This window comes from Danio aesculapii, chromosome 3 (assembly GCF_903798145.1).
Source record: "Danio aesculapii chromosome 3, fDanAes4.1, whole genome shotgun sequence".
In the NCBI taxonomy this organism is placed as follows: domain Eukaryota; kingdom Metazoa; phylum Chordata; class Actinopteri; order Cypriniformes; family Danionidae; genus Danio; species Danio aesculapii.
In genome coordinates, this window is record NC_079437.1 from 41,088,396 (window position 1) to 41,224,406 (window position 136,011).

Sequence of the window (136,011 nt, forward strand, 5' to 3'; positions counted from 1 at the left end):
TATTAGCCTCTTTAAACTATACATTTTTTTCGATAGTCTACAGAACAAACTAGCTTTATACAATAACTTGCCAAATTACCCTAACTTTAAGCTGTATAGAAGTGTCTTGAAAAATATCTGGTAGAATCTTATTTACTGTCATCATGGCAAAGATAAAACAAATCAGTTATTAGAAATGAGTTATTAAAACTATTATGAATAGAAATGTGTTGAAAAAATATTTTCTCCGTTAAACAGAAATCTGGGAAAAAATAAACAGGGGGGCGTATAATTCTGACTTCAACACATATACCATGTACTCTATTTGGTGTTATGTTTTCATTAAAAACAACAAATTGGGTAAGGTAATAATAATAATAATCATCATAAACAAATTGAAAAAGTATTATTATTATTAATAATATTATTAGTAGTAGTGGTAGTAGTATTAAAACAGGACAAATTGGGGAAACAAATCTTTTAATAATAATAATAATAATAATAATAATATTAATAATAATAATAAGTCACACAAGGAAAACAAAGATGGATACATCTTTAAGGGTATTTATTAGTGCTATGCAACAGATGCTGAGAGATGAAGCAGGTAAGTGGTGTAGCAGAGGGAGAGTGTCCTCACACAGTTCATATGGTACGTTTTAGACCTTCAGTAATACACCAACAAAGCTTTAGTCACTTCCCTTAAGCAGTTGTGTTTGCATCCACAGGGGAAGAAGGACAGCCACGCAAAAGTACAAAGGGAAGAGGGAGAGCCAATGAGGAGAACCATCTGACTTCGATTTCAGCTAGTGAGTGAATGAAGGAGGTGAGTTTTTGTAGTGCATGGGTGATTGCAGGTGCAGGTTTGGGTGATCAGTAATCAGGTGATTGCTCACAGGTGTGGTGAGTGGTGGATGGTGAGGGAGAGCGGTGATTGGATCTGCAGGAACGAGCCGAGGGTGTGACACTAATAATAATAATAATAATAATAATAATAATAATAATAATAATAATAATAATAATAATAATAATAATAATAATAATAATAATAATAATAAAAACAGAACAAATTGGGGAAACTATTATTATTATTATTATTATTATTATTATTATTATTATTATTATTATTGTTATTATTATTATTATTATTAAAAAACAAGTTGGAAAAACAAATCTAATTGGTAGTAGTAGTAGTAGTAGTGTTAATCAAATAATTAATATACTGCTCAAATATTAATATCAAATATGAATAGTATGGCTATTTAACAATGATAATTAAAAAAACATTAATAATAATAATAATAATAATAATAATAATAATAATAATAATAATAACAACATTAATAATAATAATAATAAAAACATAACAAATTGGGGAAACAATTATTATTATTATTATTAATGTTGTTATTATTATTATTATTATTATTATTATTATTATTATTATTATTATTGTTATTATTATTATTATTATTATTATTATTATTGTTACTATTATTAAAAAACAAATTGGGAAAACAAATCTAATTAGTAGTAGTAGTAGTAGTGTTAATCAAATAATTAATATACTGCTCAAATATTAATATCAAATATTAATAGTACGGCTATTTAACAATGATAATTAAAAAACATAAATAATAATAATAACAATAACAACAACATTAATAATAATAAAAATAATAATTAATCATTAAAAAATACCATAATAATTGCTATAATAATTGCTATAATATTATTATTATTTTATATAACAATATAATTAAAAAACTAATGATATTGTCTTTGCTAAAAGTTAAACTATAAAGCTTTTATTTTGGAGGAAAACCAGAGGGAAACCGTACTTTTGAAATGCTTCTCTCTGAAAGATATTGCTTTATAAGTGACCAATACGCAACAGCACTGGCATAGGTGGCATTCAAAGAGTTCATCATTTACTATAAGAACACTCTGAGACACTGAAAACACTTTTATCATCAGCTGCTTACTCTAACACACACTATATTGCAGCTTAACAATCACGCTAAACCATATTGCTGTATGGGGACTTGTTAGAATGAATCAAGAAAGTTAGCAACTAACTTGCAGATAACACTACTTCATATACAGTCAACAAATATTTTTTACTTGCGTTTGACACAAGATGTTCATTTCAGGCCCTGCTCACAATACACAGCAACTGACTATGACCATGCAGGTTTCAAGTCTAGGCGGACCGGATCATAACAGATCCCATTCCTCTCAAGCAAATACTTGCACATAAAAAAATAAAAAATAAACAAAATGTGAATCCAGAATTAAAATGTCTCAGACTAAATAAAGTTTTGCTTCAGAAGGCCGCTATAAAGCGTTACGTCCACTGCGAGCCAGTGACAATGATCATATGTACTAAATGCATCTGCTCTGTTGGCAGAGTTAAGCAGGCATCTGGTCTTGCGGTTGGTGTATCAGCTGTTGACTCAGTGGACTGCCCCTGTTTGTGGGACACTTGCCCAAGAGCGTCCAACAATCGTCATTACACACAGATCAAACCTGGGTTGTTTGAGCCTCCGCAGAGAATGAGCACAAAAAGGTTACATGTTTACATTAGCAGCCTAAAAATAGCTCACACCTTTCCTATATGGAAGAGAACTTTAAAAATAATGTCAGTATCAAATTTAGGGCTCGACTGCCAGGGATGGGCAGTATTTCAAATATGTATGTCAAACACAAAACAGTATTTTGTAATTAGTATTTTATTGGGTTTAGGAAAATGGGTTTTTATTTTGTATCAAAATACTTTAGTGTCTTGTTTTTTTGTATTTTTAAAATAAAGTAAAATACTTTGCAAGAAGTCTACAGTATATGAAGGCATCATAGAAGTTAGGCCTCTGGTTGGTACCTTCTCAGTAATTCGCCTAGGCTTGAGATCTGAACAGAAAATGGATTTATTTTTAAGAATGTGGTCAATGATTGGAGTATGGATGGAAATTATGCCTAAAGAAAGTACCAGACAAATGGTGAGGGTATATTCAGGAGTAAGACATCGACCGTTCAAAAGAAATGAAAGGGAATAAAATCTCAGTCCTGAAGAACAGGATGGGGAACCTTCAGATCATTATCATTCTCAAGCTGCGGTCACACTGGGCTTTGTGTGTGCGAAATTCTGTCATGCGGCGCTGCGAAAAGGGGCGGGATTAAACAAGATGTTTAGACATTAAAAAAAGCGAGCGATTGCTCCATGCTTTAAATATCTGTCATGTTTTTATCCTCGTTTGGTCATGTTTTTATCCTCGATTGGTCTCACACAGTCAAGTGATGCGATTTTGCAGGTCAGAGTTCACCAAGCTTGAACTCTGCACCACAGCAACCTGCGAAACTGGACGCATGACCTTGCGTTTCCGGTCTGACGCATTCGCGTGCGTATGAATGGAAGTCTATGGGAAGAAAAGCCCAGTGTGACCGCAGCTTCAGTCTGCTGCAGATGGAAATGCAGAGGAACTTTAGAAATATAAATGTCACATCCTTGGCTTGTTCCTGCTGCTCCAATCACCAGTGTCCCTCACCATCTCGTTCCTGCAGCTCCAATCACCGCTCTCCTTCACCAGCCATCTTTCATCACACCCGAGCACATTCACCTGAGTTCTAATGAGACACACCTGCACCAGCAATCACCAGTCCCTATACAGACTCACCTTTTCCAGTTGATCCTTGGCTGGAATTGAAGTTACATGGTTCACCTCATCCACTCTCTTGCTCGCCTTCTTCTGTGGATGTTTCCTCTCTCCTGTGGATGTTTCTCCTGACCTGTGGATGCACATGCTTTGATTCAGGGAAGTGACTTTGTACTCTGATGGTTGAATGAAGATCTGTGTTTATATTGTGAACTATTTCAAGATTGCTCCATCCAAGAATATCACTAATCTGCCTTCTCCTGTTAAACTATCCTCTTTGTTGAATAAACTGATGAAAAGAGTTAACCATGCTTGTCTTCATTATGTGACCGTGACAATAAAACACCTAAATACGGTGTACTGGTGTTGTTGTTTTTTTTTTTTTTTTTTTTTTTTTTTTTTAATAAAGAGGCTAAACTAAGAGTCTATAACTCTCTAATAAGACAAACTACAGAAAAATAAGTCCTACAGTGGTAATGCCTACAATTTTTGTAATTTTGAGATCATATTTTTGTTGTGGAGTTTCAGTAATTTTTAGAAATCCCATTTTTACATTCAGTATAGAGAAATTTTGATTTATGAAATATTTTGTGAACAATTTTTTTTTTTCATGAACTCTTCATATAGGCCTGTCATTCTTTCAAAATAGAAGAGTGTTGTGGGTAAATAATCATTGAATTGAGATGATGGGAATTGTACTGGCCACGCAATGGGTGGAAACATAATCTACAGATATATGTTCTGAGTCATTATTGGCATTATATATATATATATATATATATATATATATATATATATATATATATATATATATATATATATATACACAATGTACCATTGGGTTACAGGTCCAACTCACTAACCATTAGGGCACAACATCCCCCTTATAGGTGAATAAAGTTGCAGAGAATTTATCCAACATTGTTTCCTTTACTAAATCAGTTTAATGGTAAAGGGATTGTTTCAACAGGCCTATTGATGGAAGGTTTGTGAAAATTTCATGCTCACTTGTAAAATAATTTTGTGGTATTTTCAAAATACAGAATACATTTATTTTGATACATTTGTGGCTGCTGTATTTCGTAGTTAATTTTGAGACACTTAAAATGTATGTATTTGGTATTTTATTTTTTTTTCCAACCTGTTGACTGCTACTTTTTTGCAAAAAAAAAAAAAATAAATCACAGAGCGTTTCAGTACTTGGCTTTCTAAATCTGAAACATTGGGCATTTAAGAGGACTCTTAAAGTACACAAGAAATCAAAACTAACCTTATTGATTTTGTTAGCTCATATTGTTAGTTCTGTGGTGAACATTTCACTTGTGCATGTCATTAAGGAATTACAATTAAAATCTAAAAATGCACTTCCTATTTGTTTTCAGTTAAATTCTCAGATTACGTTATTGGGTGTGGTTAACATACTTAACTACGTCTCTCCAACTGTAACAGAAATAGTGAGGAGGAGTCTGTTAGGTTGTAATTTCTCTTTTGAAACCCTTTTCCTAATCTTTCTGAATGAAATGCCTACTTTACTACATCCAATCAGCTCGCAGTAGAAAAAACAAGCCACGCCCCCTGTTTTATAATTTAATGAAAAAAAATGTCATAGTGTACGGTTCATGTGGACCTTAAAGGGATTGTAATGAAAAATAGAAATAAAATATGAAAATTTACTTATCATTTACTTTCCTTCACTTGTTCAAAACTTATCTGAGTTTCTACTGTTGAACACAAAAGAAGATATTTAGAAAAATGCTAGTAGCTAGCACCCGTTTACTTCCACAGATTTTCCTTTCTGCTATGAAATTTGGGTTTCAGCAAGCAGCATTCTTCAAAATATTTTCTTTTGTGCTCAACAGAAGAAAGAAACTCAAAAACCACATGAGGAGGTGTAAATGATGGAGCAATTTTCACTTTGGGGGGAGCTGTCCCTTTAAGTCACTAAGACCAAATTATCCTAAAACGGCTGTTGCCAGCCATCTGCCCTGGTACATAAACATTTTAGAAACATTTGATGATAATTAGCTTTTTAAAAAGGTACTGCATTAATCACAGGGGGGTGTTAATTAAAAGTCAGTTTATATCCGCTAATTGTTTACGAGAAGCACACATGCAAGAGGTTGACAATTAGCTGAACATACAGTACACTAGTTTAATTAGTGACAATAGCCTGCGTTTCAAAATCTATATGTGAATGTGGCAACATTTTTAAATAAAGTGTTATTTGAACATGGCAACATAATATCATGCTCTACAATATTTCTCTCAACAAATCTCTGACAAAGACTCCTCCCCTTCTCAACAGCCAATCACCATGTGCATCACCCATAGCAACAAGGTCGACCATGCCTTTGCATAAACCTGAAGTTGCTAAGTCTTTTATTTCAGCATGTTTCAGTGTGTATAACTGAATATTGAGTAGAGGGCCAGGGCTTTATTTTTGTGCATCATGCCCTCATAACACTGAGCGGTGCAGTGTGGTACGGTACAGTACAGTACGGTACGGGTCACCTTTATCAGGCTTGCATTTCCACTGCCAAAAAGGTACCAATGGTACCCTTTCGACAGAAAGTTTCACTCGACATAATTTTCCCTCTGAAAAATGTCAAAGTAAAGCTGTACGGGTCGTTCACATATCATAGGTTGGTGGGGGCACTGGGCCACCCCCCTGTGTACGGCCCTGCCAAAAGGTGATAATAATAATTAAACATGGCAGTTTGTTCATGGTTTAGGTTGCTGAAAGAATCATTTGCTCCTTTGCTTTTTCCATCTTCTCTTTCGCTTTTTTTACACTTCACACTGTCCATTTCTGAAAGGATCAGATGTCAGAAGCACTTCAATAATCACACGCACGTTATTATCATCAGCTCAAGAAGTTTGTTATCTCAAATATAGACGTGTGGCGAGTGATCGTGACAAAGTGAAACCGCTCACGCTTTAGATGATGGCCTTGTAAACAACAAGAGAACATGCGGCGGATTTAGCTCTTCTTCTTGGCTTTATGGCTGTACATCAAGACGTCGACAAGGTTTGTTTTAAGCTTGGGTCGACCATGACTCCTTATTATATATAAATATTAATATGGTGTAATGTCTCGGCTGTGTATTTAAAAATGACGCTTCCTTTGTTTTCATTCTCCTGGCTTGTGCACGAGCTAGTGACTTATCTCTGTAAATCAATAGCGTTCAGCTGCACATCATGCTCTGCCTTTTGGTACCCTTTCGAAAGGATACCAAAAAGTGGTACGGTACAGTACGGTTCACATTTTGGTACCTTTAGACAGTGGAAATGGCCATGAAAGTGCACCGAACCACACTTTACCTCACCACTCGGTGAAAACGGGCCAATATTAAGAGAAGCATGGTTAAGAATATTATGGTTGAAGCCGTCAAACTGACTTCAACAAAAGCATCGTCACTCTAAACGCAGAAAGAAATGTTCAGACTTTGATTTAAGATTACCAAAACTAACATTTTTTTCAGTGGATTAACTTGCACAGATGAATTATTCACCTAAAGATTAACAAAGTGCGCTGACAAAATTAACAATGTAAATGTTGATTTCACACAAACTTTTAGACTGCCCTCTAATACTAGAAGAATACAATCTCAGCAGTTTTGTGAATAGGTTTTGAGAGAAAACGCTTAGCCAAAAAGCTTTACATATGTTTAGGAGATCACTTAGTGGTAAGATTAAGACAAAAAAATTGTTAATATAGGCCCAGATTCCCTGTTTGTGTATGTGAGCCGTGTCCACTTCAAGTGATTTGAGAGAGGCACATGACAAACCCTGATCTGTTTAGCCTTCCTGAGCTGTCAGGGTTTGGAGAATTTGCAGACTGTGAGGTGTCTGCGTGAAGAGATTGGTGAGGAAAACACTTTTCTTTATGTAAACACGATGAGGCGTGTGGAGGAGGGGAGTTTTGCTCTTTGACTGACACCTTCTATCTTAGTGCATCATCCGCAAGAGCAGTTTTGACAGGTTCAACAAATGAATTGCTTTATGATACGCTATTGAAATCGTTGATGGAGTTTAATGCTGTCAAAACAATATTTCAGGCATTTCTGTTTTAACACATTTCTTCTTATGCATTTAAATAACTCTTTCATTTCATTTCCCCAGAGGTGGACAGTAAGCATTTTAATTCACTACTGTACTTAAGTATCTTTTAATATCTTTATTTGTTAGATTATTTTTAATTTTAGGAAAGTTTATGTCACTGCATTGACTGCAAAACATAATGTTGTAACTTTTATTAAAAAGTCACCCGCTCAGAGGCGCTAGTGGTATTGGATTTACAAATGAGCTGAATTTTGTCAGGTAAATTGTGTCACAAATTCTAATGAACAATTAATTTGTGAATTGGACTTATCTGATCATATCTGCTGTCAAGACAACAACTCACTGATTCAAATTATCTATTCAGAGTAAATCTCCAGTAAACAACTCACTGATTCAAATTATCTGTTCAGAGTAAATCTCTAGTAAACAACTCACTGATTCTAATTATCTGTTCAGAGTAAATCTCCAGTAAACAACTCACTGATTCTAATTATCTGTTCAGAGTAAATCTCCAGTAAACAACTCACTGATTCAAATTATCTGTTCAGAGTCAGTCTCCAGTAAACAACTCACTGATTCTAATTATCTATTCAGAGTAAATCTCCAGTAAACAACTCACTGATTCAAATTATCTGTTCAGAGTAAATCTCTAGTAAACAACTCACTGATTCTAATTATCTGTTCAGAGTAAATCTCCAGTAAACAACTCACTGATTCAAATTATCTGTTCAGAGTCAGTCTCCAGTAAACAACTCACTGATTCTAATGATCTGTTCAGAGTAAATCTCCAGTAAACAACTCACTGATTCTAATTATCTGTTCAGAGTAAATCTCTAGTAAACAACTCACTGATTCTAATTATCTGTTCAGAGTAAATCTCCAGTAAACAACTCACTGATTCAAATTATCTGTTCAGAATGAGTCTCCAGTAAACAACTCACTGATTCTAATTATCTGTTCAGAGTAAATCTCCAGTAAACAACTCACTGATTCTAATTATCTGTTCAGAGTAAATCTCCAGTAAACAACTCACTGATTCAAATTATCTGTTCAGAATGAGTCTCCAGTAAACAACTCACTGATTTAATTATCCATTCGGAGTAAATCCCCAGTAAACAACTCACTAATTCAAATGTCCTGTTCAGAGTGAGTCTCCAGTAAACAACTCACTGATTCAAATTATCTGTTCAGAGTCAGTCTCCAGTAAACAACTCACTGATTCTAATTATCCATTCAGAGTCAGTCTCCAGTAAACAACTCAATGATTCTAATGTCCTGTTCAGAGTGAGTCTCCAGTAAACAACTCACTGATTCAAATTATCTGTTCAGAGTCAGTCTCCAGTAAACAACTCACTGATTCTAATTATCCATTCAGAGTCAGTCTCCAGTAAACAACTCACTGATTCTAATTATCTGTTCAGAGTAAATCTCCAGTAAACAACTCAATGATTCAAATTATCTGTTCAGAGTCAGTCTCCAGTAAACAACTCACTGATTCTAATTATCTGTTCAGAGTAAATCTCCAGTAAACAACTCACTGATTCAAATGATCTGTTCAGAGTAAATCTCCAGTAAACAACTCACTGATTCAAATTATCTGTTCAGAGTAAATCTCCAGTAAACAACTCACTGATTCTAATTATCCATTCAGAGTAAATCTCCAGTAAACAACTCACTGATTTAATTATCTATTCAGAGTAAATCTCCAGTAAACAACTCACTGATTCAAATTATCTGTTCAGAATGAGTCTCCAGTAAACAACTCACTGATTTAATTATCCATTCGGAGTAAATCCCCAGTAAACAATTCACTAATTCAAAAGTCCTGTTCAGAGTGAGTCTCCAGTAAACAACTCACTGATTCAAGTGATCTATTCAGAGTGAGTCTCCAGTAAACAAATCACGGATTCAATGATCCATTCAGATAGAATCACCAGTAAACAACTCATTGATTCACATGATTGTTCAGAGTGAGTCTCAAATGATCAACTCACGGATTCAGTGATCCATTCAGAGTAAATCTTCAGAAAACAACTCACCGATTCAATGATCCATTCAGATTGATTCACCAGTAAACTACTCACTGATTCAATAGGTACGTTCGACATGAAGCATAGCTGCAGCCAGTGATCTACAAGAATAGCCGAGTGCAGGCGGGGACGGAGTTGAAAACAGAGCCGTCAAGCTGAACACTTCGGGGTTCAAAGTTGCAGCATAATGACCGATCACATGGCGTCATCATAATTTTTTTAGTTATAACAAAAAAAGATTTACAAATAAAACAGGATACAGTCTCTACAAACTATAGTTCATTTTTAAACAACAAGGGAATCATGAATTAAATAGAAACGAGAGGGTAATATAAGCATGAAGACAAACAGGCCTATTAAATACTAAGCAATAAGCACAAATTCTAGGAGTTTAAACATCACTCTAGGCTAATACTTCTTGTTTGAATATGCTAAAGGGGTTTACATTTATAGATATAAAACTTTCCAATATATATTAAAGTAAAACCCAAAACAAAGTGTCTTAAACAAGTTAAGTCTTAAACAATGATTAAGATTATTTTGGATAATGAAAGCATTTTCAAAAAAGCACTTTAATCCAGAATGATTGAACAAAAGGACATTCCTAAATTAAGCGAGCTACACTTTAAGTAGAAGTTTACAAGAAATACCAGGTATAAACGGCTAGACAGGAAATAAAAATATATATAATCATAAAAATTATTTTATAATTATTTAATAAAATAGCTCTTTAACCTAATTTGTTAAGAAAGCTTTAGGGTGGCAGGATCAACGATGATAATTAGTTTATTACATGTCTGTAAGACTTATTTGAGTTAATATTTAGGTTATTTACTAAAATATATCATTTAAATTGTTCATGGAGCTAAATACAGTAAATCGTCTGTATAAAAAAGTAGAAAATAAACCTGACCAAACAAGTCTTTAGAACCAGATTATTTAACAAAACATGATTACTGCAGTAAAATATTTGTAGCCTTTTAATAAGCATGATGAGTTCAAGATAGAGATGGTATGAAAAGTTAATTGTTTGTTTTGAAATTTATGAAGCAAAATTTGTCCAATAATAAACCCGAAACTCACGTGGTTGTTGTCATGCTGTGAACTCGACCAATCGTGTAGTATCAGTGTCATCATCAGAGCTCGTTCAGTCGATCTTCAGATGCTGCATGGGCTGAGTCAGTCGTCTGATCTCGGAGCACTGTTGGGGTACTTTGATGCCACAGGTGACAGTCACATAGTGTCGACGCAGCATCAATCCGGACAAAATTTCTAACCAGCATGCACCGCTTTAAGACAGATTTCGATCGATCTGCGCAGGGCTGCATGAAGTCGAACGCACCTAATGTTTCATTCTGATCAACTCACAGATTCAGTTGTTCATACTGATTGAGTCAACAACTCCCGGATTCAATGATTCATTTTGATTGAGTCATCAGTAAAAAAAAAACACATTGATTAAAATGATCCATTCAGAGTGAGTCTGCAGTAAACAACTCACTGATTCAAATGTTTTTGTCAGATTAAGTCTTAATGTCTTAATCAAATGATTGTTCAAAGTTAGTCTAAAATGAACTCACTGAGTCAGTGTAAATCTCCAGTAAACAACTCACCGATTCAATGATCCATTCAGCTAATAATGTTAAAGTAATGTAAATTAATGATCATAGAATTTTGCTGCTGTAGCATTTATATACATTTATATTGTATTATATTGTAATAAAACTGTTTATTATATTGTAATATTGTGTGTTTGGATTTATTAAAACACATTTACACTCATTATTTGGTATATTTATTATTGTAATATTCTCACTAGTACTGTATGCGTATTTGATATGTAATTTTTTTGTTTGCCATCTTGAATTATCATGAACTTACTAATACAGTTATACAGTTTTCTTATGAAATAAACAATTATCAATAAGTACTTTTTATACTTCGGTACATTACAAATAAGGTACTTTTTACTCAAGAAAAAAATGTATACCTTGCAAATAAGATTTTTCTCACATATTTTGATATGTTGCAGCATGAATTGTAACCTGTTAACTAATATATAAAAGTATATGTATATATATATATATATATATATATATATATATATATATATATATATATATATATATATATATATATATATATATATATATATATATATATATATATATATATATATGAGGGCCCATTAAAGTTAATTGTATTTATTAGCATAAACTAAGAATGAACAATACTTGAACAGCACTTATTATTCATATTCTGAGTGAAAAAAAAACTAAACTGTCAATTTTGTGAAAATCAGAAGTCAAAATCACCATTTTTTATGAGTAAGCAAACCTCATCATACAGTTATCAGTGGTGTCTATTTAACAAACTCTACAATCTGATGAAAGCCACAAACGCAACATTTTCACATTGTCTATCAATCTCAGAGATGTAAGAGAGTATCTGAGCCATCAGTCTAGAATAAATGTTATCCAAGCCTCTTATTACACACTTTATTGGAAAAGGAAGAGGTCAGCCCTCAATAACACACACACACACACACACACACGCACGCACGCACGCACGCACACACACACACACACACGCACACACACACACACAAAGGTAACCAGCCTTTTTTTAAAGGGCATATGGGAGAACTTCATGACCCCGACTGCAATTAGTAAACATGCTTTATTGGCCTGTCTATAATGTGATCGTCGAGACGGGGTGGCCATGAGTAGCTGCTTGTCACCGCAGCACTACCAAACTGAAATATTCCTCACTTTCCTTTAATTAAGTAAATTCAATGATGTGCGTGTGTGCGCTGAGCATCATGGGAATACTGCATCACCATATGGATGCCTTTGGCTGATGCTTTGTGTTTAGAAGGGGTCAATCAAAGAGAACTTTTGTATTCAGATTCTCTTTTTTTATAATTTAATACTTTTTATAATTTAATTTAATTTAATTTAATTTAATTTAATTTAATTTAATTTAATTTAATTTAATTTAATTTAATTTAATTTAATTTAATTTAATTTAATTTAATTTAATTTAATTTAATTTTGAACCTGATTTCCTCCAGTGTTCAGTTTTAGTTTAATCATAATTATTTAATTTTAGTTTTACATATGGAGTCAAAAGTTTTATAGAGGGGATTTTGTAAATCCGTTTTTATCACTATATATTTATAGTGATAAAAATACTCCAAACAGTCTGCTAAATAAATAAATAAATAAATAAATAAATAAATAATTATTAAATAAACAAATAAATGAAAGAATGAATGAATGAATAAAAACATAATGAATGAATAATTAAATCAATACTGTAAATAGACAGATAAATGAATGAATGAATGAATGAATGAATGAATACATAAATAAATAAATAAAGAATAAATAAATACTGTAAATAGACAGATAAATAAATACATAAATAATAAATAAATGAATGAATAATTTAATAAATACTGTAAATAGACAGATAAATAAATAAATAGATAAATATAAATAAGGAATAAATGATTAAATAAATACTGTAAATAGACAGATAAATAAATACATAAATAAATGAATATATATATATATATATATATATATATATATATATATATATATATATATATATATATATATATATATATATATATGAATATATATGTTATGAAGCGGACAGGAGACAGAGGTAAGGAAACGTTAGGGTGTTTATTAAATGACAACAAGGAGCACATGAAGGATAGCCAGGAGGATCAGGAATGATGTTGGGGTCTTTTCCTCCGTGGCTGGGTAACAGGAATACACGAGGATGGACAGCACACACCAGATACAGCTGACAGAGGATGACACAGGCTTGGAAGGACTGGAAGACAGGACGATTCGGGAGGACCAGGAAGACTAGGAGGAATACAAAGAGAACAGGTAAGTAAATCGTTTGTTTTAGCTGAGGATGACTACGCTGAGTGGTCGCTCAGTTGTCCGCTTTCGTCGAGACGAGCCCGGACAATGAGCGACTGGAGTGCTGTGCTTTTATCTGGTGCTCGTGAATGTGATGCAGCTGTGTGCTCATTAGAAGTCAGGTGATGGTGATCTTCGTGAGTGGGGGTCGTGAGAGCCTGACCAATCCATGACAGTACCCCCCTCCCCAGGGCCCGCTCCTGAGGGCCGACACCTCCGACGCCGTGGTGGTCTCCCTCTGCCTCTAGGCGCTGGGAACTCAGGGTGGCTCTCATGAAACTCCACCATGAGACTAGGATCGAGAATATCAGCTCTGGGAACCCATGTCCTTTCTTCGGGGCCGTACCCTTCCCAGTCCACCAGGTACTCCAACTGGCCACCACGACGTCGGGAACGCAAGATCTCCTTCACTGCGTAGACGGCTCCTTCTTCTAGGAGCAGTGGAGGAGGGGGTTCCTCTTCGTGGTCAGGCTCTGTGGAGGGAAGAACAGGATCGTGATAGGGTTTCAGGAGTGATACGTGGAATGTAGGGTGAATACGGTAGTGAGAGGGTAATTGTAGTTTGTAGGTGACGGGGTTAACCTGTTCCACGATGGTGAAGGGACCAACAAATCGGGGACTTAACTTGCGAGAGGGCAGTCGCATGCGTATGTCCCGGGTGGATAGCCACACCTTTTGTCCGGGTGTGTATCTGGGTTCTTCAGACCTTCTCCTATCGGCGGTTACCTTGCTTCGACGGACTGCCCTCTGCAGATGTTGATGAGCCTCGTCCCAGACTCTCTCGCTCTCCCGGAACCAGTGATCCACTGCGGGGACATCAGATGGTTCGCCATCCCAGGGAAAGAGCGGTGGTTGGAAGCCCAGGACGCACTGGAATGGCGTGAGTCCGGTGGAGGGTTGCCGCAGTGAATTTTGGGCATATTCTGCCCAGCCCAAATACTGGCTCCAGGAGTTCTGGTGACCACTGCAGAAGGTCCTCAGGAACCGTCCCACCTCCTGAATCTTCCTCTCTGTCTGCCCGTTGGTTTGGGGATGATATCCAGAAGAGAGGCTGACGGCCACACCTAGGAGCTTGAAGAAGGCTTTCCATAGACGTGAGATGAACTGTGGACCTCTGTCCGACACAATATCTTCTGGAATACCAAATGACCTGAAGACTTGATTAAAGATATTGTCGGCAGTTTCAAAGGCTGTGGGAAGACCTTTCAGAGGGATTAGTTTGACAAACTTTGAGAATCTATCTACTATGACTAGAATACAGGTATTACCTTCTGACGAAGGGAGGTCAGTGATAAAGTCCACTCCTAGGTGTGACCAGGGACGGTTCGGAATCGGCAAGGGATGGAGCTTTCCAGCGGGTAGATGACGTGGGCTCTTGGATTGGGCACAGTCCTTACAGCCCTGAACATATTGCCTCACATCCCTTGCCATGTTTGGCCACCAGAATCGTTGGGATACTAGCGAGAGAGTATTGTTGATCCCTGGATGTCCAGTGCCTAGCGAGGTATGTAAGGAGTGGATCAGATCTACCCGGTGTTCAGGTGGTATGAACTGCCGATGAGGAGGGCATCCCGGCGGAGCAGGGGCTTCCGGAGTGGCAACGACTGGAGGAGCGTTCCAGGTGATCGGACAAATGGAGATGTGTTCGGGAAGAATCTTCGTTGGGAGTTCTTCATGATCGTGATGCTCGTGTAAACGAGAGAGAGCGTCTGCTCTTAGATTCTTGGGTCCTGGACGATAGGAAATGGAGAAATCAAAACGTGAGAAGAAAAGTGACCATCTGGCTTGACGTGGACATAGTCTCTTGGCCTCTTTGATGTATTGGAGGTTTTTGTGATCTGTGATCACCTGGAACGGATGTTTGGCTCCCTCCAACCAGTGACGCCACTCCTCCAAGGCTAGCTTGATTGCTAGAAGCTCCCTGTCTCCTATGCTGTAATTCTGCTCCGCCGGGCTCAACTTCCGAGAGAAATAGGCACAGGGATGCAGTCGGGGCGGTGTATCATGATGTTGAGATAATACTGCCCCGACGCCGGTGGTGGATGCGTCCACTTCCACCACGAAAGGAAGATTTGGGTCAGGATGAGTCAGGAGTGGGGCCCTTGTGAACTCCTTCTTAAGAAGGCGGAAGGCTGCGGCTGCTTCTTTGGTCCACTCCAGTCCTTTGGGTTTACCCTTGAGGAGATTAGTGAGAGGTGATGTAATCCTGCTGTAGTCCTTGATAAACCGTCTATAAAAGTTAGCAAACCCAAGAAACCTCTGGAGCTCCTTAATGGAAGTGGGTTCTGACCAGGATAGAACAGCCTCAATTTTCTTTCCATCCATACGTATACCGGTTTGGTCAATGATGTATCCCAAGAAATGAATCGACTTCTGGTGGAATGAGCATTTCTCCGCTTTGAGGTAGAGGTGATGTTCTCTCAATGTGTGTAGGACCTCCGCAACGTGTTGGCGATGTTCGGCCTCACTCCGGGAGTAAATGAGGATGTCATCTATGTACACTATTACACAGTGGTGAAGAAACTCCCGGAGGACTTCATGAATGAAGTTTTGGAATACGGAGGGGGCGTTGACCAGACCGTAAGGCATGACCTCATATTCATAGTGGCCAGTAGGGGTCACGAATGCTGTCTTCCATTGGTCCCCCTCACGTATTCTTATCAGATTATACGCGCTGCGGAGGTCCAATTTAGTGAAGACTTTAGCTTCTCGGAGCTGTTCCAAAGCGGCTGGTACCAGAGGAAGGGGATATCGGTATTTTACTGTACCGTTATTTAGGACCCTGTAGTCGATGCATGGACGCAGCCCTCCGTCCTTCTTGGCCACAAAGAAGAAGCTTGAGGCGGCTGGTGATTTTGAGTGACGTATGTACCCCTGACTCAGAGCCTCCCTTATGTAATCTTCCATTGCCTGATTCTCTGGAAGCGAGAGCGGGTAGATCCTACCTCTTGGCAACTGGGCATCTGGAACTAGGTCGATCGCGCAGTCCCATGGCCGATGCGGCGGTAGCTGGGAAGCTCTCTTGATGTAACAACCCCACTTGAAGAAGGATGTCTTCGCATTGTCGATGGATACGGGTCGAAGATCGAGTGCACTGGGTTATCGGTTGTATCTGGTATATATGCGAGGACGCCTCAGTACGGAGGTGGAGTTGACGACAGAGGGATTGGGAGATGAAGTTCCCTGCTGACCCGGAGTCGATGAGGGCTGTGACAAGGAGAGAAATAGAGGCAGTAGTTATTTGTACGGTGGTAGTAAGTGGTTTACATTGTTCAATATTCGTACTGAATACACTCACTGAAGTCCGAATGGGACGAAGGGGACACTCCATACGGGTGTGTCCACTGACACCGCAGTATAGACACAGACCCCGGGTCAGCCTCCTCTGTCGTTCCGCTGATGTCAGTCTTCCAGACTCTATTATCATGGGTTCTGGTTCTGGAGAGGCTGTTGACTCAGGCGATTGGAGGAGTGCAGACGAGGGGGTGATGGTGTCCTGTTGATAGGAACGGAGACGATCGGAACATCGGAGAGAATGTTGGATGAATCTCTCCAGACCCATTGTATCATCTAATGTGGCCAGTTGGATTCGGAGAGTGGGTTCCAAGCCGAGCCGGTACGTGGTCAACAACGATCTCTCATTCCATCCACTTGCAGCTGCTAGAGTGCGAAACCGGAGAGCATATTCCTGTGTAGATAGAGTACCTTGCTTTAGATGATACAGCTGCTCTCCAGCGGCTACTTCCCCATCAGAACGTCCAAACACCTCTTTGAAATACTCCGTGAAGGTAGTGATGGAATTCATGACCGGCCCGGCTTGGTTCCAGATCGTCTCAGCCCATTTAAGTGCAGGTCCAGAGAGTAGAGATACGATGTAGGCGATCTTCGACTTATCTGTGGGATATAGAGAAGGTTGCATTTCGAATATGAGGGAACATTGTAACAGAAAACCATTGCACTCCCCCGCTCCGCCTGAGTAGGGCGCTGGTCGGGCCATGGGACTGGAAGGAAGGGCCGAAGAAGAAACTGTGGAGGCGGAAGTGCTCGGTGCTGGTGGTGCGTTGGAAAGTGGAGCTGGTGGCTGTAGAATCCGCTTCAACTGGTCCACCAGCTCTTGAAGGTGATCGGGGGTGCTCATGTTGTCGTCGTTATGGGTCCGGGCTTCTGTTATGAAGCGGACAGGAGACAGAGGTAAGGAAACGTTAGGGTGTTTATTAAATGACAACAAGGAGCACATGAAGGATAGCCAGGAGGATCAGGAATGATGTTGGGGTCTTTTCCTCCGTGGCTGGGTAACAGGAATACACGAGGATGGACAGCACACACCAGATACAGCTGACAGAGGATGACACAGACTTGGAAGGACTGGAAGACAGGACGATTCGGGAGGACCAGGAAGACTAGGAGGAATACAAAGAGAACAGGTAAGTAAATCGTTTGTTTTAGCTGAGGATGACTACGCTGAGTGGTCGCTCAGTTGTCCGCTTTCGTCGAGACGAGCCCGGACAATGAGCGACTGGAGTGCTGTGCTTTTATCTGGTGCTCGTGAATGTGATGCAGCTGTGTGCTCATTAGAAGTCAGGTGATGGTGATCTTCGTGAGTGGGGGTCGTGAGAGCCTGACCAATCCATGACAATATATATATATATATATATATATATATATATATATATATATATATATATATATATATATATATATATATATATATATATATATATATATATATAATGAATGAATGAATGAATGATTAAATAAATACTGTAAATAGATAAGATGAATAAATAGACAAATGAATAAATAAATAAATAAATTTGATTTAATGATTTATTGATTAAATTATTTTGCAGGATAATATATATATATATATATATATATATATAAAATCAGGAAGATTATGTATAAAAATCAGAAATAGATATGAAAAAGAATTAAAAATACAGATATGAGTAATGCTGTATATTTTGTTGAATGTAAAAATGCTGAAAAATGTAAGTAAGAATGACCATATTATTTTGCTGCTGTATAGCACATAATAGATATTCTATGATTACATATATTTAATACTTTTATATTGTATGACATTGTTATATTATGTTGTAATTATATTGTAATAAGAGCTGCCTTTAAAAAATATATAATTTAATTAATTAATTATTTAAATTTGCAGGCACAAATTGGTTTTCATTACATTAAAAAACACTCCATGAAAAGCCAAAAAGCCCAAAATCCCAAAACTGACAGTTGCATGAAAAAGCAGTGTTTGGACCTTAAGTAGGGAGTGGATTTGTCCGTGTGTCCTCTGCTCTGCTGTGCTCATGAGTGCTGTGTGTGATGAATGTTGTTGAGAGTTTAGCAGCAGCGAGAGCTTTAGTTTGGGGAAGATAAAGCTACACGAACACTCTGTCAGACTGCTGTGAAACTCGAACTGCACTACAGTGAAGCAGGACAGGTGAAAGCAAAGTTGCTTAGCAACCTTTGTCCTTGATATATCTTTCCTTTTTTCCAGTATTATTATGTTTAGGCATACAGACGCGTATGTAGACATGTAGATATGCTCTTTAGTAAATGTGCATTTCATGGAATAGATGAGTGTATTGAATACTGTGGAGAAGGGAAATCAATATTTATCAGGACTGAGGTATCCAGGATACACACAAATAGTGAAGTGCTCTGAAAACAGGAGCTTGCATATAGTGCTTCATCCCACACTGATTTACATTTAGGGGAATTTATGACTTATTTAAATATGTTTCATGTTAAAACATTTGGGAAAATAATTGTATAAATGTATATAATATTTCACATGTGCGTATTTAGACACAGATATTAACATTTTGATATGCAAGTTATATATAGCTGTCTCTCGTGGACATTTCATCACGTTCTGATGAAATATTTATGATATTTGTCAGCGCTCACTTGCTTTTTACTCTAGTAGTATGGAATAAATATCTTTGCCATGATGAGAGTAAATTATATTTGACTAGATATTTTTCAAGACACTTCTATACAGCTTAGTGACATTTAAAGGCTTAACTAGGTTAATTAAGTAAACTAGGCAGGTTAAGGTAATTAGGTTAGTTAATGTATAATGATGGTTTGTTCTGTAGACTATAAAAACATATAAAGCTTAAAGGGGCTAATAATTTTGACCTTAAAATGTTTTTTAAAATATTAAAAACTGATTTTATTGTAGCTGAAATAAAACAAATAAGACTTTCTCCAGAAGAAAAAATATTATCAGACATACTGTGAAAATTTCCTTGCTCTGTTAAACATCATTTGGGAAATATTTTAAAAAGAAAATTTAATTCAAATATATATATATAATTTTATTATTTTTAATTATTTCTATTATTTACCTTAAATATACTCTATCTATCTATCTATCTATCTATCTATCTATCTATCTATCTATCTATCTATCTATCTATCTATCTATCTATCTATCTATCTATCTATCTATCTATCTATCTATCTATCTATCTATCTATCTATCTATCTATCTAATTAATTAATACTGATTTACAGAATTTTTTGCTGTAGAGAACCATTCTGCTTTTATATATTAGATATTTTATTTACATTAGTTGTTATTATTAGGTTTTTGTAGTCTTTTATTTTATGTATTTCCACGTTTATAGCATGATATGTTTTAAATGCAAAAAAACGAACAAATATGAGCATTAAAAAATTCTATATTTTTTATTTACATGAAAATAATTGAATGTTAAACATATTTATTGTTTAAGATTAAATAGATACATTTGGGTGTGTGTATGTGTGTGTGTGTGTTTTGCTGTTAATAATACATTTATTATAACATTTTTATTAATGTATATATCTTTTATCTAACAATAGTCGTAATATTCCTAATATAACATTCATTTAATATCTAATTCTTAGATAGCCAATTAAATTGAATATACTGAAATATATCACAGTCACATTTCCTTTATTTAAACATAAATTATAAAGCTATATTTTAAAAATATGTAATAATAACATATATTAAAGTTTCATATATTTAGTGTAGTATTTTTGAAGAAGATTTCCACAGTATACAGAGTAAAACAAAAGTCAATGATGAATCTCTGTGGGCACAATTGAGCAAGTTACAATTACAACCATCCTGTTTCCTTTACATTTAGAGCTGGATAACACACACAGTGACGTGGGAAATGTCACAGGCAATACAAAGAGCATCAGTCACCAAACCACCTACACGCTTACACACGTGACATCTGCTGCCAGCCTCCCTTCAGCATACAGCCAATGCACAAACAACAAGACGCCATCAAATGCAGCAGAAAAAAAGGCGCAGATTAAATATTTCATCAGGTTCTGATGACAGCAGTAAGTATGAGTTTGCGCATTTACACAGCAAAATATTCCTCTCTTCTGAGCGCAACGCTGCCCCTGCCTCCTTTTTTTTTTTTATAGGATTTTGTTGTACACCAATCAAACCCAATATGGGTCATTTCCACCCCTGCAGATCCAGCAGCACGTGAGCACAGCAATCACTGAATGCTTAAAGACTGTTCCTTCCCTCCCGATTTCCATGTGAAGATTCATCTTTTATTTAAACTACAGCTAAGAATGAAGATGTGAATCCATTTAGACTGCTTCCTCATCATTACCGCAACTATTTACATATGCACTGTAAAAAAAACACTCAAATATTTTAAGATATGCTGTATTTTAAAGATATTTTTTGATACTGTGACGTTGAGGTTCATTTGAAAATGTATAAATGAAAAAAATCTATTTAATTTCAACCAACATACACAAAAATATTAATATTTATCCTTGACACTGGCGTCACAGTGGCACAGTGGGTAGCACGATCGCCTCGCAGCAAAAAGGTCGCTGGTTTGAGCCCCAGATGGGCCAGTTGGCATTTCTCTGTGGAGTTTGCATGTTGTCTCTGTGTTCACGTGGGTTTCCTTCAGGTGCTCCGGTTTCCCCCACAGTCCACAGACATGCGGTACAAGTGAATTGAATAAGCTAAATTGGCTATAGTGTATGGTTTCCCAGTGATGGGTTGCAGCTGAAGGGAATCCGCTGCGTAAAACATGTGCTGGATAAGTTGGTGGTTCATTCCGCTGTGGCGACCCCGGATTAATAAAGGGACTAAGGCGAAACAAAACTAGTCATAAGTGTTTTTACTATTTACTGCTGCGATTTATACATAACATGGAATAACATAGAAGATGAATAGATAAGCTTTGTATTGTTGTATGGTTTGTTAGTATATAAAAATATTGGCCGAGATACATCTATTTTAACATCTGGAATCTGAAGGTTCACAAAAATGTAAATACTGTAAAAATCACATTAAAGAGGCTTAAATGAAGCACTTAACAATTCACATTACTAATCAAAAATTAAGTTCTGATAAATTTACAGTATTCAGGCCCGTAGCCAGTGAGCTAAGTTCAGTGGGCCAAATGCCTTGTTGATGCCAGAGATTAGAGGAGAATGGCCAGACTGGTATAGGCTGATAGAAAGGCAACAGTAACTCAAATAACCACTCGTTACAACCGAGGTATGCAAAAGAGCATCTCTGAACCCACAACCTGTCCAACCTTGAGGCAGATGGGCTACAGCAGTAGAAGACACCACCGCGTGCCACTCCTGTCAGCTAAAAACAGGAAACTGAGGTTACAATTCACACCGGCTCACTAAAATTGCACAATAGAAGATTGGAAAAATGCTGCCTGGTCTGATGAGTCTCAATTTGTGCTGCGACATTTGGATGGTAGGGTCAGGATTTGGCATCAACAACATGAAAGCATGGATCCATCTTGCCTTGTATCAACGGTTCAGGCTGGTGGTGGTGGTGTAATGGGATATTTTCTCGGCACACTTTGGGCCCATTAGTACCAATTGAGCATCATGTCACAGCCTACCTGAGTATTGCTGCTGACCATGTCCATCCCCTTATGACCACAGTGTACCCATCTTTTGATGGCTACTTTCAGCAGGATAACGTGGAACATGACAATGAGTTCACTGTACTCAAATGGCCTCTACAGTCCCCAGAACTCAATCAAATAGAGCTCCTTTGGGACGTGGTGGAACGGGAGATTTGCATCATGGATGTGCAGCTGACAAATCTGCAGCAACTGCGTGATGTCATCATGTCAATATGGACCAAAATCTCTGAGGAATATTTCCAAAACCTTGTTGAATCTATTTCATGAAGAATTAAGGCAGTTCTGAAGGCAAAAGGGGGTCCAGCCCGGTACCTAATAAAGTGGCCAGTGCGTGTACATATTTTTGTTTGTTTGTAATTTCAAAAATATTTTTAAAATGTTTAAAAATATACTTATGTAAATATGTTTTTTAAATATATTTGCGAAAAAAAAATTCACAAATGCATGCACATCACTCTCAGGCAAACAGCAAAAAGGTCAATAAGACAGCAACAACACAACTACAATTATACAATATTATTGAATTAAAAAGGCTACCGCAAAGTGTGTAATGCTTTTATAAGAATAACTCAATGCACGCAGATTCATGATGTTATATGAGGAGCACAGTCTGCATTTATTTGCAGTGTCTCCATAGTCTGTGCTTGCAGCAGCAGCAGCAGGAGAGCAGGACTGGTATATGGCTGTGAGAGAAGCCATTGCCTGTCAGATATGAAGAGACAGAGCGTGGGTGTGCTGGGGTTACAGGGCTCTGTTAACAGCACCCCTCCTTCCCTTCACTGGAGGATCTCTGACGCTACCAAACCTCACAGGAGCAGATGGTGTTCAGAAGACCTTAATTACATTTCCCCATCAGCAGAGATGATAAGAGCTGATGGACGCACTGTCATCTTTCTCCCTGTGGAGCATTACAGTGAAAACATGCTGGCAATCTCTGCAGAGACCAAACATCAATATTAGCCCATTTCCAGTAACTACTGCTTCTATATGACCTCATGAATGGATGTCTATATCAGCGGTGGAGGAAGGAAATGGAGGAAATGTAGAAGTGCTTCTTAAGATGCCACAGAAAAAAAACCCAAAAGTCTGTTCTCTGTTGTCAATGGAGCGATAATCGATTGGAGAGTCGTTTTCAAATCAAGTAGAGTTCTGATGGTCAACACAGCAAAGGCGCTGATAAGGAGAATCGAAAAAAGCACAGTTTTAAAAATAGCTGTAAAATGTACATAGTTTTATAGCATAATTGTTATTACAAATTTATAATGTGCTTGTAAATTTTACAGTATTACTGGCAATTTTTACAGTATTACTGGCCATTTTAACAAGCACACTGTAAATGAACAATTACAACCAACATTTCCAGTAATAAATTTTACAGCATTTTTTTTTATTGTGCAAATAAAATCTTGAAATCCTAAAGGCGAATGAATCAACAGCAAATTTTAATTTTGACAAATTATCCCTTTCTATTCCTATTCCTGAAGCACAAATATAGTTAAAAAGGTAATGGATGGGCGGATGGATGGATGGACGGACAGACATTTGGATAGATGTGCAGATGGATGGATGGACGGAAGGACAGATGTATGGACGGATGGACGGAGGGATGGATGGACAGACAGATGGATGGATGGATCAACGGATGGATGGATAGAGTTGGATGGATAGAGTTGGTTGGATGGATGGATGGACGGATGGATAGATGGATGGGCGGGTGGATGGATGAATGGATGTATGGGTGGATGGATGGACGGACGGACGGACAGAGATGGATGGATGGACAGACGGACGGATGGACGGACGAACGAACAGACAGACAGAGATGGATGGATGGATGGGCAAATGGATGAATGGACGGACGGACAGACGGACGGATGGACAGACAGACAGAGATGGATGGATGGATGGATGGACGGACGGACAGACATTTGGATAGATGGGCAGATGGATAGATGGACGGACTGAAGGAGAGATGGATGGATGGATGGATAAAAGGATGGATGGACAGACAGAGATGGATGGATGGATAGAGTTGGTTGGATGGATGGATAGATGGATGGGCGGGTGGATGGATGAATGGATGTATGGGTGGATGGATAGATGAATGAATGGAGGGACGGATGGACTGACAGAGGTGGATGGATGGATGGACGGATGGACGGATGGACGGACTGACAGATGGACAGACAGACAGAGATGGATGGATGGATGGATGGATAGATGGATGGATGGGCAAATGGATGGATGGACGGACAGACTGACAGACAGAGATGGATGAATGGATGGATGGATGGATGGATGGATGGATGGATGGATGGATAGACAGACGGACAGACAGACAGAGACACAGACAGAGATGGATGGATGGATGGATGGACAGACAGACAGACAGAGATGGATGGATGGATGGATGGATGGATGGATGGATGGATGGATGGATGGATGGATGGATGGATGGATGGATGGACGGATAGACAGCCAGACAGACAGACAGAGATGGATGGATGGATGGATGGATAGAGTTGGTTGGGTGGGTGGATGGATAGATGGATGGATGAATAGAGTTAGTTGGGTGGGTGAATAGATGAATGGGCGGGTGGATGGATGATTGGATGAATGATGTATGGATGGATGGATGAATAGAGTTGGTTGGGTGGGTGAATAGATGAATGGGCGGGTGGATGGATGATTGGATGAATGGATGTATGGATGGATGGATGGATGGATGAATGGATGGAAGGACGGACATGGATGGATGGATGGATGGAAATATTTAAAAGTAACCAAATTACTTAAATTAATACTGAAAAAAAGAGTAAACACTATAATAGCATATAAAGAATAGGTAATTAACACTGGAGCAAATTATTTAAATAAGTTTTTGCTACAAATTTGGTTGATCAAATGATTGAGAAAATAATATTAGCAAAATCTGTCATAAATCAGATTTTACCCCACTAGAGCAACCACAGGGGATGCCAAGATTGTCAGAGAATTACTATGTAAATTACTTTTGACATAATTATTATGGAAATATTATTGATATAGAAGCTCTCTGAAGCTTAAAAGCCAATTCAAAATGATTTCTTGTGTCTCACAGTAAAAATATGGAAAAATATGACAACGAAAGAATTTTAACTGTTGGGGTGAACCTTCTCTTTAAATACAAATAATCAAATTATCATCACCACAGAAGATAATAGGTGACAGACATATCATCATCATCATCATCATCATCATCATCATCAACAACAACAACAACAACAACTTCACCATCATCCGCTTTCCAATAAAAATATTACATCAATAACAACATATCCGTCTCCTGAGAATGAGCATCAACATTATAATATGCATTACCTACCTAAACCAATCGACGCTATCGAGAGGTTGTTTTGAGGATTTTCTGCTTTAAACCGAGTTAGTAAAGGTCACATAAAAACCCTGGGTTAGTATCCCATCAACAAGCTGTCTTTTATTCATGAACCTGTATGCACTCAAGGTGAAGCTGCCACTCTGAGCACGTCTGAGTAGCTCTCGCTCCTGTATACATAAATCACTCAAACTGAACACCTGTCAGACAAAAATACAGCATCGTTTTATCGACCTGCAGACATTATAAAAAGCCAAACGTAAAAAAGATTACACGCTGGAGCCGGTGCCACCGCGCTCTGTTCAGTGCTGTGACCTTACATAATATGACACGCACAGTCAGTGGTGCTCGGATCCGGCCAAAGGCTGCAAGCCAGACGGTGAGAATCCTGGGTACGGCGCACTCAAACTAGAGTGCTAGTACACTGTTATCACACCTCTCACTTATTCGCAAATAAATAATGCAAATGAATGGGATCACATGCGAGCGGTCTATTACGCAACATCACTTCCATCTGGATTAGAAGATCGTTTAACTAAGGAAGGAGGAAATGAGACAACACCTGCAAAATTACAGACGGGTATTAATAACTGATAGTATGAGAGGCTCGGATTCACCATCACTAGAATGTACTTGTCATGCTCAGTTGAATCTGTGCTGTGGAGGCTGTGTGTTTGTAAAGGGGGAGGGTTTGATAGACTGTAAATGTCCATTTTAGCTCTGATGTGTGACCTTGCACTATAGTTCACCATAATTAAGTCTATTACCGATCAGCTTTAGTCCACAAGTAGCTCTCAAGCCATACACAGATCTAATTCTGCACTAATCATTAATTTATCATGCAGCCCTTTTTATTGTTGCACTACAGAGACTGAGTGCATGTTGTTTCTTATTGTTGGACTGTGCATGCTCTAGCACATTGTGCATTTTTAATACGTCAACCATTTATATAATTTATATTTGGATTACTGTATGGTCTGTTGAAATTCTTGACTCTGATTGGTCGGAAGGTGTGCATAGTTTAATGCATTGGTCAGTCAGGTTTGATCACAGTTTGAGATAAATCTGCTTCCCCCAAACATTAGTAGCAACCATAGTAATTCAGTCTTCATTCTTCTTTGTAATCTCAAGGACACTGACATGTGCTTCACCAGCAGACAATGGAGATCAACCAACTTACAGATATGCTCAAAAATATTTGTGAAGAGGTTGCTAACAAACATTATTATCAGCAGGGGTGCAAAAAGGGGGTATATGCAGTATATGCGGCGCATAGAGGTGCCACACATGAGGGGCGCTATTGTACCAAAACTATTTTTGAAATTGTCCTTATTATAAGTTTCAAATAATACAAATAAATTGTTTTGTTAAAATGTTTATTTTGCATTTGATATGAGTAAACCATTGAATTTTATTAAATACAAAATTATACCACCCCTCCCCCTTTGTTGACAATTTGATTGATCTTTTGCTCAGTTATACTCATGTTCAAATTAGAGAGAAGAATGAAGAAACATGGAGCACTAAATAAAAAACGAAAAAAAGAACAAACAATGCCTTAAAATGGATAATAAGAGAGATTCAAAAGTTGTAAGAATAATCTGAAAAAAATGTTCTTTATTTATTATTATTTATTATTAATTAATTGTTTTTGCCAAAATAAGAGGGATCACACAAAATGTATGTTTATGTAAGTACAGATCTGAATATATTTCAGATAAAATAGAAAATAATATCTGGATTTAAAAAAATTCCCCTATATTACCCTATTAAAAAGATTGTATATACTTCATTATAATGATTCTTAACCCTGTTAAAACTGACACATGAACAAATAGTCATTTGTTCAGTTTTTATAAATTTATTATGTATCATATTGATACATCAGGCCTTTGGTGACTTTTTTTGAAAAGTTTGCATATAAAATTTTGATAAAACAGTTTGTCTATATGTTTGTTTATTTTTTACACTAAACATTTCTGATTATTGTCTTTTTTATTTCACTTTGTGAGAGGTGTAATAGCAGTTTCATTCAATTGCTCATGCAAAGACAGACTTTACACCTCACATGTGAGAAGTGATTGCATTTAAGTTCTTTTGCCATTTAGAACTCCCATATCTATCATTTTGTTTTGACAAAAAGTACAAAAAGCAAGGCATGTCAAGGTGCTATAATCATTTAGTGAGGAAAATTAAATTGAGAAGAAAGCTGGGGTGGGATAAGATGAAATTCTTTGTGACATGCTTAGTGTAATTATACTGTTACTACTTTATACTATTTCAGTTGTGTTCAGAACTGCGAAATGTATTTGTTTGAAGCATGTAATTGTTTGAGGAAAAAATATCCTTAATATATTGATGGAAATATTTTGGCACTGTCACTTGCCTGTTATAAAATATAATTGGATTGAGATTATCCAATTACCAATAGCTTTATCCGTTTTGGGGGGAGATTATCAGCTATATACAGTTGAAGTCAAAATTATTAGCCCCCCTGAATTATTGGCCCTCCTGTGTATTTTTTCCCCCAATTTCTGTTTAACGGAGAGAAGATTTTTTTCAACACATTTCTTATATATTGTTTTAATAACTCATTTCTAATAACTGATTTATTTTATCTTTGCCATGATGACAGTAAAACATATTTGACCAGATATTTTTTAAGACACTTCTATACAGCTTAAAGTGACATTAAAGGCTTAAGTAGGTTAATTATGTTAACTAGGCAGGATAGGGTAATTAGGCAAGTTATTGTATAACGATGGTTTGTTCTGCAGACTATCAGAAAAAAATTAGCTTAAAGGGGCTAATAAATTTGACCTTAAAATGGTTCATAAAAATTAAAAACTGCATTTATTCTAGTCGAAATAAAACAAATAAGACTTTCTCCAGAAGAAAAAAATATTATCAGACACACTGTGAAACTTTCTTTGTTCTGTTAAACATCATTTAGGAAATATTTAAAAAGAATAAAAAATTCAAAGGGGGGCTAAAAATTCTGACTTCAACTGTACATATATAGATTGCAAATTATGTAGCCAGCGGTATGATGCCATTCCTTTTCGTGCTTACCGGCTGACCGCTTACCTCTGTATGGACGGCTTTCTTTCTGTTACCAGTTTGTCCAGTTAGCTCACCATGTACTTCTGCGGACTTGAGACACTGAGAGGAGTTAATCACAACAACTGCGTTTGAGTCTGGTGAAGAATGGTTCCAGAAAGTGGGTGAGACAAAAACAGAATTCAAAAATCTAAAATAAACAAGTAAATAAGAGGATGAGAATGTGGTAAAATCTAAAAACATGGTAAAAATCAGGTGAGGGCTTTTCTTTTTTTTTTTTTTAGATTGTTTTTAAAAACCGTCAGTTAGGTTTAGAAAGTAGATGGCTGGGTCAGTTAATCAGTCAGTCAGTCATTTAGTCAGTAAGTTAGTCTGTCAACAGCAACCTCTGATGGATTCTCAAAAACCAAAACTACAAAAAAAAAACAAAAAAAAAAAAAAACAAAAAAAAGCTCCTGGGACGTATTTGCTGCTCTCCAGAAGTGTATATAGTGGTACATTTTCAGAATGAGCCTGGGTTGGTTTTCTGAAAATGTAGGGTTTAGGCATGCATGCATGTTTGTGTTTACATTAAAATCCTACGCATTTAATACAAGTCAAATTAAAGTAGCATTAGGTTTAAACCCTTTGGTTTAAATGCACCATCCACCATTTATGTGCTACTAGTGTCACTTAGCAGAATTGGTTTATATTATAGCTTAACTTGACGAAATGCAAAGTGATGTCATCAAAATAGTTGACTGGTATTTGTTAGTAGGGGACTGTAAGGCATAACTGAAAATCATATTTATAACAGTAAATAAACTAGGTATTAAGAATTTATTTTGACATTAAAAAATGCAAATATAATTTCCTCCAATGATAGATGATGTAAATAAACACACACTTTACAATGTAGGCAATACAGCATTTATCTACCAGTTGAAAAGTTTACAATATGATCAGTATTTCTTTCCATAAAGATTATTGAATTGAATTAAATCTTTTTAGATATTGAAGATGTTTCAGCCTGACAATTATTTAGTGGTATGTATATATGGAACCATGTATAGATGCCATATACAGTGAAAGTATCCTCTTTTTGTCATCTATTTCTCTTCTGTACATCCTTCAATGACTGAGAAGCCCAAAGTAAGAACTGCGCTGACCAATAAAGCAGTGAACCTGAACAACGAAGAACTTGGCTTGACAAATTATCCTGAGTCACAAGGAAAATTGCCCTGGAGCAACCTGGGTGTCTTGCTCAATGGCACATGATGATAATTTCATGGATTGCTTCTTGAACCACTAAACAACAGCGTGCCCATGAAGTAACACACAACTCCAGCAAAGCACTCCATCTCTGAAATCGTACTTGGAGGTTTAAAGCAAGCCGTGTGCAAGATCACACTGCTCTGTTTCACTTGGCAGAGAGGAATCTTCCCTCATCTCTGTTCTAGAACATGCCTGATTGAGTAACAAATCTGCTCTGCCAAAAACAAGGTGAACAGTACACATGCTTCAGCTGATTTAAAATGGCAATTATAGTGGTGCAGGGTTGCAGCACACTATACAAATAAGAGAAGCGTAACCCCTGAAGACCCGAAGCTCAACGCCAAGTGTATTTACATATGATGTGCTGCTGTACTGCGGTTGCTCAGAAAATGAAGGTAGAGAGCAGAGGATACATTTCCAAATTAGGCCATGGAGGGGGAGGAAAGGAGTATGACAGAGCAACGCTGATTATCCCAACATGCAGAATTCATAACGCCGATGTTCCACTGAGAATCTCAGCTAAGCAAAGTGAATAAATATCTGGAAGGTTTAAATATCAGCTTAGCTTCAGGTCACGGTAAATAGAGAAGTGTTCTTCTGAGAAGTGTTTCTTATTAGCTGCAAAAAAAAACCTCGGATTTTAAAATTCTTGTTTGTGTGTGTGTGTGCGTGCGCAAAGACAGCCTGCGTAGATGCTTATTGGCATTTCTCATGGAATGCTTTGAAGTGGGTTTGATGAATTCAGTAGGGAAAAGCCATTGTCGATTTGAACCGACATTTTTTTAGCACTGAAATTTGTGTAGCAAAATTCAGTTCTTCTCTTTAAGGAAAAGCTATTGGTAAAGATTTTTTGTTTTTTTGGTCAGGTTGTAGTTGAACTGCATGGGAGGGGGAGGTTGGGGTAGTCTGATAAGTTAGTTGCTATGCAACAAGACGGTTCTGTATGAAAGCATTAACATCCTCTCTGTAATGGAACCTGGTGCTATGAAAACACTGGTGCTCTAGATCGGCGATCACACACCCGTTTTGAATTTCTATACCCCTAAGATTAGCGATTATATGAATCACGAACAGATCCACATAAAAAAACGAATATTGGACGTGTTGCTCAAATCCCTTCTGAAATAGGCATCAGAGAAAGTGACAAAGACAGCAGGCAAGAAAGGTTTGTCACAGTTATTCGCTCTTCCTATGAGAGAACCTTAAGAACTAACAAAGACATCCACATCAGGCATGTTTTTCTGCTTGCAGCCTCCCAAATCACAACATTAACAGATGCGAATCAATGGCGAGTTTTCGCTTCACTTAAACTTATGATGCATGAAGACAGGAAAAAAGCCTTAGAGGCAAATTCACTGAACTGGTAGAGGAAGTAAAAGAGTGTGGGAGGTGATGTAATAAACTTTATTAGCTTAGCTCATCAATGTCAATTAGATAATTAGGTGATTATTATTAATTGAGCAATTGATTGCTATCAGTATCAACCAGTACTCCTCTGTCAATTTGTGCTCTCCTCAGGAAAATAGCGAATACTTTCTAGAAAAATGGCATGTATGTGAGGAATATATTAAGGATGTAAAGTGTAACTGGAAATTAAAAAGATTGAAGCTATTGACCTTATTCTGCGGTTATGCAGTTGTCTATGGGAGAATGACTCAAACTACTTGCTCTACAAACAAGTGTGTTCATGACTAGACAAAAAAGTAGAATAACACAATAAGAAAATATCAGTTTGCAGCATGAAGCCGCATAACAAGCTGTTTTTAACATCTAAAAATCAATAGAAGTGAATGAGACCGGAAGTCTTAAGCCAAAAAGATTCCAATGACTGCACCTGCTTGTACATAAAGAATGAAGTCAATAGCCTACAGTCTAGTGATGAGAATATAATTAAAATGTTACATGTAGATAGGGATCGTAACCACCTGGTTGACCTTTTATCCATAGGATATCATTATTATTTTAATTGCTTATCACTATTTATCAGAGAGTTGTCATTATATTATTCAATGTAAGTATGGGCCAAAAACATGTTCAAACCAAATGTTCAAAAAGTGCACCTTAAAGGGTTAAGTAAGTTCAGTGGCATCTCAAACAAGACCAAACTATACTGCATCTATGAATTTATAAGGGATAGTAATGATGCATTCGTTGTTTAACTGGTTCTCCAGGCTATGCAGTTAACTATGCTGCTCACTAGATCTTCTGAAACCTCAGATAAATCTTTTGCCATGTCACAAATCACATATGCATAACCTAATCTTATGCATGCTTTAATAACTGAAAATATCAGTCCTTGAGTCCTCATATTTCGAGTCATCTGTTCAGCAAGTGACTGCACCATTGATTGTCAGTTGATGAGGCTGTATCCATTTAATACATTTCTCAATAATAGTGTCAATGCATAATGATGTATTAATATGTAAACTAAACATTACGTTATTATGAAATGTGCGCTAATCATGAACTTTAACTACAACACGAGTCACAGAAGTTCATGAGTAAATAATGACTACCTTAATTACTTGGTAGTACATGTAGTTAATTAATGTATTACTTAACATTCAAGTTTAAGCTAAATGTAACCAACATAAACTTATGAGCTGTAATGTGTAATTATGACATGACTTTACTTGGAGGGGAACATCCCCATTAACTCATCCTTAACTACTCATCAACTCCTGTGTTTAAATGTTTCATGTTGACTTTGAAAGAACATTTATATTGTTATTCAGTGTAAACAAACTAGACAGGTGTATAAAAGGAGTTCATGAGTTGTTAGGAATGGGTTAATGAAGATGTGCCCCTCCAAGTAAAGTCATGATATACTTATACATTAACATATCATGAGTTCATGATGGTTAAATTAAGCATAAACTAATGTGGTAGTTAACACACTTATTGACAAACAATCATGTACTAACAAGTAATTAAGGTAGCCGTTATTTACACATAAACTCATGTGACCCGTGTTGTTGTTAAAGTTAGTTCATGTTTAGCGCATACATTAACTCATCATTAATTCATAATAAGTAATGTTTAGTTTACATATTAATACATCATTATTCATGTAATGTTATTGAAAAGTGTTACCCTAACCATAATTAACCACTTGCAAGTGTATTATGTGATTAGCTTATATTCATAAGCTAGTAGGCTTACTTGACAATCAAAGCAACAATGGTAAACCACAGGATGTGTGGTTCTCAACAAAGAGACATTGCCAACTACTGAGCTGGCATGCACTATACAGCATTCTTAGCCATAATATATAAAAACATGCCACCTTTGTATGCAAATTTATCTCATTACAGATTTTCAAACTCACAGTCAGATCTAGCTTGCAAGATCAGAAAATCTGAAAACTGAAAATGATTTTAATTGCATGCTTCATTGTATTATTAAAGTATTTCAATGTTAAACTGAACACAGATAGTCATCCAGGTTTAGAACAGCACGAGTGTGACTAAATGGCTGATTAAATTTTCATCTATGCCTTTAAGAGATTACCAAGGTCGCCAAATTCAACTGGAAGAAGAAACAAAAAAAAATCAGGCATTTCATTCCATGTGAGTGTTAAGGCATCTACAAGGGACAGAGATTGATTTCCTTTGTCAACCGCAATACCTTTTCACACGACTTAGACACTGCAGCTTGGCAGCCTCCGACTCTCTTCATCATACGCAGCGAATATACAACCGTGAATGAAATCTTTGAAATAACAGTCACATGAGTCACATGGCAGACTTCAATCCAAACTCCCACCCCTTCCTCTAGACTCACCTCCCTCCACGCTCTTTTCTGCTGGGATGTGGACGTGTCAAAGCATTGACCCTGTTACCGGCTGTCTGAAACGCACAAGTTATGTAAGAAATCCAGGTTCTTTTGAGACACTGAATTTGCAAGTGGATGTCTTTCATTCCAGCGCCAATAAGATGTCCCTTCAGAGGCGATTGTTGTATTACGAACTTGTATTTATTGTATTTCTTACAGATTATGCACCTCTCAAGAAGAGGCCTTGGAGTGTTTCAGCAACTTCAGATCTGAATATTGTCAACAGCAATGTTACTTTGTATGATGGAGAGCCATTCTAAAGTGATTAAAACCCATATAAAACAGCATATTGTCTAGGTGGAGACCATAGGGACGAACTCTTTCAGTCATAGCAATGGATAGAGTATAGCAAATATACTCCAAGATCAATTTAAGAGATTAAAAACTGATTTCTAGAGTAATGTAGAATAAATTACTGCAATATAAATGGCTCCTACGAACTAATGTTACACCAGCTAAGCTGCATAGATTTAAACCAAATATTTCTGATAGTTGTACAAAATGCAATGAAGAAGTGGGTACCCTTTATCATTGTGTATGGGAAAGCAATGAGATCCAAACATTTGGGAAAGAGATTCTTATCACGATTGGTAAATTATTCATTCATTCATTTTCATTTCACCTTAGTCCCTTTATTAATCAGGGATTGCCACAGCGGAATTAACCGCCAACTTATCCAACATATGTTTTACGCAGCGGATGCCCTTCCAGCTGCAACCCATCACTGGAAAACATCCATACACACACATACAATATGTGATGTTTTATAAACAAATTTCGGGAGGAGCACGCACAGAAGTTTCAGTATCAAATACGTCATTGACAGTTATTCTATTATCCAATCAGTTCTTGACCAAACTCCTATATATACCAAAGCTGTCTTACCTGCAGCATCTTACGACTTTAGAATCCCTCCACCACCCCGTCACCTCACCTCTTAAGCATTACAATCCCGGGGGGAGCGTTCTGGGGCCGGGCTAGATACTTCGCTCGAATCCCTATTCCTCTCTGTTTCCTGATAAGAGGAATAACTCGAGTTTGGGTGTCTTCCCCGAGCTCAGAGCCCTCTCCCCGGACAGCACGCCAAATACGCTTTATTCTGAAACGATTGCAAGTGTGAACTCGTGAAGGCCAATTTAGCTTACCCAATCCACCTACAGTATAGCGCATGTCTTTGGACTTGTGGGGGAAACCGGAGCACCCCGTGAACACGGGAAGAACTTACAAACTCCATACAGAAATGCCAATTGACCCAGCCGAGGCTCGAACCAGCAACCTTCTTGATGTGAGGCGATTGTGCTACCCACTGCGCCATCTTGCAGCCCAATTGGTAAATTAACTGAATAAAATATACATTTGGTTCCCAAATTATGTTTATTTCATATATACCCTGTAAACCTGGATCTGAACACAAGCAAACGCAAACTACTGGATTTTAGTTTACTCCAAGCGAAGCGTGTTAATGCTTTCAATTGGAAAAAAACTCAAAGGCCATCCTGTGGCCAGTGGATTAAAGAAATGACTAGCAATCTTGCTCTGGAGAAGCTGACATGCACTGTTAAAGGAAAATTACAAGATTTTTTTATAAAATATGGACCCTCTTTCAACACTTTTTGAACTAGGTGGACCATGCAAAAATGTTTGATGTTTGAGCTTTCAAACTCTTGTTGGTGTCTTACTGGATGTCTACAGTAATGTCTTACTGTACATTTCAGCAACAATCAACAAATCTGGGGTGCGTTTCCGAAAACCATTGTTAGCCAACTAAGGTCGCAAGTTCTGTTGTTACAAATCCATCGTTCCAACGAACAATCGCAAACTGCATCTATGCTATGCTATGTTTCTAGCTGTAGTTAGAAACATAGTTCCTGACTGTATTCTATTCCCAGTTTTCCCCCTATGCCCTATTCATTTAGAATGTTAAAGTAATCACTCTTAAGTGTACCTTGCTTTTAAAGTATTTTTACAGTTCAGTTTTAGCAATCTTCATGTTTGTAATTGCTCCCTTTGCAGTGCACTTTGAAGACATTGATGTCATTTTGAACACAGCCGTGGCTCATTATGAAAGCTATAGGTGACCTATTATTTAAAAGAGGAATTTATGTTACGTCTCCAAAGCTTGTAGAAACAAAAAACAGCATATCTTAATGCTTTTAAGTTATAGTAGGTTATTTATGAAGTATCTGTACTGTATATGACATGGGCCTGCTGGTTTGCATGTGTCAAATTGTAGAAGTAGACTTTTCAAAAGAAATTAAAAATAAATAAACAATATCCTACCTAGTAATAATAATAATAATCATCATCATCATCATCATCATCAAAGTAGGATTTTTTTCATTTCCTCATAATTATTATTACTACATTTAATTTCTTAATAAATAGCCTCATTATTTATTTATATGATTCATATATGATATTAGAATACGTGTTAGCTTTTGTAAGTGATTTTAGAATAGAATATGTTATGTTCTCAATAATATTTGTAAAGGAAAAATGAGCTATATGTTCCATTTACATATATTTCAATTAATATGGTAAGTGGGTGCATGTTTTTACCAAAAATAATGCTTGATTTTTTTTAATGCATGTGCGTGTAAAGCAATATAATTTGCACAAAGAAATTATCGGGTTCTTCTCAAAAGAAGATGTTACCACCCCTTTTCGAGCATCATTATAGGCATTTTATGTTATAACTAACGTGGTTCAAACGATGGATATTTTATATTATATTAATATAATATATAGATATAGATATTTATTTATTTTTTAAATTATGTGCTGTTTGAATTTATGTCATTTATTTACATATTTATTTTCACATTTTAACCATATGTCTTTTCATTTTATTTAATTTTTTATTTTTGTTTATGTATTTTATGTATTTTATGTATTTTGTTCCGTAGTTCAAACAAAACCCAATATATTTTGGGGGAAAAAAATGTGGAAATGCCCTTTTAAGTTTTCTATCATATTTTTATAATAATATTCTGGCATCCAGAGCTGCCATTTTCTCACATAAATTGTATGGATTTTTTTTTCAGAGTAGCATTATTATTATTATTATTATTATTATTATTACAATAAAACAGATACATATCTTTTTGGCCCTGGAATGAAAGCCATCAAAATCTTTTGAAACATTTCACACATATAATGGGTCCATTTCAGGACAGCCAACGATTGTTGTATTTCAAGCTGGATTGTGTTCTGTAAAAATTGAGATGCAATCATTTATGTGGATCCAGAAAAGCAATCAGAGTAATATTTACTCCCCCCGTTGTTCGTATTTGATCTTCATTCAATGCGGTTTTCATGCTGCTTCTATTACAATAATAGCACTACACCCTTTTTCATGGATCTTCAATAGGATTGTTTAACTCTGCTTCAGCAATAAAAGAAAAACACATTAAAGCCAGTGTTGTAAACCGAAATGAATGAAGCGCCACTGAGTCCAGGTACTGTGGAGGAGATAAACACTGACGGAGAGATGGATTTGTTTGCGGTGGCTGTACAGTAACAGCATGTGATGTGGAAAAGAGAAGAGGGGTTGATTCTGACAGGGTTTGTTTTTAACAAAGACCGAGCTGAAAGCATTATTGCAGAGACATACAAACATATAGAGTGTGCACAAAAACCACCACTATGGTATGAAAAAAATATATACAGCATGTGAAATGTGAATAGTTTTATATTGGACATTTGTTTGCGTTCAAGAAACACTTAATATATTCTATTGCTTCATCACACATTCAAGCCAAACCAACATGGAAATGCATTGATTGATTGATTTTATTTCATTTCATTTCTGGCCCCACACATAACGCAAGACAGACTGTACAAGTACTTTTACATAAGACAGAACAATATAGGTATAATATATAGCAAAATAGGTATTTTAATATACAATGCTCAGCCCGTTTTGAAAATGAATATTTTACCTATTTCTCAGTAAATATAGGCAATGTGTTTTGGTGCATTTAGACAAAACAAATGTATTAAACAGATATATTTATTATAATGGTATTTTAGTCACCGAACATATTTAGAAATTGAAAAATACAATTAAATTCAAGCAAAATATTGCTAAAAATAAAAAAAATACAACCTACAAAATTTTCAACTAAATTTTTTTTGTTTCTCCTGATTTTTACTCTTTTTTTAAAATGGTGTATCTAATATTTTTCTATAACATATAAATTTGGGTGTACTAGTTTTTGGACGCAAGTTATTTTGTTAGAAAGCTCCAGATTTGGCTTTAGTACTGACTAATCTAATATATATGCACAAATATACCACTGCATAGCTTCCTATTAAAAATATTAATTTAAAATATAGATTTGTGAGGGGGGTACTTATATATGCTGAGCACTATCTATTGACTTAAAAAGACCTCAATCCAACTGTAAAACACTATTATCCAGAGGCGTTTCCAGACCAGCCGAAAGACATAGTCCCTCCAGCGTGTCCTGGGTGTTCCTGGAGGCATCCTCCTAGTGGGACAGTCAGCAAGATGCCCGAGCCACCTCAGCTGACTTCTCTCGATGTGGAGGAGCAGCGGCTCTACTCCGAGCTCCTCCTGGGTGACAGAGCTCCTCACCCTATTTATAAGGGTGCGCCCTGCAACCCTGTGAAGGAAACTCATCTTGGCCACTTGCATCCGAGATCTTATCCATTTGGTCATGACCCATAGGTGAGAGTAGGAATGTAGATTGACCGGTAAATCGAGAGATTGCCTTTGGCTTAGCTCCTTTTTTACCACAACGGACCGATACATCGACCGCATTACGGCTGCCGCACCACCAATCCGCCTGTCAATCTCACGTTCCATCCTTCCCTCACTCGTAAACAAAACCCCAAGATACTTGAACTCATCCTCCTGGAGTAAGGACTTTCCTCCAACCTGGAGATGGCAAACCACCTTTTTTCGGTGGAGCACCATGGTCTCGCACTTGGGGGTTCTGATTCTCATCCCAGCAGTGTCACACTCAGCAGTAAACCACCCCAGTGCATGCTGAAAGTCCATGTTCAATGAAGCCAACAGAACAACATCATCTGCGAATAACAGAGATGAAATCCTGTGGTCGCGGAACCTGACCCCTTCCCCCCCAAGGCTGCACTTTGAAATTCTGTCCATAAATTGATGACAGAGCAGCCCTGCCAGAGGCCAAGATGCACTGAAAACAAGTCTGACTTATAGGCAATGCGAACCTACTCCGTTCATACAGGGATGAGACAGCCCTTAACAGAGCACCTCTGACCCCATACTCCCAGAGCACCCTCCACAGAATGCCATGAGGGACACAGTCGAATGCCTTCTTCAAGTCTACAAAACACATGTGGACTGGTTGGGTATACTCCCATGAACCCTCAAGCACCCTAGTTAGGTTATAGAGCTGGTCCAGTGTACTACAGCCTGGACAAAAACCATATTGTTTCTCCTGGATCCTAGGTTCAACCATTGGCCGGACCCTCCTCTCCAGTAGCCTGGCATAGACTTTCCCAGGGAGGCTGAGGAGTGTGATCCCCCAATAGTTGGAGCACACCCTCTGGTCCCCCTTCTTAAAAATGGGAACCACCACCCCAGTGGTACTGTCCCTGACCTCTATGCAATATTGTAGAGACATGTCAGCCAAGACAGACCTTCAATAACCAGACACCTAAGATACACAGGGTGAATCTCATACACCCCCGCTGCTTTGCCACTGTGGAGCTTGCAAACTACTTCAGTGACCTCAGCTTGGGTAATGGGTAAGTGCACCGCTGTATCCCGGTCTCTACTTTCTCAATGAAAGACATGCCAGTGAGGTTGGGGAGATCTTTAAAATATTCTTTCCACTGTCCGACAACATCCCTAGTCGAGGTCAACAGCTCCCCATGTCCGCTGTAAACAGTGTCGGTGTGGAACTGCCAGAATCTCTTTGGGGCCCTCAGTAGTCTTTCTCCATGGTCTCCCTGAACTCTTGGCAGGCCTGAGTTTCTGCTTCTGCAACCGCCCGGACTGAAGCATGCTTGGCCTGTCGGTACCCATCAGCTACCTCGGGAGTCCTACAAGCCAACCAAGCCCTGTAGGAATCCTTCTTCAGCTTGACGGCATCCCTTACTTTGTGTTTATCACCGGGTTCGTGGATTGCTGCTTCGCCAGGCACCACAGACCTTATGGCCACAGCTTCTCACAGCCACGTCAGCAATGGAGTCGGAGAACATGGACCACTCAGTCTCAATGTCTCCAGCCTCCCTCGGGATCTGGTCAAAGCTCTTCTGGAGGTGAGAGTTGAAGATCCCTTTGACTTGAGGTTCAGCCAGACGTTCCCAGAGGACCCTTACAATACGTTTGGGCCATCCAGGTCTGTCCAGCTTTCTCCCCTGCCGGCCGATGCAACTCATGACCAGGTGGTGATCAGTTGACAGTTCTGCCCCTCTCTTTACCCATGTGTCCAAGACATATAAATCGGAGATCAGATGATACAACCACAAAGTTGATCATTGACCTCCGCCCTAGGGTGTCCTGGTGCCATGTGCACAGATGGACACTCTTATGCTCGAATATGGTGTTTGTTATGGACAAACTGTGATTAGCACAGAAGTCCAATGACAGAACACCACTCGGATTCAGATCAGGGAGGCCGTTTCTTCCAATCACGCCTCTCCAGGTATCCCTGTTATTACCCACGTGGGCATTGAAGTCCCCCAGTGGAACAAAAGAGTCCTCAGTCTGAGCACCTTCCAGCAACCCTCCCATGGACTCCAAGAAGGCTGCGTACTCTGCACTGGTGTTTGGCCCGTAGGGGCTATAACTACATTAGGGCAACTCCAGAGTAGAAGAGCCCAATTATCTCTAGTCGGTACCGTTCCACCTACTGCACAAGCTTGGGCTCCTTCCCTCCCAGTGAGGTGACATTCCATGTCCCAAGAGCTAGTTTCTGTGCCTGATGATCGGGTTGTCGTGGTCCTAACCTTTGACCACCACCTGTTTCACAATGCACCGGCCTCTTACAGCAGGTGGTGGGCCTGCAGGAGGATGGTCCCACTACGCTCCTTTGAGCTGGGCCTGGCCGGGTTCCGTGGGATAAACCAGGGGACCACCAGGTGCTCGCATACGAGCCCCAACCCCAGGCCTGGCTCCAAAATGTTTTTGAACTGCACTTAGTATGCACCTTAGATATATTTTAATGTTAAAACTAATAGAATGTAAATTAATGAAACATTGCACAAATATACAACACTTTGAATAATAGATCATACTCATAATTGGAAATGTTTAAATTGTCTAATGTAATTATAGGGCTAATAAAAAAAATATATTAAAACACTTTGTGCTGCAGACAACCCATTCATACATTTCAAAGATGGTTTGGCGTTAACATATTTTAAAATAACATAATATATTAGGTGTGTTTGAAAGTCAAAGAAATGTCCAAAGTTTACCACAGTATTCAACAAAAGCAACAGCGATTCAGTTTCTCTACAAATGCGAAATACTGCAGGACCGAGTCTTATGCAAGGCAGCACTTGAGTGTAGTTATTTAATAGCATCTGACGGCTGCAGTGCAGTGAATACAGTGTTCAAAAGCAGAGACCTGTCTGAGAGCTCAGAGAAATCCAGCAAAAACAGCCTCAAAGCGGACGTTCGCTCTCTGAAAGCAGGCTTCAAAGTCCACAGGCCGAGTTCAGTGCAGGCTCTGCAGTTCCTGAAATATAGATTTCATCGCCTATGGGATCCTGCCTACCATTTTTCACATTATACACTTCTCTGAAGCATGGCCTTGGTTGTTTCAGCAACTTTCGGTCAGATTATTGTCTGCAGTACAATGTTTATTTTGAGATATTGTTAATATTCAATACTGTCAAGTGATTATTGGTACATTTGTTTGCACAACCTTGTGAACTGCTTTTTTTGAAGATGACTCTCGTGTGTAGAATGAAGTCGCATGCATTGCTCAGGTGTGATTTTTACATACATACATACATACATACATACATACATACATACATACATACATACATACATACATACATACATACATACATACATACATTCATACATACATACATGTTAGCAGCATTTATTTAGTTAACTCAAAATTACTTACTAATAATTAATAAATCCTTCAATTAACAACAGTTTGTATTTAGGACACAACAAACTTTTCCATTCAGTGACCATTATAATTAGTTTAAATTGAGAATTAATTAGTCTAATAAAAATATGTAATTGTCATAAATCAATGCTGTGAGGTCTGAGGCTACTTCAGTAACCTGAGGCTAATTGTTCCTGGAAATTATCCAATTAAGTTGAAGTCTTCAGGGCAGTGGTGCAGTAAACTAAACATAAATGTCATCAGGAATGACCATAAATGTACAGTCCAGTTAAATGAGGTCAGAAATGTGTCGTTCAGTAGTAGAGTCACAGGCCTCGTCCTCACCTTAATATTACTCCACATTTCCCTTCACTTCATTTAATGGCAGACAGCTCATTTTCTCATTGTGGAGCGTTTCTGCAAAGCAAACAAAGTAATTACAAAATTAATCTGTATCTCCTGCATGTTTAGCAGCAGTTGCAAATGTCATCATTAATGACACCAAACTGCGCCTGAGAGCAGACTCATATTTTCTTCTTAGTGGGTTAGAAGTCTGGTAGCGTGTAAATAAAACTAAATCACATAAATCAAGTAATAAAGAGCTTCATAAGTTTCTAAACTCTTTGATTAATCGATTTAGTCTAAATCAGTCAAACCGTGGTTCACAGATGCAAATTCAGTGGCTGATTTATAAATACTGAAAAGAATAATTCATTAAATTGCAGTTTCTCTGTTGTCGCATCAATAATATTGTTCCGTCGATACAATAAAAGTGGAGTACACAACAGGAAAAAAAGAACATATTTAATATTATCTATTTCTATAGCAGTAAACAAGACCTGTAAATGGAAGAACATATTTACTGTATGTGTGTTTTTACATTAAATGTCTTTAATCCTTTGGTTTAAATGGTCATTGTGTGCAATAAATTTATAAGAATATTGTATATGCAACTTACAACTGGGAAAAGGTGCAAAAAGCCCACCGAGGTTTTTATGCTCTACAATGGTTAAAGCTGTAATTTAACCCTGTGAGTTCAATATTTTTTGCCGAATTCGTTTGTTGTTGTCATGTCATTAGATATTGATATCACACAATCTTTTAAGAATAATACTAAAATAATGTTTTTCTGTGCAAGAAACATTTCTAACAATTATCAGTGAACTCTTTACAAAGACACATTCAAATATAAGACTTCCGTCTTCTAAATGTCTGCTCTTTTTAATTTAAATGTCCTGTTATTGGTCAATTTGACAAGTTTAGATTTTAGAGTCCTGAAAATATCAGTTAACCTTTTTCATTTTTATTTATATTTTTCTCATTTGGAAATAAAAATGCATACGTTTCAAAATGCTGAACAAAATTCACAAAAAAAAATAAGAGTTCTGTATTATAATGTTCAAAGGCAACTGTACAGAAATCCATACAAAACATAACAAAAAAGGAACAGTGCACAAGGATCCATGTTTTTTTTTTCTCTTAAAAACAAAGATAACTCCAAGTCCAAAAAGGGATTTTCACAGTGATGCCCATTGGGGAAAGTTATAATGAAAGTAATGCATTACAATACGGAGTTACTCCCCAACAAGTAACTAATTCCCTTATCCACAATTTACTTACAAATTACTGACAGCCCCTTTGACTTGAAATAAACCAATATTCTGAGTTATTCAGTTACTAGAGCAAAGTCTGTTTTCTCTTACTGAGTGTGTGATTCAACATTGCTATGTTAATTTTAATTTAGAAATTTATTTTTTTTAAAAAGCTAATTAATTAAGCTAAAAAGTAACTTTCATGTCATTTTTTTAATAAGCTGCAGTCACACTGCACTTTTTACCCCATGGACTTCCATTCATACGCATGCAAGGTTAAGCTTGGTGAACTCTGACCAGCGAAATCGCATCACATGATTGTGTGAGACCAATGGAAGGTCAAAACATTGGTAAAATAAGCGTTATCTAGAGGCCTTTTCCTTTCATATAAGCCACTTGTGATTCCAAATGATCTACTAGAAGTCAAGTTATTATTTGTTGTTCCTAAAACTTGGATAGGCGACAAGACTTTTGTCAGGTAGTGTACAATCCAAATTTATGAACACTGTCATTTTACAATCGACTTATGTCCATCATTTCCAGTCACATCACATCAATCCCGGAAAACCAGTAAACATCAGTTACGGTAATGCCAGAGACAAAAACACATTTGGGTGCTCCCAAAAGAAAATCCATTCCTTCATTATTTATCAAATGGAGAAAATCCTGAAAGCTTGGGTGGGAACGAGATTTATCTGGCATGCAGAGTAAGGGAGTGGCGACAAATAAAAGTGCGCTGATCTCTGCCACAAAAGTGGCGCTGCTGTAATGTGACACGTGCGGATCCACAGTGACCCTCTCATCTGTCTGAGACCACCATTATGCTGTCACAGAGCTGCACTCCAGCTAATGGAGAGCCTATATTAATCATTCGCCCTCGTAATAAATGCCACTCTGCTTTTGACCATGATTGGAGTTTGGAGGAAAGGACATAAATCGATAGCAATTTTACATGACGTACATTCAAGTTTTATCTGAGCTGAGCTTTTTCAAGATGCAAGATACAGTAACCTGGTGTTTTCGGATGCAGGTCAGAGACTGGCTGATTTACGGGACGATGAGTACAGTACATAAAAATCCAGGAGTCATTCTATTTAACAGTATTATATATTTATGAGCTTTTAGGCTTTTATGAAGCAGAGCCATAAAAGGCATCAAGTGGATGTATCTTTCACTCCGCTTTGGTCATAATGTCTTCGCTTTACATGTTGAGTGAATAAATAAAGAAAAATAAACAGATCAAATGCAGACTATATATTGTGGACAAAGCAGATGTGAAGGTCAACGGCGTTCAAGAGCTTAAAAAAGACTTTTAGAAGTGCATAAAGGAAGCTTTAGATGAAAAAAAGGCATTTATTGATTATATTGTCTGAGTTTCTGTCATGTAAATTACAGCAGACAAACTTTATGGTGGCTTGAGAAAGCCTCGTCTGAAAGCTTGAAGTATAGTTTAAGAAGTTTGAAACAGCTGGCATAGATAGATAACTACTTATATGTTAGCATGCTTCCAGTATGGATTGGCATGCTTCTAGTTTCTAGCAGTTGATAGGGGGTTCTGTGTGGTTGCTAGGCAGTTGCTAAGACGTGGGTAGGTGGTTGCTAAGGTGTTGCTAGGTGGTTGCTAAAGCGTTGCTAGGTGGTTGCTAATGTGTTCCAAGTAGTTTCTAGGCAGTTACTAACATAAAATAGAATGGTTCTAGTATGAATTAGCATGTTGTTAGCATTAATTTAGTATGAATTAGTATGTTGCTAGTAAGTTTAAAGTATGAATTAGCATTGAATTAGCTAATATGATTAGTATGTTTGTTAGTATGTTTCTAGTATGGATTAGTATATTGCTAGAATGGTTTGGCATGTTATTCCTATGTTCAATGTAAAGTCAATGGCAGTTTTATATAAATGGAAGTCCATGAGACAGTTGCTAGGGTACCATAATTGGTTGCTAGGGTGTGGCTAGTAAATTAAAAGGTTATCAGTGATTGGAAGATTGGTAGTCTGAGTTAAATGAGCCTAGCCTTAACTCTGTATGACAGTCTGGTGCAAAGTTATGAGGTCACAAAGTTCGGTCAAATGTTAAGTCAATGGGACTTTTCCAAATTTTCCAGGCCAGTTTTTAGAAAATCGCAAGTCGGATGAGTTGGAAAAGATATAGCAACCTGAGTCAGACCAATTTGGAGTTAGTTTGGTGGTTGTAGTATGAACGGTCTAGGAGGAGATGCATTCTTAATATAGTCTAGGGAAAAAAAAGAAGAAGAATATTCAGTTTACGTAGTATAAAAATATGTTGGCTTTCTTAAGCCACCATAATAATTAACTGTCAGTATTTTTACTGTTGAGGTGAATTTGAGTCAGTATATACAAGTGAACTGCGTTTTGAACGTATTTCAGCACATTTTTAAAGTGCCAAGTCACTGATCCATAATGAGTCTGGGATGAAGCCATGTTATTATAACCTCCTTGAATCTTCAAGACTAAACAATGGGGAACACTTGTTCTAAGGAAAACACAAGATCATCTTTCAGACCACCAACCAAATCCCCACAAACTACAGCCCAGGGCACATGGCATTTCCCTGACATTTGCTTGGGTGTGGACAGTTGGTGAATGTTTTGGCGGCACTAACAAATGTCAACCAGACCAACAACAACAACAAAAAAAAAGTAAATCAGAAGGACAAACCTGTTCACATACTGTTGAGATCTGAGGTACAGAAATAGATTTCACAACTTAGCATTTAGGGCGACACGGTGGCTCAGTGATTAGCACTGTCACCTCACAGCAAGAATGTTGCTGGTTCGAGCCCCGGCTAGGTCGTTTGGCATTTCTGTGTGGAGTTTGCATGTTCTCCCCGTGTTGGCGTGGGTTTCCTTTCGGTGCTCCGGTTTCCCTCACACAGTTCTAAATTGTATAAACTAAATTGGCCGTAGTGTATGGGTGTTTCCCAGAACTGGGTTGCAGCTGGAAGGACATCTGCTGTGTAAAACACATGATGGATAAGTTAGCAGTTCATTCCTCTCAGGCAACCCCTGACAAATAAGCGACTATAAGCCAAAGCAAAATGAATGAATGAATGAACTTAGCATTCATGTTCTGTGATGACAATGGAGGGCAAAAACAATACTCTCAACCTAAAAGCCACATTGCTTGGGCATTAAGAAGACAAAAAAAAAAACACATGCCCCAGGGAAATGACTGAATGAGACTTTATTTTAGGCCTAAAAAGGAGACACATGTCCCGTAGAGGACTTGTAAGTAGTACAGACGTCTGTTGCTATAAATAGTGACTGTAAGTCACAGACCTGGTCCCAGAGAGGAAAAATTGGCAACAGATGAGGACAGCTCAAACTGGGACATCATTTGGCCAAAAAGTGACAGGCAGGTCCTCCTCTAGGTTAAAAAAAAACCTTGAAGCAGAGTTATAGGCAAAATCCAGCTCTAAATTCAATCCATGGATTTATATATTGATTCTCAAAGCAACATGCTGTCTCTCAGGAGTTCTTTCAGTTTTGCTCTATTTTATGCTCTTTATTCCAGCGTCAAGGTCTTGGTGTTTGTATTGAAGCCTCATGTCAGCTTACCCAAAGCTCAGAGCTTTACACAAAGGAAAATGTCTCCAGAAACAATCAAACAGAGTGCAGCGTGAAGTTTCAATCAAACAGACAGGGTGAGAGAGTCATTTAGCACTTGCTTACGCAGTTCACGTTAGGACAAAAATTTAAGTGCTCAGCGTGTTTATCCATTCTGCTCAGGTGAGAAAAGAGTTGGTTTAGGTGTTGTTATTTTAGCTGCTGTTGGACTTAATACTGACACCCAGTGTGCAAATTATACATTGACGATCAGGGGGGGGTCAACTTTTTCAATTAGCTAGTGTAATAGATGCTTTAATCATTTATACATTTATTGTTAATTAAATCTAGTTTATTTCTGTGTGGAGTTTGCATGTTCTCCCCATGTTTGCGTGGGTTTCCTCCGGGTGCTCCGGTTTTCCCCACAAGTCCAAAGACATGTGGGCATAGGTGAATTGGGTAAGCTAAAAATTTTCTATAGTGTATGTGTGTGAAGGAGAGTTTATGGATGTTTCCCAGTGATGGGTTGCGGCTGGAAGGGCATCCGCTGCGTAAAACATGCTGGATAAGTTGGCGGTTCATTCTGCTGTGGCGACCCCAGAATAATAAAGGGAGTAAGCCGAAAATAAAATGAATGTATGAGATCTAGTTTATATAATATATTATATAAATTATATAAATATAATTTATATAATTAATTATTAATATAACATATAACATAACTTTTCATATTTTTAGGGATATTTATTGTATTCAGTATCCTCTGATTAGCTCTTTCAGCTATTTCTGTAGGTCAAACTATACAAACTCTATCTAATTTGACTTTACTTTCAGGCTGTATGTAGATACAATAACCTATTTCATGGGAAAAGGGTCATGTGTACACTTCTGATGGCTCAGAATGTTGAATGAATTTTTCCTTGCATAGACTGGTGTGATTTTGCATTCACAATGGTATGACTCGTTATAGGGGTGGTCAAATGTATATTTATATAATCTATTATTTTAATTATTAACAATATTAGTTAAAAACAGATCAGAGTGAAATATTTCTCAGTATTAAAAGGCTGACCCCCATACATCTTGTTTTAACATCCTTCAGGGGGGTGATCAAGTGTTAATTAGGGTGTCCCCCCTAACCCAACCCATCCCCCCACCCCCGTAATTCGCACCCTGCTGACACCTAATGGTGTGGTAATTTGTTTATAACAATCGCCTTGAAATGAAAAAAGCCTTTTATTAAGGAACAATGTGTAATTGTTACCACTAAAGGGCGCATATTCACAACAAACAAAAGAATATGGTTACGCATGTTTTTTTTTTTAAATTTAAGTAGCCAGTTATTACGCAGATTAATCCCCTCCAAGTATAAAATTAAATAAATTGCTAAATACTCTTGACACATGAAAGTGCAAAGCCTCCAGCCCACAACAAAGGTGGAAAGTTATTATATCATATTTAACAAACGGTTTACTGAGAATTTTATGTCATTTTGCTCATAAATGAATATTGTCACAATTGAATATTATTAGATGATGTCATTACACTGATGTGCCGTCAGCCAACCATTGCATTGCTGATCATGATTTTGAGTATCGATAGATCAGTCCTTCACAACACATGCAGCAATGTCAGATCAGTTTATCCTGACATTTCAATCTGATTCGCAAACTTGTTTGAAGATCCAAATTAGCCAGAGATCAGTTATCAAGATAAACAGATCCAGGATCTGCTAAATCATCTTAGGTCATTTAAGCGAGGTACACAGAACGGACCCCGGTACAATGGAAATCATGTTTATGGATGAGCTAAATTATTCAAAACTGATCATCATGGTAGTATGAAACAGAGTCAGGCTAAAAGCTGTCAAAGCAAAATGAGAGCGCTGAGGTTATTGCTGATGAGAGACGAGTGTGATGTGAAAACAGCAGAGCTTTTATTATGCCACAGTTGACCACTTTTTTATCACGTGTGGAGGAAGCAGTGCTGTTTAATCATACTGCATTTTAGGTGTCACTAATTTGTATGAATGTGTACCAGCTCAGTTGAACAATTTAGTATGATAAATGTTCATTCTCCAATGAGGGTTGGGTTTAGGGGTGGGGTTTAGTGTCTAGCCTCCTTTTAAAAAAATCCAAAGCAGACACAGGTAAACCTGAACATAGATACATATATGCAGGGGTGGATTTCACCAATAAGCAAGGTAAGCGGCCGCTTCGGGCCCCAGGAAATCTGAGGGCCCCCACATAAAAACCTAGAAGTGTAAATTATACCTATAAATTACATATATAACATTGTTTTCTATCATATTTTGTATGGTGAGGGTCTAAACATTTTAATTTGTATCCTTCATCTTCAATCTTGGACCAGTCCAGCAGTCAAATCAGTAAAGAGTAGTTCAGTAAAGATTCAATAAAGATTTAGTTTAAAAAAGAAATAATTCATTTACTACTTTTAGTTGTGAATGAATTTTAAGAAAACAAATCATTTCAAATATAAATGTAGATAAATGATTAGATAAATGTAGAAAAGCAGATCGAGTGATACAAGTATAAATTATATAAAGAACTATAATTTATATAAATATATAAAAATAAAAGTACAAAAGGTGTATTTTAAAAATTTTGGGCCTCATGGCCCCCAAATCATTAAATCCGCCCCTGCATATATGTACAGTACCACTTTCAGTTGCTCCAGACATCAATGCATCTGCCATCTTGGAACAGTCAGCAATTTGTCATTTAAATATTTCCCAGACTATATGTTCAGACCAATTTTTCCCCCAAATCAGATCTTCAGGCAGACCATCCACACTAATACTAGTGATCATATCGGACTTGTGTGTCCAGACATAGCCAATCAAATTTGCATCGGTTGCTTTCTTAAAAGCCATAAATATGCGCACTTATGTGATGAGGCTTTAGAAATAGACACAGGGAAAAAGGAGATGAAATGCTGTCCAAATAAAGTTCCTGCCAAGTCACAGTGCAAAATTGAGAATGAGAATTTCTTGAGCAATGTCTGACATTATTATTGTGTTGCATTAATAGTGACACAAACAGACTAATAGATATTCAATTTTGAGCAGCCAGATCTTCCACACTGTGACACCAAAACAGTTCAGGTTTAAATAAAAAAAGTGTTAGTGTGCTGTTCAAACACATCTAGACATAATCAGGACACACAAAACTGAACATAGCTTAACATTCCCCAACAATGTAAAGCATCCCTCTATCTATCTATCTATCTATCTATCTATCTATCTATCTATCTATACACACATATATATATATATATATATATATATATATATATATATATATATATATATATATATATATATATATATATATATATATATATATATATATATATATATATATATATATATATACATATATATATATATACATATATACACACACACACAAAATCTAGAGGAAATGTCATCCTTTCATAGCATCTAGGGAGTCTTGAATAAATTGCAGCCTTTCACAGGTGTGAATATGTTGGTTTGTGTTTATAAATATTAACTCAATATTTCCTGTCAAGTGTTCACAGACTGTTGTTCACCAAAATAAGCAGAGTTTATGTATTGTGCATAATGCTAGACACCTACAATAGCCTATGTACCGAAATACATAGATTTGACAGCTAAAGGAAGATGCAGCTCTATACAGGAAATGAGGTCAATATAAAATCCCGCCACACAAAAAAAAGAGGTTCATTTATCATTCAATGCAATCACACATTGCCAGATTGGATGTAATATAGCCTCTCTCTGCCACAAGAAAAATGGGACCAGTGGACGCCCAGGAACCACAGTCTCACATACATACTTAAAAAACACTGAAATTATTATATAAACCGAATGCCTATGTTTGCCTGGAAAATAACAAAATGTATTGTTATGTACATATAGTTTCATCCATGAGACTCGAAAGCTGCTGAATGTTTTTAATTTCATGTCCACGACAACCACCTAGTGGAGTAGCATTTTAGAAGCGCATGTTAGCGTCTGCCATTTTGTCCCTTGTCGTCTGCCGTACTGAAAGCGTCCATAGCAGCCAGGGAGCTGTTGACAACGGGAATCCATTAAATGACAGATATTTAAGCACAGCGCGGATCGTTTGCTGTGACTTGAATGTTTTCCTGTCCGGTAATGGTGCGAAAATGACCTCTAACAATCCAGCTGTATTTCTCCTCATGGTTAATGGACAAATCGAATCAGCCGATGTGAGTTAACATCGATTTTTAGAGCTGTGTGCAAAGCCTGTAATTGATGAGGTTAATGTAACTACTCACACATCGTATTTTGTTTGAAGTTTCCAGAATATGACGATCTGTACTGCAAGTATTGTTTTGTTTATGGACACGACTGGGCGCCCACATCAGTGAGTGACGTCAGCTTGCATTTTCTCTCCCCAACTACGAAAACTACTATTTTTACGTTATATACACATGTTTTTTCCCCAAATAACGTTAACAGTCATTTATACTCGGTCTTTAAACGTGTTTCGGTTGCTATTGGCTTTCTTTCTCTTTTTGGGGGACGAAGATTGTTTTTAATATCTCTCACAGAACTAACTTTCCTCTTTCCTCCACATTCTGAAGGGCTTGGAAGAAGGGATTTCTCAAATAACATCAAAAGGTCGAGTATCTCAGAGTTTGGTGTGGAATTTCCCATTGGACATCACATTTAAAAGCACCAACCCGTTTGGCTGTAAGTGAACCTCGTTTTGTTTGAGGCGGGAATTTTACGGAGGAATATTAGTTTTAAAAATGTGCGTCAAATCTGACTCGATGTTGTACTGCAGCTAAATTAACATTATTTATGCACTTACCACATATTATGTCCAACAGCTTGTTAACACATTTAACGTTACTCAGTCACTTAAATTGCAGCAACTCGATGCTCAAGATGAACAGCTAAAGTTCAAACCAAGTCTTGCAATGTGGATGAATGGTAATTTAAAGGGATAGTTCACCCAAAACTGAAAATTCTGTCATCATTTACTCACCCTCCAGAACATAGGTCTCAAATTCAATTCCTCGAGTGCCACATCTCTGCAGTTTTGCTCCAACCCTGATCAAACACCGCTAATCCCACTAATCAAGGTGTTCATGACTCTTTTAAACACCTCGATCAACTGGATCAGCTGTGTTTGATAAGGTTTGAGCAAAACTGAGCAGAGCTGCTGCCTCCAGGAAATGGGGTTGAGACCTATGCTTCAGAAGAAAGCTGGAAACTTGTAACCATTGACTTCCTTATTATTGTTTTGTCCTAAAATTACAGGTTTTCAGCTTTCATCAAAATATCTTTAGTGTTCAACAGAGGAAAGAAATTCATAAAGGATTGCAACCATAGTCTCGTTAGAACTGTCCCTTTAAGGCAATTCTGAAATGAACAGTGTCCAATCATTTGATTTACTAGTAAGATGTACTTAAAGTGGCTGATGAATGTTTGTGTTTTTAATGTCAATCAACGAGTTTACCTTCTCTTCCAGGGCCTCAGATTGTAGTGAGTGTGTATGGCCCTGACACATTTGGAAATGATGTTGTGAGAGGTTATGGAGCCGTGCACATCCCGTTTACACCTGGAAAGTGAGTCATTTTGATTGTGGTATCATAACCTGAGAAGGATTTGAAATTTGTTACATCATCAGTTACATGTGAATGCTGTCTTTCTTTCAGACACACAAAGACCATTGCCATGTTTGTTCCAGAGTCTACGTCAAGACTCCAGAAGTTCACCAGGTTTTTTTTTTGTCAAATAATATTCACATTTAACTTTGTGGCATTTCACATGTGCACTACACAGACATTCCTGGACAGACATATAAAGGAATGGGCCTTGAATACTTTCTTTAAAGTCTTTACTGGTCTAAATTAGACAAATGATGCTTTAGTTTAGGCTTGTGATCTGAATTAAAGGCACAGTACACCAAAAATCTTTAATTTCATCATTACACTCTCACTTATGAGTTTCTTCTGTTGAACACAAAACTAGATATCATCAGCTATGTTTCCATCTAAAGATGCATGTTAGATGTCCAAAGTAGTCACATTGTTAAACTGACACTGCATATAAAGAAAATGTGGCTCTTTTTTCTTGTGTAATAAATTACTTGTGCCTGAGAATACACAATACGGTATGAGAGGTATGAGACTGCTCCTTGGGGGATCAAGACAGTTCTGGGTAGTAATAATACTGAACCACTGTGATAACACAAATGCATAATTTATTATTTGGCAAGAATAATTTGGCAAAGGCATCATAGAATGACCAAAGTAACATTTCAGTATTTTACATTGCCTTTAGTTAGTGGTTTGTCCAATAATGCCACCATATTGCAACTTTTAGCACCTGATCTGTTAAAACAAAATCACAAATCACATGACTGATAATGTGTATGCTTGAGTTTATTCAGTAAATGTGTTTCCATCGGTTTATGCACTTTTTCTTATCAGATGAAAAGTTTATCATCTTAGTTGTGCACATTCTTTTTTTTTAACACACATTAATTTTGAAAATGTGCAAATAGATATTTCCATTAGGTAATTTTTAATGCAATAATCCAACATATGCATAAAATTAGAAGGATGGAAATATATAGAAATTGACATCCATATCAAGAACAAAAATATACTCTGGAAGTCAATTGCTGTTTTTTTGTCCAAGATTCTTTAGTGTATTTTCCTCCGTGATCAACTGAAAAAAGAATCTCAAACAAGTTTCAAACAAGTTTCAAACAAGTCAAATTTATGACTTTTCATGTCCATCAAGAATGAAATGTCAGACTTATCTAAGGCTAAATGCTAAGGATTTTTTAATGGCCCCATAAAAAATTAATTTTAACGATTTCTTAGCCACATATTTTAAATAATGTGTTAAACCAAGCAGACCCTAGTTTTACACATACAACAAAAAAACTCTTTAAAAACATAAGCTAATAATATTAGTTATAAATAGAAATTTGCTGAAAGTTTTGTATTGTTGGAGATTGGATATATGGGATCGATTGAGTAGCTTTACATAAAGTATTTTAATGCACAAATGTAGCTAATGTAAATTAAGTAAACTAATAACAATAAGTTATTATTATTATAAACGTTGGATAATAAAGCATTTGTTATACTAGTTAATTACAACAATCATATTTTAAAGATATTAATGTAACTGAACTAAAAAAAACTAAGGAATGGTAGAAAAAAAAACCAAATTATATTACAAAAAACACTATTATTAATATTTTACATAAAGGAAAATTAAGACCTGTAAAAACACAAACACAACAATATTTCAGTCAATTTTAGACTTTAAAGCCTATAATGTGTTTCTGAAATTTAAGACATCAGTTCGTGTTCAATTTGATCATTTCAAACATGCAATTACAACTCAAAAACTTGAAAATGATGACTGTCTTTGCTTCTGACGTGTTATATTCTGTACTCAGCTGGCTGATGGGAAGGCGTCCAGAATTCACAGATCCCAAGGTTGTTGCTCAGGGAGAGGGAAGAGAAGGTAAGATTTAATAACCTCCATTTTTTTCCTCAAGATGAAACCTTTTTAAATTGGTGTTCATCCACAATCAACTGTAATGATGAGTCTGAAGCAGTGTGGTCCTCTTGCAGTGACGAGGGTACGCTCTCAGGGTTTTGTGACTCTACAGTTCAACATTGTAACTAAGGACATGAAAAAGCTGGGATACGACACTACATGTACAGAGCATTCACCTGCAGGACTCACAAGAGCATCTCAACAGCTCTGATAATCGCCTTCACCATTCTTTTTTTGTTGTCAGTCTTCTTTATATCTTTGTGATATTAATTTTCAGTCCCACTTTATATTAAGTGGCCTTAATATGTACTAGTAGGTCATTAAATTGTACTTATTGTGTAAATACATGTTTTTACATTGTACTTATGCTTGATTAAATACCTACATTACATCTGTAATTACGCTGTTGACCATCCCTTACACTTTAACCCAGACTTAAAACTACCCATTTCCACAAACCTGCCCCTAACACTACCCATATCCCACCTCAATAGTGTCCTGCAATACATTACGATCACATTAGGTACATTGTATTTATATTTAGATGCAAGTACATATTAGTTAAGGATACTTAATATAAAGTGGGAGCTCATTTTCTAATAAAGTGATCTTGAGATTCTTACATTTATTTCTAAATAATTAGCCTCATACAACATTTGCTCATCAAGAATGATTCTGATCAGCAGGTTTGTCCATTTTCTCTACAACCTCTGGTCAAGGTGATTATAGCTAACCAAAATTAGAAAAAATGATTACTTGAAATGAAGTTTTAGCTTAATTATTAAATAAATAGGCCGTAGAAAAAGAGAATTTATTTCACTATAAGCCAGGGGTGCATTGGTAATTTTCATATAACTTGTACTACACTACGTGTATTAAATGAAAAAAAAGAGACTATATAAAAAAAAAAAATCATGAACCAATGAAAGAGGAAACGGTTGGAAAACATGATTCAGTTATTTACAATAAATGTTCAGACAAAAAGAACATAGGTGCAGCGTTTCTTTTTAAAATTGATGTACAAAAAACTAAAGAAATGTCACAAAGTTAAAAAATAAATAAAACTACACTTTTAACCTGCTGAAATTATTTAAAAAATGGATAATAAAGTTGATTAAAAGGGCAAAATTGTTCATTTTAATTAACCTTGTACTTAAAGGGCACCTATTTTACCTATTTCAAGATTTAAGATAAGTCTTTTGTGTCTCCAGAATGTGTCTGTAAAGTTTCAGCTCAAAACATCAGTCAGATTATTTATCATACCTTTCAGAAGTTAGTCATTTTCAGCTCTGAGCATCTGGTAGCAGTTTTGGTTACCTCTGCCTTTAATGCTGATTTTCCCCACCCACCTTTCCCACGTGCCTGTCAGAGTGTGCCTCAATTTCCAGTCTGATTTATACTTCTGCATCAAGCGTATGCTCCGGCGCAGCCTTCACGTGGTCTCATAGCCCTCGCCGTGGCTGACACATACCTCTCAAAAAATTTAACTATGTATCACAACAACGTGTACAAAAGCTCTGTGATAGGTTGGCTTGGTAGCTCTGATGAGTGTGGGCAGGACAGAGAGCCGTGCAAACCTGTTGGGGCGAGTGTTTACAAATGATGAGTCCCATGAAGGAGTTCCAGATGGAAACTTGTTGGGTTTACCTCATGATGAAAGTTGTGGCAAGTCTTCTGGTTCCCGTCTCTGAATGAGCGAGTTTAAGCTACATGTACATTTAGTAACCGAAAAAAAAAAACACCAGCGAAGAAACTCGACACAGAGGAACATAAAAACCTCACTGCCAGCTAGCGTTTCGGTGGTGTAATTGCAGAGTAACACAAACAAAATTTAAAAATGAGACTTATTTTGTTCCCATCACTCCAATATGACTGTGGACACTATACCCTACACACAGTCCTGTCCAAACAGCTTCCAAAAGTTGATTTTCATCATAGGTGCTCTTTAATACAAGGGAAATATGAATGGAAGTAAAAGTGAATAACTTGAATATTTCAAATAAATAAAAAAAATTAAATGCCAATTAAAAGTTGAACGAATTAAAAATCTGAATAAAAGCTTATAGATATCACAATAACACTAAAATAATTCCTCACACCCAAAAGAGGACATGATATTACTGTGTTTGACAACATGAGACCGATCAAAAGTCACTGATACAACTGATTTATTTTACCACTGCAGCTACAGGTCCTTTATCGCTTGCTGCGGTTTTAGATGGCAATGAAACATCACACTCTTCCTGCAACTTTCCTACAAAACCATTACACAGAAATAAGGTACACGACAATATGTTACAATAGAACAGATGATAAATTATATTATACAGTTATAATGCCAACAAGTTGAGCACATATCCAAGCAGCCTGCTCCCAGTAATACGAGACAGTTTGGTAAATACAGACACAATAACATGAGGGAAAACAACAACAAAAAATTATGCGTGTTCACAAGGTTAGTCCTCCACAATAAATGCATAATGAGTACGCAATAACAGAACGAGTGATACACAGTAACAGCAAAACAAGATGGTCGAGCAAGAACTAGTCTGCATGATCGAGTACAGTGATGTTCACTAGCAGGGAGTCTCGTTTAGCAGGATTAGGGCCTGCTAAAACCATCACGTCCATCAAAAGCGCATTACATCTTAAAGCTGTCTTGGCCACCCCAACCCCCAAAATGCCTAAGTTTGCCTGCAGATTTATTTGACCTCGAGACACACAGGATCTGCTACACATGGGCAAAACTACCACAGTATTTCCAGCAGAGGTCGCCAGCTCACAGATGACGGAAACCAGCAAGAAAGAAAAGCGGGAGGAGAATGAGAAAAGAGAAACGTGTAGTCGGTTAGAAATCGACAGCAGCTCTGTGTTTTAAGTCACTTTGGTAGCTACTTTTGAGGCATATGTTGCCTTTTTGTGCTTAACTGCTTGAATGAAAGTGATATTACACCACACGAGGCAAACAACCATAGCTGTTTTTACTTTACATTGACTGCCAACGGTGATATGAAACTATTCATAGCCTCCGTGACATAAGGGTTCGTTAACACAACAAAAAGTGTTTGTGTTCTTTAAAAGTTGTATGTACAGATGACAACATTATTAAAACTATCCCTGTTCATACAAGAATGCTTAAAAACGACTAAAAACAAAGTATTATGCCCGTGGTTCTTTGTAAAGAATCACTAAACGCCTCATGTGCTTGACCAAATCATTTACACTACCTAGCATTTGAGACAATAACGGCATGATTTTGCTAAACTTACACTCTCAAATCAAATGTTTACAAAGGTTTTCATGTTCAGGGCTTCAAAATATGTAAATAAATGGCCAAATCTCATATAGCCTATATTTGAAAAATGTTGTGTAATTGTATCCTAATGGCAAGAGTATACTTCAGTTTTACACATTTACAGGGCGTGTGGCATTAATTTTATCATAAGAACAGTATGTGCAGTACTGCAAATGGAAAAAAAATTCAGTTTCTGTGGATTCACTGCATATATTTGTGTTTGAAAACTACTTTTTTTGGCTTTATTCAGGAAACAACCATGACATTTCTTTAAAACGTAAATTAATGTTTCTATTTAGAGCTGCTGCAATTTTAAAAATACAACCATGTTTATCATTTTTAGACCAATCTTTTAACTTCAGAGGTTTGAAAAATGATCACTGTTGAAATAACCCAAATTTACAACTAACAAATGAAAACATTTGTTATTCTGAGTCACTTTCTAAAGAAAAAAAACATAGCCTCCAAATATTTCTTCCAAATTTCAAATTTAAAAAATATGGTCATTTAAAGTTTATGTGACAAACTTGTCACTCTTTAAGTGAGCAATTTAATCCATACAAAAGTTTGGTAATCTTCAATCAAAGTCTGACCATTTGCTTGTGCATATGGAGTAGCAGTTCTTCTGTTAATGTCAGTTTGATGCCTTCATCCTTAATCTTAACCATGCCCCTCTTACCCTTAGTTTGCGCAAAAATAAAGCCCCTACTCAATATTCTGTCTCAGTACATCAACATACTGTAATATAAGTAGCAGCAACTTTCTGTTCACGCTGACTTTAAGAGTAATAATAAAACAATTAGGAACATTTCGCTCGAACCCATACATAACACATCCTTGCTTTTAAAATGGTCTCCTTTTTCATCTACAGCTTGTGTCGATGGCCTGTTAATGCACACACTATTAAAGTATATATTAAAAGGCTGAGCATGTATGCTAACGTGTTAGAAAACAATATACACTTTGGGCTGAAGTCTTAGATAATGATTAAACCGTGACTCAATTGTATACAGAACAATGCTAGTCGACCACAGGTTTTAGCTGCATTAAGATGCATATGACCCCAAACATTCAATTGAAACCACATATTACAAAAAGATAAAATAAAAACACACATACCGGGACCCCTTCCACACTATAACCATTCTCTATGCGGTAGTAAGCTTATCATACAGAACTGAAGATTTTGTTAATGGTAAGCTCTGACACACACTTGGCTTTTCTCCGACGTACATGAACAGATTGCATTAGGAAGCAGTGATTAGTGATACAGCTGTCGGTTATAACAGTAAGACGCATTAGGACCTGATGAAGATATATTAACACAAATATCCTCTCGTTTCCCTTTTGCCCCTTCTACACGCACACGTACATAAATAATAATTGTAAAAAACATTACTGAAATGATCACATTTCAGACTGCCGAGAAGCAGATTAATTCTACTCATTAGTATCGATTAGCTGTCGAAATACAGAGCTGTGCTGTGCAAATAGTGAGCCGGACTGAACTGAAAAAGAACCCATTCACCCAATAAACGTCTCGGGATTGTAAAGCAGTAAAAAACAGGCTTCGGTGTACAAAAGTGGAGCCGTATTATGATATGCAAACCAACTTCCCATCATGCATTACAAAAGAAAAGGAAGGAGGAACAACTCTACTTCAGTATGAAGTTCACCTTTCAATGCGTCAGGTTTGGAACCGTTTACACATGCAGTTTCACAGACTCGCTTACTAGTCCTTAGCCTTACTCACGTCTCTGTGAACGTTTTCCAATCACATCTCACGCTAAGGACTAACGGTGGGCCAACAGTCAAAAGAAAGGAAATCAGAGCATGTGCAAAATCCCTGCTTGGAACATCAAAATCATTTTCGTGTAAACTGACAAGAGTGTCCTCTAAGCCGGTGGTTCTCTATCCTGGTCCTGGGGACCCGCTGCACTGCACAATTTGCATGTCTCCTTTGTCTAACACACTAAATTCAGATCATCAGCTCATTAGCAGAGAACACTAAAGGGCTGGGCGATTACTTGTGATTGAAATCACAAACACGATTGAGCAAAGCTGCTTTTGTCATCTCGATAGGAAAGCACGGTTGTGTGATCAGCAATAAATCAGGCCAGTGCTCTCATGTATAAACTCCCAATGCCCACTAAGAAACAACCAAGGAAATCCCCATAACTCATCATGTAAATACTGATTCAAATGCTTTCATTGACTCAGCGTTACTAATAAACATGCGGTTACATAATCTCACCAAAGGATTTATTTTAAACACTCGACAGAAAATACTACATAGTCGAAGTTCATGGAGAAATAGCTGTCGTTATCGCAACATGACTATATCAATGTAATGATCATCAGTTTTGAAAGCGATTTTGCGTAGCTTGACAGTGAAATTTGACTACCTATCTGTAGTAAACGATGCTCCATCTGAAAGCAAGTGCTGGAGGTTTACTAGAACCATCCTTAGTGACAAAATGCACATGAAAAATCGCCTTCAAATACTCGCCCAGCCCTAGAAATCAAAGAACCAAGCGGTCAAATGTGAGAGACATACAAAATGAGCAGAGCAGATTGAGATTGAGAACCCCTGCTCCAAGTTTTCTACTCAAGCGTACTGTAAATACACATAGTGTATATGCACTGCGTAGAACATACAGGCTGCTTTGATTAAAAGTGTTAGCTATATCTAGAGCGCCGCTTCGAAAGACTACAAATTAGAAAAATTAAGACAAAACCAGTACTCTTAGATTCAAGCCTCAGATAAGAAAAGTAAGCAGTTGAAAAAGAAGTTAAAAACAGGACCCCTTTTAAACGGGAGAGGAAAAACTCCTAGACATTGTATCGCTGATGGTTTCTTGGAAATTTAGAAAAAACTATACCAAATCGCTGTGTGGTACCAATCTCTGGCAGGTGAGGAAGGGAATCGCCTGCCAGTGGAAAGCCTGTAAACACCACTGCTACTCCCAAGTGTCTTAAAATAGCACACTGGTTTGTGGGAACACAACCGACTGCGTGTTGATATCATGGGAAAGGGGATTTGGAGAGATTTTGTGTGGGTTTCGGGGTGACAGCCTACATTGTTCCTCACAATAAAAAGGGGTTGGTTGTGCTGCCAGCTTGTGCCGCTGCACCTGTGGGCGGCAGGCCTGTGCTCATGAGCGGCTGAGGCATGGAGGCTGGGATGCCCATGCTTGGTATCATCTGGCCCATGGGCCCAAGGGGAGCCATACCGGTCATGGGTACCATTGAGACGGGGCCACCTGGAGGCAGTGAGGAAAGAGGCAAGGGCTCATTGCTCCTCTGGATCATGCTGTTGAAGCCCTGAGCACTCATGCCCATCATGGGACTGACTCTCATCTGGTTGAGGGTGGGCGGCTGGGGCTGGTTCACCTGGAAGGGGTTTACCTGAGCTGCAGGTGCAGGCGCAGGAGCCGGAGTAGGAGCAGAAGCCACTCCTGAGGCTGAAATGACAAGCAGGAGAGAAGATTTTAAAATTAAGACTTGCATGAATAATATTATCACTGCTTGTCCCTTCAGAACAAACGAATACTACCAATACTAATCAATGGCTGGCAGTGCATTTAAAAGCACAACGCAGAGGTAAATAACAACCTGACATGAAGTGAATTTTGTAATCCTTCAATTCACAGCGGGCTGTCGATTATGCCACAAATTCCATGGTCATTTAAGTTTTAGACAAGTTAAAAGCAGCAATGCAATTTGCAGCATAATATTTGACATGTTGGTCTGACTCAATCAGAAACAAGACAAAGAAGAGATTGTGCAATATTCCACCACATATCTAATTAACCAATAATGATGATAATGATAATACAGACCCCCCCTAGTTTTTCCCCCCAAAAATTGTGATTTTTTTGCGATAAAAATGACTGAAATTTGCAGACAATTTTGCAATAAAAAAATTCTATAAATATAAATGTAAAACCCATATTAGGTAGCCTAGTATGTTAGAAGTACAATCTGAAACGATGACAAAATCCTAAAAATAAAGCTTCTTTATTTAGGTCTCTAAAACAGTAAGGATTAGGCCAAAGAAAGGTTGTATAACTTATTTTTACCCATGATTTTACATTCTCTCACATTTCACTCCCCGGAGCATCTGACATCATGTCACACAGCTTCCCCTACCGTAATACACCTAAAACACGGATGATTTTGCATTGGATTCAGCGACCGTGGAATCGCGAATAACTAGGGGGTCTGATGATAATAATAATAATAATAATAATAATAATAATAATAATAATAATGTTAACTACCTTCTAGCTAATATTACTGAGCATATTGCTGAGGCAGTTGAGTTCCATCAGCTTCCTGGAGAAGCACACAACAGTGTTCAAGATTACAAAGGAATGAGTCTTTTGGACCGTTTCCACTGAGTGGTACGGTTTGGTTTGGTACGCTTTTATGGCTACACGTGCAGCTGAACGCTGATTGATTGATTACAGAGATGCGTCACGAGCTTGTGAAACTAGCCAGAATGAAAACAAAGAAACCGCCATGCTTTAAATACACAGCCGAGACATTACATCGTAATACTATTTGCATATAATAACGAGCCATTGATGATTCTAGCTCAAACAAACCTTGTCGTTGTAATGATGTACAGCCACAAAGCCAAGAACAAAATCTGCAGTGTCCTGTTGTTTTATGAGGCCGACTACAAGTGTGAGGGGTTTCACTTTCTCCAGGGAGCTCGTGATCGTGTCTATATTTGATATAACGAACTTCTTGAGCTGATGATAATAACGTGTGTGTGATTATCGAAGTGTCTCCGACATTTGATCCTTTCAGAAAAGAAAAGGACAAACACGAGAGAAGCGTGAAAAAACAAAAAGGCGAAGCCCGACAAAACACAGGACCAAATTGTTTCAGCAACCTGAATCATGAACAAACTGCCATGTTTATCATTGCCTTTTGGACTATTATGAACTCGGAATGACAGAATTACTCTCTAACAGAGGTTACATGTGCTGATGAAAAGTACAGACACAGATGAGAGGTTTGCACTGACTCTGGGCTACGTTGCATGTTGTTTTTGAACCCAAATAAGGACCAATTGTATGCTGTGTGTAGTTTTCCTGTAATTGATAACATATCGGAGACTGTAAGAGTCTGTATTTGTTCATATATGTTGCATTTATTCATTTAATTCATGTAATTGCAGACGTTACATCAGGCTATTTCGCACCGTCATTGATCTGCAGTTATAATCAACTCATGTTCATAGAAAAGTTAGTAATAAACATTTATACACAAGTATTTATGTGTGTAAAGCATCTATTTTGTGAGAAGTGCTTCTCATATGATATGTGAGCGACCTGCACAGCTTTACTACAGACATTTATTAGAGCAAGAATGACATCGACTGAAACTTTGTCGTACAACACGCCCACCAAAAGGGTACCCTTGGTAGTGGAAACGCAAGCCTGATAAAGGTGACGCGTACCAGTCAGTGGAAACGGGCCATTAGATTCAAATGGAAGGCCCCAGGATCTGTCAAGGAGGTACTTTGGTTGCTAATAATTAGGATTAGAACATTATTTTAGACCTGTGATCAAATAGACCATAGAATAATCAAGCAATCATGTGCGTGAGAATCATTTGCTTTGGGTCTGTACCAAAATACTATTAATCCAAATATTAATCCAAACAAAGGGGACCACAAGATATGCATATGAATGCATGTTAACACCACCAGATGAACAGAAAATGCATCTGGACTGATCACTTGTTATGCTAATACCAGGTGTAAGCATGTACCTCCAGCAAGGAAGGGGTTGGAGACTGGAGCCTGCTGAAGAGGCTTGCTGACCAGTGAGTCTAGATTGACCAGAGCGGCGTTGGGGCCCAGGAAAGACTCTGGAGTTTTTCTGGTTGGGCCGCCCGGAACTTCAAACAGATCTGAGCCAATCGACAAGCTGGCTTGCGATGGTAAGGCAGAGCTTCCTCTTCCATCACCTATAAAAAAAACAGTGCATCAGGATGATCAATTTCAACAACAAACGAGTAAAACGAAGTTGTGGTAGTCATCGTTTACCTGTCAGTGCTGAGGAGCGAATGCTGTCAAACTCAGAGAAGTCCTCCCTGGAACTACCATTTGGTGTGGAGAAAAGATCAAAGCTACCAACTGAGGGAAAGATGAGATGGGATTAACAATCAAGACAGGCCTTAGGATTTTAACAAACAAGACATCAAAAAAAGTAGTGTAGAGACCTGCACTTAATTTAGATTTGAAAAATATATATATATTTTTTATTAGCCTAATTCAGGCTGTCCTGACCATGTTCTGAAAGATGCTTGGTTGTGTCCCCATTCATCATTCTATCCAATTAAACACAAATAAGATGAACCAAGTTTAAAGTCATTGCATTTTTATTTATATTTAACAGGAAATGCCTGAAACAAAAGAAAGACTGAAGCAGCAGCCGATGCATTTAGAAAAAAAATAGCTTTTGCGAGGCAGGAGCAGAAGACTTTTTTTTTTGAAGGAGAGGGCAGCAGCTGGACAGAATCTAGCATAAGACGGTCTCAAAAAATCTGTCCTGCACAGTACTCTAGTGTAGAGCATGAACACACTATGAATGTGAAGTAGTAATCTTGAGTGTTCAGTGCTCACCTGTGGCAGGGGCTTTAGGGCGGGTAGCAGGCATTGGACCCCAGGGATCAGCAGCTGCAGGAGCTGAGCTTGACCCCCAGGGGTCAGTGCTCTTCACGGGAGTGGCTGAGGAAGAGGCACTGGGAAGACCCCAGGGATCCACAGGAGCAGCTGGCTTAGGGGCTGCACCTGCAAAATACACAAAGATGGATGGATTAAATAACATAATAAAAGCATTTCCATAAGCAACACTTCAGATTGTGATCTTACGCTATATTAGTACATATTAACATGTTTATGTAAAAGATCTAAAAATTCTACAAGGAAGAAAACAAATTTGGTTGTTTACTGAATGGAGGCACATGTACATGTGAGCTTTCAATTGACTGCAATAACTTGGTTTGATATTATTAATTATTATTAATATTATTTAATTATAAGTGCCATTTAATAAAAGGTTGAGATGAATAAAAAATATACATAGACGAATCATTCATAAGACCACTAAGGTAACAAATTATAGATGAATTTCCATTGCATATTGACTTTAAAGGGACTTCAAGTTTTTCTGTTGTCTGAGTCAGATGGTTTCAGGTGCCCCCCATAGTGTTGGTCTGGTTTCATACACGCATACAATTCCATTAAACCCGGACGTATCTGCTTTCGTTTTCATCATCACAAACATGAAAAAGCTAAATGTAGGCAAATGAGTAGTGCTGTTTTGATGTGCTGTTATGCACAGAAAAAGGAACTTCCACGTAGAAGGAAAGTTCTCTAGAACTAAAGGCAGAAGGACAGATTCACACCAAACTCAGAACAACATCAACTACAGTGATGTAAGTTTATGCTGACTGACTGAATACATGCCATGCAAACCACCCGGCCAGTAACTTAAAGTACATAAATATAGAAAAATCTAATTCTATCAGCATTTACCGGTCACTTTTGTCTTTGACCTGGGGTTCTTTCATAAAATGTAGCACAAGATATTAGGGGTGTAACGATACTTAAATCACGATTTAATATGATTCTCAATTCTGAAACTCTCTCAATATTGTAGGGGTGTAACCCTACACTGGTCTCACGGTTCGGTTTGATTATTATGTCATCGATTCGGTTCAATTCAAAATCTTGATGAGTCACAGTGCATTGACGAAGTTTTCCATCTGAAATTATTCCAATTGTTCCATCTAAATTCCTGAATTATTTTTTTTTAAATATATGCATACAGTATATTTTGTAATACAATTTTGTCCTTTAATACAAGCAGTTGAATATATGAACTGTACATTTAATTTGACCTGCTCAAAAAACTCTTTTTGTACATTAAAAACAAAACTGAAATACATCACACAAGACAACATGAGCATTTATAGCAAATGTGAATATTATTCTGCTTTTTGAGCAATGTCGAGCGAGTACTTGCATCGCTATGATTGTTCATTGTGTTCTCGCGCTCAACATAAAGGGCTGCGATTGGCTCTAAAATTGTCAGCGCTGTTCACCGATGAGTGGCGCAGACACTGAAAAATGTGAGGTAACAGTCTGTACTAATAAAGCATACATTGCACAGCTATCACAGCTGATCTGTAATAGACGCAGTGGAGAAAACTCGCTTTACAGACACACTCATGTCAGGATCCACAGGTAATCACTTTAATTGCGATAGAGAGGAAGTTACTTTGCATACATGCCAGCAATTTAAAGATCCAAAGTAAGAAAGAGACAGAGAGACTTTTATTTTCTCCCTAGCAGTGAAATAGTGTCTACTGGTTCTGCTGTACTTCAGTGTCAGTAAAAGACTGTCCAGCAAACTCGTATGCAGTGAACTGTGCACAGTTGTCTGCTTTAGGTAGTTGGAGCATTTGAATTATTTGCCCTCGCCTCTTTCGAATAGTATTCTACTGCGACATAGTGCATATGAGATAAATGACATCTGTACGTAATAACCGGTGATGATCTATTAATGATCCGATACCTAATTGCTCATGTCTGCATTGCAGTGCATAGAAGTAACAATTAATTTTGACACTCCTTGTATGTTGTATGCTATAAAAAAAAAAAACAAAGTGGTGAATACACACACACAAACATATAGAGTCGAAGTAAAAATTATAAACTCTCCAGTGAAATTTTAGTTCTTTTTAAAATATTTCCAATTTTAACAGCAGATTTTTGTCAAAAAGTTTTTAACAATAGTTTAAAAAAACAGAATTTCTTTAGACTTTGTCATGGTGGCAGTACATAATATCATTATTCTTATTTCGCATTATCATATAAACCATAAACATGATTATGATGCTAATGTAAACCACAAAATTGGCACTTCAATTTTCTGAGCACCTTAAAATAAAAACCTAATGATTAAATATGAATAATCCACATTATGAAATTGCAAACGATTAACTGGGAGACTAAATTCTGGACAAATTTCAGAGCAATCGCATCAAAAACTAAATAAAACATCATTAATTATGCTAAAATAATTTTAAAACAGTTTGGTCAACAAAAAATTTTATAAATGAATGTGGTCGTTATTACAAGTTAAATGGGAGTAAACGCAACCCAAACATGACTTGCATTTTTGTCTTTGAGAAAACATGTACACCTGCCTCAGCGCTTTCCTCTATGCATTTCATGACTCCAGTCCATTAAATTCAAAATGAAGACAAATAGGCTGTTGGAAGAAGAACCCTTTGCACACTCAGAGCTCAGAGTGCAGATCTGAATACTGAGTCTCTTTGTTTTGTGCACTCTGGAATGCACAACTACCAGCCCAGCTACATTACTCGGCTGCCATGAAGAGCTACAGGCCCAACAAACTCTAAAAGAACCATGGGCTTTTGGAAATGAAGGTGGTTTTTATTTGTTAAATTGGGATCAGAATCATCTCTGTTATGTAAACATTTCTAGACCACATTTGGTTCGTTTTGGTTTTGTTGTTGTCGATGATGATGACGATGATGTTTTTTTAGAACACAGCCTAATGTGATCAGCACAGCAGGAAGCTGATTCAAACTGTTGTCAATGTGCTATTAATAGCCATAGACAAATATGATCCTGTACAAGAAGAGTGTTTGCTTATCTATAAACTAATAAAACTAAAATTAGTGTTCAAGTTTATTCTCATAAAGGAATCAATTTCATGGCAGCTGAAGATTTTTTTTATTTTTAACAGTCAAAAAAAAATAAATAGTAGAAGATGAAATACTTAAGTTCACAACTTAAGTGGTAACCTACGACAGTTCAGGGTATTGTACAATAGACATGTCCTTTATGCGAATATATTTAATTTAGTTGCATTTTTCTCGCTTGTTCAATGGATTTAGATGTTTTCTGCTTCCTAAGATGTTAAATATGTTTACCTGCTGTATTAGAATAAATTCAACTGGTAGAGGATTGTTAACTAGAAAGAAAAATAAATCTTTCAGGACAATAAGCTATACATGACCAGTGTTTCCTCTAGGATTTTTTTCCAGCTGTGGCGGCAGACTCTGTTGGGCATTTTACACAGATCTACCAACCACATGTGGCGTTATTTAATTGACAAATGTCATGAGCGCAGTATTATGTCGAGATCGCATTCATGTAATAGCCTACGAGCATATCAATCTCTGTGCTCGAGCGCCAATTTCCTCTGCTCGTGCACAAAACTTCTTGTGCTCCCTCAAATATATGCTGCTCAAGTGCAGATTTTCTTGTGCGCTCTCAAATAAACGCTGCTGAAGTGCGATTTAGCGCGTTTATGTGACGAGTATGTCTCCAACATATATTAGATTTGCTATGAATATTTATGAATGTCTCCAACAGACCTACAGAGCGGCATTAATGCATCCTGAAGTAAAGTGAAACGGCTATAAACTCCAGCAAGATGAAGTCATTGTATGCCGAACCATAGACCTTTATCTATAAATAAAATATAATTACGGAAACGGTGTTCATCATAACTGAAAGCTACGCTGTGTTTGCTGGCCTCACGCATGTCAGTCAGTCTGTCAGCACGTCACCTTAAAGGGTTAAACAAAGAATGCACAGCACTACTACGACTACAGAAAAGTTTGCGCTGTTATAATTCACTTACCTTTTAATACGTTTTTGGTGCGATTATAACCCGCTATTTAAAAAAATAAACACCAAATGTTTTGAATGAGAAGCTGTAATGTAGCCGTAGTGGGGTGCCACACCAAAATTCTTCCCACCACGGCTACATTACAGCTTCTCATTCAAAACATTTGGTGTTTATTTTTCGACCAATGAATGTAGCGGAAACCATGCATGACTATCCATTCACATCCAAAACTGGAAATCAAATATATATTTAAACTATTGAGGAGACACTCTGTGATGTGGCAAGAAATTCTGAAAGCATTCTAAGAGTTGTAGTTGGGTGTAGGTGAGCACCAATGTGCATACATTTATAGAAAACAATCAGTAAGCATTTCACAGATGTGGCACGACGCACGTCTGATGTGCAACTCACTTAAGGAAACATAACAGCCAACTGAAAGCACATTTTTATAATTCTAGTAATTTTCCTAGGGGTTTCTGTTGTCCAAGCCAAGTTTGTGCAACTCTGTGTTTACCATAGGACTGCCAGGGGTCTGAGGCAGGGCCTGCTGCGGCTCCTGCTCCCCAAGGGTCCTTCCCTTGATTGGTAGGGCCCTGAGGAACAGCGTCCATCAGATCCATCAGAGAAGACTGGGGAGGCTGCGCACACACACAACAAATGACATTAGTGCCTACAGATACCTTCCAAAGAGATCACATCAGCTAGAGAAAACAAGAACTTTGCAGCCAATGTGAACAGACATACTCACATGATGAGTAAATCAGTAAGCAAGAAGAGAAATGCAAATAAACATTAGAATAAATTGCATTTTATATTGTATTACAATAAAAATCTTGCAAAATTCCAATAAGGTTTAACAATATTTTTGTTTTTGCAGTATCGCTGAACAAAAACGTAGTCTTGAAGACTTTTTTGGAACATTAATTTCGATATACATTCAGAAATTTTACTTTAAATAATTACAAATGTGTACATAATACTTCTCTACCACTTTACAGAATTCTGTGCACTTTCACATTTTCTGCTTAGACTGTTAGGGAAATGTAAATTAATCAAAATACTTCTCTACTTCCATATTAGTTAGCATTAACAAATGAACCATTGCACTTCTGAAATCTCTGAATATGAATAGGTTTATGAAGCTTGACTGGCCCTAGTCAACATATGCTTCATATAGAAAAGATTCTGCAGTAAGTAGGTCACACATGACTCAATTTTCATTTCCATTCATTCTCATAACATGCAATCAAGCATGCAGAAGGTGCTGCGTGGCCACAGATGTAGGCCAACTGATAAGCTGAAATGCTTAGTTCGGTCTGTACCTACCTCTTTCTTCTTCTTGGACACTTTGCCTGTGGAAGTGTCTTTACGGCTTTCTTCCAGAGCCATCTGGAGCCGTAGGTCGTCCCCACGGCGCATCCTCTCCTCCTGAACAACCACACGGACACAAAAGATCTCCTGTTACAGCACATGCATTAAGCAGTGCACATTGTCTGCTGAATCATAGTGTGAACCTGCCTGCCCTGTATCCTACGACAAAAAAAACCCTGCTGTTGCAATTCATGATGATTCAGCACCAAAAATCTGAGGCATGTAAAAATCAGCAGATCAATACAAAATCTTGTGCTGATTTCGTTATTGTGTTATCAAACCAAGAGACACACCCAGCATTTTGTTTCTTCATCTGGACTGTTTCAAAGGAGACAGGAAGGAAGAAAGAAACACGAAGCATGTCAGTGGGAAGCAACCAAAGATAGGCTTTAATCTAGCACCAATGTTAATTTGGTGGTGGTAAACAGCTTTGTATTTGGTTAGCCATAGTCATGACAATTAAAGCATGACAATTATAAGACCAAGAAAAGAGATCTGTTGTAGGGTTTGACAAACAATCACTGAAAAATACAATGGACAAAAACTGCAGCATCAATGGCTGAAGTTAGGTTAACTTAAAATATTAAACTGTAATGTGTGAAGATTTCTAATGTTATAGTAGACATAATATAACGGTGTCTGAAACCTGGGGTCTGTTCTTCATAAGTGGATTACTCAATTAGCTCGATTTGATTATTGATGATTTGACATGATCCAGGACCGTTTCATTCTTCAAAACTGTTGTCATAGCAACAGTTCTGGTGGCTCAAACCTGCTTGGGAGCAGGTTTATTTTATGTAAACAGAATTAGATCGGGTCAGTTAAAGCAAAGACAATACTGAAAGTCCACTCTAACTGTAAAAGTAAATAAATAGCTAAATAGTCTTGACACATGAAAGTGTAAAGTCTGCAACCCACAACAGAGGTGTAAGATTACTGTGTATCATATTCAAAAAAACATTTACTACTAAGTTTATGTAATTTTGCTCACATGGATAATTGAATATTGATCAGATGAGGTCATTACGCTGCTGTGCCGTCAGCCAATCGTTGCATTGATGCATCGTTGCATGATTTCGAGGATCAATAGATCCTTCACAACACATGCAGCTATCTCAGATCAGTTTATCCAGACATTTTAATCTGATTTGCGAACTTGTTTGAAGAACCAAATTAGCCAGAGACCAGTTATCAAGGATAAAAGATCCCGGATCTGCCAAATCATCTTAGATCATTTGAGTGAAGTATGAAAAACGGACCCCTGATTTATACCATTTTGTACTACACCAAAACGTTAACCAACAGTTTTTTCCATAGCTATGTTTCCATCCACCTATTTTTATGTGCATTTTGGATATGCGCATAAAATTCAGGTAATGGAAATCGCATAAGTTTTGAAAATGTGCATAAAAAAAACAGCAGGCTGAGCACATTATAAAGCATCTGAAATGTTGTTTTAGTCATTCTAAAATGCCTTAACTGTTTTAGTATTAGTGTTATTATATTACACATGTTCATTGCATGTCTGCATTTATCTTCTGAGGTGCAAGTAATTTATTGAATGAAGAAAAAAGAAATTCATGCAGCTTCTCCTACCGCAGCAAATTCTGTTTTTACTTTTAATATTTGGCGCCAGTTAATCATGAAGTGACTATTTTGTCCTCTTTGACTCATTAGATGGAAACGCTGCTTTATTTGCACGTCTTCTATGCAATATTCCTGTATTGCGCTCAAATCTAAATTCACATCTTTGGATGGAAACATAGCTTATGTTACACTTTGTTAAGTTTCTTTGCCATAGTTTTGAGGTTATGTCAGAACTGCATGCAATATTACTGCAGAAACAGAAAGAGGTAGGAACTGGCAAACGTTCCACAACTTTAATCACAACACAAAACAAACAATCCATCTGGAGCTCGTCCACAGGACAAAACATTCGTGCCACCGGCCTCACCTTGTTTACATTTGCCCACTCTTGACACAAATCCCAAGCTGACCAATCACAGATATTGCACTACATATGTTGTCGTGAAGTATAGTTACATTTTTAGTGCGCATTAAGTCCATGTTAGGGTACAACTAAGGTTATGCGATTGTACAAAAGCTACACATGACCTTCCATGTGCACTCTATGCAGAAGTATAAACTGGCCTTTAATATGGACCAAGATGGTGCAGAATTAATTACGTTGGAGGCAAAAGACTGAACATTCTGCAGAGATCAGAAAAGGCAAAAATAATTTATGCTTTTTCAACATTTTTTAACAAGCCTCATTACAAGAATGACTCAAACTCAACAGTTCCCTCGACCTCATAATGACCACAAATCTGGGGCATTTGAACGTCTCAAGTATGCACATTTATAAAATGACCTCTAGTTTACATCAAGACTTGTGGAAATTTACTCAATGAACGAATCACGTTCTTAAGCAATGGCACTTGACACTTATACTTTAATGGTCAAGTATAGTGCAACACAGAATTGTATTAAATCTCTTCTGTGCACTTCTCTCTCATAGAAACCCCTCCTCTTCACCACCAAATGCCTGTTTTTTTTTTTTTATTCGGAAATTCTTCCCAGATGTCTGAGCGCGCACACAATTCCTGAACACTATTCTTTGAGGAGTAATCACTGACGGGCCACAAGCAAAATCTGAGCTTGAAGGAACATTATATTTCCTACTGTATCAGCTGTCCCACTTCATCACTTTTATAAGACAAGCAAGATGCGGTTTTAAATCCCAGTGAGACAGCTGTGTGGTTGTATGGCTTCCATACTAATTTGTAAGCTTCCTAAACAATATCCTCTCGCTGGTCTGGCCCTACTTGGCTAGAAAAAGACAATGAGGTGGCTTTACATAACCCACAATTAGGAAGAAAGTAAGACAAAGAGTGATCATTATTCACTATTAGTTGACCGTGTGTGTTTGAATTAAAAGAACATGTGGCCTTCATGTGATGAAAATAAAAATATTTTTTCAGATATATACCAACTGTATCACATCTGCCTAACTAAGACTTTACTAAAGGGATGCACCAATCCAGATACTTGGATCGGATATCAGTTCGATACAGCATGTTTTTGCTGGATCGGTTATGGGCCAGCTGGTACCAATACAAATCCCATCTTGCATGTGCGCTGTATTCTGTGTAATTTATAAAGCCAAAGCGATGTGTCTCAGTGATGCATCAAGCGCTTCATTAACGCATCAGCTGCGCAGACGCGATGTGCGTTGCTCCATGACATTATTCTGTAATATTAAAAGTTTCTGTTCTCTCATCCTTTCGACTGAGTTTATTCTTCCAAGGGGAATACTTTCAGTGCTGCAAACTGTTTGTAAAGCCTGGCTCATTGTGGTCAAAGTAGTTGATTAAATCAATAAAAGTGAAACTGATAGGCGCAATATGGATTGTCATCAACAGAAAATTATTCAGCCTAATATAGGCTCTGAAACTGTGAATATTTCCCTGTATTTTTAATTATATTGATATTATATTTAACAGATCAGTTTGTGTTTTGGCGCTGAAGCATATAAGCCGACCTTGTTTAGAACTTCTCAGTCTCACTCACATCGAGATTTGACGAGGGATTAAGTAAAACTGTCCTCAGACCGTTTAGTCTGCGTCAAACCTAGAGGAAGATATCAGGTTTTGGTAAAATAATCAGCCTTTTAGCAATGATTAGGGTCAATAGTGGTAGCCTATTTCAGATTTCAAAGAAACATCTTAATATTAAAAAAAGAAACATGAGCACAACAGATCAATGTCATATTGAATGCTCAAATAATGCCTAGTTTACAGCAAGCTAGTTAGATTGTGAGATCTGTCATATACAGTAGGCCTATAGGTCTGTTATTTTTACTAAAGAAGATATAGGAGTTTAATCACCAGAACTACAGTAACTGTATTATGCTTTAAAGGGCACCTATGGTAAAAAATCTACTTTTCAAGCTGTTTGGACAGACATATGTGCATGTATGGTGTATAGACTGTCATATTTGGGTGATATAAGCACACCCAGTGCTTTTTTTTCAATTTAACAACATAAAAAACATTGGACCAATTGGAGCGGTTTTCAAACCGACCGCAACTTTACGTAGGAGAGTGGTACCCCCGCCCACCAATATTGATTGACAGGCGCGTCATCATATCCTCAGTTTGTTGATTCACGTTCGCCATTATCAGCGTGAGTCGACGAGATATCACTAAAGGAACACCCTAGCTCTATTTTTAGATGCAAGACTCATTGGGCTCAACACAAGAGCAATATTCTCCACATTATCGCTCTAATCAGAATAATTGGTTGTATCTTTTGGTAGGTTTGCAAACATGTGTACTTCTTATCGAGTCTACCTTATACTTCAGCCGTTTGCATTTCTCGCGATCCCAGAAGCTCCCTGTGATCTTAACTAGCATGCGTTTTAGAATTCTAAACATAGGTTTCTATCAGGGTACACTCAAGTCGACGGCTGGGCGCCGTGGACCGCTGCAGAAACCTATGTTTAGAATTCAAAAACGGGTGGCGCGACGATTCGGGACACTTCAGGTCTCTGCCGCACTACAGTGTCTGATGTGCCGTGTCGCGGCTTTGAGCGGCGCATCCGGTGCCTCAGTCAAAGTTAATTCAGTGTGCGTGGTTATTAGTTTCTGTGTACAAGCTCGGCACTTTAAACTAGCACACAGTTGGCTGTAAAACTGTACAAAAGACACAAATGATTTTGTACTCTCTGCTTGGTCTGTGTCCGCGTCGTACATGTACGACTGAATGCTCAACCTCTCACTCTAGCTCGTTCTCGCAGTCTGCCTGTCAGACTCTGTTGCAAACGCAGAGCGAGTGAGCTCATGGCCCCGCGCCCTTGTTACATTAGCGGGAAACCGAAACTAATTTACATGTGAAGCAACACACCCCTAAATCAGCGAACTGTGGACACGCCCACAACATGACACTTTTTAACACATTATAATAAAAAAATCTGAATTGTGTTTTAAACTGAACCTAAACTGGCACACTCAGAACCATAATATTAATATTAAATTATAAAAAAGAGGTAAACTATGTGCCCTTTAAAAAAATGGCACAATATCGAGACTGGATCTGCATCGGTCGATACTTAGAATTTTGGCATCGAGATCGGATCCAAAAAAATGGTATCGGTGCATCCCTATTTTACTACAGGCACAGCACAGTGTCTAATATACAACTGTGTCCAATCCTGAAAGCAATACACTTTTAGAAAACCAAATTATACAGTGCCAAATAACAGATTAAACATAGAAACATGATCAATTTCCACTCCAGCGTCGCAAATATTTTTCACATTTAACACAGCAAATTACTTTTTGATTGTGTTCGCTGTGGCTAGACCTTTGCTAATGGAGGACCATTAGAGCAAGTCATTCTCTGAAATTGCTTGCTGATTGTGTGAGTGGAAAAACAATACGGTTTTAACAGTGGAGTGGTGTTCATGCATATTAGGGCAAATTAAAAACAAAGAAAGACAATAAATAGAATTAATAACAGAATTCAGTCAGCAAAAAAAAGTCAACCCAAAACAGCATGTGCCACCGTATGGCTGCGCTTTGTTGACTAAAATCACAAGGGAGATTAACTCAAAAGTGTGGAGGAACTTGCAAAGATTTTATATTATAATCTTTTCAAAACATTTAGACTAGACCTCACACCACGTCCAAAGCATTTGCAACTCTGTGTGCTTCAGAGATGAGGTTATTTTTATAGGCCAACACCCGCGTTAGCATTTTAGGACTTCTAGTTTCAGTTGGGTTTTGGTAAAATGCCTGAAAAAAGGTCTGTTGTTAACAAGCTTGAGATAATCTATGACACAAAACACACCAAGAAACCTGCCAGTGAATATTTAAAGCTTATACTTGACTTGAAAAAGTTGACTGCTAGCAAGAAGAGAGTTATAATAGTGGTGATGATGAAGTTGCGCATTGTTTGCTACAATCTTTATTTTGTACAAGGTATCTGCAGATTTCAGCAAGTTAAATTTAGAAATTTTTTTAAGACCATTAAGAATGAAATTTTAGACTCATACAGGGCTAAACGCTAAGCAGTTTTTTGAACGGCACAGTTGAAAATAATTTTTTTTGCCCTATCAAACTTTTTTATAATTTAATACAATAATAATTTATTAATTAAAATGTACATATAGTAGTTAATTGAGCAAAATATTAAAATTATAACATCAAAACAAGCAAGCTCTAGTTGTATACATACACTTTTTCCAACATAAAACAAAAAAAATGTTTTAAAGGTTTCAGAAACTATAATAAACTAAATGTATGCACTAGAGTTGGGCGACGTCGACCAATTTGGCATCATACGATGTCTAATATGAAACATTGCGATGGATGATGGCATCGTCATCATAGGCAGCGATGAATTAATTATGTATAAATAATTAATTCATAACGAATTAAATATTTGTAGCCTACCGTTTCAACTACCTGACCCATATGGTCTAAGTTTTACCCATAACCAAATCATAATTAAATAAAAGTAAGTTACACACAAATATTACCTGTCAATCACTTTCCGTGGGACTCAAGCAAAAATAGGCAGAGTGACCTGTGTCGTTATAATGGCGTCGACAAACTTGGTTGGTGAAAAAGGTGCACAACAAACAGCAACCAACCAACCAAAAGTATCTGAGGTTTTCGCTAAAATTACTAAGTACAAGCATGAAAGCGAAACATTAAACCATTATGGTAAATAGGTAAAAAATCATTCTTAAATAAAAAGTTAACAGTTTTATTGAGATGAATTGTTGGTGATTGGATGGTGTTGGCCAGATTAGGTAGCTAAACATGAACAAAGGAAAAATAAAGACCCACAACACAATATGTTAGTAAATTTAAGACTTTTTAATGGCCTAAAATTTTGTTTTTGAGATTTAAGACATTAAGACTTTAAGACCTCGCAGACTCTGTTTTGTTTGATTAACATTAATGATGCAGAATGGAGCAGGTTTATTTGGCTGCTACCAGACAAAAATGAAAACATAAAACAGTTTATGCTAACCTATGACATCATCAACTAGGTTTATGTGCATTCATCAGTACAAAAATACTAAGAGGTGAAAGAGAACTCAATTTAGTGCTCATTAACTATCTCAGAGGTGACATTCTGTGTGCACACTTTAGGCTAGTTTAGAGAATAGCGCATTGTTTAGATTATTGCATCGGTTTCTTCAGTTATTTCAAATTTACCCATATGCTGCTCTCTTCTTTCTCCTAACTTTTGTATCTATGTGTGGATCAGTGTGTTTAAATGGACACATCCAACCTCCCAAAGGAGACTGGATCTCTTTCATAATCAGAAAAATTGTGAAGCTTATCGTGATTAGAAAAATATAGTCGTCCAAAACAATAAATAAAAAAACCTCGGCTTTTTGTCCAGTAAACCAGAGTGAGGCTTACTTCTGAAAAATACAGTGATACTGTATAAAAGCTCTAATGCAAATCTGTATTTTTAGATAGCCCTGTCCACCATGAAATCTCAATCCAAAATCCTGTTCATAACTACAGTAATGTTTAGAAAACTCTAAACACTATCTACAGACATGGTAGTTTTGAGCTTATATTGGGTGAAATAATGTACTTTACCTGCTCTGCGGCCTCTCGGCTCATAGCAAGAGCCAGCTGTAACTGTAGCTCCTCTTCTCCACTTGTCTGAGGCCTGGCTTGCTCCAACTCTGAAGACGCATTGGGAGATGTAGCTGAAACAGACAAAACATACAATGTCATTATTAGTCAAACACAATTACTGTGGAACAGATTGATTACTCGTGACCCAAAGTGAGAAAAGAACTAGTGCGCCACGATATTGGATAAATCTGTTATTGCAATATTTCATTTTCTGCGATAACAGTAGCACTATTTGACTATTTGATTTTCTGGGAAGTCTAACAGTATTCAGGTACAGAAATTGAATAATCAAAGCAAAAAAAATGCTTTTCTGACATTGCGGTCTCATTTTTAGTCCAAATATCAAAAAGTTCTTAAAGTTTTGTTTTCACCTTCAGAAGAAACAAGTCAAAGTTAAGAGTATTATCTTAAAACAAGCAAGCATATCTGCCAGTGGGGTAAGTGAAACAATCTTGTTTTCGCTTTGAAATGTAGGTTTTTAGACTAGAAATAAGACAAGTTCATTTCATTTAGTTTTCATCCGCATTTCCAGTGTCAGGTCTTGGGGGCAGCAATCTTAGGAGAGAACCCCAGACTTCCCTCTACCCAGACACTTCCTCCAGCTCTTCCAGAGGGATCCAGAGGCATTCCCAAGTCAGCCAAGAGTTTCCTTCAACCTGGAGATGGCAAACCACCTTTTTCCAGTGGAGCACCATGGACTTGGAGGTACGGATTCTCATCCCAGCCGCGTAGACAAAAATTCAAAGAAAGAATTTTTTTTTTTTTGCATAAATCTTACAAACTCTGTATAAATACAGTAAATAAATACAATTTTATAGGTCCTGGTCAACTATAATTCAGACTAAACATTGCATATCTTGCATTGTGACTATTGTGGATGCGCACAATGCGATATCGATTCGATACGATATGTTGTGCAGCCCTAAAGAACAATATAAATGTTCTTGGTAATGCTCTTATAAATCACTCCGTGTCATTCAGTGAAGATAAAAGGGGTGACGTGTACATTAAAATGAACCACCATTAGAGAGTCTCACATGGCAGAATGAAGCAGTCAGAATGCATTGTGGGTAAGTCACAACAGCCTTCTGATTATATGCCTGTTGCTAAAGCAGGTGATGAGAGCGTTCCTTCGATACTGACTGGACAAGGACAAGTTGAGCCATTGAAAACCAAATAAAACCGTTCACAAGGCCAGAATCATCACTGCATTCAAAGCATCCACGATGATGTCTGACAAAAAAATAAATAAATAAAAAAGCTGCATGTCTGTGCTGAGGCCCTGATGTTTTAAGTCGCGATCATTAGTGCAGGCGATTTTGTTGTAAGGAGCATCAATCAATAGACTGCTCGTCTGTAATCCATAAGATCTCTGACAGCCATTAGGCCAAGTCTTGATGTATCGCTTCAGTAACGATCAGAAACACTGGACCTAGAGACTCCCAGTCCCTTCAGAAAAACAAGCTTCCCGGTTTCTAGATCCCAAGGGATTAGAAATTACGACCAAAGGGCTTGATTCTGTGGGAAAAGCAGAAGAGGCGAATGGGGGAAATGATGAGACGTGGGCGTGGAGCTTTGGTGAGATCACAGATGACGTCACAGATGCTTCCAGTCTGCACCACGCCACTCTTACTGGGCTAAAATGGAAATATGACTCATAAGCCAACTGCGTGGTTCAATGTCAGTCTCTCTGAATCATAACAATCAAAACAGCATGGCTGATTTTTATTCACAGGCTGACTGAGGCAGATTTGATTATTAGTCATTTTCACTGCTTATTCTGGCTAAGAACTGCATTTAGATAGAAAACATCTACTAATTGAGCAAAAACAAGTCTTGAGAGTCTAAAAGCATTCATAACCCATCATATAAATGCAATTAGAAACGCAGTTAGATATAGAAGAAAAAGAATAACACTGTTTTATTTTTTACATTTACAAGAAAACATTTACAATAGAATGTCAAGGAGAAGGTCCTAAAAAGTCAAAATAGTACGCTTTTGTGCACCTCGGAGTAACCCTAGACAAATCAAGTGAGATAAGTGAATCAATGATCATTCATAATGTATTTAATTATCTATTCATAAAGCAAGTTACTTCTAATTAAACCACATTTTTAATTAATCTTCTTAATGAATTGAATCATTTAAGAACTTGCTGCCACTATACTGGCAGTTTTGATGTCATTTATTCATGACAAGGTGCAGTAAATAAAGTAGGGCCTCAGGTGAAGTAAATAAACCAGTAGAGATGTGACGTTGTTGATAACGTCAACATGTGCTACAGTCACAACAGATTTCCAACGTAATACACCACAAGTTAGTGTGAAGAGCATATTGTTTTACCGTGGCCAAGTGAATTAAGTCATCAATCGAGCTGATTACAAAAGAAAATCGCACGTGCGACTAAATAAATTTTCCAGATCGCACACGTATATTTTTAGTCGCAAATGTGAGCGAAATATATATATACACATTTTGAAAATGATTTTTTTTCTATTTCTCAGTGAATATAGGCAATGTATTTTGGTGCATTTAAACAAAACATTTATTTAACGGATGTTAATAAAATAATATTTTAGTCACCAAACATATTTAGAAATTGAAATACCATTAAAAGCACAATATTGCAAAAAATAAAAATAAAAAAAATCTTACAACCTACAAAATTTCAACTACATTTTTCCTTTTTTTTTTTTGCATCTCTTGATTTTTCCTCTTTTTAAATTTTGTATTTAATATTTTTCTATAACAAATTTGGGTGTGTTCGTTTTTGGACTATTATTGCAAGTTATTTTGTTAGATAAGCTCCAGATTTTGCTTCAGTACTGACTAATCTAATGTATATGCACAAATATAATATCGTATAGCTTCCTATTAAAAATATAAATTAAAAAATAGCTATATATATTTATCTATCTGTGTCAATAAGCCTAGAAGTCTCTAGCTATATTCATCCGACATGCTCACATCTTGGCTATGTGAAACCAACTTACAGCCAGTATCATTTAAACAGCTGGATATTCAGTTATTTCTAGGCTCACATATAGATTGTGAAACACTTCAGAATGCAGACAAGATCAGGTATAATACATTTAATACAATTAAATGGTTAATAAATGTTTCTTTTAAATAGACATTTATGAAGTATGCAGTATGGCGATAAACGGAATGTTTGGCTGCATTACACATTCTGATCACATTCAGAATCTATTTAAAACAAGGTCAAGATCTTTTCTTGACTATGACACAGCATCCAACCACGAGCTAAAAGGGTCTCATCCACTGCTCTGAACATAGTATTTAATGGTTATGCAGCTTTATGCATGCTTTCTTCTGGTTATGAAGAGCTCTTGCACAGTTAATCAATAAAGTATTTGATTTTTGTGTGAAACCTATGATCGGGATGTTTTCAGTACAAGCAAATGCTGAAACCGTGTCCTGCATACCTTCAATGACATCATAATTCCGATAGACTGACAGAAGCTCTACCGTGTAGCGAAAGGAAAAATGCTTGTTTTGACATCTGAACAAGACGTCATGTGAAGAGGTTTCCAATTTAGAAACCGCAAAGGTTTTTTTTAGAGTTTTGTTTTTGTCGGTGTTTCTTAAGCGGTTCTGTCTCATTTTAATTCACTTGACTAAAACAGAAATACACCTGCATGCAAGTTCCTGCTTAGTGAAGTGAACATGATTTTTTTTTTCACCTAAAGTATTAAAATGTATTTTCTGCTAATAAAATAAACAATTCAGTTAGCTTATTAATTTATGTTCATTTAATGACATGAATAAAAGTACATGAATAAAAATACAGTAAAGTGTCATCTCCATTATTATAAATCAAGTATACTTTACAGAATTTAAAAAAACTTACAGAAAACTAGGTTTTGCATGTCTTACTGCAGGGAAATCACAAGTCAAAAACCTGCAAAAGCTGTATTTTAACAGACCTATTAATTGGTGGTAAAACTGGATTGTTTTATATTCACAATTGTATAGTATGTTCTTTCCTGTTCATCATATAAAGGGGCTGTGCCTCTTCAGAAATTATTAATTAATTCACTCAATAAAAATATAGCAAAGAAAAACTTACTTTCTGACCACTTGAATACTTTCTGAATTGAATTAAATTGAGGGTGCTTTCACACCTAGACTTTTGTTTCAGAACCTGTCTTGTTTCCCCAGTTAGCAAGGTTCGTTTGGCATATGTGAAACAAGCAATCCCGCTCGGATCCACGCCATCGGTCTGAGATCGCCTGAATGAGGTGGTCTCAGCTCGATTGAAACAAACTCTGGAGCAGATTGATTGTAGTGAGAAAGCAAAGCGATCCGAGTCCGGCTATATCACAGAGTATTATGGATATGTAATAGGCATACGGCTACATGAAGAGAGAATTATGAGTAGGGGCGATGGCATTCCTACCGGTAAATGTGTGTTTCATGTCAAATACGAAAGTGGAAGCATGCTGAACTATTAACGAGAGCCGTTTATCCGTTAGGAAAACTGACCAAACTGCAGTCTTGGTTTATTAGTTACTTCTCTCTATAATGTAAAGGCTATAATGCATAATTCTAGCCAAGGGCTATGTATGACAGTTTCACCTCTGATTTATACTTGGTGACGACATCTGTGGGTGTCACCATTTAAAATGAAAGCTCAGCTTTACTCTTATAATGTCTTCTTGCTCATCGTCATAAAATAAAATAAGGACGCATGACAGCAAAGCGGGACTCTGCAAAATAAATCGTGAAACTGACCAAAGTGAGGAGAGTTTACTCACACATGACTTGTTTTAGCTCTTTTGGTCCGTTAAGAAACTTTGCCATGTGAAAGCGAACCGCACCAAGTACAAAGTTACAATTTTAATCCCCTTTCGGAACAAAACAGGTGTGAAAGCACCCTAATGGCCCGTTTCCACTGAGTGGTACAATACAGTTCGGTTTGGTTTGGTACGCTTTTATGGCCGTTTCCGCTGTCAAAAAGCGTACCGAACCGAACCTTACCGTACCACTTTTTCGGCACCCTTTCGAAAGGGTACCAAACACGAGAAAAGGTACCAAAAGGCGGAGCCACACGCGCAGCTGAACGCTATTGGTTTACAGAGATACGTCATTCGCTTGCGCAACAAGCCAGAATGAAAACAAAAAAAACGCCATGTTTGGAAAAACACAGAGAGAGATTTTAGCGGAATTATAAATACATATAATAACGAGCCATGGTCGATCTGGGCTCAAACAAACCTTGTCGTCGTCTTGATGGACAGCCACAAATCCAAGAAGAAGAGCAGATTTACTCTGTGCCCCGTAGTTTTTTACGAGCCAGTCTGAGGCGCGAGCGGTTTCGCTTTCTTGCTAGCGCTCGCGCGCGTCTAACATTATATCTGAAATAACAAACTTCTAGAGCTGATGATAATAACCTGCGCTTGATCATTGACGTGCTTTTAAAACCCGATCCTGTCAGACACTGACAAACGCGAGAGTGAAGCGCGAAGAAACAAAGGAGAAGCCGGGAAAAAAGGAGCACATTAAATACGGGCGAAATGTCTACTTTATGTAGTTCTTCTGTAGTTGGGAACATATCGGAGACTGTAAGGGGCTGTGTGTGTTTATATATGTTCATTTATTTAGTTATTAAATGTAATTACAGACGTTACAGTAGGCTGTTTCGCACTGTCATTGATCTGCAGTTATAATCAACTCATGTTCATTGAAAAGTTAGTAATAAACATTTCTACACAAGTATTTATGTGTATGAAGCATCTGTTTTGTGAGAAGTGCTTTTCATATGATATGTGAACGACCCATACAGCTTGTTATTGTTACCTTATTGTAGACATTTCCTCGAGCTAGAATGACGTCGACTAAAACTTTCTGTCATACACCACGCCCACCAAAAGGGTACCCTTGTTAGTGGAAACGCAAGCCTGATAAAGGTGACCCGTACCAAACCGAACCGTACCGTACCGTACCAGTCAGTGGAAACGAGCCATTAGCGAACTAAATACTTTCTGATTGCAGACTTTCAAAGGGATGAATGGCAGTTATGAGAAGAATCAGGATGTAACAAATGTCTCCATTTTTGTTCTGAGCATGTAAATCTCATGGGTTTGGAAATAACAAATGGAAATGGAAACACATTTGTGATTAAATTACCTCTTACATTCTAATTTTACCACACTTTGCCCAATTCTTCAATCAGATGCAGTGTGAATTACATTAGACTGAGAGCCCATTTACATTTTTTAGGAGAAACAATACCCGGAAATTAGCACCGGAATGCAAAACATACAAGCGTTTCTTTTACTGGTTTTCTATTTTTATTTATGACTCAGCCATTTACAGACCATTTCAAACTATAAAGCTCCCCATACATTATCCATTTCCAGACATGCATCAATTCACTGCAACTGATTACTAAAGACTTGCATGTAGGACACAAAACCATATTGGTATTTAAGATTTAACCATATGAATGATAAAAAGACACTACTTGACTTTCTTCAAGCATGCCATCAAATTCTTTTTAAACTGCATTAAAAGAGGCAGGGGGTAGTAAAGGAGGAGAGAAATATATGCAGCTTCCTCCTTTAAGCACAGGGCAGAGTAAAAGGCCTCTGGGAGTTGAGGAATTCTGTCTTCCTGTATTGAGCTCATGGAAAGGGGTTGGACGTGGACAGCACACGCAGCTGTCCAGCACAGCCACTCACTGCTGCAGGGAGGCACAACGGAGGATGTGTCTCCTGCAGGGTAACAGCACACCAGCCGTTTCCTGGTCTGCAGCGTAAAGAATTTGCCCCATGCAGTCAGAGCTCCAGGTGTGCAGAGTTTATCAAAATTAATTCAACAAAGTTGACTTTTACGATCGCTTGAACAAAGTTTTTGTCGTTGCCGTTAACAGCAGCATTTCAAACATAAAGGGAAAAGAACAGCAAGCTACCAACCTTTTACTGTTGGTAAAGGGCATAATTTGGTACTCTAGAATAATGCAGCATGTAGCATTTAAGGAACCAAAGAAGAAAGCCTTTAGCATCACAGTCACAGCAGATTTAAAAACCTATGCACACAGAATAAAACTGGTAGGCTTATGCATTTTGGTTTATGGCATCACCCTGATTTCAGTTCATTCAATGGCAAATGTTTATCTCAGTTGAACCTGTTGTGGGATTAGACTGCTAAAATGTAGATTGGACTGTAGCATTCACATTCATTCAAACAAACTGTGTTAACTGAGAAATGCTTTGACAAATTAGGTTTAACTGAACCAAACACACCGCAGGTCTGGGTGGGACTCTGGACTTCTGTTTACAATGACTTAAAAAAAAAAAAAACAGCAAATATTAGATCATTTACAGTAGGCATGGGTCAGTATAAGATTCTGACGGTATGATAACCTTGGATAAAAATATCATGGTTTCACGGTATTGTGATCACTGCTCTAAAATATATTCTTTTTAAATGTCTGGGTAAAAAAAATAAAACTTTTCCCCTTTGAATACAATCCATTTTATTTTTAGAAACTTTTAAAATATTTTGAAGCAGTAAACATGTCAGGGTAAATGATTCAAATGAATCATTCACTTCTGCTGTATTCATTAGTTTCAAAAACACAGATCTCTTTCAACTTGAAAAGGTGTGTTTGGAGATCTTTTCTGCAGGAGGTACTGTTGTCCTAAAAAAATTACACGTAAAAAAAACCTTACATATACCTTAGGAACGGTATAGCAGAAAATGTTGCTGTTTTAAAACCTTGACTTTTCCATACCGCAGTATACCTTAAAAACGGTTATCATGCCATGTCTAGTTTACTGCTTTGAAAATATTTATAAAATTATTTTAAATCCATGAAGAACCAATACATTCACAAAACCTTCAATGCCACAGAAAGTTCTTTATAGTAAATCAAGTTTTTCAAAATGTTCCTCCCATAAAAATAAAATATATTCTAACCATCAACTTAATCAATCTGACTTGAACCAAATTTTATGGCATCTGTGCAAAACCATTCTATGTAAAGGTCAGTTACTCCAGAAGGCTATGTGCTATGCTCTAGCACAGCGATGGGCAAGCTCAATCCTCAAGGGCCGGTGTCCTGCAGAGTTTTGATCCAACAGCAAACAAACACACCTAAACACACTAATCAGTGGCTGCGTCCAAAACGGTCTACTACTCAGTAGGTACTGCATTTGAATTTAAACGTACTACTCGGCCGTTAGAAAAGTACATTCTATACAGTATAAATTGTGAGTAGTCTAAATAAAACTGGGAAGTACTTCCTGCGCCACTTTGTCTTGGTCACATGACTTACCCGTGTCAGTTGCGTCACTTCAATCCCATTCATGAAATCTCTCGCATTGTATGATAGGATGGCAACGAATCTATCGATGCACACTTCAGAATCTTGCCGGAAGTAGTAGGTCTTCTGGGTACTTCTCACATACTGTTTTTCGAATTCTATTAATTCATACATACTACTCAGCTCGAACTGTTTTTTGCGTACTATATAGTATTGAAGTATGTGATTTTGGTCACAGCCAATGTTTTCAAGACCACTAGAAAGCTATAGGCAGGTGTGTTTGATTGGGGTTACATCAAAACTTTGCAGGACACCGGTCCTCCAGGATCGAGATTGCCCATCCCTGCTCTAGCAGTTTAAACTGCAATATGGCAACTTGAAAACAATTCCGTTTGGCAAGTTAACAAGCTAAAGACACTTACATCCATGATATGACGCAGGTGACCCCTCAGACTTGCCGTACTCCTCAGAGTAGCTGGTGGAGAGGTTGGGTTGGCTGGAGCCACGGCCAAAGCCGATCTGATTGTTGCTGCCCACACTGGTGGCAACCTGTGCCATGCGCTCTTTAGTCTTGAGGGCCTGAGACCGCTCCCCTTTCAGACGGTCATCATCCTTCAGCAGCACAACAAGCTGCTTGGACTTTTCTCTGACGTTGATGCCCTGGTCTTTTCCATCCCGATCGATGTACTGGAAATCTTTGAGAGTCTGTATGGCAAAGATGTTCTCTTTGCACTGCAGGGCCACTCTCTCTGAGCCCGTTTTGATCAGGTAGTCCAGCAACGTCAGGGCCTTGTACACATGTCGCCAGTTCTTTCCGTGATCGTTCAGCCTCTTCCAAATCATGCTCATTATCTCTGAAAAGGCCACCACATTGTAAGTGAGGTCAGCGATCTCTGACATCAGAGAACTGGAGGGCCCCCATGGGTCATTGGAAGTTGCTTCCCTGACCTTTTTCTCCGGCTCTGAATAGTTATTTACAACATTTTTCATTTGTCTCCGAATTGTTGAGCTTGGCATGATGGCGTGTAGTGTTAAAATCCTTGAGAATCAAAAATAATAAACTCAGTTTTGCTTAAAAACAAAAAAGGTGTGTTGTGCAATAGTTTGAGCACACGTTCTCCGTTTGAAACGGTTTCTCTGTGTTACTCTGTGTCTGTTAAAACCATTTCCACAGAGTGAAGGAAGGCAGCTCGATGAATTCCTCCATTACCTGAAACACAAAACCAAAATGTCAGACAGAAACGGAAAGGGTCCCAATGAGCAGCTTGTAATAGTTGCCAAGCACAATTAGGCCACACAATAAAATCTAGAGCACTTGAATCAGTAAACACAATTATCCTGATGGTTTCCTTTCCATTCATATGCAACAAAAAGAAAGTGATCACTTGCACATACAGAACAGAAGTTTAACTTCCAAACTGCACTTGCAGCTCCTCCTCTTAATACCACAGATAAAGAGAAATGGATTACAGCTGTTCACTCTTTAAACTAAGCCCGAGCAGTTTACCACCCAGAAACGTGTGGAGTAAAAGATAACTGCATACACACGGAAAGACGGAGTATTGTGAAAAGTGTTTCCTATTACTCATCTTTACGGTAACACCACACTCATGTGGGAAGACATCTCATTTCCCAAGAGTAATTGCACCATACTGTGCTCTCGATTACAGTAGCACATGTAAAAATCAGAACTTAACACTTTATCACTTCATTTGTGCTAGCAGATCAGTCAAGTCATACTAAATAGTAGATTCCTGTCATGAGCACTCCGGGATACTTCATTCGCCAACAAAACGTCTCAACCCATCCCATAAATTCATTAAAAGCTACTGAAATGTGACTCCTGCTCTCCTGTGGAGGAGCCAATAGAGCGCTGCCTTACGAGCAACCCCCACTCTCACCAAGCCCGCATACACATGAATACAGCCACGGCCTAATGAAACATCTGCTGCTTTAATGACCAATTCAGACCCAGCACATCAGAGGAAGAGAGGGGCAACTGTATCACTACCGGAACAAAGCTCCAGTAGCCCTCACTGTGACGGGGGCCCAGGAAGCAAGTACACAGGCCCGGGTCTGTGTGAGGATCCAGGGTAAGTGGTGGCCTCCTCCATACTAAAAGAACAGGTCTGGCAAAGCCCTGTCAATATCAAGGAGTCTCAGTGATCGGTGTTGAAGCACAGCCAGAGGCAGAGCATAGCAAGTCCTGTGAGCCAGCAGGCTCTGTTTTATCTCTCCGAGAAGACACGAAAGTGGTCCAGGAAATTGACTGAATCAATATTTTAGGACTCTTTAAAGCACACAAATTGAGACTTGACACTGACAGTCCTAATAAAGGACAGCCGCAGAGTCAGATCTGATCTACAATATTCAGTTTTGACAACAGTTTTCACACAGTACATGGAACTGAGGCTAAACATATTTTGGGGAAATCGCAGTAGTGTTTTATCAACACTAGATCATTACACAATCTTTTTTTATTCTAAAAACTGTTGAATACCTCTTGGAAATGACCTCTATTTTTCTTTTATTGAATGGAGCAGTTTTGTACATTTAAGCTTATTTGAATAATTTTCTGTTGACTATTTATTATAGAAGTTGATCAAATGTTGCTCAGTGAACATCCTCTTTTACTACAATGAAACTTTAGAACAAGCTTTTCCTCAATGTTGCTGAAAGAGCAAAAAGTGTATTCAGCACAATAAATGGTCATACACACACACACACACACACACACACACAACACAATTTTTAACCAATAAATTGGCTTTTGGCATGTTTTCCTTCATGGAAATACAACTGATGTTGACCTAATAGCAACTGAAAAATTTAGAAGATGTAGCAGTGGCTGCAGATTTGTCGGCTGCACATCCATGATGCGAATCTCCTGTTCCACCACATCTCAAAGGTTTATTGGATTGTGTTCTGGTGACTGTGGAGGCCATTTAAGTACAGTGAACTTATTGACATGTTCAAGAAACTAGTCTGGGACGATTCGCGCTTTATGACATGGTGCGTTATCCTGCTGGAAGTAGCCATAAGAAGATGGGTATACTGTGGTCATAAAGAGATGGACATGGTCAGCAATGCTGAGCGATACTCAGGTAGGCTGTGGCATTGACAATGCGCAATTGGTACTAATGGGCCCAAAGTGTGCCAAGAAAATATCTCCCCACTACTACACCACCACCACCCGCCTGAACTATTCATACAAGGCATGGTGGATCCATGCTTTACTTTTGTTCAAATCAAATTCTGACCCTACCATCTAAATGTTGCAGCAGAAATCGAGACTCATCAGACCAGACAACATTTTTCCAATCTTCTATTGTCCAATTTTGGTGAGCATGCACGAATTGTAGCCTCAGTTACCTGTTCTTAGCTGACAGGAGTGGCGCCCGATGTAGTCTTCAGCTGCTGTAGCCCATCTGCCTCATTTGCACCCACAGAACTGCCGCTCAATTAATATTTTCTCTTTTACTGACCATTCTCTATAAGCCCTAGAGTTTGTTGCGTGTGAAAATGCCAGTAGATCAGCAGTTTCTGAAATACTTAGACCAGCTCGTCTGGCACCAACAACCATGCCATGTTCAAAGTCACTTAAATCACCTTTCTTCCCAATTCTGATGCTTGGTTTGAACTACATCAGATCGTCTTGACCATGTCTACATGCCTGAATGCATTGAATTGTTGCCATGTGATTGGCTGATTAGAAATTTGCGTTAACGAGCAGTTGGAAAGGTGTACCTAATAAAGTGGCTGACGAGTGTATATGAAAAATAGCCAAGGGAGTTTCTCTAGCCTGTTCTCTTAAAAAAAAAATTAAAAAAAAGGTTGCAGAAACAAGTTTATATGAATGAACCCATATGGCTCGTTCCCACTGAGCAGTACATTACAGTACAGTATAGTCCACGATTAATCTCATTTCCACTGTCAAAAGTACCAAAATAGCAAACTGAACCAAAACACTTTTTGGGGCCCTTCGGTAAGCCTATCTAGCAAAATACCATGGTACCAAAAGGGTGGAGCTAGTCTTACTGCAAAAAATTGGTTTACAGAAAATAGTCACTTGCGTCTGCAACAAGCCAGATGAACGTCATCACTGGAAGCACTCATTTTAAATATACAGCCAAAACACAACACTGTAACATTATCATGGCATCCAGCAATGAACCACAGTAGACCTCAACAAGGCTCATCATCTTCTTGTGACAAACAGCCACATGCCAACAAGCAAGAACAAGATCTGATTTATGTTCCCCATTTTTGTTTCGGGGCCATTCACATGTCTTGGAATGTGCATCAACTTTTGAAAGTCTGAATAATATCTGTTTACACATGGTTCAGTAAACACAGTTTATCAAATACAATCACAAGTGGATCACACTAAAGGCCCTGGAATACTTCAAACAAATCAAAGAATGAACTGAAATGATGTAAACTACTGGCAGAGCACATTTAGGCTCCTAAACGCATTTGATCTATCATTGGCTCATGATGAATAAGCAAGCAGTGGGTGTGTCCTGGAACTCCGCCTTCTTTGATGTGATTTACTCGCATCTCACCTGCATAAATACAGGTTTAAATGGGGTCTAAAACACTTAGCACACAGAGCGTATCTACTTCAAGAGGCATTCAAAAACACATTTGATTAAACTACTTTCACACTGCACATGCTCATGTGGTTAATTGAGGCCACAAAAGATCACCTACTCTCCACCTAATTTTTAAACATTATTGAAGTTCTCTAGACAGAAAGCACTTTGCTATGTACAATTTTAACTGGGTTGTAGATGAAACAATATAAAAAGCACAATATTATCCAACTAGCTCTGATTTTAACACAAGCCCATGTTTGGCATAGTTCTGCAGCAGAAATGACAGCTCTCTGAATCATTTTCCACGGTCTCCAGTGTAAACTGTGAGCTTACTTTGCAGGATTACATCCAAAGACATGAAAATACCTCGCTCCTCAAAGAAATCAGTAAAATGGTCAGAGGAGGACAAAAGATATGGACTGAAAGAAGGTGTGTAGAAAGGAATGCGTCTCCTTTTTGTCTATATGCGAAAACTAATGAAAAGTTGATCACAAAAAAAGGAGTGTCTCCCTCAAATACTTGTGACCTGACTGAACAAAAAGTGTAAACCAGCGTGCCTAAACTTTTTCTTATGAAGGGCCAAAAATCAAACTTGATTGAGGGTAGTGGGCTGAAAGTAAATATAGTTGCCATGGGTAATTTCTTAATTTATTTATTATTAATACAGCATTTTGTTTTTACATTTTATAATAAATTTATTAGTCAAAAACAATCTAATTTCTAACAGAATGGAGTTACACTAGTTTTTGCCTTGATTTGCGCACAGATGTCTTCTGCATAGTCGAGTGATGTTACTAACATTTTATAAAATCTGATTTATTTACAACATTTAATTCATTTCAGTTTGCTTTTTTTGTAGCTCAGCAATAAAACAAACAAACAAAAAAAGGTTTTGTTAAATTAGAAATGATCTCTTTTGAAGACATTTGGCCCAATTTCTCCATCCTTCTCACTCGCTATGTTGCATGTTGTTTTTGAACCCCAATAAAGACTAAATGTAAGTTGTGTGCAGTCTTTCTGTAATTGGTAACATATCGGAGATTGTAAGGGGCTGTATGTGTTCATATATGTTGTATTTATTTATATAATTGCAGATGTTACAGTAGGCCATTTCGCACCACCATTGATCTGCAGTTATAATCAAATTATGTTCATAGAAAAGTTAGTAATAAACATTTTTACACAAGTATTTATGTGTACAAAGCATCTGTTTTGTGAGAAGTGCTTCTCGTATGATAAGCGAGCGACCCATACAGCTTTACTTTGACATTTCCTCGAGCGAGAATGACGGCGACTGAAACTTTCTGTCATACACCACGCCCATCAAAAGGGTACCCTTGGTACTCTTTAGACCGTGGAAACACAAGCCTGATAAATGGGACCTGTACAGTACTACCAATCAGTGGAAACGGGCCATTAGAGTTCATCTGACTCAAACAACAATCTTTCAAGCTCAGGGATTTCAATATTTTTGGTTCATTTTACTAGATGTTAAAGGTTACTGTTGGTTTCACATGGTAAAAACGAGCTATTGTAAATACCCAATGCAAATAACATCCAGGCATACAGAAACCAAAATGAAAACCAGCAGGCCCTACGTAGGACATGATAATAATTTGACCTTTCTGCACACAGCAATTGATGTGACCTACTCCTCCATCATTTCACATGTACAGGTCATGCCAATGCTTGTGACATCCACAAAAGAATACTAATCGTGCATAAAAAAAACACGCCAAGAGCTAGCACTGCTGTGAAGGACAGGTTGCCCAGATATGACTCAATTCAAACAAAAGATAGCATACACAGCAAGTGCCAGCATGTCTCACGTCTTCAAGAAACCATTGTGGAAGCGCTACAGAAAGCTTTGCTTTGGTACAGCCAATCCAGCAGTAAAAAAAAAGCACTTTGCATGGTAAAAGAAGTTTAGAAGCGGAAATTTGGAGGGATACCCACATCTTGAGTTACTCCATAGGATCAACCCTGCGGGGTCAAACTGAAAAAAAGGCTAAATGTTATATAAGCCAGCGCATGATTACCACATACAGGTAATCAAGCCGGTTCTACCACTTCAAGTCAACTCTGTTATATATAAAACCTCTCAGTCATAGCCCTTAAAATTTAGGGTTAGGTATCACTATTATAGTACATTCAATCTCTAAACAAGTAAGAAAGGACCTGACAAATTATGAACTCCACTTTAGTTTCTAAATTAAGGCAGATGATCGCCTCTTGCTCGGTTGTCCTCTAGAGACTCGGTTTGTCTAATTACAGGAAGCAAAACACTACAAGATAAAGATGCATATGCTGCAGAAACGGATCATAGAAACAACAGACACAGATGCTCCTCAATCTCGGGTGTGTCCGGCAGGAGATAAACGAAGGAACTGTGTGAATGTCAGTGTTACAATGATAATACTGTTCTGTCCGGTCACACTGTCCACAAAACAAACTGGTCAAACCACAAATCCGCCTTTACAAAAACTTAAGCAAAGGATTTGTGGCTATAACAGTACTCTCACAAACACACCTATAGCAAAACTAAACCAAGAACACTGTACGTAAATCTACAGAAGAAAGTGTTTGTTGAATACTTAAAGAAAGGACTGAATAAACTCAAGTTAAGTCATAAGAAAATATTTATATAAGATACCAACATAAGACAAGGTAATTACACATTCAGCTTATAGACTAAGTTTACAGAGATTAATAGAAAATCAGTGTTCACAACTATTTTAAGTATATATTTATAGTAATGTTATACCAGCAAAATCCCAAAGAGGACCTGTTACCATTGGTTTAACCAAACAAGGCCGATTACAAACGTTATTGAAGTATTATGCTAACTTCAACACTGACATTTAAAGTAATAAAACATTGGTTTATTGATCAAAATTGTTAGTTAAACGTTTGATTAAACACCTGTGTGTGTTTTAAAACTTTAACAGATAAAAATGTACGACTTTCGACGGTCTCCCTCTAACCTTTAATTGCTAACTAGCAAGCTACTAAAACCGCGACGAAAGTTTCATTAACTTAGGGAACTTTTTAGAAACTAAACTATTGCATGCACATAATATAACATGGTCAAAAACATTGCACGACTTGGCGCAGACAAATTGTGCTGGTTTGGTATTTATTTTTAGATAGCCCGGTTCTTTAAAAGCTATAAAGTGAGTTTATGTATTAGCCGCTTAGGCTAGCTAACTGTGGCTATGCTCCGACTAATAACTTGCTAGTTTAACCAAATATCTTTCCAATTCATCTAAAACGCCCCCAAAATCCAGGCTTCATCACACTCAATCACTTTCGCAAGTGTGATTATGTAAAAACCTCCATAATTAGTTAAACTTAAATCCGAAATGGATGTGCGGTGCTCGCTGGAGATATCGCCACAGTGAGACAGAGAAGCGACTAGAAGACAAAAACAGTAACTTACCAAAGCTCTAGGGCCACTGACGACCGGGGGTGACACCCGGCATAGGTACAAACTAGTCGTGCGAGAGAGCTATAAACTTTATTTAGTAGTAAACGGTCGAGGCGGTGTGTGGATGTGCGCGTTAGTGTTTTGTGTATGTGTGTGCGCGCGCGTATGTGTGTGTGACTCCCACAGCGTTCAACATGGCGCTCCGTCTGCACATTCATCCTGCTCAGGAGGGGCGAGACAAGCCAAAGGGTGTGACCAAACTCACTGGTCTTCATTCTTAAAACTGTTTATTTCACAAACATCGCCTCTTCGTGGCCGTGAAAGTCTATCTAGACAGCCATTAGGCAACGTGGAGCAGAATTAAGCGTGTATTTCAGTCATTTTGAGATTACGTGTGCTGCTGAATTACTGAAAGCGATAAAACCGGCGGAATGTGCCCCCCATGTGGGCTAATACTGGAGAAATGTGACTGTGACCCCGAGGTGGAATGTTTCTAGGAAATAAACGAAGTATTCTCATCTTGTTTGAATAAATGTCTCAGAAGATATGCAGAGTGGACAAATATAATAACAGTAAACCTTTAGCCTAGGTCTAGCACCATTCCCTTTTACAAACAGGCAATAGTTTATGCAAAAACATCTTATTTAAAATGTTAAGAAATTATTGCATATTTTCATGTAATTTAGTATTTTATTTTAATTTATAATAATAAAAACCTTATTCTTATTAAATGTAGGCCAACTACAATTTCCCCAATTTTCCACCAAAATACTATGGTAATACTTGAAAGACATAGGCCTTCGTGATCTTAGTCTCATTGAGTTTATTTTATTTTATCTTATCATTCTTCCTTTTAAAAAAAGTCTACAATAAGTTATTTAATAAAATTTTTTTACAAATATTTTCAGCTCATTTAAACTGTTCATATTTTTAGTTACAATAACACTCCTCTTTTCACAGCTATAAATTAATTTATCCTTTAACATAATCAATATCATAGGGCAACACAGTGGATCAGTGGTTAGCACTATAGCTTCACAGCAAGAAGGTCGCTGGTTCGAGTCCCGGCTGGGCTAGTTGGCATTTCTGTGTGGAGTTTGCATGTTCTTCCTGTGTTCGCATGGGTTTCGTCCAGGTGCTCCGGTTTGCCCAACAGTCTAAACCTACACTATAGGTGAATTGAATAAACTAAAATTGGCTGTAGTGTATGAGTGTGTATGGGTTGCAACCCAGTTTATTCTGCTGTGGCGACCCCTGATCAATATAGAGACTAAGCCGGAGAATATCACAAAACAAAGTATAACAAAATACAGACACATCTATGAAATATTAGCTTTATAACCCCAGATCTAACAGTACTAAAGCCCAAAAGACTGTAATTATAATAAATAGTTTTGGTTTTTTACTTTTAATTATGTATAAATAAAAGTATTAATTAAATAATAACATTTTATTTTGTTTTGTTTGTTTGTTTTGTATTCTATGGAGTGTTTTTTATTGCTTACAGATTGCGTTTTACAATGCAAATCGAATGCTCTCAAATGTCTACAATAATTACTATTATTTTAGACATTTTTTTTTATTTAATAATTATTTTAAAAATATTTAAAAATATATATTTTTGCCTCATTTCAACTGTGTTCATCTTTTTTAGTTCTTTTTTTCCATTTTATTTCCTATTTTTTGTTCTTTTTTACAATAACATTCCTCTTTTGAAAGCTATACATTAATTTGTAATTTAAAGCAATATAGGTATAATAAAAGTATAATAAAGTACAACAAAACACAGACAAATCTATGACATTTTAGGTTTATAAACCCAGATATAACAGTACAAAATCCCCAAAAACTGTAATTATAATAAACAGATTTATTTTTAACTTTTAATTATGTATAAATAAATTCTATAAATATATAATTATGTATAAATAAATTCTTCTTAATTATAATTTTTTGTTGTTTTTTATTGTTTGATTTGTATCTAATGAGTAATTTTATTGCTTACAGACTTGCATGTTACTATGGAAATTGAATGCTCACAAATGTCTACAATAAGTTATTCAATAATTATTTTAAAAAATATTTTGGCCTCATTTCAACTGTGTTCATCTTTTTTGTCCTTTTTTCTATTTTATTTCCTTTTCTTTTGTTATTTTTTACAGTAGCATTGCTTATTTGAAAGCTATCCATTATTTTGTATATAATATAGATATCAATGGTGTAGTCCTTGCTATACTCATGTATGCTTAGTATGCCTACTTTTTTCCACGAGCTGTTTGGGTTTACGACTTCTGAGGATCATACCCTCGGTATACTCACTTGTTTTGTTGAATAAACGTTCCTAATTTGAGTGTATTCGCATCTCCTTTAACCGTATACCAAATGTTTTTTAACTCGCATCTTAATTTGTTGCAGTTGGTGCATTTTTGTTTAACTTGCGCCATTCCCTGCCCCCTGACTACTGCAGCAACCGTGAGAGCAATTCATGAGTTTTTCGAATATCTCAACAAATCAGCTGAATGATATATATATATATATATATATATATATATATATATATATATATATATATATATATATATATATATATATATATATATATATATATATATATATATATATATATATATAGGCTCATATACATTTAATTACAATGTCCGGCTCTGCTGGGGTCACTATTACCTACGCATAAATCATTGAATTGGGATTATAATTAATAAATTTGTTTAAATATTTGCCCCTTTTAAATGAATAGTTCACTAAAAAAAATTTAAATTGTCATCATTTACTCAGTCTTTACTTGTTCCAAACTGGTTTGTCTTTTTTATTCTGTTGAACACAAAAGAAGAAATTTCAAAGAAAGCTGGAAAAGTTAATAGTTACAGGTAACTGATCTTTAGTATATATATATATATATATATATATATATATATATATATATATATATATATATATATATATATATATATATATATATATATATATATATATATATATATATAGCTAATGAATCAAAGAAACATTGACAATTATCGTTTCTTTGCCTATACTTTTAAAATTTGGATTGGGTGGGTAATAGTATACCACCTTTTTTTTAGGACTACACCACTGATAGATATAATAAAATTATAATAAAGTATAACAGAATACAGACAAATCTATGACATTTTAGCTTTATAAACCCATATGTAGCAGTACAAAATCCCAAAAGACTGTAATTATAATAAATAGATTAATTATAATTTTTTTACTCTTAATTATAGATGTATACATTTATTAATTTATTTATTTGTTTAATTGTTTGTTTAGTATTGTACCTATGCAGTATTTTTTATTGCTAACAGACTTGTTGCAATGCAAATCGAGTGCTCTCAAATGTTGAAAAATGCAAATGTTAGATGCAATTGAAAATGTTAACGAATATAATTTTCAGACATAATACAAGTTTTTGATAGTAATGGCGTGAGTTGTCCAGTAAGGGGCAGCATAGTAAAAATTTTGAAAAGGCGCGAGCAACAATAAATCTTTTTTCTTTTTTTTTTGTAGGACAAATCTACCAATATTTACTACCGTTTTACCCCAGATATAAAATAAAATCACTCACTCACTCAACTTATTTTACCTGCTAAAAGTAAACAGGCCCTGTCTATGATCTTGTCTTGTGGTTAAGCTGTGTGGTCACTTTCATGACGCCTGCATGTGACATCTTCCTGAGAAACCAAAGAGAAGTTTCCACTTAGTGATGCAGAAATTTGTCCCAATCTTCAGTTTTGTTTTTCCGTTTGGCAAGTAAACTGGATTTTTAGTATCTAGTGAAAAGGGAAGTTTTAAAACTCAATCAGAGTCTAAGACTTATTTGTAACTGAAAAGTCTGTCATCATGTACTCACTCACCCTCATACATATTATTCAACACGAGCATGACTTTATTTCTTCAGTGAACACAATAGAAGACATTAAGAAGAATGCCGGCAACAGTTGTAGCTGCTCCTCCTGAATAGACAAAAAACACTGAGACATTTCCCAAAATATCTTCTTTTGTGCTCAACAGAAAAAAAGCAAGTCAGGTTTAAAACAACTTGACTGTGACTAAATCCCTCATAAAATGAACTATACATTTAAACAATTACAATTTAAAAAAAATTCTGCGGGGGTTCCAGGGGTGATGTTTCCCTCCAGCCTGTTTTGATGACAAAGAACTCCATGCATGACCTCTTTTTAACAAGGATGTAAATATTGTGGTTCATACCTTTTCATCCATACCTGCCAACCTCCTTGTTTCACACTGCCTTCATATATTGAACGTATTCAATATAATTAAATATATAATTAATTCATATATTTCAATATATTAAAGTTACAGTACACTTTATAGATACTATTTAGAGAACAACCTACAATATCCAACTTGAGTAGCTAGCACATCATTAGTTGCTACCTGTTTTTGTCATGGTAATAAACAATACGGTACTATTATTGTACACTATAACAGAAGTCTTGTCGCCTATTCAAGTTTTAGGAACAACAAATAATAACTTGACTTCTAGTTGATTATTTGGTTTCAGAAGTGGCTTATAGGAAAGACAAAGGCCTCTAGATTACGCTTATTTTACCAAAATAAAATATGATCATGCCATTATAATTATTTAAATAGGACAGTAAGGTCTGACTTTGCTTTGACAAAAGTCTTGTCACTTAACAGAAATAAAGTACAGTATAGAATATAAAGTCATGGTGTAGTGGAAAAAGATTTAATATTGTGTATGACTGCCATGAGCTTAGACAACTGCATCCACACATCTCTGCAATGACTCAAATAACTTTTTAATAAAGTGAATGGCAAAGGAAGCATTCATGCAGGACTCCTAGAGTTCATCAAGATCCTTTGGATTCCTCTTCAATACCTCCTCCTCCATCTTACCCCAGACATGCTCAAAAATGTTCATGTCTGGTGACTGGGCTGGCCAATCCTGGAGCACCTTGACCTTCTTTGCTTTCAGGAACTTTGATGCGTAGGCTGATTTATGAGAAGGAGCGCTATCCTGCTAAAGAATTTGCCATCTCCTGTGGTTTGTAATGTATTAGGCAGCACAAATGTCTTCATCTCTCAGGCTGTTGATTTTGTCATCCACTCTGCAGATCTCTCACACGCCTCAATACTGAATGTAACTCCAAACCATGATTTTTGCTTCACCAATAGGTGAAGGGTTCCAATAGGTCTTCTGCAGTATTTGTGATGATTGGGATGCAGTTCAACAGATGATTCATCTGAAAAATCTACCTCCTGCCACTTTTCCAAATGAAGAACTAGAAGTTAAGTAATTTGTTGCTCTTACAACTGGAATCAACGACAAGACATTTGTCAGGTAGTGTATTATTATTGTATTTATGATTTCGGTAACCTAAAAAGCCAAAAGTAAATTCATATCTTTGTATATATAGGGGTGACGCGGTGGCGCAGTAGGTAGCATGATCGCCTCACAGCAAGAAGGTTGCTGGTTTGAGCCTCGGCTAGGTCAGTTGGCGTTTCTGTGTGGAGTTTGCATGTTCTCCCCGTGTTCACGTGGGTTTTCTCCAGGTGCTCCGGTTTCCCTCACAAGTCCAAAGACATGTGGTACAGGTGAATTGGGTATGCTAAAATTGACCTTAGTATATGAGTGTGTGTGAATGGGTGTGTATGGGAGTTTCCCAGTGATGGGTCGCTGCTGGAAGGGCATCCGCTGCGTAAAACATATGCTGGATAAGTTGGTGCTTTATTCCAGTGTGGCGATGAACCATATATATATATATATATATATATATATATATATATATATATATATATATATAGCACATAAATTCTCTAGATCAGTGTTTCTCAGCCACATTTCTGAAGGTCCACCGGCACTGCATGTTTTGTATGTCTCCTTTGTCAGTCACACCCACTACAGGTCTTTCGGTCTGTGTCAATGAGCTGATAATCTGAATCAGGTGTGTTTATTTAAGGAGATATGGAAAATGTGCAGAGCTGGTGGACCTCCAGGAACGTGGTTGAGAAACACTGATCTAGATGTCACGTGTGTATATGTGTACATATTTTATTACTTTATTTCTCACTTATTTAAATTGTCCTTTCAGTCCTTTTGTGTCGATATGCACATACCCTGAACTGTTGTACACCACAAAAAATTGTGTTTCACACACTTGGCAAATATAGATCGTTTTGATTTTGACAATTTATTCAATTTTCAGATCTCACTGATTCTGCAAGATGGTGAGCCATTATAAAGAGTCTTTGTGTACTTCAATGACTATAAAAAGGTATATACTGTTTAGATTATATGTTCAATTCAATTCATCTTTATTTGGATAGCGCTTTACAGTGTAGAAGTCAAAGCAGCTTCACATAGAAGATTATAGTGAATTGAAATGGTGTCAGTTCAGTTTTCAGAGTTTAATATTCACTGTTGAGAGTCCAAACACTGAAGAGTAGTCCATCAATGCGCAGCTCTACAAGTCACTTGTAACTTTAAGGTTATTAATTACTCCTTACTTGCCTTTTGCAGTAGATTATCTTCAAATAGGACTAAGCAGACCTTAAAATTTAAAACTTTGTAAATGTATTGCTCTCCAGTTTTGTTTTTCACTGTATATTACAACACATTAAAGCATTTTAGAGGACAATGCTATGCTATAGAAGTTTCCTGCAGTAAAGTGTCTAAGTAGCATCTTGATTGCCTGTGATCATCTGCACACCAGCAGTTTTGCAGATGCAGTTTGCAGTGCAGGTGTGACATTCTCAAATTGCATTTTGTGGTGCAAAATATTTTCAATCTGAAGAAACACTTGAAGCTATGGGAAATGTTTTGCTCAGCGTTGTTCACTTCCTAGCATGGAGTATAGGTTTATCACGTTTCACTGAAGAAGCCTTCTTTCTTTATTGGGCTACATTTTTAATGCTCTGAAAGGGAATTTGAAAAGAGCTCCTCTCCTCATGGGGAACTTCATAACATCTCAAACAGTAATAATGACTGTCTGCATATATAATAAGTCCTATTTCTGTCTTCTTTTATCACACAGCTCTTTGAATTTTACAGATTTCTAGTGTGTTTTATCATTTGTTAATATCCATTCTGTCAGTACTCGACTCTAGAACATGACAGAAACAATTATATGCTCGCATTAAAACTGTGCATAGTCAAGGAGAACACATTTTAAATATTTAAAGGTTAGTTCACCAAAAAATTAGAATTATATTATTAAATGTGCACCCGTCTGTCATTTCAAACCTGTATATAGAATGGAACTTAAGATCTTTAGGTGAAATCTGAGAGTTCCCTCCTCCTCCACAGACAACAATGGTCCAGAAATGTAAGAAAAACATCTTCAAAACAGATCATTTGTCTTTTGTGCTTCAATGAGAATATTAAAAAGCTAGGCGAATACTTTTGTGCACACATAAAACAAACAAAATAGGCTTAATTGAGCAGTTTGTTCTGCTCAGTGTCAGTATAGGGTGCACATTCATGTGTTTGTTTGGCCGCATATCAGTATTTCTTCAAATGTGTCTGTGCTTTGTTTTAAACCTCCAATGTATACTTCACTGCACATTGAAGAAACTGTTTAACATAAACTGTTAATGAATAAAGTCATTACTCAGTCATTATGTGCACAAAAATGATCCCATAGCTTGATAGCATTCTGATTAAACCACTGAAAGCATACTGTTTGATCTGATTTGAGGAGGATTTTCAGGCTTTTTTCTGTATCTTGAATGACTTCTGGCCATTGTTTGGATATGGAACAAGTCAGTAACCTTGTCTATGCAGGTGAAAGAGCTATCAGATTTCACCTAAAGTACCTTAATTTGTGTTTTGAAGATGAATGAATGTCTCATGAGGTTTGGAACAACATGAGCATGAGTAATTAATAACATTTTTCATTTTGGGTGAATTAATTACTTTAATTTTATGTGTGAGTATGTTTTTCAGTTGGCATTAAGTGGCCCAAAATATGCAAAGGAAATATCAACATCCAATAGCATGAACCGCTAACGCAAGGGAGGATAGATCCATGCTTTCATGTAGTTTCTGACAAATTCTGACCCTATACCGTCTGAATGTCACAGCAGAAATCACGACTAATGTAGGTTTGTTGACCCTATATGAACTGCAACCTCAGTTTGTTGTTGTTAGCTGACACGTGTTCAGACCTTTTCTTTCCAGAACATTCTCTGTTAACCGATGGTTCTGTGTGTAAAAGTGTGAGCAGATCAGCAGTTTCTGAAATGCTCAGACTAGCCTGTTTGGGTCAAACTATTTGTTTTGCATTTCTTCCCTTTTCTGATGCTCAGTTTGATCTTCTTTTTTTTTTTAGAACATATATGAAAGCTTTTAGGTTACACTTCAGATCAAATAACAGATATTCAACAATAACAATAAGGGGCGGTGCGGTGCGGTGGCTCAGTGGTTAGCGATGTCACCTCTCAGCAAGAAGGTTGGAGTTCGGTTTGAGTCCCGGCTAGGTCAGTTGGCATTTCTGTGTGGAGTTTGCATGTTCTCTCTGTGTTCCCGTAGGTTTCCTACGGGTGCTCTGTTTTCCCCCACAAGTCCAAAGACATGCACTATTGGTGAATTGAATAAGCTAAATTGGCCATAGTGTGTGTGAATGAGTGTGTATGGGTGTTTCCCAATGATGGGTTGCAGCTAGAACGGCATCTGCTGCGTAAAACCTATGCTGGAGAAGTTGGCAGTTCATTCCGCTGGGGCAACCCCTGATTAATAAAGGGACTAAGCTGAAAAGAAAATGAAGGAATGAACAATAACAAATATTCCCATTAACATACGACTAACTACTGCTTATTGATAGTGTGATAGTTGTAGTATGAGTTTAAATTTGAGCTAAGGGGGTTGCTGTTGGAAGTGGCGTTAGTGAGGCCAGCAGGGGATGCTCAACCTGCAGTCTTTGTGAGTCCTAATGCCCCGGGAAAGTAAAGGGGACACTACTGTCAGTGAGCGCCATCTTTCAGATGAGACGTTAAACTGAGGTCCTGACTCTCTGTGGTCATTAAAAATCCTATGGCACTTCTCGTGAAGAGTAGGGGTGTAGCCCCGGTGTCCTGGCTAAATTCCCTCCATCGGCCCTTACCCATCATGGCCTCCCAAGCATCCCCATCCACCAAATTGGCTTTATCACCGTCTCTCCACTCAACCAATAGCTGGTGAGTGGGGAGCACACTGGTGCCGTTGTCCTTTGACTGCCGTTGCATCATCCAAGTGGATGCTGCACACTGGTGGTGGTGTGGAGAGACCCCCCTCATGATTGTGAAGCGCTTTGGGTGTATGGTCACACACAATAAAAAAGCGCAATATATATATACACATTACATTACATAAAAACATATGCCAGAGTAATTGGCAGTTCATTCAGCTGCGGCGACCTCTGATAAATCAGGAACTAAGCTAAAGAATTGTGTGTGAATGTTTATGTGAAGCAAATCTAACATCCAAAAACCATTTCAACTCCACAGAAATGTTGTTTATGGTGTAAAAAAAAAGTTCTTTAACACTGAATGTTCTTTGAAGGACTGCAAGAACTTTTTGAGGAACTACAAATGTTTCTTTTTGCAACCTTTAATTTTAAGAGAGCAAGCAAAAAACAAACCCCAAAGACACCTCAGAGCAGGGGAGTCACTAGACCCAATTTACTGGGGCACGTGCCCCAGTAAATATCTCCAGTGCCCCAGTAAATGTATTGAGATATGATTTACTTCATATTAATATTTATGCAAAAGATTTCTTAAATGATCTTAGCATATCACAGTTGTGTCTAAACATTGTTTTCCAGTTACATTTAAGATTATTTAAAACAATAATTGTATGATAACAAGAATACTTTTATTTATAATAAATATTTATTAAAAAAAAATAATAAAATAAATATATATATATATATATATATATATATATATATATATATATATATATATATATATATATATATATATATATATATATTTACCCCAGTAGAGCTTTATGTCTAGCAACACCACCCCTGCTCAGAGTAAAAAAATACCACTTTGTGTGAGAGATGCAGCCTGTGTGCAATGCATTTCCTCACAGCACCTCCATTTAAGAACATAAGAGGTGTTCGGTGACTCATGCGGCTCTATGGGGATGTTTTCTCATCTCGAAAACACACATATGTTCTTTGAATCACGAATTCTTTCAGATGATCTCCTCGGCTATTAAAAAATCATCTCCAGCTATTTCCAGCCACGCTAGCAGTATATGCAAGCCCACACTAACGCACAGATTCACCAGATAAACTTGGCCACAAAAACAGCAATCAGCTGGCTCTGCAGTCAGGCGAACACACGTGTGTGTTTCTTCACTCGTCATACGCAGGTCCGGCTCTCTGATGACGGGAAGTTTTCGAGAGGCTATTCTTCTCGTCGTCCTCCCATCGTTTTTCAACTTTCCTGTTTCTCACATAGCTGCGTTTCCTTCTATTAAAGCACGCAGAGACAGGAACTGCCACCCCTGCCTCCCTCCCACATGCTCTCTCTCTCTCTCTCTGGTTTAGACCCACACACATCCTTGTTCTCTCGGTTCATTTATCAGGGTGAAGTGTTTGACAGCGAGCGTGTCTCTGGACGCTCCGTTTCAGTGTGGATGCTCTGAGGACTCCTCTTTTCCTCTGTTCAGGATTCTGTGGTGGGACGTCGCTCTTCTGAGTTCTGGTTTTACCTCCAGCTCAGGATGGAAGCAGTAGCACTTTATAACTTTTGTGCCACAGAAAGTGATGAGCTAAGCTTTCAGAAGGGGGATGTTCTTAAGGTAGGAGTGTTTGGTTTTGGTCTATTCTCACAGATTTTAGTTTTTTTTTTCCATGCATGATATGATTTAGTCAGATCTGCTGGCTGTTCTTCCGCTAGATTACTAATATGGAAGATGATCCGAATTGGTACACAGCAGAGTTGGTGAACAGGAAGGGCTACGTACCCAAAAACTATATCAGTTTAAGACCGCACGCGTAAGTACTGTTTGTAATCATTACAATGTGTTGATTTGGTGCTTAGAAACATTTCACTATAAATAACTAAGTCTTTAAATAAGTCATGACAACATACAGGAAACATATTTAAAATAAGGCAGTGAATGGGATTTATTTCATCTAATTAATTGCATTATGTGCTGATTGATCAAATTAATCACATTTAATAAGTACATAAATATTGAAATGTACCCTCAAAATAACATTTTAATGATGTTTTATGAAGACTGACTAATTATATTTCAATAAAATTGTGTATACTACCATAAGCCTATAACTTAATGTACAGCTCTGTGTAGAGTAGGGGTGTAACAAAATTTAGTTAAGCCACAGTTTGGTTCATTTTTGGTACAGATAAAGGGAGAAGTTCAAAGTTAAAATACAAAGTTAAAAACTGCTCGTCATTTTCAAAATAATAATAATAATAATAATAATAATAACAATAATAATAATAATAATAATAATAACAATAATAACAACAACAATAATAATAATAATAATTATTATTATTATTATGATTATTATTATTATAATTTGTGAATATTAACAGTTTAACATTCTTTAAATAAAGTCATTGCTCGGTTTATTCATTCATGTATTCATTTTCTTTTCGGCTTAGTCCATTTATTAATCTGGGGTCGCCACAGCGGAATGAACCGCCAACTTCTCCAGCATATGTTTTACGCAGCAGATGCCCTTCCAGCTGCAACCCAGCACTGGGAAACATCCATACACACTCATTCACACACATACACTACGAACAATTTAGGCTACCCAATTCACCTATACCACATGTTTTTGTACTTGTGGGGGAAACAGAAGCACCCGGAGGAAACCCACGCGAACACAGGGAGAACAATTACTTGGTTTAACTAATTAAATTTATTTAAATCAGATATAAAATTTAATTCTACAATAGAATTTCTCCATTCAATTAAATAATTCTCAAATAAATTAAATAAAATACATTTGAAAGTGAATGCTCCTTTAATTAATATACATATACTATTGCAGTCATTTGAAAGAAAAAAGTTCAAGCTATTCATTACACATCTGCTCCATGGATACAATAATTCTGCAATAAATATCGTCATCTTATATTTTTCCATCTCTTCTTATATTTCCATATTATTTTTGCTAGTTATGTTTTGAAAAAAAAAAAAAAGGTTTTAAAAATTATATTAAATATGACAATGCATTCCAAGTATTGATTAGGGCGTCACACTTGTGTGTTCATGTGTAGTGTTTGTCACTACAGTGATGTGTCATTCACACTGACCCTTACAGAATGAAGAACTGAGCATCAGCCAATGTCACTTTTTCCAGTTATGTTTGTTTATTTGGCTCAGATTGATTTTACTATAATAATGGTGGCTGCGATCTCAAGCTGTGATACATGACTATGTGTATGATGCACTCAAAGACTCAGTAATATAATGTCATAACAGTTTAAAGTCCTCCATGACTTCAGTTATAAAGAGTAAGCAGTGGCTATAGGCTAGAGAAATGCAATGTGAGCTGCACTTCAATAAAAGAGGGAATGTAAAAAGGAAGAAAAGAGAGATACAGAGATGGACTGCCACTTAATATGTCTGTGTCTATAGGATCTTGGATTTGATGATTTTTCTGCATGTAAAAAGTACTGCATTCAGAAGCATTCAATACAAATGCACTCGTCCTTCAAACCGAAAGTACAGGGTTTTAAAATGAGTACGTGATTTGTACCACCGCTAGTGGAGAGATATAAGAGAATGGGATGGGCAGGGCAATGTGTCTTAATTGTAACACACAATTGTTTTTGCATAATTAGTCTAATTATTAGTAACACACAGTCTCTTTAAGGCAAGTCATATCACTCAGCGGCCATTTTTGAAACGTCTCTCGGGCACTATGCTTGGGCACTCTATCTGAATGGGGGGAAACATTAAAGTCTCTAAAATTGCTTGCCAAGCTTACGATTGAATTTCATATTAGGAATCACCAATAAAATCAAACAACAACTGTGTCTTTAGTTTCATTTCTAAACGTTTAAATCAGACAAAATCTGCAGAAACTCACGTCTGGTCCGAGCCCCTACCCCGGAGTATCTTCAGACTATAGCGATCAATATATGGCTCCTGTACTAGAAGGCGGGGTTTATTCACCGTATAGCGATCGATGATTGGCTCCTACACTAGTAGGCGGGCCTTAACAGTTACACTTTTCCCCATTCAAAAATATACGAGTGGCACGTCTTGTGTATTCTAGAGTCTTTGTTAGTAACAGCCCTACTTTAAAATTCTTAACTTGATAAAATGTTGAAGAGTTCACCCAAACACAAATATGTCCTCACCATTTACTCACACTTTCTAAACTTTTATGAATTTCTCTATTTTGTTGTACACAAAATTGGATATTCAGACGAATGCAGGGAAAAAAAGAAGCAATTGACATCCATAGCAAGAACAAAAGTACTATGGAAATCAATGGCTGTGATTTACCAACATTCTTCAGAATATCTTGTTTTGGGTTCAGCAGAAGAAAAAAAAAATCAATCAGGTTTGAAAACAAGTGAAGGATGAGTAAAAGTTGGCAGAATTTTCAGTTTTGGGTGATTTTAATATCTCTTTAATATTTATTTCATTCTTTAAAGAGCTGACGAATATTACAAATTTCAAATAAATGTTGTCATTGAGAGGGCTTTTTTGGTAGAAGATTAAAATCGGCCCAAAACTCAAATAAATCCAATAGTTGTAGTTGAAATTCAGATTTTTTTACTATTCTGAAAATGAATGAAACATATCTCAAAATGGTATATATTTTTGCTATTTTGACCAATTATTTGAAATATAAAAAACAAAATATACAATTTCGCAAAAAAAATAACAGAGAATGCAACTGTATCTCATGATATCCTGAGCAGTCAAAGCAGCCTCTAATAAACAACAACATCCTTCAGCTTACAGTGCTCAGCATATATGAGTACACCCCCCACAAATCTTTCATTTAAATTAATATTTTCTATAGGAAGCTTTACAATATTATATTTAAGCATATACGTTAAATTAGTCAGTACTGAAGCCAAATCTGGAGCTTATCTAACAAAATAGCTTACAATAATGGTCCAGAAATTGGTAGCCCAAAATATTTTAGGGAAAAATATAAAATAAAAATTTCAAAAATAGCAAAAACCAAGAGAAACATAAAATATATACAATTTAGTTGAAATTTGTAGTTAATATATATTTTTTGCAATATTTTGCATGAATTTAAATGCATTATCTGTCCATTTCTAAAGATGATCTGTGACTAAATTATTATTATAATGAATATATCTGTTTAATAAATCAGTTTTGTTTAAATGCATCAAAATACATTGCCTATATTCACTGAGAAATGGATTAAAACATTCATTTTCAAAATAGGGTGTACTCATTTATGCGAAGCACTGTAGTTTTCTATAGTAACAAAAACAAAAAAACACTTAATCCATTTCACATCCCAGAAGCCTGTATAGCTGTATACTGCATTCCTAATAATAGTGCTGACGTGCCTCGATCTTGCCCACAGATGGTTTGCGGGCCGAATCTCCAGACACGTGGCAGAGAATCGTCTGCACCAGCGGGACTGTGGAAGTTTCTTAGTCCGAGAAAGTGAAAGCGCACCTGGAGAATTCTCCATGTCAGTGAGGTGAGATACTAAACCATGTCTGCAGCTGAGCTAGGGTCACTGTAATTTAATATTTGCTGCACGCCTCATAAAAGCATAACTAGAAATTGATTGTAGGGTCCATCAAGAGCATTCTGACCTACTTGGCAAACGACACCAACATCCCCTGCTGCTTAAGAAAATGTACCATGAAGTTGTCTGAAAATGAGAGCACCAGAAAGCTATTACATCAGCGCACAGATTTCATTTAAAATTCATCAAGTGCATTGGCGCTTGCGATCACATTATTATTCCGTCCGGCTCATTAAACATCCATTCCTTGATGGCCTGGTTGGGTTTAGATGGCAGAGCGCAAGCATTTCTGGCTGGGATAATCAGCACCGCAGTCCGGAGCAGGTCTGGCCTCAGGTGTGGCTTGGGTTATTGTGAGATTGAATGAATTGCACACTGCGAGAACTGAAATCGGCAGCTGGTGGGCAGGTGTGATGCACACACCTAATGTGTGATGAAGTGATAATGTGTGACTTCCATGCATGCCTTGAGAAAGCAGAAGGAGGTTATCAATCATCACCTCAGTAGCTGTGATTATTAATTAAAGTGGCAGAGGTGTGATGTCTGATCAATTAAATTTAGCTCTACAAAGTGGGTTGTGGTGAGCATAAAATGGGGCCACAGCCCCCTGATCACTGGGTGGCAAAAATCAGTTTCAAAATTGGGCAATAATCATCAATAATGTTTAATGACAAATAGAGGTCATATAGATCAAGGTGAATGCTTGAAACACCTTTGGTTTTGAAAAATGTTGAATGGAATAGGCAGTTGGGTTCAATATTACCTTGGATTCAATCATTTTGCAAAGTATTTATCTTCCTGCAGATTTAATCTTTCACTCCAGAATTTTAAAGAAAATATCTTCTAATTTTCAGATACCAAACGTTTGGCTTTTAAAAACTATTTATAGACATACAATATAGGCTCAATCAGGATATTTAGTGTTTAAGACATGTTTTTTTATTTATAATATATTATAGCTAACAAAACTTTATGCTTGATTAAAGGAGATGTTGAGCATTAGCTGACAAACATGGCTCTTGTATTTATTTAACTATTAAGTGAATCGGTTATTTTATTCTAAGCATTTTTGAGTAAAATCTGCCTGAATCTACATTAAGTAACAAATTATTCTGTATTTATTTCATGATGAAAAAGTGGGTTAATGCACACAAAAGTGAATTTAATCATTATTATTTTTTAAATTTGACAGTTATTTTACAATGAATCATTTTAGAATGTTTTCTGAAGGATCATATGACACTGAAAATGCTGAGTTTATTAAATGTTTAACCATATACAATACATATTTACCAATATTTTAGTTTTTACTAACCTAGCATTCTAACCAAAGCATTCTTTTCGACACCGATCTTTTCCATCTATAAGTGTGCGTTTAGTGGAAGTCTTTTAGCTGTGCTGCAAAACTCCTAATCAGATTAAAATGTACATGAAGTGCATTCAAACATATTTGCATCCTCTGCTGTGTGTCAGGTCTGCTGGCAAAGGTCACCTAGTACTAAGAAGACACTGTGTATGGCATATAGTGTGTGTATAGGGTCAAGTCAATCCACTTGCATGAATGAAGATCACTGATGATAACTGACCCGTGAAATGTCTCTGAACCATCTGTTCGATCTTAAAGTGGGGCACTGACTGACTCCTTCACAAATCTAAGCCTGAATAGCTTGAATAACATGGTTAGTGAACTTCCATAGTAAATCCTGCATGCTGTACTGTGTATACACATTTGTTCACATTGTTAAAGAAAACATCCCTTTATTTAAACCCATGGTCCTAAGTATTGGTACTCTTCCTCCCAAGTGCAACTTCCTCCATGTTTGTAATACATGCATGAACCATACCTTAAAAACACTGGTCATGCTGAGAAAGGTGCTATAAGGTGAATAAACTTTTTTTGCCTGGCTGACTACCCAGAGCAACACCTTAGTAACCATCCAGAACACCCTAGCAATACACTGGGCACCAAACAAAGCAACCTAGCTAAGCAACATCTTAGTACCTATTTAGAACACCCTGAGCATACCCACAACACCTTAATAACATCCAGAACACCCTAGTAACACCTTGGTAACAACCTGCAGCAACCACTTAAAGAATACTCAGCAATATCAAGACTTGCAACAACCAATTAAAATACTCTAGCAACATCCAGTAACCATACAGAAAACCCTGGCAACATCTCAGTATTCACAAAGAGCAACCTAGTAAGGACTTAGATCATTTTTAATTTCCATGTCTCTCCATAGCAGAAATCATTCTGCTAAATATGTTTACTGCTCTAAAATATGTTCTTTTTATTGTAAGGGTAAAAAACAAGTAGGGCTGTGCGATTAATCACAATCACTATTTGAAATATTGCAATTAGTTCATCGCAAGACGTTGCAATATGAAATATATATATGTATTAATTAATTTCCCCCACCAAAATGTGTGACTGCTGGCTGTGTGACAGCCCTACTAGTCAATTGAGTGAGCACACTTTCGTTCTGCCCAATCAGAATTGCGCAACTGAACTACGGCTATAATAAACAAAGTAAACAATCAGGAAAGTGCTGACAAGTGGGATTATGGTGTCTGCTGCTTCAAAAGCATTAATAGACAAAACAATTTCAAAGAAAAACAGCATTAGTAATATGGGAATATTTTAGTTTCACAGTCACAGCCAACAAATAAAAACACAAAATCAAATCGCAATATCTGTCAAAAAAAACAAAAACACAATTAGATATTTTTTTTCCCTAAATCGCAAAGCCCAAAACACAAGAACTTTTTTTTCACTTTGAAGACACTGGCTGCATCGGAAATCACATACTTTCATACTATATAGTATGCTAAAAACAGTATGCGAGCCAGGTAGTATGTCCGAATTTGTAGGATTCAAAAACGTTATGTGAGAAGTACCCGGATGACTACTGGTGAGATTCTGAAGTGCGCATCGGATGGATGCTACTCTATCCTATGATGCACCACGACAGAATTCATGAATGGGAGTGAAGCTGGTTGATCACGTGATGATGACAAAATGGCATCCATAGTACGTCCAAACGCCATTCATTCTGTATAGAACATACCTTTCTAACGGTCAAGCAATACATTCAAATTCAAATGCCGTACCTACTGAGTAGTAGGCGATTTCAGACACAGCCAATATATTTTGCTCTGAGAAAGATTTCAAACATTTTTGAGCAGTAAACATGTCAGGCAAAATAACTCAAATGAATCATTGACTTCTGCTATCTTAATTAGATTCAAAAACTGGATATCTTTTCTGCTTGAGATACTGTTGTCCTAAAAAAACAATAAAAAAAAAAATAAAAAAAAAAACGTAGGAATGGTGGTACCTTGACTTTTCCCATGCCTAAGTAGAATGAACCACCAACTTATCCAGCATATGTTATGCAGCGGATGCCCTTCCAGCTGCAACCCAGTACTGGGAAACAACCATACACTCTCATATTCACACACACACTATGGCCAATTTTAGTTAATCAAAATCACTTATAGCGCATGTCTTTGGACTGTGGGGAAAACCAAAAAGAAAACCACACGAACACGGGGAGAACAGGCAAACTCCACACAGAAATGCCTACTGGCCCAGCCAGGGTTTAAACCAGAAACCTTCTTGCTTTGAGGTGACATTGCTAACCACTGCACCTCCATGCTGACACACCTCACATTACCATTAACTTTTTTTTTTATTTGATGCAAAGTTGATATGATACAAAGATTAATATTAAAATATTAAAATTAAATTAAAAAACATTAAAATTAAAATCTTAAAAACCTTAGAGGAGTTAAGATGATATGCGTCTATAACCCTTTAACTGACACCATATCAAAACTGTAACTGTCAGAAGTACCCTAGGAACACTGAAGTAACCATTCAGTGCTGAAGTACAACACCTAATAAGCGATTAGGCCCCCTCAAATAATTAAAGATGACACTGCAGTGAATAATTTAGCCTGTCACTCCACTTCAGTGAAAGAACAGAATGCTAGCAAGCAGGTAATCTTGCATTGGAGAGCTAAAACTGCCACTGTGCTTCTGATAAAATCATTAAACTGTCAATCACAGAGGTTTAAAAAAACAGCATTGTTAAAGCAGCAAATGTATAGGCCATGCAACATACCGCAGCCGTGTGCTGTAACCTAAACGCATGCAAAATGCACCTGGCGTGCTACAAACCACAAATGTGAAGAGTGTAGCACTGAATGTAGGTCATTGTTAATGACATTGACGGCTGAAAGAGAAGACTGATTTGCTGACAAGCCACTCGTGCGCATCTATATTTAAGTGCAGCTTCTACCCTCACCAATGACCTAAACTTCATCTTCAGCACATTATGCCATCAAAAAAACTTCAGGACATCAACGTGGAGCGACTTACTAGAAAACTCAGCTTTTTATATGCTTTCGATTTGTCCTGGTGACTTAGAACATGAGATAGGACGCAATCTGTGTTATTTGAAATCTAATAACTTGTGAGTATTTGCACATACAACCATATTTGGCTAGACCTGTGACTCATTTCAAGACTGCACTTGTGACTACTAGTTTAATCGGTTTTTAAATAGCACCGCATGACCCCTCTTTTAAGGAAGTACATCATACCACATTGGCTGACGTAAGTTTATAAGTTTACAAAAGTGCCAGCTCTCAAACATTTGCTTCATTAAAATGAGCAGGTTTTGGCATTTGGTTTGCAGGTAAAATGAGTGACTAATGGATTTGATCACTGAAAATGTGGATTTTTGGGATTCCACAAAAACAAAGATTAGATGACTCCCGCTTGTAGCTTTGATCCAGTTCTTCCTCAAATATAAAGATATCTTATTAATATTCAGAAGGTGAAATTTAATCTTTTAGCCACGCTTTACTCATGCAGCTGAAAGAACAAAGTTTCAAACACTGAATTATTTAAATGTTATAAATATGCAGAAAACATCAATGAACTTTCTAACCTACTAAACAAGAAACGTCTACATTTTACTGAGAAGACAAAATGACTAATTGGAGAACAGCTGTTTACCAGTCCTAAAGTGTACAAATAATGCAGAGAGGATGTTTTGAACATTGCAGTTTTGAGTCTGCACTGTTGTGGTCAACACCAGCAAGGTCTTTTGGTGAAGAACTTTAGTTATGAAGTTTGTTTGTGTATGGCTGGCCAGATGTTTTGATATTTAGTTTGATATTTCCAGCGCAATTAAATATATTTTTTTAAGTAATTAAAATGACAAAGGGACTAAGCTGAAAAGAAAATGAATGAATGAATGAAAGAATGAATAATTAAAATGACAACTTTGGCACAATATAGTATGTGTATGTAATGTCAAAAAGTACATGTTATATAGCATTAATAACTATAGCATGAAAGTAATTGGCGGCAAAGTGAGAAGGTCAGGGGTTTCAGTTCTAACCCCACCCCTAAACCCAACCGTCATTGGGGGATGAGCAAATCGTACTAAATTGTACGAATTAGATGGTACGAATTAGCCACTAAATCCAAAAGTTACGAATTGCCGTGAGATTGTGTTGGTCTTTCCCAGTACTGTGTTGCAGCTGGAAGGGCATCTACTGCGCAAAACATAGGCTGGATTAGTTGGCAGTTTATTCCACTGTGGCGACCTCTGAAATTGAGACTAAACTAAACTAAACTAAACTAAACTAAATAATAATAATAAATAAATAAAATGAAAAAAATAAAATAAAATAAAAGTAAATTAAAACAAAGTAAAATAAAACTAAATAATAAATAAATAATAATAAATAAAATAAATAAATTAGAATAAAATAAAACGGAAAAAAATTATAATAATAAAATAAAATAAAAAATAATAATAAAAAAAAAAAATTAAAAACAAAACAAAACAAAACAAAATAAAAGCAGGAAGACATAAGTTTCAGATCAAGTACTAAAATTACTAAAATTGAAATGAAAATTAAGCTAATAAATCTAATTTAAATAAAAAAATGTAACTAACAAAGCATCAAACTAAAACTGACAACATTAAAGCCTTTAATAGTCTGTAAATAATACTAAAAGTACATGTTATATAGCATTAATAACTATAGCATAAAAGTAATTGGCGGCACAGTGAGAAGGTCGAGGGTTTCAGTTCTAACCCCACCCCTAAACCCAACTGTCATTGGGGGATGAGCAAATCGTACTAAATTGTACGAATTAGATGGTACGAATTAGCCACTAAATCAAAAAGTTACGAATTGCCGTGAGATTGTGTTGGTCTTTCCCAGTACTGTGTTGCAGCTGGAAGGGCATCTACTGCGCAAAACATAGGCTGGAATAGTTGGCAGTTTATTCCACTGTGGCGACCTCTGAAATTGAGACTAAGCAGAAGAAAAATGAATGAATGAATTAATGAATAAATGTAGGCAATTCAGACGTACTGTATTTGCTATTTTATTATTGTCATGTGATCTTTCAGGGTATTTTCATCACTATTTACAAATTCAGAATCTCACCAAAAGTAGTCTTTTTTTTGCTTGCTATTTTATAAGTACAGTGAATTATTTTGTCACAAACTGCATTTAGTCTACTGTACGATAGTGATTTCACATGGCAGCCATAGTCATTTTGCAACCAACAGCAAAACCTGTTTAAAGGTAATGTGAAAATGGGAACCTTTATGCTGCTAGACACATGTATGAAAAATGGTGGTGATCATTGTCTGGAACAGGGCTGCTATTAACTAAACTAAACGAAACTAAATTAAACTAAACTAAACTAAACTAAACTAAACTAAACTAAACTAAACTAAACTAAACTAAACTAAACAATAATAATAAATAAATCAAATGAAATAAAATAAAATAAAAGTAAATTAAAACAAAGTAAAATAAAACAAAATAATAAATAAATAATAATAAATAAAATAAATTAATTTGAATAAAATAAAACGAAAAAAAAATAACAATAATAAATAAAATAAAATAAAATAAAATAAAATAAAATAAAATAAAATAAAATAAAATAAAAAACAAAACAAAACAAAACAAAACAAAACAAAACAAAACAAAACAAAACAAAACAAAAAACAAAATTAAATAAAAGCAGGAAGACAAGTTTCAGATCAAGTACTAAAATTACTAAAATTGAAATGAAAATTAAGCTAATAAATCTAATTTAAATCAAAAAAATGTAACTAACAAAGCATCAAACTAAAACTGACAACATTAAAGCCTTTAATAGTCTGTATTGTTGTTTTTTTGCAACTTAACTTCAGTGTCAGGCTTTTTGGGGGTTATACCTTACGAAGCTTTTCCTGTAAATACTCTGATATTCTGTAGAGCTGTGTGTTTATTCAGACTTGTTGTTTCCTCTGACCAGCTATGGGGATCATGTACAGCATTTCAAAGTGTTGAAGGACAGAGAAGGCTATTACTTTGTTTGGGAGGAAATCTTCCCTTCCTTAAACCAGCTAGTGGACTTCTACAAGACCAACAGCATTGCGAAGGAAAGGACGGTTTTTCTGAGGGATTCAGATCATACACTAAAGGTAAGACAACACAATTATGCCTGCTTTTTAAAAGATACGGAGTGCCAGCAATGATGACTTTACACCTGATCAACAGTAGCAAAGATAATGGCTCCATTGGAAAACATCAGCAAAGTTATAAAAACAAATTCTGTTTCAGATGCCACCACAGAAACAGGAAAGGTATTCAGATTCACGTGTTCTGAGATGTTAGAAGTGCTTACTTTAAAGGTCCCGTGAATATGCATTTTTAATTCAATGTTTGATGTAATTTCAACCGAGATTAGAGGGTGTGACAGTGTAGCTCCTCCCCCTTTTTAAAAACAGCCAATAGCGTTTTGTTTCATCACTGCTCTGCCAGTGAGAGTGAATGAGCTCAAATGCATCAAAAGAAAAGCAAATGAGAAACATCTTGAAAGGGGCAGCGCATGTCAGATACTAGAGTGCATCTGATTGGTCAAGATTTGATGAGAAACTAAAGTATGAGGTGACGTTAATAAAACCATTGATTAATTTAGGCAGAAGGGACAAACTACAAGCGTTACAAGTGTATATCAGATTTATATCTTCTAAATGTAAATTTTTGGAGCACTCTAGCTTATAGCTATACATGGACATTTGTAATTGTTTATCTATCTGCACACTCCTGATTATTAATAGCATCCTGTACATATATTCATTTATTGTAAATCTGTTCATAGCTAATACAACCTATATATAATGTTCATAGTACATCCATCTGTAAATATAACCATAGTTTTTCTATAGCTGCACTTTATAACTTATACCTTTATCCTGCACTTGCTGCTATTGCACTGCTGGTTAGACAGAAACTGCATTTTGTTGCCTTGTACTTGTACATGTGTAATGACAATAAAGTTGAATCTAATCTAATCTAAAAAGATATACTAATATTTATAATATTGATAATAACATCTAAAAAACCTTTATTTTAATGTCATGGGACCTTTAAGTGAACCATCTTTAGACACCTTGGGTCTTATTTTATAACCTTTGCCTAGAAACCTTGCGTAGAATTCATTTTAGTCTACTTATTAATGATTACAGCTCATATGATGATTGAAAGTGGTTCAAATTAAGTCAATATTTAAATAAAATATTACGTAGAGTTCACACTTACAGCTGTGCAGTGTGTCTGTCAAGTGAGTTTTTTATAGTTCACAACCTTTGTGTGGGAAGTGGCACACGCATGTTTCCACTTCCGGTTTTGTGCATACACCCTGTTTATAAACGAGACCCCTTTGTCAGGTTTTTTAAGGACACATTCTATGTTAATCAAACTATTAACATACTGTAACTGAGCGATTCCAGTGTTGTGGATGTGACATTGTGACGTAAAAACTTAAAACAGAAATTCACAGAGAAAGCTTCGGTTAACATTGTATTGAAGTATGGAAGCAGAAAAATGTTGATCTGTAAACAATTTTATATTTAATTGAGGAAAATAAACGTGTTATGGATGTGGCCAAAAATATGCAAGTTTGCAGTATACAGCATAATTTCTAGAAATTCTGTGAATTAAATTGCACATTTAAAAAAATTATAATTCTAATCAAAGAATGAGAGTTGGCTCACTATAGAATGAAAACATTTAATTTTATTTTATTTATCATTGCATTTATGAGGAAAAGGCTTCATTATGACACTGGTGTGACTTTAAAATCGAATATAATGGTTTGAAAAAATTGACCGCGACATTTCTGACTATATTTACAGTATGAAACCCCCCGTCACAGCGAGTGTTTTCACACCTTTAGTTTGAGCCTGGAAAGTGAGTGAGTTCAGCTCTTTGCATGAAACGGGGAGTTTCAGTACATGATTTTCACAGCGGCAACACAAATACAGACACAGGGGAAATAGACTGTGACTACGTTTACATGGACATCAGTAATCGAATGATTTGCCTTAATCAGAATTAGACAATGTTATGATTAAGGTGTTTACATGAGTTGCTTTTTGAATGTTTTTGAATGCCACGCTATCCACATTTCCTCCAGAGTTTCATGTAATTTGGGGTGTTTCATTCTTAAATTGTCAACTTAAATTGCAGTTTGGCACTTTCACTTTCATTTAAAAACATTTCATTCATGCACCCTGTGACAAACAAGATATTGGATGCGAGGAACGGCTGGAAAAGTGTTCTTTCAATGAAATTTCTGATACCGCATGCCATATGGGAGAAAAAAACCTTCCGCATTTCTCGATAGATGCAGAGAATAGCATCAAACAGCCATGTGTGTATAAACCAGGGGTGTCCAATTTCTGTCCTGGAGGGCCGGTGTCCTGGAGAGTTTAGCTCCTACCCTAATCAAACACACTTGAATTAGCTAATCAAGCTCTTACTAGATATACTAGAAACTTTCTGGCAGGTTTGTTAAAGCAAGTTGGAGCTAAACTCAGCAGGATACCGGCCCTCCAGGACTGAGTTTGGACACCCCTGGTATAGACTATCCTGTCACAAAATGCGGCGAAAATAATATGAAAATCTTACATGATGGTAATAGTTTGATTAAGGTGTTTACATGTTTACATTCGGAGAGCAGCTTTTACAGCGGATCTTTCAGTCCATAATGTAGTAGTGATATTAACATACCTTAAACTTAGTAACTAAATCATTTTGACTAAGGTATGTCTTTAAAAACTGAAAGAGTATACGATACTAACTAGCTTTGCACATCTGAATAAACATAAACAAAGAACACTGATCACACACTTACCAAATCCCTAGAGACAAGACAATCAACACCAACTGGAACCGCATCTTTTTTTAAAGGAGACGAGTGGCAAATCCGGATATCACCATTTCCAGATGCGAAAAGCTCAAGGGTAAAAAATGTTCCTTACAAACTTATTTTTGTAGCATTAGCAGACCACTGTAATCCACAAATGTGGGCCCACATGCGAGCGGTGCTCTTATCGCAGGGAAATGGAAACAAAACCTTTGTTGTGGCACATTTATAAACGCAACACTGACGACTCAAGTTGCACCTTATTCACAATAGAGCACTCTGATTGGTTCAAACCAGGGGCGTTGATAGACATAAAGCCCCCCTCTTCCTCCTCCTATATATATATATATATATATATATATATATATATATATATATATATATATTATTTTTTTTAAATAAATATTTATTATAAATGAAAGTATTCTTGTTTTTGAACAATTATTATTCTAAATAATCATAAATGTAACTGGAAAACAATGTTTAGACACAACTGGAGTGATGCTAAGATTATTTAAGACATCTATGGCATAAATATTAATTTCATTCGAATGAAATTCTATAGACAATTCAATAAAATACAAAAAAAGATGTGTTATAGCATTATCTGTTGTCTTAGACTTGACACATGGCAGAGAATTAGGTTTATTAAGTCTTTACCTCCCTGACTCCTCCTTTTTGCCTCATACAAAAAAAACTGCGCACACGTGGAGATGCGTCAGTTTGCTTTTGATTAAACAAATTGCTTTCACCAGCGTTGGTTCAGTTTCACATGGAGAATAACGTCTTTATTTCAGAATTACCACTCTTGATAAATACACTTGCATATGAAATCATATCTCAATGCATTTACTGGGGCACTGGAGATTCTTACTGGGGCACGTACCCCAGTAAATTGGGTCTAGCGACACGCCTGGTTCGAACCAAGTCTTTTGAAATTAAAAATGAAAGCTCAAAGATGTCACGTTGTACCCACCGGTACAGACATCCAGACTCCACACTGGAATTTACACAATGATCGCATAGCCATAAATTTCTTTTCAAACCGGAAGACCGAATTTGCTCTAAATAATGCAAAAACAACCAATTTTTACTTTTTTGTGAAATATAAAAACACATATATGACTGTGAACATCTGAAAAAAATGTGTTTTGGTGTTTCGTGACCCTTTAAAATACTTGCTTACACAAAAAACTTAGAAAGAGTTTTGCTATTATGGTGAAAACTTAATTTTTTTCATGGCAAAGTTGACATTTGCATGGAATTGCTCAATTGACGTTTCTAAACACACATGCACAATGCATATCAGGAAAAAGCAGCTGTTTTTATACGCTGTAAAAAAATATCTTAGGTGTAATCATATTTGTGAGACATATGAAGTGTGATGATGTCCAAAATGTGGCCTACACATGTAGAATGTAAAGGCAGGAGTGGCTATACTGACCTTTGTCTGTTATTGTTTCCCATCAGAGGCCTCATCACGCACATGCCCTGTTTGACTTCAATCCAGAGCACAACACCCAGCTGCACTTCCTGCGGGGTGATGTCATAGACCTGCTGGACTGCTCCGATTCCCAGCGCTGGAAAGGTCGCTGTCGTGGCCGAGTGGGCTTTTTCCCTCCTGAGTATGTCCAACCCATCTATCACTGACTCTGAAGGACAATAACAACAACACTGTGTGTACATATCAGTAGATTGCGGGCTTATTGTACTGGTTTGATATGATGGGAACGATCAAGCTGAGTGTGTTTGAAAATGACTTTGGGATGAGCGAACAGAAATGTTACTAAAACACAATCATGCTATTGACACTACAATAACACCTTTCAGGTTTTTCAGAATTCTCACAAAACATCAACACAACTATACAAAACAATATGCTTTAGAGTATTCAAATGAAAATGGAGAGTCAGATTTTTCTATTAATACAATCTCTTCACTGCACTTTGCTTACAAAGTTTGGATATTAGCTCTAATACTAGCATGATCAAATGCTTTATTTATTATTACACATATTTTCTGTGTGTGTCTGTGTATATATATATATATATATATATATATATATATATATATATATATATATATATATATATATATATATATATATATTGTTGATAACTGTTGTCTGATTTTCTTTTAATGATGTAAATGTTACCATTATGATGAGTATGAATGTGTGAAATGAATACGAATGAATATGTACGTCAGCCATTTTGATACTCCACATTAAATTTTTTTTCTCCAATGGAACTTTTACAGTTTATACGTGAAGTTATTTGATTAATTTCATACATTGTTGGGTTTATTAAAGAGCACATATGATGAAAATCATCTTGTGTAAGCTATTTGGACAGAACTGTGTGTAGGTATAGTGTGTCCACAGTTATATATAAAGACAATAAGTTTCTTTTTATTTAAATTTCCTGACGTTAAAATAGGATCCAATCCCTCCCATTTTGAAGCCCACTGCAACGTGTGTTTTTTGCCGCCCATCGAATTGATTGACAGGCGCATATTCACATGTCTACATAGTAATCCGTGGCCTAATAACAATCAGGGCCTAATTTGTGCCGGAACAACCTCATTTTACTGATCCCCCTCCTCACATTGATCCCCGCCCCGCTCTTCACTTTTCTCCACGACTCCCCGACTCCTCCACTTTTTAACATCACAGCGGCATGTCAGTTTAATAATATAAGAAAATGCTTCGAACCCAGTTTGTGGATGTTAAATCAGGTTTATTTTGTACATTAACATAACGGATATCAATACAGCAGTGAATATTAACGTGTATCCTGTCACATTTGCCCTGCAAAAACAGTACAAAGTTAAGCACGGGCACTATGTGTGTGTCTGCTGTGTGTGTTAACTTTGTAATGACATTATGTGTGACTCATCGTTGCAACTCCACAATGAATACATCCGATAATAATCATTGGTAAAGTTCTTACTGTAGTATTTCTCACAAACGTTACGTTAGATCTGCTTCCTTCATGTCTGTCACTGTGCTGTTTAACTGACACAGCCGGAGATTGAGGCACACTCTGAAAGACACAAGGGAAGGGTGGTCGGGGAGAACTAGGCACAGACAACAAAAACAGCTACATTGTGTTCAGAGCAGAAAATTCTACTATTCTGAAAGCTATAATAAATAATCTGATGGGTGTTTTGAGTTTTACTTTACAGACACATTCTGGAGACACAAAAGACTTATCTTAACTCTTGAATAAGAGGTAAAATAGGTGCTATTTAAAGTCCCCATGAACCGGAAGATGCGACTGTTATTTTTTTCATTTTGTGACGCAGCTCCTAGAGAAACGGAATATTTAATGAGTAAACAATGGGCGTGGCTTGTTTTTCTACAGTGAGCTGAATGGATGTAGTAAAGTAGGCATTTCATTCAGAAGGATCAGGAAAAAAGTTTGGGGAGAGTTATTACAAACAAAACAGACACCTCCTGCTCACCATTTCTGTTTGTTGTCAAAAGTAGCTGTTTACATCCAAAAATGCAAATTAAATGTATGCACAAAACTGGAATATCGCATAAAAGACGTGTGAATAAAGCAGCATTTCTGTCCAAGTAGCCAAAGAGAACCAAATCGTCACTTCCTGATTAACTGGCCCCAAATATAAAAAGCAAAACTGGAATTTGCTGCAGTAGAAGAAGCTGCGTGAGTCTTATTTATTTATTTAATAAATGACCTGCACCTCAGAACACCATGCCAACACGCAATGAATGCGTGGTGGTGTTTAAAGGCATGAGACGCGGAGCACAGACACTTTTGATTCTGGAGGTCATTAATAATATAATAACACTAATTCTGAAATGGTTAAGGCATTTTACAATGACCAAAACAACATTTCAGATGATTTACAGTGTGCTCAGCCTGCTGGTTTGTCCATTCACACACATTTTAATCATCACATGATTTCTTATAACAAAATCACATGACTATTTTAACGCGCATACTGGAATTTTTTTTATTCATTGGAGCTATAACTTGTAGATGTGTCATATATGAATCATATGAAAAATATGAAAATGAACCAATGTTCAATATCCAACTCGGGTATCCAAAATACTGTCTATTTAAGTGTAAATAACTTTTGTACAGTAGAATAAAAACTGCAGTGATGCATATGTGCATAAAATATAGCTTCTATACTTTCAAACGAAACCACTTAAGGAGGTCTGGTGCAATGCTAGCCCTTAAAATCTTAAAGCGAAAGTCGATGACATCACGTCAACAGTTTAACTGGTTAAGAATGACCAAAACAACATTTCAGATGTTTTACAATGTGCTCAGCTTGCTGGTTTGTCCATTCATGCACATTTTTATCATCACATGGTCTCTTATAACAAAATCACATGACTATTTTAATGCGCATACTGGAATTTGTTCGGTAAAAGTGTTTCCATCGTAGTTTATGCGCATCTTTTATTATCAAATTAAAAGTTTATCCTACTCCGATATGCACATGCGTTTTTTATGCGCATTTTTAAAACTTATGGCATCATGGTGTTTCCAACAATTGCTTTTTATGCACATCAACAAAATGCACATTAAAATAGGTGGATGGAATCATAGCTACTGACAGTTGGAGGGGCGTGGTTAAATATGTTAGCCACGCCTAATTCCTAAGATATACGTAATCTGACAATTAAACTGTAAAAAAACAGAAAGTGCATTTTCGGATTTCAATTAAAAATCAGAAGAGCAAACATTTTTTTTTCTTAATAACATGCACAGATTAATTGTTCACCACAAAACTAGCAATGTGAGCTGACAGAATCATAAGGCTAGTTTTGATTTCATGGGGACTTTAATAGCAACATTAACTAAATACTAAAAAATCTCTCAGTAATCTAAATTACTAAGTTTAATTAAGGAATTACTTTATAATTGTTTTTAATTATTTTCAACCTTTTTTCTTCCCAAATTTAGGAGCTTGAAATGCAGATGTGATCGTTCTATAATTTAGTGACATTGTGCGAATAATTTGCTATGATTTGATTCATTTAAAAAAACAGTAAAATGTAATATAGGTGGCACAGTGGCTCAGTGGTTAGTGCTGTCGCCTCACAGCAAGAAGGTTTCCTGGTTCGAGCCCCAGCTGGGTCAGTTGGCATTTCTGTGTGGCGTTTACATGTTCTTCCCGTGTTCGCGTGGGTTTCCTCCAGGTGCTCCGGTTTCCGCCACAGTCCAAAGACATGTGGTGTAGATTAATTGAATAAGCTAAACTGGTCGTAGTGCATGTGTGTGAATGAGCGTGTATGGATGTTTCCCAGTGCTGGGTTGCAGCTGAAAGGGCATCCTCTGCGTAAAACACATGCTGGAGAAGTTGGCGGTTCATTCTGCTGTGGAGACCCCTGATAAATGAAGGGACTAACATTTCTGGAATCGTATTATGTATTTCAGATTAGACTACATGTAATAGGTTACAACACACATGCGTGTAAACATCCCTTTTAATACATTAACAGAATTGAACCCATTATAATACCAATATTTACACGAATTACATTATTTTGGTGAGTAAATAGCTAATTCACGTCAACTCATTTAAAAGATTTCAAAAGCATCAGTGAAACTCTGAAATGTATTGTGGCTAAACCACAGGCAGCCTTTTTGGGTCATCTGTCACTTCAAAATGAATGACTGCAATATTAGGTGCTGTGTGTGTACAGTTAAATACTTACAAGTCTAGCACGACGCACTTTACTGTCAAACTGCTGTGAATGTATCATGTATGTTTGAACCATAGACTGTAAAATATGGTTTGAACCAATGGTTTGAACTCATGGACAACAGTAGCCTCTGAAAGTTTGATAACGCCGAGTTCTCTCGTTGGTTGTTAGTCACGTGACAGAGGTGTGCACGGTCACCTGCTTAGCTTATGCATTTGTCGTGAACACGCATAATAGTATTCTTAACAGGATCAACCAGGTGAGCAGAAGTGACTGAAGTAACCGGATCTTACATTGTTTGCGTACGTCTTCTTAACATCCAATATTTAAATGAGTGTTTCAACAGTTGAACTGTACCTGTCAATAACAAAGCCATTTTAAATGCTGTTTAAAATACAACTGAGCTCAAGTAATGGCACTGTCACAGGTTCAGTGTCTTGATGATAATCACATCAACGCGCGCACTAACGAGTCCAAGCCGGAGTTTTTGTACAGTGAAGGTCAGAGGCTCGCGTTGGAGACACTGATCCAAGCCGGACGGGACGCTTTCGAGGACTACATCAAAACAAACAACCTCCGCTGCTTTCTGTCGGACCTTGAACTTGAGAGGATTCTCGGCACCGCGGAGGTTTACTCCCCGGGATCTACTCAAAATAATGCTGAGGTTTACTGGGAAGGTGATGGGGAAGTGGTTTTCCCTACAGTACTGGCCCGACCGCTCGGACCGCTCCATCCCGCAGCTGGACATCGGATGGCCGGACCGGGCGTCCTACCGCGGGGTGACCCGTGTTCAGGTGTACACTCAACCCCCTTATGAGGGACAGTCACATATTAAAGGGGTCGTAAGAAAAATGATCGGCCAAGCACAGAAGGTAGGTGATGAATGTTTTATGAGGGGATGATTTTTGTTGTGACTCAGCTCTGGTGAATAAGACACTGTTCAAAGTACAGTGAGCATGTAGAGATCTACACGTGTGCTCGAGCTCATAAAACAGGCTGATGTCATTATATATATATATATATATATATATATATATATATATATATATATATATATATATATATATATATATATATATATATATATATATATATATATATTCTGAGTTATAGGGATGCTGCTGGAACTTTTGACTAGAAAGCAAAGATTTAAAACACTTGGGGTTTAAAGCAGCACATCAAGAAAATAGCGTAAACAGCTTTAGCATTGTTTCCATATTACAGTTTTTTTTAAGCTTCCCCAAATTTGAATGCTATACATTTTTACCATTATTTACAGTTGTAAAAATTTAATTTATGGTTATAATACTATAGAGGGTATACCAAAAAATATTATCAGAATTGTAATTTATTGTTATATAATAATAACAATTAACTCTCATCTAATATTTTTATCCTTTCTCACTATCCTTACTTCTCACTATCCTTAAAACCACTAGGTTTTACCCATTTGTCGTAAAAAGTTAAACAAATTTGTATAGCTTATTTAAAATAAACAAGCATAAGTTATTTTTTTTCTTGACTCTCTTCTCTAACCTGTATAATGATTTCACCCAAACCTTTTTAAACAATTAAAAAATAAAACATAAAAGTAGATGCTTTAATTGCATTTTCAATGTAAATAAAGAACTTCAATTTGATGTAGAAGCAAATGATATAAATATATAAATATACAAATATGAGATATAAAAATGCCAATGTGAATATTAAGATTTTAAATAAATGTAAATAGCTATAATTACAAAGTTTTTATTAAACATATAACACATTAAATACACACACACGCACACACAGTTGAAGTCAGAATTATTAGCCCCCTTTTATTTTTTCCCCCAATTTTTGTTTAGCAAATAAAATTTTTCAACACATTTCTAAATATAATAGTTTTAATAACTCATTTCTAATAACTGATTTATTTTATCTTTGCCATGATGACAGTAAATAATATTTTACTAGATATTTTTCAAGACACTTCTATTCAGCTTAAAGTGACATTTAAAGGCTTAACTAGATTAATTAGGTTAACTAGACAGGTTAGGGTAATTAGACAAGTTATTGTAAAATGATGGTTTGTTCGGTAGACCAGGGGTTTTTCAAACTGTGGGGCGCGAGCACCTATTAAGGGGGATGCGAGACATTGAGGCGTGTACTCGAGTAAATTATGATGACGATTTTTATGCGTTCACTAGAGGAAACAATATGATTAACGTTATCTCCACAGCTAACTATCAGGCACCTGTAGAGTTGATGCGTTTGAGTAAAATATATACAAATAAAATGGACCAGGTGCTTTTTAAAACGAATGACGGGGAATGAATGAAAGTCAATCCGGTGAGCCATCTGACAAAAAAGTGCCCTTCTGAATCAAATCAGCAGGATGCCCATCTGGATGTTTCACTTACTTTGAAGACTACTGACTACTTTACATGGACATCAGTAATAGTTATTTGCCTTAATCTGAATAAGACAATAATATAATTACGTGAAGTGCTTTTTGAATGTTGAATCACCAGGCTATTCACATTTCCTGCAAAGTCTCATGTAATTTTGGGTGTTTCATCTTTAACTGCAGTTCGGCAGTTTAATTTACTCTTGAACATTTCATTCATGCCCCCGCGACAAACTGGGGTATTTGACGCGAATATGAAGGACTGGTGGTAGAGTGTTGTTTTTATTGATATTGCACGTCGAATAGATGGAAAAAATCTTTCGCATTTCGTGATGTGTGTGTGTGTGTGTGTGTGTGTGAGTGGTCCTTTACTGACAGCCGCGTGTATGGATCTTGTCACAAAATGCGGCGAAAGGTCCTACATGACAGTAATAGTTTGATTGCAGTGTTTACTTCAGTAATGCCACTAATATATGCATACTCCATGTCTTAATTCCATTTCTGCTTAGTTCAATTATGACTTTAGTCAGATTAAGGTGATCAAAAAAATCGCTGTTTACATGGTAGACTCTTAATCAGAGTATTGTTTTAATCATATTAAAATCGTATTAAAATATTGTTGCCCATCTAAACATACTCAATGTTCGACTCAACCACACTATCAGGGCTCTGTGAACTTGATTTTGGGAAGCAGAATTTTCTGTATGCATGTACATCAAAAGCAAGTATGCTATGGCTCATGCTTATTGACAGTGGAAGATGATTTATGGTTAGTCGTGTCAGGAATCCAACCACAGATTAGCATGTTGTGCTCACAGAAAAAGGCTCAGCCATCACACTTGATCAGGTAAGCTGTATATTTATGTTTCAATATAATTAATGCTATGCACTTTAAACGCAGCAAGTAATATGTGAATGAGTACGAGGTTGGAAAATTGGACAAACTTTGGGGGGGGGGGGGGGGGGGGGGTCATGTGTCCTAAAAGTTTGAAAACCCCTGCTTAAGTAAATTAAACCATAGGCGTAGGCATATAGGCATACTCCAGATCCTCTTTTATAAAAAACATAAACAAGTTCCCTCAAAAGTTTATCAAGCCAATAAAAATATAATTCAGAAAAAAGAAACATTTGGACCACACTAACAAAGTACAGTAGGTTTTTGACAGCTCTTACGTTGTATATTTTTTTGTTTTACCACTAAGTTCTTGCTGATACTCTTTCCTTTGCAGGTTATTGCAGTTGTCATGGACTTATTCACCGATATTGACATCTTTAAAGATCTCCTAGAAGCAAGCTACAGGCGAAAGGTTGCTGTCTACATTATGCTGGAGGCCACTGGAGTGAAGCACTTCATGAGGATGTGTGAGAAAGCAGGCATGCACACTGGACACCTCAAGGCATGTCACAATTAATACTGTTAACTAGTTTGACTTAGAGTTTAAGATTAAGGATTCATTCACAGAAATAATACAAATATATAGCAATTATTACATTATTAAAACCAACTGAGAGAGAACTGTTGTTACCAGAACTACTCCAAATCAGAAAGTCAACACCCTGAGGCGACTGTGAGCACTTATGACTCTTGTCACTCTTGTTTATCGGGACAGAACAGATTTCTGTTGCTGGAATTTAATTATGCAACTATGCAACACACACAAAACATTTTTAAATAGACCAGGATTTTATACTGTATCAGCGATGAGAAGCAATGTATTTGGAAGACATTACATGTATAGACACAGTTTAAAAGGAACAAATCAAATATACTTACTACAAACCTTCTAGATATTATGTAATAAACATTATGGCCCATTTCCCAGTGATGGGTTGCAGCTGGAAGGGCATCCGCTGCGTAAAACATATGCTGGATAAGTTGGTGGTTCATTCCGCTGTGGCGACCCCAGATAAAAAAAAAGGGTCTAAGTCAAAAAAGAAAATGAATGAATGAACATTAAGGCCCAGTTTCACAAACTGGGCTTAGATTAAGCCAGGACTAGGCCTTAGTTAAATTAGGCTATTTAAGCCACATTTATAAAAATGTGAAAAATACATTACTGGTGTGCACCTGAAGACAAAAAATGACACTGACATATTTTAAGATATCTCACCGCAATTTATTTTTAATTGAGCTCAAACATGCAATTTAATCTTGACTAGCCTCAAACGATGTCTGTAAAACTGGGGACATATGCAAATACCCTGACCTAAATATTTGCTGTATTAGCTTTTGTCTATCTCACATAAAGGTATCACGTACACTTGGTGGTAGGACAACTTTGTTGCATGTGTGAAAAAAAAACTCAGATGATGATGAAGACCTGATCACAACCAGACTGAATCTGTTTTGGCCTTATATGATATTTGTTCAATTGTTTTATTAAAGTTATGAGTAGAGCCAGATGGAATCTGCGGACGTTTTTTGCGATTTCTGCTGAGAATTTTTATAAAAATCTGTGGATTTCTGAGGAATTATTTTGGGAGTATCATAACTAAAACCTTAATATGTGAAATAAAAAATAATATCTTTTTAACTTTTATTTAATGTTTAAAATGCAAATCCAATTAGATCCACTTTATTTGGTAAACAAAGCAAGTTTCTTATAATATCTCTACTAAAAGACAGAAAATATTACTTTACAAACTGTATTGTACATAAATCAGATGAACATTTTCATGTTAGTCAATACTACTACTGTAATTAATTTAAAAACTGAATAAATATAGATTTACACACATTTACTCAAGTAAATAAACAGAATTAATGATGTGCTAAAAATCTGTGGAATTCTGCGGAATTCTGTGCACGCAGATTCCTTGTGGGCCTAGTTATGAGCCACTAAGAGAAGAAATATATTTTTGATACTGTCTTTTTTTCCATAAAAACCTTAACGAAACATGCTTTGTTTCACCAACAGAATTTGCGAGTGCGCAGCATTAGGGGTGCAGAATTTCTCAGTCGATCCTCAAAAAGAGTGTATGGAAGTCAAAGCCAGAAGTTCATGTTTATTGACGGTGACAAAGCAGTCTCAGGGTCATATAGGTAAGCCTGGTCATACCAGTCTAATGTAAGGTTACATTTATTATTCTACTTACTAAAGAAATCCACATGCAAGTATTAAAATTTGAAAAGAACCTCTTCACTTTCAGCTTCACATGGTCTGCCTCCAGACTGGACAGAAACCTCATCACCGTTCTCACCGGCCAAGCAGTCGACACATTTGACACACTGTTTCAGGACATGTACATGTTATCTAATGGAGTGTGCCTGAGCAAGATTAATCTGAGCAGTGAGCCTGAACCTGAATACGTCCCTCAGGCAGTACCCACTCCACTTCCCTCAGCCACCAAAGCACTCAAGCTCATTAACCCGAAATACACTCTGGTCTCCAACTGTGCTTTTACCACCAATGGACCTGTATCTGACCAGACAAGAGCCCAGAACAGCACTTCTAAGAATCTGACAGAAGTTGTCAAAGTCACCCCAGTGGTGCCACCTGTTCACCCAGGACTGCTCAACCTGGAAAAGGCAAACATGATCAATTATATCCCAACCTGGCCTGATCCTGACCCACCGAGTGACGTCATTGGTTTCATTAATATAAGAGATGCTAACAAGCCGTTGCAAGCTCACCTAATGCGTTCAGAACTCTTTGAAGTGTCTCAAGCCATTCGATTCAAGGATCCTGTTCATGAGCCAGTGGAGTCTTCATTTCTGAGGGCTAGTCCTGGACCCGTACCTCAAACATTGTCTCACCCTAAAGTTCCAGCTCAAAAGCAAACACCAGGAGAAGCTCAGATGGATTTTGATAAAAATCAACATCAAACAAGCAGCCAGATTGAGGATCTTGTTTTGCCTTTGGAAAAGGCAAAAATTATGCATGTGCTTGCATGTAATAAGGTAGATAAAGAGGAACCGTGTGTGTTAGAAAAAGACCTGGACACCAAGTCTTTGCGGAGCAAAAACATTTACACTAACAAAGACTTTTCCAAAGCAATGTCATCTTTTCAAGACGATACAGTCTCAGATACAAAACAAACTCAAGATACTCTACAAACTCTTAAATGTTCTAACCATACCTCAGAAGAGTTGTACTTAAAATCAACAGCTGTGTCCAACAAATCTCATCTTCTGGAGTCATTTGCAATCCCAAAAAGCCCTTCTGTCAAGCAAAGCCAAGATGACCAAATCATAACTGGTGTTGTCACTCAAAACAACATAGAAACAAAACCAGAGACAGACCAAAATGGCTGCAATGGTATAGAGATGTCTAACTCTGACTCCTGCGTGTCTTCATTGTCTGATGAATACTATGAGTGTTTTAGCCCAGTGGCTGACTTCAGGTCTGTGGGAGATATCTTTGTGCCTGAAGAAACACCAGAATCTTTGCCTAATCTGATCAAAGACGGTCATCAAGGGCAAGCAATTTTTCGTTCAAAATCATGCCCTGCTCAAGACTGTAAAGACTTTAGTAATTCTCAGAACTTTTTAACTCCAAAACTTTTGAAAACCTCTTGCAGTATTATCTTCAATTTCTTATCAGCAGAGTGCAAAACAACAACCGCACTTTCCAAAACCACCTTTGCCCAAGAAAACGACAAAGGTGCTATAATAAATGATAGTAAACAGCCGGTGAAAGATAGTGAAAGCTGCCGTTTCTTACAGACTACTAATGGTTATTTAAACTTCTCTTCAACATCAGATGAGTACTTTGAGTGCAGTGATACAGTGGGTTTGAAGTCAGAGATTGACTGTATGGTTTCTAAGGAACTAAGTTCAGCTGAAAATCTTAATGAACCACAGCAAATAACAAAGCTCATACTGGAAGCTCAGAAACTACCCGAGCTAAGCTGTCAAAACATTAAAGAGAAACCTAAAATGCATTCTGGACAGGAGCAGCCTGAATATCAACATGTTCTAGACATGACAGCCGATAGTCACCTGCCAGATGACTTAAGGGCAGTTTTATTATCTAAAGATAATACTCAAACTCAACTGAATGAGAAACTTCCCAAACAAGTACAAGATTCTGAAGTTACATCAAAGCCAGTAGTAGAGAGTGAATCGATGAGCAGTGTTTTGCAACAACATATGACAAGTGCATCTCAGCAATTTTTAGAGATACAGTCCGAGGCAGTGTCTGTGCAGTTAACTGAAAAAATGGCAATACAGGACTTAGAAATAGAAACACTACAAGCGTTATTACCTCATGCAAGTCAGAATATAAATAGTAAGGATAAGTTTGTGCTATTTAATAAGAGAAATCCAAACCCAGAATTTGAGTCGGAGGTTAGTGTAGATGTAGTGTGTAAGGAACAGTCTGTTAAGTCACTCCAGGACTTACAACCTGAGTTAAGTTCAGACTTAATACTCAAACCTCCAGAAGTAAAAAAGGTAGCTAAAAAATTGGCAATGCAGGACTTACAGCTTAAAGCAAGTCTAGATTTAATGTGTGAGGAATCTAAAAAAGGATCACTACAAGGGTTACACTACAAGCCTCTATGGCCATCTAAGAAAAATTCCGACTTTGGCTTTGTGTCTGAGGTTAGTGTAGATGTAGTATGTGTGGAACCGTCTGTACAGACACTCCAGGACTTACATTCCGGGTCAAGTTCAGACTTACAACTCAAACCTTTAGAAGTAAATGTGTGTATAGAGGAATATGAAAAGGCGGCAATGCAGGACTTACAACTTGAAGAAGGTCTAGATTTAATGTGTGAGGAATCTGAAAGAGAATCACTAAGAGGGTTACAACCTGATGCAAGTCTAGGTTTAATAGGCAAGAAGAATCCTTTACTGTTAGCTAAGATTTCAAACCCAAACCTTGAGTGTGAGGTTAATCGAGATATAGCATGTGAGGAAAAGTCTGCAAAGTTGCTTCAGGACTTTCAACCTGAATCAAATTCAGACTTACGACTCAAATCTTCAGAAGTAAATGTGTCTGTAGAGGAATCTGAAAAAAAGACAATGCAGGACTTACAACTTGAAGAAGGTCTAGATTTAATGTGTGAGGTATCTGGAAAAAAATCACCACAAGGGTTACGACCTGATGCAAATGTAGGTTTAATAGGCCAGGAGAAGCCTCTACTATTAGCCAAGAATATTTCAAACCGAAACTTTGACTCGGAGGTTAATCGAGATGTAGCATGTGAGGAAAAGTCTGTAAAGTCGCTTCAGGACTTACAACCTGGATCAAGTTCAGACCTACTACTCAAACCTCCAGTAGTAAATGTGTCTGTAGAGGTAGCTGAAAACATTAAAATGCAGGACTTACAACTTGAAGTAAGTCTTGAGAAATCTGAAAAAGAATCACTACAAGGGTTACAACCCAATGCAAGTAATTTATTAGGTGAGGAGAAGCCTCTACTGTTAGCTATGAAAAATTCGGACGCTGGTTTTGTGTCTGAGGTTAGTGTAGATGTAGTATGTGAGGAACAGTCTGTAAAAACACTTCAGGACTTACAACCTGAGGTAAGTCTAGACATAATACGCAAACCTGCAGAAGGAAATGTTATCCTGCACTCTGCAACAGACAGTTTGTTTAATAGCTCAATGCTGCAAGATAAAGCAGATGTAACTTCTGTAATTCCAGAGAAGCCTGAGATAACGAAGTCAATAGAGTTGTCTAAGAGTGAGGAACTGCAAAAGTCATTGACTTGTTTAGACTGTAGTTCAAAACACCAACATAACCTCAGATTCGAAGAAGGTTTGAATGAGTATTTAAGGCTACCGAATGATGAGGTCAGTCAAGCAGTGTTAAAGATAAAATCTGAGCAGCACAATCCTCAGAGGAAAATGCCAGAACAATTTGAATCTATTGAGCTGTTGATATTAGAAGATTCAGACCTCCAAATGACAGAGCAGAACCAGTCTGATCCCAGAAGTCCAATAGTTGCACTGAGCAAAGAAACAAAGATATGCAAAAGCAAGCCTGTACAACCGAAAACTACAAATGATAGAAAACTTACAGAGGATACGCTGGGTCATGAGGTTTACAGTAGGAATGGGAAGGAAACATGTTACCCAACAGCTCCTGATGAGGAAAAACAAGACGGGGATCAATTTTGTATGAATCAAATGAACAAGAACCTGTCAGGGGCAAAACCCAAGATGGAGAGTCTGGCAAGGAAGGTAAAGAATTCTTCCTGTACTATCAAGAAGCAAGCTCTAGTTTTGAATTAAGAATAATATCATTAATTCATGTTCTGTTCTTCATACTAGCACTCACCTCAGGCATCATCCAGAATTCCTATTCAAGATAGAAGAGGGTCAACTAAGTTACCCATTAGCAGACTAGACACTATTAACTGCTCATTTGGGCTTCAAGCTCCTAAATGTGGCATACATAAGCAACTGCCTGGAAAAGCTATGGTGCAGAAAAAGACTAGCATTACACCACCTTCATCTCCTGAAAAGCTGTCCATAGGACAAATCACTCCAGTTAGGCCAACGCAAATACCACAGAGACCCATTAGGACAGTCCCCACACCGAACAGTCCCACCTCAAGTCCCACAAACAAGGACCAGCAGACTGCACCCAGAATAAGACCACCAGACCAGCCAAATGCTTCCAGGAAACGGTCTGCATCCATGACAAAGTATAGCAGCTCTTCTTCAGGAATTTCATGTACACGACAGGTTAAGAAGCAGGCTGTTAAAGGTGGCCTGTCGAGCCCATAAAATAACACTGTGTTTACACTGGGAATGCGATTAATGCGAGTTAAGACTGCACGATTTTCAAAGTAGTCATCGTGTCACAGATGTTTTCACACTGCATGACTATCTGGGGTAGCGTTTCATCGCTGCTTTGTTCACACTGCAAGATGGATCAGCAGCAGGGGGTTTCACACTGCATAACTTTAGAATAGAAAGAATCGCCGACAACTTTATCTTGGTTCGCAAACTACGTCTCACAACCAAACACGTGCAAGAAGTGACATGGAAACAACGCAAGGTCATGTAGTGTATTTTTTGTTATGAACTACACAATGAGAAAAAAGCTTTTGATGGGGTAGAAAATGTACTTATTTTGCTCATCTGGCTTTTGAGGGAATTAGCAATTTCTCTTCAACGTTATTTCATTTTCGACCCGATTGTGGTATTGTTCAGATGACAGATAAAACAGACACGGGTGCTCCTACCAAATTTACACTAGTTTTTCCTCCAATTCTTGGGTCAAAATATACAGAAAATAAGCATTTTTAATATTTCCCCCAACCTCCCGCTGGCCTGCAGATATCCACACTAGTGGATGCTGCTCTCATTGGCTGTAGGTAATCGCCAGTCAGAACACATTTCACACGGCATGATTTCAATCGCAGACAATTCCAGATACTTAGAACACCAAATATCTCATAGGTGTCTGTGACTCATCTGCGATTCTCTCAGATCATGTCATAATAGTTCACACGGTGTGATTGGTACTCACGTGAATGAGTGATTTGCCTGTGATTTTATGAATTTGTCTGCGATTTCTCAATCTCTCGGTGAGTCAAAATCAAGGCTAAAATCATGCAGTCTGAACTCGGCATAAGGGGTGGGGGGGGAATCAGCGATTTGATGAACGCCTTGTTCTAATTATGAAATTCTCCAAGTGTTTGTGCTACTTCCAAAATGAAGTATGAATGGATGAAGTATGAATGGACATTTGTTTATGATTCGCTTC

At 37.0% G+C, this 136,011-nt stretch overlaps 4 protein-coding genes across 4 annotated transcripts in view; 3 read left to right on the forward strand and 1 right to left on the reverse strand.

Moving 5' to 3' along the window:
• Nucleotides 1-51,415: 51,415 nt before the first annotated feature.
• Nucleotides 51,416-55,753, forward strand: b9d1 (B9 protein domain 1). Its single transcript, XM_056451848.1, has 7 exons — nt 51,416-51,603; nt 51,693-51,761; nt 51,982-52,090; nt 52,875-52,971; nt 53,062-53,124; nt 54,825-54,892; nt 55,003-55,753. The coding sequence occupies exons 1-7, from the start codon at nt 51,541-51,543 to the stop codon at nt 55,137-55,139; spliced, it is 606 nt and encodes a 201-aa protein (XP_056307823.1). The 5' UTR covers nt 51,416-51,540; the 3' UTR covers nt 55,140-55,753.
• A 1,326-nt stretch (nt 55,754-57,079) lies between these two features.
• epn2 (epsin 2) lies at nt 57,080-94,468 on the reverse strand. Its single transcript, XM_056453999.1, has 9 exons — nt 94,281-94,468; nt 86,666-87,453; nt 77,911-78,023; nt 70,241-70,342; nt 69,429-69,552; nt 64,867-65,034; nt 64,288-64,377; nt 64,011-64,208; nt 57,080-61,687 (listed from the first exon to the last, which is right to left on the reverse strand). Exons 2-9 carry the CDS (start codon nt 87,258-87,260, stop codon nt 61,311-61,313), a joined length of 1,767 nt encoding a protein of 588 aa, XP_056309974.1. The 5' UTR covers nt 87,261-87,453; nt 94,281-94,468; the 3' UTR covers nt 57,080-61,310.
• Nucleotides 94,469-104,679: 10,211 nt separating this feature from the next.
• grapa (GRB2 related adaptor protein a) lies at nt 104,680-121,273 on the forward strand. Its single transcript, XM_056454000.1, has 5 exons — nt 104,680-105,084; nt 105,183-105,280; nt 108,851-108,970; nt 116,370-116,538; nt 120,738-121,273. The coding sequence occupies exons 1-5, from the start codon at nt 105,007-105,009 to the stop codon at nt 120,915-120,917; spliced, it is 645 nt and encodes a 214-aa protein (XP_056309975.1). The 5' UTR covers nt 104,680-105,006; the 3' UTR covers nt 120,918-121,273.
• A 3,947-nt stretch (nt 121,274-125,220) lies between these two features.
• Nucleotides 125,221-136,011, forward strand: part of fam83ga (family with sequence similarity 83 member Ga) — an 11,114-nt gene continuing 323 nt past the window's right edge. Inside the window, 6 exon segments of the mRNA XM_056454001.1 lie at nt 125,221-125,649; nt 125,651-125,828; nt 128,575-128,742; nt 130,264-130,388; nt 130,496-134,477; nt 134,568-136,011. The exon segment at nt 134,568-136,011 is cut by the window's right edge and continues 323 nt beyond it. Coding sequence (XP_056309976.1) covers nt 125,369-125,649; nt 125,651-125,828; nt 128,575-128,742; nt 130,264-130,388; nt 130,496-134,477; nt 134,568-135,026 — 5,193 coding nt within the window. The 5' untranslated portion in view covers nt 125,221-125,368 and the 3' untranslated portion in view covers nt 135,027-136,011.

Excerpts from the sequence above, each read along its gene's own strand:
- b9d1 (XM_056451848.1), top strand. The coding sequence starts at position 51,541 with ATGACCTCTAACAATCCAGCTGTATTTCTCCTCATGGTTAATGGACAA. Across the intron at positions 51,604-51,692 it reads GACAAATCGAATCAGCCGAT|TTTCCAGAATATGACGATCT; the intron begins GTGAGTTAACAT and ends TTTTGTTTGAAG. Across the intron at positions 51,762-51,981 it reads ACGACTGGGCGCCCACATCA|GGCTTGGAAGAAGGGATTTC; the intron begins GTGAGTGACGTC and ends CACATTCTGAAG.
- epn2 (XM_056453999.1), bottom strand. The coding sequence starts at position 87,260 with ATGCCAAGCTCAACAATTCGGAGACAAATGAAAAATGTTGTAAATAAC. Across the intron at positions 70,343-77,910 it reads GCCGAGAGGCCGCAGAGCAG|GAGGAGAGGATGCGCCGTGG; the intron begins GTAAAGTACATT and ends GTGGTTGTTCAG. Across the intron at positions 64,378-64,866 it reads CCCTAAAGCCCCTGCCACAG|TTGGTAGCTTTGATCTTTTC; the intron begins GTGAGCACTGAA and ends TCTTTCCCTCAG.
- grapa (XM_056454000.1), top strand. The coding sequence starts at position 105,007 with ATGGAAGCAGTAGCACTTTATAACTTTTGTGCCACAGAAAGTGATGAG. Across the intron at positions 108,971-116,369 it reads GAATTCTCCATGTCAGTGAG|CTATGGGGATCATGTACAGC; the intron begins GTGAGATACTAA and ends TCCTCTGACCAG. Across the intron at positions 116,539-120,737 it reads ATTCAGATCATACACTAAAG|AGGCCTCATCACGCACATGC; the intron begins GTAAGACAACAC and ends GTTTCCCATCAG.